This window comes from Musca autumnalis, unplaced genomic scaffold (assembly GCF_047663935.1).
Source record: "Musca autumnalis isolate F117 unplaced genomic scaffold, ASM4766393v1 scaffold_4, whole genome shotgun sequence".
In the NCBI taxonomy this organism is placed as follows: domain Eukaryota; kingdom Metazoa; phylum Arthropoda; class Insecta; order Diptera; family Muscidae; genus Musca; species Musca autumnalis.
Genome location: NW_027411977.1, coordinates 115761504 through 115905682, shown reverse-complemented (window position 1 = coordinate 115905682; position 144179 = coordinate 115761504). Strand labels below are relative to the sequence as shown.

General features: G+C 34.2%; 1 protein-coding gene and 1 long non-coding RNA gene across 2 annotated transcripts; one reads left to right on the top strand and one right to left on the bottom strand.

The window, feature by feature from the left end:
* Nucleotides 1-34570: 34570 nt before the first annotated feature.
* On the top strand, nt 34571-80239 carry LOC141403048 (uncharacterized). Its single transcript, XM_073985213.1, has 5 exons — nt 34571-34744; nt 35413-36129; nt 36733-37959; nt 75895-76150; nt 80091-80239. The coding sequence occupies exons 1-5, from the start codon at nt 34571-34573 to the stop codon at nt 80237-80239; spliced, it is 2523 nt and encodes an 840-aa protein (XP_073841314.1).
* Nucleotides 80240-134302: 54063 nt separating this feature from the next.
* Nucleotides 134303-135386, bottom strand: LOC141402344 (uncharacterized). Its single transcript, XR_012412600.1, has 2 exons — nt 135294-135386; nt 134303-135224 (listed from the first exon to the last, which is right to left on the bottom strand). It is a non-coding gene; the product is annotated as an uncharacterized lncRNA (long non-coding RNA).
* Between the last annotated feature and the right edge of the window lie 8793 nt (nt 135387-144179).

Genomic DNA, 144179 nt, shown 5'->3' with positions numbered 1-144179 from the left:
ATAACTACACGCAGCGGACTCTACTGAACAATCTTTAAACATATCAATCTTTAAAAAAGTTCAAATGAATCTAATCACCCTTCTTAAAATTAATATTCTTTATTCCACAGACAACAAATAGTCTTAAATAGTTTTCGCATGTTGCTTCACTTTCCAAAGGAAAAATAAAACCTTATCTATTTTAATGAGCATTAACGTATATAAATATGATCATCAATAATACGTGTATTACTATCCACAACTGGTATATGCTCAGTTAGGGCCAATATCCAATTTAAATATCGAACAAAAATTGTCAATGCTGCGAAGGTTTTTTTCATAATTTTAGTTCAGCATGAATTGAGTCGTTGATAGCCATGAATTGCATAGCTGAAAATGAACCTTGTCCTATCAACCCATAAAGTACACTTATGCGTATTAGATAAACTGCCAGTTGATCCAACAGTTGAAAAAGGCTGCAACAGTCTCCTGTTTCGCTTAAGGCCTCATTGCGTTCAGCATAAACGATGATTTATACAACTTACACTATGGATGTTTTGTATACAACAAAATTTCTCAATGTTGGACATTGAAAAATGAAAATTAACCGTACAAGAAGAAATTTTGACGTTTAATTTCTTCTTGTACTTCGATGTAGTTAAGATAAGGCCCACTTAAACCTTTAAACAAAATAATTTAATTTTCTGTAGTTTTCAGTTTATAAAGAATAGAAGTACGCACGGTCGTGTACCCGAGCTGTGAGTAGTGGATTTAATTAAAAACAAATAAAAAGTCGTTAAGTTCGGTTGGGCCGAATTTTTTATACCCTCCACCATAAAATACTCTTAATTAAAATGGAATACTTAGTTTCTTTTCACAATTTTAGTTATTAAAATTTTTCGACCATGGGCTATTCAAAGTTTAGATGTTTAAAGTTTCGACCTATCTTTACAAGAACCTCAAATAATAAATTACAGATAGTTCGGTTTAAAATTGTAGCTAAAATCCTCACCCTACCCAAAAAAAAAACATGTATGTAGACGATTTTTGGTGGAGAAGTTTCGTGGCCAATGAGAACCTTAAATTCCAAATTACAGCTAGTTCGGTGAAAAATTGTAGCTAAAATCCTCACAATACCGAAAATCGGGAGGTACCGTTATATGAGCGATATATTCGTGATCAGCATAAAATTCTAAGACGATCTAGCAAAGTTCGTCTGTTCTAATCACTCTAGCGTCCGCAATTAAGCTAGAGCGCTATATTTTTGCACCCGAGTATATTTTTCCATAGGCAGGTCACGCTCGAAGATGGGCTATACCGTCCCCATATAACGGTACCTTCCGCTTTTCGATATTTTGGGGATTTTAAGTACAATTTTTGACCAAACTATTTAACATTTAAAGTTCCCAGTGGTCACAAAACATCTCTACCAAATACCGTCAACATAGCTCCACGTTTTAGTATAGCCCCCTTATAACGGTACCTTCAGATTTTCGGTATTTTGAGGATTTTAGGTAATTTTTTTGACCGAAATACCTGTATCCACCATCTTTTGATATAGCCCCCATATAACAGTATTTGGTATTTACACTACGTTGGAAATAAAAACCTTTCCGACTGAATTTCGTCGGTATAGGTCCACGTTTCAATATAGCCCCATAGAACGATACCTCCGTATAGGTCCACGTCTTCCTATATCCCCCATAGAAGCGTACCTAGTGATTTACGGTATTTTTTAGGTTTTAAAATTATCCTACTGAAATATGGTAAATTTGGTATTTAGTCTTCTTTGAGTCTAAAAACTTTACGCCAGAAATTTGTCGGTATAGATCGACGTTTTAATATAGCCCCATAGAACGGTACCTCCCGAATTTCCGTATTTTGAAGGTTAGCGATATTGTTTTACCGAAATTGCTGAAATTTGGTATTAAGTGTTTTTTCATAAACGAAAGGAAACTAATTGTTCCATTTTACCTTCATACCACTCCTGATGGCCGAACCTAAAGTTTTTTCGATGCAATTTTTAACTGAAGTAGCCTTAATTTGCCTCCCAATTTTTTAAATTTTTCGATTTACCAAACTAATCGTAATTTGCCATTTGAGGTTCCTTGCGGTTACAACACCTCTCCACTGAAATTTGTATAGCCCCCATAAAACGGAATCTTCCCATTTTAGGTATTTTGAGAATTTTAGTTACTTTTTGACCTAACTACATATTTTTATACCCTACACCACCATGTGGAAAGGGTATTATAAGTTTGTTTTGGGAAAAATTCATGTAACACAGCGAAATATTCGTCGGAGACCCCCAATGTGGTATACCAATCTTCATATCTCGACGAGATAAAGCGATTTTGAGATGTGTGTCCGTCCGTACGTCCGTGTGTCCGTCTGTCCATTATAAATTGTAATCAAACTCCAGGCCGCAATTATGGACCGATCGTCACGAAATTTGGTATGGAGGTCGGCTTCACATCAGAATAGATCGCTATTTTAATTGGTGATGATCGTGAAATGTTTAGCGGGTGAAATGGACCAAAAACGTAATTTTTATCCTATTTTGTAGCTGCTCTGTAGGTCGTAATAATAGTAAGATAAGAGTATATGACAAGGAAGAAGCTTGCAATTTTTGATGGCGATCAGATAATATGTAGAGGGTTAAATGGACCACAACTTTTGTGTGCAAATTGTGAAAATTTGTAATAAACAGCTTATATCTTTGTTCTTGAAACCCACCTTCCCCACTAGTGAGTTATATTTGGAAGACGATTTCTTGACCTTTCAATTGATGTCAATTATGTTGATGTACGTGATCAGATAACAGAGTTACAGCCTAATATATCCAGTTTTTTGTTTGTAGTGTAATCATAAACCCGCTAGAGGTCGCAATTATAGCTCAATAGTCATGAAATTTTGCACGAGGTAAGAGTTTAGGTTGAAGAAAATGCCTATAAATTTGCATGATTATCTGATATTATTTAGCGTTTGACATAGACCATTACTTTTGTATGAAAAATATACCAATTTTATTTTTGGTCCATATTTTAATTCCTGGTGGGCATATACCGGCAAAGTAGCCTACATATTGAAAAATAACTACTGATATTTCCCCTGATGCAAATTGCAATAATGTGTGTGCTAAATAACGCACCTACAGCCTGATATATAATGTGTTTTGTGTAGAGAAGCGCAATTTCCTCCCATGCTACAAATTGTCTCTATCGTGACAGAGAAATTTTCAGTTCAGTTGTCAAATTGGATTTTTATACAAGTATTGCAACATGGGGTCGCCTCGCCACCTATTTTATACCTCAGGATTTAGGGTAAAGGGGATATAAACAAAATACTACCAAAGATGTGTCTCATCGAAATATTGGTTTTAGACCCCAAGTATATTTGGACGAAATTCGTTTCAGACAATTTGGAGTCTATTTAGCGCTGTTGGTTCATCTGTCTCTCTTAATGTCTAGCTGGCTGGATTAGAAGCAAATTTTATACAACGTAATATTTTGCCCAAACTTTGTTTAATTTCGAATGTAGGATATGTTGGTCCACACCTCCCCCAAAAAAGTTCAAAATTGTTTTCGAAAAATTGTGTAAACGATAACTGGCGAAGTGAACAATCGATTTGCTCCAAACTTTCCATATATTATTATTCCTTCCAGATATAGATCGGATAAGACTATATCGGTCCTTAGGGTACCACCCACACAAAATTCGGAAAAGGGAAATTTAAGAGTTCTCTCGAATCGTTTTGAAGCTTTTCAGCAGATTGTACTTGCACCGCAAATCCGCAAGCTAACTCTCACGGGGATTTTCTGATTGGTCGAAACTTTACACATCGTATTATTTCATCCAGTCATGTGTCAGGTCGGAATATGGACTATATCGGTCCGTCATTCGAGTACCTCCCACACACAATTTGGGAAAAGTGCAGTTTGAGGACCCGTATTAGATCTATTAGATTATTATTTTCTTTTTTGAAGAAGGTTCTTTTTACGGTCCGTATTCTGGTCCTTTTCCCGGGGTAAGTCAAACTTCCTGAGATAATAGTCCAGAAGTTCCAAAAACCCCTGACGGCTCCTAAAATTACAAATCTGAAAAAATAATTCTCAAATATTTCCAAAACTTAGAATTTAGCTTACTAAAATTGATTTGGTATAGCCCCATATTACTATACCTAGAGATTCCACGTATTTTGAAGCAAACTCGTGTTACAAAATAAATATATTTTTAGAGGCTGAAGGTATACCTCCGTTAGCGCAGCTGGCTGTATAATTGAATATGAATAATTTTGGGATTTATAAATTTGTTTGCATGCAAAATTTTTGAATTTCTATTCATTGTTAGTTATTTCTACCGGTATAAAATATATTTTAGATATTACAATATATGCCCACAATGAACTATTTTCGAAGCATATGTGAGGTACAAGTGCACAATTTTGGACGATAGATCTTCAATAAACTCCCAATTTTCCCAATTATCAAATATATCAAATTGCGTGGTATATATGTATTTATTTTAGGTGTATTCCAAAGAGGAACCTGATATTCAAAGTTAATTTGAAGATGTAGCAACATCAATGTGAATTTTCCAATTTTTGAATATTATTTAGAAATGTATAATTTATATATTTTTTTCACAAACATCCAAGTAAAGATAAGGGAGGATTCTCTTATATCAATGGATTCATATTATGTTATTGATATGTGACCTAGTTTTTATCGCCGAGGCCGGACGGCGTGTCCTAAGTTGCCACTTGTAGAGACGTTTTTCATTGCTGAAATAATCAGGAAATATCGCCAACATTACTAAGGGGTATTTTGCCACCATTGTAAATTTGATGGGAATCGAACCCGGACATTCAGCGTGCAAGGCGGTTGCACATAGATAATTCCTACAGGTTGTGGTATAGGGTATCGCATGGTCGGCATAGGTATTTTGAAGCTAAAATTTTTAGCTGAACTAGCTGTAATTTGATATTTGAGGTTCCCAGTGTTCACAGAACTTTTTCTGTCAAAATCGGTTAATTTTTTATTTTTGCCTTATTAAGGCGAAGGTCATTTATAGTGATATTTCATTAATTCTCTTTCGAGTTGAGCTTATTAGACCTATTATATACATTGAAAAATTAGGAGTCTACCGAAGTCCCACACATTCAACCATTACGCTAAGTTTCAAGGGTGGATAAGCCGATCTTCAGGCGTATTGAATGTTGTTTTTGTGGCAGACGAAGGCAAAGCTTGGGAACTAATATATATATCGCACTTCATTAGATAAATGCATATGCGAAATTATGTCAGTTAATTGAAACTCCAAACTTTTCCTATAGTCCTGCTTGGTAAACCCATTTTTCAATGTTCACAATTACTATGGTAAGTTTTATTCCTACGTCATTAGTATTGCTCTCCTATATCAGAAGATTTTTGATCATCAATTATTGTCTACTAAAGTTTTGACAAGTTGATGGTGGCTCAGAACGCTAAGACGCCGGCAACCTTGACACTCAGTTGTCGGAGATCCAGGTTCGAATCCCAGCCTGGCTCATGCTGAAATTATTTTTTATTTTTGCCTTATTAAGGCGAAGGTCATTTATAGTGATATTTAATTAATTCTCTTTCGAGTTGAGCTTATTAGACCTATTATATACATTGAAAAATTAGGAGTCTACCGAAGTCCCACATATTCAACCATTACGCTACGTTTCACGGGTGGTTAAGCCGATCTTCAGGCGTATTGAATGTTGTTTTTGTGGCAGACGAATGTATATAATAGGTCTAATAAGCTCAACTCGAAAGATAATTAATTAAATACCACTATAAATGACCTTCGCCTTAATAAGGCAAAAATAAAAAATAATTTCAGCATGAACCAGGCTGGGATTCGAACCTGGATCTCCGACAACTGAGTGTCAAGGTTGCCGGCGTCTTAGCGTTCTGAGCCACCATCAGCTTGTCAAAACTTTAGTAGACAATAATTGATGATCAAAAAATCTTCTGATATAGGAGAGCAATACTAATGACGTAGGAATAAAACTTACCATAGTAATTGTGAACATTGAAAAATGGGATTACCAAGCAGGACTATAGGAAAAGTTTGGAGTTTCAATTAACTGACATAATTTCGCATATGCATTTATCTAATGAAGTGCGATATATATATTAGTTCCCAAGCTTTGCCTTCGTCTGCCACAAAAACAACATTCAATACGCCTGAAGATCGGCTTATCCACCCTTGAAACTTAGCGTAATGGTTGAATGTGTGGGACTTCGGTAGACTCCTAATTTTTCAATGTATATAATAGGTCTAATAAGCTCAACTCGAAAGAGAATTGATTAAAAATCGGTTAATTTTTGATACAATTTCTGGTGATATTAAGTGAGTATGCTATCACAAAATATATTCACATAAAATTGTAGACATAGAACAAAACTAAGTAATATTTATGGTGGAGGGTGTAAAAAGTTCGGCCTGGCCGAACTTAACCGTTTTTTACTTGTTACACCATAATATGTAGGGTATAATTAACTTTGGCGACCCTACATATTTAATACAATTTGACAAGTAATTGTTTTCAAACTAGGAAAACCAACACTTTTTATGTATTAATTGGTGAAAATGACAAATAGTTGTGTTAAAAAGGTCGGGTTTTTGTGAACTAAAAAACTCACAAAAGGTCTTAGTATCCGTATATTCCCCGGTTTGGGACATATAGGACATTATTTACATGTAATATGATCTGGTACCCCTTTGGTCCGCTGTAAATTGAGGAAAAAATAAAAAACTGGATAGAAAAAATTTGATGTGTTTGTAGAACATTCATTTCATTCACAATCGAATTTGTCGCCATAAATTTGTCGATTTTTGTCCTCTGGTTAAACCATCATAATTACGGTAATGGTTGAAAAATTAGTCCACTGCTGATAAAATTTGACATACGAGAAACCTTGAAACAATTCTTTAAGATAATATAAATAACAAATAATAATATACATATAAAAAAATATATACATATAAAAAAAATATATACATATATAAAAATATATACATATAATTTTGTCTTTGTACAGGCCCCGTCCGATTGCAGTCTCTTGCTATTTGTATTTGCAATAAAAGTTTTCTATGTCCCTTATTTGCATTTAATACTAAACATTTTCCTATTTAAATAACTACTACTGTACGCCGGACTAATGAAGCATTTAAGCCGCCATAACTATCAAAATGGAGAGTATCTTCCATGCCATAGGGCTCATTCATACCAACAATCCTGTATACAAATGTGTTTGCATAACAATTTTTGGAAAATTTTAGAGTGTATGTGTAAATTATTGATATTACATGCAAATACGTGCACTTTTACTCGTATTTGGATTGCAATTAGCAGGTGGTCAGCGAAAGAGTTTAGAGTTTGGTTAGTGAACATATGCTTAAAACATTATATTTATGAATCAGTTTAGTGCAGTCCATCTAACACAACATAAACATAATTTGTTTTTATACTCGTAGTTGTCAAAGTGGGAAATTTGAAATGATACGATAAAATTAACATACCATACTATAGTTAATACAAGAAAATATGATTTAAATAAATCACGAGTGTGACAAAAATAGTCAGAGAGATATTCAAAAACATGGAGAGTAATACATAAAACGGATGGCTTTGGTGCAGTTCTCGCCTTCATGAAAATCGGTGAAAGGCGAGGCGACTGTATTTGAAGTGTTGTGGACGACGTATGAGCAACAGGCCTAAACATAAAATATGTTTGGGTCCTGCAAACAAATATTTGTTTGGGTGCAAACAAATATTTGTTTGGGAGCAAACAAATATATATTTGGGTGCAAACAAATATTTGCTTAAATGAAATATAAATACAAACCAATAATCTACAAAAACAAACACATACACACATTTATAAATGGTGGTGGTTTTCTTTTATTGAAATGTATAGAAATACTAAACAAAAAAGCAACAACAGACGCGGAAATACATACAAAATTCCAAATACAAGAAATAGTGTCAAACTTTTAAAAAGAAAAGCAAATAAAAACTTTTAATTATAAGATATAGAAATATCGTTCTCGGTATTTGTAAAGTAAGCACATTCTCCTCAAAATTTAAATTATCAACGGGAAATCGGCATCTGAAATCAATGATTATATAATGTAATAAATAGATACATACATATTTCAAATATAGGCATGTATAAAAATTTTTTTTAATGTTATTACCAATATTAAATGCGATTTCTTCCTTGCCCAATAAAATATTTCCATTCGCCTTTCAGATTCAATTATAAATTGTATTGGGCATTAAATTTACTTAACCTCCCACATTTCTCAAGCCGTATAATTGCCACACGGTCAGTTTTCCCGTAGAACAGGCGACCATTTTCTTGGATGTGCTTCTTACATGAACAACTTTCGTTGGATTTCGAAGACCCAAGCTGTCGATTCCTGGTTTGTTTCGGGCAACGGCCAATTTTGGGCTTCCCTCACGACCTTCGTTTTTGGCTAGTGTCGATCACGATTGAATTCATCAAACCAGTTTTTCATAGTGCTATAGGATTGCCTTTTATCGACGTACAAAGATTTAATTTGATCGATTCTCTCTTGCTGTGATTATCCCGTCGAAATTTATGAAAACTGATCGGACTAAAATGTTCACAAGTAAATTCCATTTTTCTTTGCATAGTGATTTTTCAAGTTGATGTAAACAACACAACATATACTCGCATGACAAACTGTCCTGAGTACGTTTAGGCTGAAAACTGTCGAAGTTTCCAAAAAATGCAAATGCCACCTGGCAACAAACAGTGTTGCCTAGGCCAGAAATTCGGAATCGTTAGTCATTATGTAACCCATTACAATGCAGTGTAAACAAAAATACCTACTTTTCTTTATTATGTATTTTGTTGGGCTTTTCGTGGTCAGATTGCTTTTATGACAATAAAAACGAGTTTTATTTCATTTTCTATAGGTGTCGTTACGTTATTGCAATGGAATACTCATTCCATAGCATTATTTTTTACTGTGATTTATTTATTTATTTTTATTATAGTAATTATGTGTTGTGGAGTCCAGTTTTTAATATTAATAATAATAGATGATTATGAAAAATAAATAATATTTTCAATAAAAAGCTCTTGAAAAGGCTGGAAAAAGCCAGCGAAACGTCGAGCAGAAAATGAAATAAAACTCGTTTTTATTGTCATAAAAGCAATCTGTTCGAGATACTAATTTTGGTTGTTGCGCGCAAAAGTTATGGCGGTTTCAATTCTGATAAAAAGAAAAAAATCTTTAAAAGACTCTAATCATTATATTGAGAAACTCTCTTAATTAGGGGCTCCCTACATACTATATGTTTACTGAGGTCCCATAACTTTAGTGAAAAAGTTGTAAATTTTCGCGGAAATTAGGAAAGCATTCAAAACAATTAGTAGTTCACAACTTGTTCTAATAAAATTCAAGCTGTTTATGCATCTGAAAAATATATAAAAAATATGTACGTAATCTAAACGTCGCGAAGATTCAAATGAAACCAAAACTATACAAATCCGTTTAGCGGTTTGCATATTATAGCAAAAAAACAAAAAATATATTGAGGAAATTTATAAAATTTTTGTAAGAGAAAATATTTATTAAAATTTATTTTGTGAGATAGTTGAACAAAATGTAAGAAAAATAGGTCGGAGTTTTTCTTCTATTTTAGTTAAATTTCACGCAATAAATCACATTTTTTATTCTAATCACTTCTCGAAAACACGCTAACATCTAGCAGAAAATATGGATATCTTTCAAATAAATGTTGGGTTCCTTTAAATGGGGTATAATCTTGAAATAAAATTGTATCGGTTAATGTTCATTTTGAAATGCGTGTAAATCGCGAAATCCTCAAAATCAGGTGATGCGCATGCGGTTTCCCGATACAACGAATTGTTTTCTTTTCCTTTGAATACATTTAACAAGATTTAGTTAGGCGGCTACGATGTAGCATCGTCTACAGTTTAGTGTGCAAAAAACTGTACAATTCTTATAATTTGCACAAAGTGCATACACTTTTTATGCGCATCCGATTTCACTATCAACCGTGAAAAAATACATCGATCTAAACATATTTCAATAAAATCCATCAAGAACTGTGGATGTAGCATCACACAGTATTTTTTGGATAAATCGGATACAGCTCCCATGCCACTAAATTTTTCAAACCGCTGCACACTGGTCGAAACCACTGATCTAGCGGCGCGAAAGTCAAAAAATCGAACTATAAAATTGCGAAATATTTTCCATTGTATCGATTACAGACACTTTGCAGACAAAGATTTTGTTTTTTCATTTTTGTTGTTGTAAACATTCACTCAGTTATTCACTATCAAATACAAGAGTTTTTGTTGCATCAGATTTTAAAAAATTATTGCAAAAAAATTAACTTCATATTTGTTTAAATGTTAAATAAATACGTAATGAAAATGGACAACATATATTTTTAATGAATAGCAGAGGGTGTGATTTAAATTATAAAAATTAGTTTGGGGTCTGAAGGTGCTTAGTTATATAGCAATAAATTTTCAAAAAAAATCAATTTTTAGTGTTTTTATGGGTTGTACGCGCTTTTTCCATAGAGTGAATCTTGTAAACTTGGCCGAACTTAGGTCCGATTATTTTTTGGGGAATGAAATTGGACTCTCTAGATACGGAATAACCACATTCGGGCTGCAAATATTTGCAAATCTTTTGGTGACTGCACTTTTAAAATAAGGGATTTTGCATGAAATTCATACAAATTTAGCTGTGCATTTGTATGGGAGCTAAATCAAAATATGGTCCCATCTTGAGAAATGTTTGGAAGGAGGAGTTCTACACACGGAGACACTATAATACCATATTATAGCTAAATATGTTATTAAATATGGGATAACAAGTAAAAATTCAACGAATCGGGGGTACCATAAAAGGGGCTACATCTAAACATAAATCCGTATTGAAAATGTTTTGCAAGAAGATTTTATACGCAGTGAGAACACGGAATGCAAAATTACAGCCAAGTTGAATTAAAAATGTGGTCATGATATTCAAAATACCTTAAATTGGGAGGTACGGTAACATGGGGGCTATATCAAAACGTGGACCTATGTTCATAATTTTTGGTGGAAATATTTTGTGACCACTAGGAACCCTAAGTACCAAATTACAGCTAATTTGTTACGAAAATGTGTACTTAAATCCTCCAAACACGGAAAATCGGAAGGTACCGTTATATGGGGGCTATACCAAAACATTAGCCGATATTGTTCATATTTGGCCCATTATTACCCACAGGTACAAACTGAGTTTGCGCAAAATTTCAGTGACGTATCTCAATTCGTTTGCAAGTTATGAATTTCGCGCCGCTAAATCAGTGTTTTCGACCACCGTGCGCTGTTTTCGCAGAAACGCGAGTGATGATTCACTTTCTTCATTGAAATGGAAACGATCCACATAAAACGCGAATTAGTCAGCGATATTTTGAAAAACATTTTTCGCACATTTTTCAATTTTTGCAGTAGCCATTTCCGCCGTTATAGTAGATGGATTTTTACGATCGGTGATTCATATGATCCGGATCGTCGAAAAACTAAAATATCGCGGAGTACCAGCATACTCAAAACGATATTGTAAATACTGTACCCAAAAATAGGTTTTTTAGAAAAAATATCGCACTAAATTTTGGCCTTTGGCAGTAGATTACTCTGCTGCTGTGTGGGCTACATACTCAATATACATATCAGATTATGCGAAATCGCGAGTTCTTTAATTCTATATCCGAATGCGCGTCCCAGTTACATAAAAAATACAAAAAACACCTTAAATCCGGCTTCAACATGTCAGCATCCATAAAAGGTGGATGCAGTGGAAATTTTGGAAAGTGATACATTAGAAGTGTAATCTTCATTTTGTATTCTCATACTTTTACTTTGGACAGATGTCCGTCATTTGAATGGTTTAATCAGAAATCGAATAGCAATGTAAAAAACCTGTTTAGCTTCAACGTGTTTTTACCTATGTTTTTTCCTTTACGCGGTCGTAACTACCACGTAAATTAAATTTTTTTGCTAAATTTTTGAGCTTTGTACAAAAACATATAAATTAATCCAGCAATAGTCATAGTTACTGGTAAACTACAATAGTTCGCGTATTATAATAGTGCAAACCTTGGCTTCATGGAAACTAAAAAATTTTGACTTTTCCTCATATATAAAATTGAAATTTGTTTGTCTGTCTGTTTGTTTGTTTGTTTGTGCCTTATAGACTCGAAAACCGCTGAACAGATCTTACTGAAATGTTTAGGGTACATTGCTACATGGCCTGGAATGAAAATAGGTTATATCATTTTTTGAAATTTCGCGTTGATCTGGAGATATAGCATCAAAACCGGAGGTACCTCAAAAAAATTTAGATTTTGTATGCAAATATCTTTAGAACTGTTACAGATACAATCTCAAAATTTTGTATGCGTGATGGAGTTTGATGTAGAAATAAATTTACCAAATTATATTCAAATCGGTTCAGATTTGGATATAACTCCCATATATATTTTCGGTCGATTTTCTGCATTGGATGGACCAAACCCGCTGTATATGTCAAATTTCGCTGAAATTTGGAATGTGTAACGGAATTTGGTCTAGAAAAAAATGTGCCAATTATATCGAAATCGGTTCATATTTGGATATTGCCCCTATATATATTTTCGGCCTATTTAATGTAATTTATGCACCAAACACGCTATGTGTGTCCAATTTCGCTGAAATTTGGAATGTGTGACGGAATTTGGTCTAGAAACAAATGTTCCAAATTATATCCAAATCGGTTCAGGTTTGAATATAGCTCCCATATATATTTTCGGTCCATTTCTTCCATTTTGTGCACCAAACACGTTATGTATGTTCAATTTCATTGCAATTTGGAATGCGAGACGGGATTTGGTGTAAAAATAAATGTGCAAAATGATATCGAGATCTGTTCAGATCAGAATATACCTCCCATATCCTCAAACCTAAGGTTCTCAAACCTGGTTCTATTCTTAATTTTATTCACTCCAAATCCAATCTGTACAAATAAAGAGACCCCCCATACCATTGCTATCGCAAACGATTCGTTTTCGAATGTTTTTCGATAGTTTTGCGGGTATTTTGTTCGAAAACGACACACGAGAACGAATTGAAAACGATTCATTCGTCGCTCAGTTTGTGGCAGGAAAACCTTCGAATTCGAATATCGTTAATAATATTATTAGCGAATGAAAGATGATAGTTTTTACGATAGTGGCGAAAAACATTTTTTGTGGAGTTTCTTGATGTTTCTGTTATGTACCTTTTCCGTTTTTATTTCTTTATGTTTGCGACTCGATATGTAACTGTTGATAAACATTGTTGTCTTGTGTTTGGCAACCTACCCATATGTTGTCTTTATCAACACTTATTGTCTATATTATACGTAGTATTTATATCGAAATTATTTGAAAAAAGCAAATGGGAATTTTTTACAAACAATATATTTTTTTTTTTGAAACAAAAAAATTGTCAAAGCCCCCCATACCAAGTGCGGATATTATTCGAATGTCCGGCACAACATTCGAAAACGATATCACTGTCGAAGGATTGGCAAATGTTTTTCGGGTGTACACAAGCACGTTGTTCTTTTGTTCGTCAAAAGTTTAAAAACGATATCATTTTCGAACATTTTGCGAATGTTTTTTCTTCATAAGAAAAATTGTTTCGAGAAAAATTTTTTGCTTCGGAAATGTTTTACGTTTAAAAAATAAGTTTATGTAGTTCATAAAAAATTCCCATTTGCTTTTTTCAAATATTTTCGATATAAATGCTACGTATAATATTAACAAGAAGTGATGATAAACACAACATATGGCTAGGATACAAATACAAGACAACAATGTTTATAAACAGTTACACGCATTGAATCGCAAACACTGCAAAGAAGAAAAGCTACATAACAGAAATCAGATAAAGTTAACAGACGTCAGATAAAGTAAACATGTCATAAAATCGTAATTCCGCCAAAAAATGCTTTTTCGGCACTATCGTAAAAACTATCATCTTTCCTTCGCTAATAATATTATTGACGATATTCGAATTCGAAGGTTTTCCTGCCACAAACTGAGCGACGGATGAATCGTTTTCAATTCGTTCTCGTGTGTCGTTTTCGAACAAAATATCCGCAAAACTATCGAAAAACATTCGAAAACGGATCGTTTGCGATAGCAATGGTATGGGGGGAGTAAAAAATTTTTCTCGAAACAATTTTTCTTGTGAAGAAAAAACATTCGCCAAATGTTCGAAAACGATATCGTTTTCAAACTTTTGACGAACAAAAGAACAATGTGCTTGTGTACACCCGAAAAACATTTGCCAATTCTTCGAATGTGATATCGTTTTCGAAAGTTGTGCCGAACATTCGAATAATATCCGCAATTGGTATGAGGGGTACTTATAGTCGAAAAGGCTTTAGGAGGAGTGTTACCTCCTGAAACATACAAAAATACCATTGTAGCTCCAAAACAGCCCTGAATGGGTAGAGAACGCCTTCATATCTCCTATATTTATACGTTAAAATATTAAAAAAGCATTGCATTATATTTTATCTAAGTCGGGGTAGCAAAGCGCACCGGGTTCAGCTAGTATTTTATAACTCTTGGAAGACGAAATAACCAATTTCAGCCGTTTCGGTTGGATATCGACATCACAATCTTCAGTATTACGAAAATCGGGAGGTACCTTTCCATGGGGTCTAAAAGGGAAGTGTGAGTACCCCCAAATAAATACCAAATTTCACCCATTTCGGTGGAATATTAAGGCCACAACGTTCACAATACCGAAAATCGGGAGGTACCGTTCTATGGGGGCTATATGAAGGCATGGACCGATACCGACAAAGTTCTGGGGGAAAGTTTTATACCACCAACGTAGACTAAGTACCAAATTTCAGCTATTTCGGTGTGATAATGAAGCTAAAACTTTCAAAATACCGAAAATCGGGAGTTACCGTTCTATGGGGGCTATTTGTAGGTGTGGACCGATACCGACAAAATTCTGGGGGAAAGTTTTATACCCCTAATGAAGAGTACGTACCAAATTTCAGCCATTTTGGTAGGATAATGAAGCCACATCCTTCAAAATACCGAAAATCGGGAGGTACCGTTCTGTGGGGCCAATATGAAGGTGTGGACCGATACCGACAAAATTCTGGGGAAAAGTTTTATACCCCTAAAGAAGACTACGTACCAACTTTCAGGCATTTTGGTAGGATAATGAAGCTAAAACCTTAAAAATACCGAATATCGGGAGGTACCGTTCTCTGGGGGCTATATCAAAACGTGGACCGATATATCCCATTTTCAATACCAACCATCCTGCAGGTAATAAAAACGTCTGTACCAAATTTTGACTCTCTATCTTTAAAATTGCGAGCTGTGTCTTGATTTCAACAGACAGACAGACGGACGGACGACAGACGGACATGGTCAAATCGACATAGAATTTTATGCTGATCAATAATATATATACTTTATAGGGTCTTCGACGAATATTTCGATGTGTTACAAGCGGAATGACAAATTTAATTATACCCTCCATATGGTGGAGGGTATAAATATGATGTGTGTTGAAATTGTAAACAAATTCCACCTTAAATATTCTAAAAATAGAACATATGTTTTTTAGCTTATTTTTCATGTGGCCATAGAATAACTAGTTATTCTAGTGGTCGTAGATTAACCAGTTATTCAGTGCGACATGCCCTTGTTCAAATAATGAGTTAGTAGGGGGTTTTGTAAGTAAGTTACGACTACCAAAAAATACTTAAAAACCCATTTGTTGGGTCGTACCTGGACATACGACGCCAGTTTTTCGTAAAGAAGTTTTCTGATCACTCGCAACTTTAAATGCAGAATTACAGGTATTATTATATTATATGGGGCAGTATCAAAAATTGCAACCATTTTCAATACCATTTTTTACAAACTATTACACATAACATCATTTATTTCTATTTACTTCTATCATTACGAGATAGACGGACGGACATAGCTTACTCGACGTATGATTGTATGTAGTTGACTGTGTCCTTAATTTTTGGGCGGTTGCGTATCTTTGGACCAGAGTCCGAGAAAAAAGTGTAAAAATTTAATATGTTCAAAAGTTTTTTTGCTATTTTCACCTTTAAGAACCGTTCATAGACATTTCGCATGTTCCAGAAAGTTGTTTATTGATGTCTTCGCTACATTTTCCAGTTGGTTGATTTCTTGAATATTGAACGGTTTAGCATCTGTGGACCAGAACCAGAGAAAACAGGATAAAAATCCCATTTGCTTTGTTATTTTGACTTTTAAGAACCGTCTATACAGAGATCGTATGTTCTAGAAAGATGTTTATCGGGATCTGATGTACATTTTTGTAGTTGATTGTTTGCTTTAAATTTGATCGGTTTGATAGCTGCAGACCAAAACCCGAGAAAATTTTTTAAATGAAATTTGACCTTGGCGATGAAGTTTGCAGATGAAGTTTGATGGATTATATGTGTTCACAATTTTTGTTCCTTAAGACAAGATCTACAACTTTGCCTCTGAGATAAATTCAAAATTCCTAACGGTTTGGAAGATATAGTCTTGAAAAATGACCCATTTTTTAAATCAAAGCCTCAAACCTTTGGAGGCCTCTAACCGCGAAAGTTGATGAGATAGGGAAAAACAGCGAGACACGTGTCTTCTATTTTTTGGTCTTCTATCACACTGTGGAATCAGAATATGGTTAATAAAACATGACTCAAAAAATTACACACAGTGTAACCAAGGAATGGAATGATTTGATATACAGAGAGGTGCTTTTGGTAAATTGCAGGATTTTCTTTTTATAGTAAAAAAGATGGCCAGCGATTTAGACACATTCAATTTAATTTTCCATTTGTTCATATATGAATTAATACTTTCAACAGCTCTTTCGAGGGAGGCTGCGATAGTTTGAGGAGATTGACTTGATGTGAAAATTCCAACATCATCAGCATATAAAGCAGTGTAGCAGTTGGTTAACTTAGGGAAATCAGAGCAGAATATTATATATAATAGAGGTCCTAAGACAGACCCTTGTGGTACGCCCGCCGTTACTGCAATCTCATTTGAAACAGAATTATTAACACACACACATAAAATTTGCGGTTTCATAAAAAAACTGTTTATAAGTTTTACTAGATTTAGAGGGAAACCAAATTGAACAAGTTTATAAATAAGAGCATCATGCCAAACTGAGTCAAAGGCTTTTTCTACATCTAGTAGAACTAATCCCGTTGACATCTTATTATGAAAACCCAATTTTACAAAGTTACATATTCGTTTTGCCTGGTGAATAGTGCTATGAAAACTTCTGAATCCAAACTGTTGGTCGGGAATAATATTATGCCTTTCGATAAATAAAACTATTTGCTCCTTAATAACTTTTTCAAAGATTTTCCCAATAACATTTAACAAACTGAAAGGCCTGTAACTACAAACAGAATTTGGTGGCTTTCCACTTTTTAAAATTGGAATAACCCTAGCCAACTTCCAAGTTGTAGGGAAATAATTTATTCTCATGCAACAGTTAAAAATAAATGTTATGAACTTTATAACTATATTTGGCGAGTGCATAAGCAGTATTAATTTAATTCCATCTGGACCCATGGACATTTTCTTTTTCATTGTACGAATTAAAGATTGAATATGCTCGCAATCAATAATATCAGTGACACAAGTATTTGAATCAGTGTTATGAAAGCGATCCATGAATTTGAGATCATCTGGCTATGAGACAGATCACCTAGGTGATTTGCGATTGTGTGATTAAAAGAAAAACTGTTTGCCAAAGCAATGGCCTTTTCCTTGCTGGAATATACTTTTTGATCAGCAATTTCAAGGTGTGGGATTCCAGCATTCTTTCTTTTCAAAGCTTTGCTTATGTTCCAAAAAGGTTTGTCCCCCTTTTTAAGATTCATTAAACGAGAATTCCAGTTTCTGTTGCGAAGTTGAGAAATAGATTGGGTTATAATTGAAGAGAGTTGAGTCATCATATTATAATCATAAGGCTGCCTGTACGCTGACCACTGCCGCTTAAAATAGTTTTTACGTTTATGAGATGTAATATTTTCCTGGGTAACTTCATGAAATTAGAAGTAGTAGCTAATTTTGGTACCCACGTATTTTCGGCTTGAATTAGTTTCTCCTCAAGAAATTTTAAATTACGATCAACAATATCGGTAGTTATGGATTCATTTAAGAGCATTGGAATATCAGTCAAGTCGGCCGCCAGCTGAGACTTAAACCTTTTCCAATTTGCTCTTTTGTAGTCAAAGCCAAGAAAATTGGAGGATGTCTCGGTTTTCAGAGAAAAGGTTATTGGCAAATGATCTGAACTGAGCTAATTTCTCACCTTTATTTGCGAAACATAATTGGGCGAATTTGTTACTATCAAATCTAAAGTAGATGGTAAGGACCTGTTTGAAGGTGGAATATACGTATTATCATCAGGATGTAATATGGAAATTGGGAAAATGTTGTTAACTCGTTGAGGATATTTCCCCAACAGTTTGCCTTTGAACAACCCCAATTTCTGTGTTTACTGTTAAAGTCACCACATAATAAAAAAGATCCATTTATATTGCAAAGTTTGCGTAAATCCGATTTAAATAGGTTTTGATGTTCTGGTGACATTGAGCCTCCTGGGAAGTATGTGCTAAAAATTTTTATATTACTTGAATTGTTAGAAATTTCTATACCAACATTTTCAATTATTTTTGTCGGAATCACAGATAATTCCCTAAATTTTAAAGATTTTTTAATCAGTATGGCAACACCTCCACCAACTGAATGTTCTCTATCTACACGAATACAATTATAATTTGGATGATATAATTTATGTGAGAATTTTAACCCAGTTTCAGAGAGTAAACATACATCAATATTATTAATTTGAAGAGAATTAAAGAGTTCAGCGTATTTGTTTCGGATACTACGACAATTCCAAAACATAATATTTATAGAGTCAGGAGATATCATTTAGATGAATTGTACAAATACTTAATTGCTAATTGAGCAATCGTATTAAATTGTTCTTGTTTATTCTTACAATGTGTTAATCCATTGATAATATCGAAAGTAAGAGATGTTATTTCACTCTCAGAGAAAAGGTTTTGATCACTAGAGAGCGGAGAGAAATTGTATTAGTTGCAGCGTTGCCAGATTGTTGAGTCCAGAAATGTCCGACCGGACGGCTATTTGCAGAATTCATTTGTTTGATGTTGTTTGACATATTAGACTTCTTATACGATTTTCGGCCCAATTTGCAAAAGTCTTCATTGGAAAAATGAAAAGTTGTAGACATTTTAGAATTACGATTCTGATTTGATTTGTTGAGGCGGTTTTTAATTTCCAAATAAGTCTTTCTATTTGGGCAACCTTCGAAAGTAGATTTCTGCTCACCAGCACAATTAGCAAATTTCTTTTTACCTATATTTGGGCAAACAGTAGTTAAATGTCTGCCGGCACAGTTTGAGCAGTTGGGATTTACATTGCAGTTTCTCTCACCATGTCCAAACATCTGGCATCTATAGCATTGTATTAATTTGTTTTTGATCCTCCTTTTGTAGTCCCATTTAACAATTACTCGAAAGAGAGACCTAGCCCTCTGACGTAGATCATTAAGTTTAACGGAACCTCTCTCGAAATAAGCAATATAGAGCGTATCTTCGAAATCACAATGTGTTTTGATGACCGATTTAACGTCACAACATTTGAAACACAAATTAATGAGAGCATTTTTTACGTCATCAGCTGATCGACCATTTAAATTATATAGCACAGCTTTAAATAGATTATCTTCTCTTTTACTATGAGAAAAGAATTGAAAAAATAAAAAATGTTCTCACTGAAAACAAATAAGTGAGAACATTTTTTATTTTTATACCCTACACCACTATGTGGGGAGGGTATTATAAGTTGGTTTTGGCCAAAAAGTTTGTAACGCATCGAAATAATGGTCCTAGACCCATACTTATATATACCAAAATGAATGTCTCGACGAGCTGAGTCGATCTGGCTATGTGTGTCCGTCCGTCAGTCCGTCCGTCCGTCCGTCTGTCCGTCTGTCCATCTAAACCTTGTAATCACGCTACAGGTCGCAATTTTGATCGGATCGTCACCAAATTTTGGGTGTTGATGAGGGTCCCGGAGGGGAAGAAGCCTATTGATTTTGGTGATGGTCGGATAATATTTAGGGGTCGGAAAGGCCAAAAAACTTAGGTGGATAAAAAGACAACGTTTTTTTCCAAAGCGAATATCTCAGCTTCTATATGGGGTTTACCAAAAGCAAAACCTGACAATGAAAGTACAAAATATAACCTTTTTAATGATGTAGAGTTGGTGCTCGTAGGTGATCAAATAACGAAGATATCACAATACTAGCAAATAGAACCCCAATTTTCATTTTTGCGATTTTAATTATTTTGACGAATATCACAGATTTGGTTGAAAACTTTCCAAAAGCAAAGCCTGTCTATGAAAGTAGAAGATCCCGTCTTTACAATGATGCAAACTAGGTCGGCGTAGGTAACCAAATAACGGAGATATCGCAATAGTCGGTAATACATCCCATTTTTCTATTTTTTGGAAATCACGCTACAGGTCGCAATTCGGATCGTCACGAAAATTTGAGGGTTTATGTGGGTCTCACAGATGAAGAAGCCTATTGATTTTGGTGATGGTCGGATAATATTTAGGGGTCGGAATGGGCAAACACTTATTTTGAGAAAAGTCAACATTTTATTTCAAAGCCAATATCTCTGTTTCTTTAAGAGGTATATCAAAAGCAAAACCTGTCAAGGAAAGTAGAAAATATCACCTTTACAACGATGTAAATTAGGTTGTCATAGGTGGTCAAATAGCAGAGATATGGCAATAGTCGATAATGCATCCCATTTTCCGATTTTTTTGTAATCACGCCACAGGTCGCAATTTTGATCGGATCGTCACGAAATTTTAGGTGTTAATGGGGGTCCCACAGAGGAAGAAGCCTACTGATTTTAATGATGGTCGGATAATATTCAGGGGTCGGAATGAGCAAAAACTTATTTGGAGAAAAGGTCTACGTTTTATTTCAAAGCCAATATCTCTGTTTCTTTAAGAGGTGTATCAAAAGCAAAACCTGGCAAGGAAAGTACAAAATATCACCTTTACAACGATGTAAAGGAGGTTGTCGTAGCTGCTCAAACAACAGAGATATCGCAATAGTCGGCAATGCATCCCATTTTCCGATTTGTTTGTAATCACGCTACAAGTCGCAATTTTGACCGGATCGTCACGAATTTTTTGGGAGTTGATGCGGGTCCCACATAGGAAGAAGCCTATTGATTTTGGTGATAGTCGGATAATATTTAGGGGCCGGAATGGGGAAAAACTCATTTGGAGACAAATTCAAAGTTTTATTCTTTGTGAATATATTGGCTTCTAGTAGGGGTATTCCAACGGCAAAGTCTGTCAATGGAAGAAGAAAATATTACCTACCTTTACGTTGGTGTAAAGCAGGTTGGCGAAGGTGGTCAAACAAGGGAGATATCACAATAGTCGGTAATGCATCCAATTCTTCCATTTTTTGCAATCAAGCTACAGGTCGTAATTTTGATTGGATGGTCACGAAATTTTGATTGCTTATGGGGGTCCCAGAGACAAAGAGGCATATTATTTTTGGTGGTAGTCGGTTTATATTCCCTATAAAAAATATTTACCAGTGAAAAGCTTATGCACATGGGGTAGTGGTGTAGGGTATCACATGGTCGGCCCCGTCCCGACTATAGCCTTTGCTCACTTGTTTATTATTACAGTGTTTTATTTAACTTGCTTTGGTGTGTGTTTAGTTCAAATCTGGTAACTCATTTTTAACACAGTTGCAGTTTACCAATCGAACTCAAACTTTGCACACTTTTCAGATGTGAATGACAATACGTGAATATGACATCAAAACCAATATTGGTCCATTTTACACTGTTTTACAGTGTTTTATCTAATTTGCTTTTCAAATCTGGTAACTCATTTTTCACATAGTTACGGTTGACCAATCGAACTTAAAATTTTCACACTTTTTAGATTTGGATGACAATACATGAATATGAAATCAAAACTAATATTGGTCCATTCTTACAGTGTCTAACTTGACCCCCTTTTCAAATCTGGTAACTGATTTTTAACACGGTTGCAGTTGACCAATCGAACTAAAACTTTGCACACTTTTCAGATTTAGATGACAATACATGAATATGAAACCAAAACCAATATGGGTCCATTGTTTCCTATAGCCCCCATATAACGGTACCACCCGATTTCCGGTATTTTGCTTTTCAAATCTGGTAACTCCTTTTTTCACATAATTACGGTTGACCAATCGAACTTAAAATTTGCACACTTTTTAGATTCGGATGACAATACATGAATATGAAATCAAAACTAATATTGGTCCATTCTTACAGTGTTTTTACAGTGTCTAACTTGACCCCCTTTTAAAATCTGGTAACTGATTTTTAGCACGGTTGCAGTTGACCAATCGAACTAAAACTTTGCACATTTTTCAGATTTAGATGACAATACATGAATATGAAACCAAATCCAATATGGGTCCATTTTTTCCTATAGCCCCCATATAACGGTACCACCCGACTTCTGTTTTTTTGAGGATTTTGTCTTCATTTTTAGCCCGAATTTGCTGTAACTTGGCATTTGGGATTCTCAATAGTCCAGGAACTTCTCCTCTAAAAATTGTGGACGTAGGTCAAGGTTTAATATAGCCTCCATATAACGGTGTCACCCAATTTCAAGCATTTTAATCTACATTTTCTGCTCAAATGGACTGTAATTAAAACTAGAAAATAATTTGTCGCTTAGCCTCACTAAATATGTTCTTTCTCATGATGGAATTTCTCAAATAAAACGCTTGCCGTTTAATTTTGCCACCATTTATAATTTAAATGCAAGCGTTTTATTTGAGAGATTCCATCATGAGAAAGAATATATTTATTGAGGCTAAGCGACAAATTATTTTCTAGTTTTAAGTGCATTTCTAAATAAAACACTGAAACTTAATTTTTTTAAATTATTTTTTTTATATGTTTCTGTTGATTCACACATAATTTTAACGCCTTTGGACATTTTTTTTAATCAAATAGTCCAAAATATTGTTATTTCCAAATAGTTCTTGTATTTTTTAACAGTTTGTCCCAAGACTTTAATGGGAGGCAAAATTTGTTTTTGTTCTTGTTGTTGAGGGTTTTTGTCAATTTCAATGGCATTCTCATCATCTTGATCAGTGTCATCAAGAGCTTGTAAAGGCAAGAATTTATTACTTGACTTTTGCAAAGTTTTTCTATGCTTTGATGCAGACATTTCGTCTGCAACAAAATATTTTGATTTTCTTTTTGAAATCTTTGTGTTCTGTTTCGATTGAAGGTCCGCTTTGAGAAATACAAATAGCACAGTAATAATTTATGATAACAATATGTAATATCAAATGAACGATTTAGTATCCGATACAGTGCAGAGGTACGTCTGTTTCAATTGAGAGTATAAAGCGAACTGACCTCTTCTAAGGGGGCTACATTAAAACGTCAATCTATAACCACTATCCTCTGTAGGCATGTTTATATCCATATCGAATACTAAGTACCAAATGTCAGTCATCTCGGTAGGATAATGTGGCTATAACGTTAAAAATGCCAAAAATCGGGATGTAGCTTCTATGGGGGCTATATGAGCCGCACAGTGCACACATCGATTAACTCCACTTTTTGAAAAATCTTAAATTTAAGTGTGAAAACATTTGATAAGTCATAACTTTTTATATTTATAATAACTTCCCTGAATAATAAAAATTTTGTTTTTTATTTGAAAATTTTGCCATTTTTAGATCACTTCTAGTATTAATTTTTTTTAATTAATTTCTCGTTGGAATCGAGCTTAATGACCAATAATGCAAGTGAAAAAGGAAAGCCGACGGTTCGAACGGTTCAGTCCATCCGTATGTTTTAAGATAGAGCTTCTATTACTCCAAGGATGTTTGGTATTGTAAATGAGCTATATAGGTCCACACCTCCATATAGCCCCCATACAACGGTATCTCTAGATTTTTGGTATTTTGAAGGTTGTGGCATCAACATTTTACCGAAATTGCTGAAATTTGGTATTTAGTCTTCATTTGGGGTATAAAACCTTCCATATGAAATTTGTCGGTATAGGTCCACGCCTTCATAAAACCTAACGGTACCTCCGGATTTCTGGTATTTTGAAGTTTGTGGCATTAATATTCCACAGAAATTGTTGAAACTTGGTATTTAGTTTTAATTTTTTACCTCAATATTTCTCCGAAATGTCTAAAATTTGGTATTTAGTCTTCGTTGGAGGTATAATACTTTCCATATGAAAATAATCGACACCGGTTCACACCTTAATACAGCCCCCATAGAACGGTACCTCCCGATTTTTTGTATGTATCTTGAAAGTTATGACCACAATAATCCATCGAAATCGCTGAAATTTGGTATTTAGTCTTCGTTGGGGGTACAAAACTTTCCACCTGATATTTTTAGTTACATATAGACGCCTTTATATTCCCTTATAGAACGGTGTACCCCGATTTTCTGTATTTTGAAAGTTGTGACCACAACCTACAGCCACCGAAATGGCTGAAATTTGCTATTTAGTCTACGTTGGAGGTAAACAACTTTCCGACTGAAATTCGTTGGTATGGGTCCACGTTTCGATATAGCCCCCATAGAACGGTACCTTCCGATTTTCGTAATTCTGAGAGTTGTGATGTCAATATCCCACCGAAATGACTGAAATTTGTTATTTAGTCTTTCATGGGGTTATAAAATATTGCAGAAGAGAATTATCGTAAAAGTCCACGTCTTCCTATATATCCCATAGAAGCGTACCTTTTGATTTTCTGCATTTTGAAGGTTTTAGCCACATTATCTTACCGAAATATCGGAAGCTTGATATTTGTGTCTAAAAAACTATCCGAAGAAACTTGTCGGCATAGATCGAAGTTTTGATACAGCCCACATTTTACTGTACCTCCCGAATTTAGGTATTTTAAAATTGCTGAAATTTGGCATTTAGCCTTCTTCTTAAAATAAAGGAAACTAATTGTTCCATTTTACTTCAATACAACTCGTGGTGGAGGGACGGCCGAACTTTACGCCGTTGTTATCTGTTTTGTGTGCTAATACAGCCCTAAAATTTTAAAATTGCTTAAACCGTCGACGCATTACGCGTTACTTTGTGGACGTATATAAATCATTTCCAAAAAAACTTCCACAGATCTACAATACATTTTACCAAAATATTATCCAGTTAGTTTTATTTTTGCCTTATTAATGCGAAAGTAATTAAAAAAATAATGACTTCTCTTTGGAGTCGAGCTATTGTGGCCTAATGTAGAAAATGCCCACACATCAACCAATATTTTGAATATTTTATCTACATTATTTGTGTTTAATTTAGAACTGGGGTTTCAAAGTAGTAAAACAACTTCTCCGTATAAAATTGTGGGCATTGGAACTTTTGTAAGTGAAAAGAAAGAAAAAAAAATATTTCAATTTAGTACAAAATATTTCATGGTGAAGTAAGTCCCAATTTACATTGGGCGAGTTTACTTGCGGCAATTGTCATTTTGTAGGAGAGAGAGGTGAGGCATATGGTAACCCTTTGCCTCTCAGCACTCTCTCTCACCTACAAACTGACAATTGCCGCAAGTAAACTCGCCTAATGTAAATTGGGACTTAGGGCATGAAAAGTTCGGCCTGGCATTCGAGTATCGAAATATCGTTTATCACAAATATATAAAATATTTAAAACTTATATCAAAAATGAAACTTTATTCGTACTAAATCACTGAAACGCTTTTATGTTATTGTTTTTACCTAATTCACAACCATATTTGCACCTAAACACACTCGAATATTTATATGGGGTTTAGCATTCAAGTGTATGTAAGAGGATTTGTGTCCTTATTGTGCCGAAAGCATTTCCATTCCGTTTAGTGTGTATAAGCTCACGTCTTGTTATGCCTTCTCCGCAAGAAACAATAGGAGTTAGGTTAACCATTAGCTGTATTAGCAGATGGATGTGAGAACAATGGGTGTTGCATAAATTATGTGAGTAGTTAAATGTAGAACGCTAGACAGAACATTTGACAAACTAATCCCCCATTAAAATTTGTGACTATTTTTTTCGAAATTTTAATATCAATGATTAATTTGCACGGTTAAATATACAGATGAGATTAGTGGTTTTAATACAAACAGGTAAGAACAGCGTTAAGTTCGACCGGGCCAAAATTTTTATACCCTCCACCACAAACTGTTTAGATGTAAACTAGCAAAGTGCCCGCTACTTCGCATGCGGAATGTAGATAATAAAGGATGTAATACTGAAACAGTTGTTATACTAATACATTAATTTATATTTCATTCAATTTCATTTTTTAAGGTATTTCAATTATGATTATTAAACGTTCAGCAGAAAAAATTTTTGAAAATATACTTCTTCAAGTGTTTTGCCTCGATGTCAAACAGATTAGAAAGAGCCTTCCCGTTCACAAAAACCAACAAATCAATACAATATTTCAAACCCAGGACCTTACCTCAAAATTTACAGCTTTAACCCTACGTGTTCGGCCAATGTCATTGTCCTTACATGTATAAACATCGCTAGAGTGATCCTCAAAACGAATTTTAGAGCGCTGGACTTTCCAGTTCATTCAATATCATTGCTTCAATGTTTGGTATATCTAATACACTTATTGCATATTCCCCTTTGGAAATTTTCGTACACTAATAGTATGATTCCACCTCTATTTCTACGCCCATTTAGTACTCTTCGTACACGTAAGTTTTATTTTCCAAAATCATTTGCTTATGTTCATTCTAACACCTAAGTTTGAATTTCTAAAACTACCTCCATATTTAAATACTATACTGCACCAATAATCCTATTTCAAATTTCAGGATTCCAGCGCTGTCCGTTAACCTATATCCAAAGGTATGTATTTCCAAAACTACCTCCATACCTAAATACTACACTATGACAGTAATCTTTGTTCCAAATTTATATATGCCTTCACCCAAATCGAAATTGTACCCATAAGAACGAATTTCCAAAACTGCCTCAATCCTACACACCAACAGTAATCTCAATTCCAAAATTCAGAATTCCATTTCTATCCGTTCACCCGTATCGAAATTTTACCAAATTTAGTAACACTTAGTACTTTGAGTTCGCCCAAATCGAAATTGTACCAAACTTACTAGATTTCGTAAACATAAATACGAATTTCGAAAACTACCTCCATATCTCAATCCTGCATTCCAAATTGTGCCAAATTTAGTACACATAAGCACGAATTTCTAAAAAACTACCTCAATCCTATATTAAATTCCAAATTCCAACAATCGAGCTTTATCCGTTCACCCAAATTTAAATTGAAGCAAATTTAGTACCTTGTAGTACTTATCAGTACTTATTTTTTTAACCCACTTCAATCCTACGCTCTAACAGTAATCTTATTTCCAAATTTCAGGATTCCAGCACTCTCTTTTCATCCAAATCCAAATTGTTAGAAATTTAGTACTATTTAGTACTTATCGTACATATACATACTAGGGTTATGACTTTTTTACAACCTCATATCCCTGTATCATAGCGTGATGAGTTTTGCCATAAGATTACATAAAATCTTAATTATAAGGTGATTCGGTGAAAAAACCTCACCCACAAAATGATTTTAAAATTTGAATTTATCAAAATTATGGAAAATTTTTTGAAGTCACTGAAAACAGATATATAATTGGAAATAAACTTTAGAGCCACATGAGATAATTATAATGACATACAATTTATTTCTCACTATTTTTCTTTAATTCTGAGAATCGTAAAAATGTCGTAAACGCTTTTATTCAAAAATATAATTTTTTAACAAAAAACAAAAAATTTAAAATTTTTTCAAAGTGACTTTTTTCGCGACTTTTTTAATATTTGAATGAAATAAACGTTATTATAGTTATTAGTAGGCTTATATTTATTCATACGTGCAACAAAAAATAATTTTTTGAAAAAAATTTTTTTTCATTTCATATATTTTTTCAAAAAATTATTTTTTTTAAAATCGATTTGTGCGTGAACTTTTTTTATATTTCAGTGGAATAAACGATAGCATAGTGATTAATAGACAAAAGTTCATTCTTCCCTGCTACAGGAAATCATTTTTGAGGAAAAATGTCAAAAAGTCATAACCCTAATACATACCCAGCAAAATAAATTGGAAGTAGTGCAGTGTGGACTAGTTCTGTCACGGCATGTTTTGATGCAGTTCAACCGGAGTCGTGAAAAAGGCACTCCAGTCCTCACATTTTAACCACATTTGGATGCAATCTAAAGAATCAAATCCACTTGTCACATTTTAACAACATCTGGATGCAGTTCAGCGGATTCGTCAAAAAGGCACTCCAATTCCTCACAATTTAACAGCATCCGGATGCAATCCAAACGGAGTCGTGAAAAAGGCACTCCGTTCGCTACATATTATTAGCAGTTGTTAGAGATCCCTACATGTACATATATGAAAGCGAAGAGCTATACCCACACATTTCATATAAACGTTTAATACGCCAAATGAAAACCAAATGCCAAACACCAGCCATTTTGGCGGGTTGCTGTGGCCACAACCTTCAAAATACCGAAAATCGGGAGGAACCGTTCTATGGGGGCTATCTGAAGGCGTGGACCTATATCGACTAATTTCTGAGAGAAAGTTTTGTACCCCCAACGAAGACTAAGTACCAAATTTCAGCCTTTTCGGTGTGATAATGAGGCTAAAACCTTCAAAATACCGAAAATCAGGTGGTACCGTTCTTTGGGGGCTATATCAAACCATATACCTATACCGAAAAATTTCACATGGAACGTTTAATACCCCAACTGAAGACCAAATGCCAAATCTCAGTCATTTCGGTGGATTATGTTGTCAACAACCTTCAAAATACCGAAGATCGGGAGGTACCGTCCTATGGTGGCTATATGAAGGCGTGGACCCATACCAACAAATTTCTGGAGGAAAGTTTTGTACCCCCAACGAAGACAACATACCAAATTTCAGCCATTTTGGTGTGATAATGAGGCTTGAACCTTCAAAATATCGAAAATCGGGAGGTACCGTTCAATGGGGGCTATATCAGAACGTGGAACTATGTAGCCCATTTGCAATACCAACCATCCTAGGAAAAAATAGAAACTTCTATACTAAATTACAAAGCTCTATCTTAAAAAGGGCGAGGCGTATCTTGATTTCAACAGACGGAAGGACGGATGGACGGACAGACGGACATGGTTACATCGACTAAGAATTTCACCCTGATCAAGAATATATATGCTTTATGTGTTACAAACGGAATGACAAATTTAATTATACCCTCCATATTATGGTGGAGAGTATAAATAGGAAAAATGCGTTGGAGGAAACAATTTCGTATGATGAGCCTCTACCAAAGGTGAAAGGTGTGGGTTCAAATCTTCAGCTTTCCTTTTTCACTGGCAAAAATCATTGGTCATTAAGCTCGACTCCAACGAGAAATTAATTAAAATTATATTACAAATGATCATCGCCCTAATAGCAAAATGTTCAAATAAATGAAAATCAGCTTGAGCCAGGCTGGGGTTTGAACCCAATGCAATGAATTGACAAATATCCATCATAGTAAAAAAACTAGTAAGCAAAGGTTATAGTCGAACGGGGCCGACCATGTGATACCCTACACCACTGCCCCTGGGAATTGGGTTTCAGAAAATCAAAATTCCTTTATGGAAGAAATACGCTTATTGTAAGAAATAACTTTCTCGATTCTGCCACCTTATCACATTAAGCTTGGAACCTACAGTTTATCGCCGAGTACGAACGGCGCACAGTGTTGCCGCGTGGACAAAAATCAAAAAATGTGATGTTAACTTTTACATATGTTTATATTTTTTTATTACAGTAAACACATCCTATACAACGAATCTGAAAGAATTTTTAATGAAGTTATAGCTCTTTAAATATGAAAAATATTTCCCAGGTAATCTAAAGCGATAATCATAAAAAATTAGACGACATTTCAAATAACATTTTCTGAAAAATTTATTGATAATACTAAAAGATTTGGATTCGGATTTGATGAGTGGGCTATAAATATAACGTTTTAGTACAAAAAGTTGATATTAACGGCAAATGGGCAATGCACCGTTATCAAGAAATCAAAATTTAAATTTGATAAAAAAAATTCAAAATTCATAATATTTAGTAGAGCAGATCTTTTGATTGCCACCTATTGCCACCTTGGCTCTTGTTTTCGGTAATTAGACATCTCATCCAAATCAAAATGTATAAAAACATTCTGCCCATCCCTGCAACCTTCTGAGATATATCGGTTCAGATTTTATATAGCCCCCTTATATATCTTTCCCCGATTTTGCTATAACTCGGTCAATTTTGATCGAATAGCCTTCAAATTTACTATGTGTTATTTTCTTAGTCCCCTAAAAAGCTACACCGATTTTCACAAAAGTCGGTTCAGATTTGGATATAGCCCCCATATATATCATCCCCTGATTTTTCTATAACTCTGTCAATTTTAGTCGAAAAGCTTTCAAATTTGATATGTGATATTTTCTTAGGCCAATGATTAGATTCACAGATTATCGTAAACATCGGTCCAGATTGGGATATTGCCCCCATATATATCAATCCCCGATTTTGCTCAATTTTTGATGAATAGCCTTTAAATTTAACATGGGAGGTTCCTCAGGCCCCTGTTTTACCGTTGACATAGCTTGATAAATGTTTTAGCAGGTACTTATGAGGGCACAAGAAAAATATCAAATTTAGTCCATCCATATATGGTTTCCATATATAATTTCACCCGATGTCACTCAATTACGGATAATTACGTCATATTTTCCTAATTTAATTAATATCTCACATACATTGCGTGTTTAGTGCAGCGAATATATAGAATGGGACAAAAATATATATGAGAACTTTATCCAAATCTAAACCGATTTTTCAAAATCGGTCCAACTGAAAAACGGCTTAAGAAAACATCCCATGTTAAATTTGAAGGCTATTTTCCCAAAATTGAACGATTTATAGCAAAATCGGTGAAAGATATATGGAGCCTATATTCAAATCTGTACCGGTTTTCCGAAATCAAATCAAAATCTGTAAATCTGAACAGTGGTCTGAGGAAACATCCCATGTTAAATTTGAAGGCTATTCATCAAAAATTGAGCGATTTATAGCAACATCGGTTAAAGATATATATGGGAGCTATATCCAAAACTGAACTGATTTTTATGAAAATCGGTGAAACTAATCAGGGGCCTAAAAAAATATCACATATAAAATTTGAAGGCTATTCGATCAAAATTGAACGAGTTATAGCAAAATCGGGGAAAGATATATATGGGGGCTATATCCAAATCTGAACCGATTTTTGCTAAAATCGGTGAAACTACTCAGGAGCCCAAGAAAATAACACATACTAAATTTGAAGGCTCTTCGATCAAAATTGACCGAGTTACAGCAAAATCGGGGAAAGATATATATGGGGGCTATATCCAAATCTGAACCGATTTTTGTGAAAATTAGTAGAGCTACTCAGGGACCTAAGAAAATGTTACATACTAAATTTGAAAGCGGATGTGAAGTTGAAATATAGCTCCACTCTATGGAATAATATTAGAAACGAAGAAACGTATTAAATGTATCCGAAGGCTATTCTTCAAAAATCAAAAAATGTAAAATTTCCATGTTTTGACATATCTAATAGGGTGCCACCGTGGTGATATGGTATGCCCACCCGCCTTTCACGCTGAATACCCTGGTTCGGTGCCTAGGCCAGGCCACATGAAATTTTCAAGGGCGGCAAAATGCTCCTTGCTCTTAGGGCACGTCGTTTGGACTCGGCGATAAACAGTAGGTCCCTAATCATTGATCTAGTATGAATCGGGGTGAACTCATTCATATTAGAGAAGCCTCCCTTGTCCCTGGGATTTTTGTGGAACAATTATGTATATCATTATACATTTCTAATAAAAGTTCCAAAATTGGAAAATTGATATTGGTAGCCTCTTCTGATACATCTATAAATTTTCTTTGAATATCAGGTTCCTTTTTAATATAAATAAATATATAAGGCGCTGCAAATATACCCAATTACAATGCAATTTGCCATATCTGGCCGTGAAATTTTCGACAGACAGCCAATTTTATTGAACACTGCAAATGCTATATACAAATTTTCAAAGGAAACATTGTGAGTTTATTGAAGATCTATCGTCCAAAAAAAGTGCACTTCTACCATACATATTGTTTGGAAATGCAAGCGATTTTGTGCTTTTTAGGGTATTTCGAAAATAGTTCATTGTGGATATACACTCCACGTCAGTAGAATAGAACACCTATATTTTTGTTAATGTTAGCTTATTAATCCCAAAACGAATGAATCTGCGTTTTCAATCTTGTGGGGATGAAACGTCAACGATGTTCCGTATCAACAACATAAAAAAATATGTTTCTAGTTCTTCGCGAAATGATTTTCTGATCATTTTTCCGATAGTTCTATGAAAAATAGGAAATTATTTTTGGTCATCAGGATAGAACAGTCACCTTATTTTCGCGAATTTTTAAGATATAAACGCCGAATATTCTTTCAGTCGATAAAGCAAGGCTTTCACATAATTTTTCACCAAAGAAAACCTATAAATTATTCCGCGGACACCGAAATAACAGCGTTAATGGGTTTAAATTGACATATATTGGAAACATCTCGGAATGTCAATAGGAGTCGCGCAGTTATGTCATATTTCTTCACAATAAGATAGAATATGACACAGCCAACCTCGACGGATACAATCGAGTGCTTCGAATGCTGATAAGATGGAATATTTACAAAATAATTATGAAAAACTCCAAAATTTGTTATCAAAGCCTTGATGTTTTGTTCTATAAAATGGTTTTTCCGCGAACAAGTCTGCCGTTCAAAGGTTTGGAAATATGCTCCAGATTTGGAGGAAGATAATCTGATACGAAAACAACCGTTTTTTTAATAAACTGAGGGAAATTTTAGTACTTTTTAAAACAACATAGGAAACCTAAAGCCTCAATTTACATAACTGTGTTTTCCAGCGAAAACGGGGCTTTTACATTTGCGATTTCAGTTAAAAAAACTACTAATTCGTAAAATCCGGTATGGAGAGCATAACCTGGTCCATTTATATTGGAGCATAACACTGTTGAGAACAGTCGCGGACACAGAAATAAGAACACATATAAAATTCAAAGTCCAAAGGGTGTGTTCAATTTGAAAATTCTGCTAAAATTTCCCTAAAATAGCGGTTATTTTCATATCAGATTATTTTCCTCTAAATCTAGAGCATATTTCCAAACCATTAATTGCAGACATGTTCGCGGAAAACCCATTTTATTGAACAAATCATCATGGTTTTTTAAGAACTTTTGACGTTTTTATAAATATTTTGAAAATATTCTATCATATCAGCATCCCAAGCACTCGATTGTATCCGTCGAGGTTGTCTGTGTCATATTCTATCTTATTGTGAAGAAATATGACACAATTGCGCGACTCCTATTGATATTCCGAGATGTTCCCAACATATGTCAATTTAAACGCTTTAAGGCTGTTATTTCGGTGTCCGCGGAATAATTTATAGGTCTGCTTTGGTGAAGAATGATCAGAAAGCCTTGCTTTATCGACTAAAAGAAAATTCGGCGTTAATATCTCAAAAATTCGCGAAAATAAAGTGACTGTTCTATCCTGATGACCAAAAATAAATGCCTATTTTTCGTAGTACTATCGAAAAAATGATCAGAAAATCATTTCGCGAAGAACTAGAAGCATAATTTTTTATGTGGTTGATACGGAACATCATTACCTTTAAATCCATACAAAATTAAAATCGTAGATTCATTCGCTTCGAGATAAATAAGCCAACATTAACAGAAATTTAGGTGTTCTATTCTACTGACGTGGAGTGTATATTGTGACATCAAAAATATTTTTTAACCGGTAAAAAACAACTAATAATGAGTAGAAATTCAAATAACTTCCATGCTGTTGTAATTAGAATGTTTTACTCATTTGTATGTTTACTTTGCTGTTAAAATACTATATTCGACATAGCATGTCATGCCTTTAATTGTATAAGTTTTTTTTTCCAAAACTTGTATACATTTTTTCAGTCTCAATAAAAACTTTAAACACAATAGGTTATGGGCCTATAGACACGGAATATTTTTTTTCAAATCGTTTCTTTTTTGTGCCGTTGAAAAAAAGTGAAAAAAATATGACAAGCGCTCAAATATCTTGTCCTGTGGAGAGACTGAGGGGCAGAGAAAATTTTGATGTCTGGAAAAGACAGGCGAAATCCTTGCTCGTTATTAAAGGTTGCTGGAAAGCAGTTAGCGAGGCAATGCCCAATACGGATTTGAACGAACGTGCGCTGGCCGAGATTACGCTTATGGTTGACCCGAATAATTATGGACACATAGCAGCAGCGACAACCGCAAAAGAAGCATGGACGGCTTTGGTAAAAGCGTACGAGGATACGGGTCTAACGCGTAAGGTTGAACTTCTAAAGCAGTTGGTTAACATTCTTCTTTCTTCTTTATTTGCACATCCGATGTTCGGATATATGCGATTATACAATATTTTTACAATTTTATGTGATAAAGTGAATATTTTAGAACATTTCATATTAATTGAAGATCTCTATTTCTCGCAGCATTTAGAAGGCTTCTTTCGTCTTGGAGTCCGGTCCAGGTTTGGATATTTTTCAGCCAGGAGAGTTCTTTTCTGCCCCTGGTTCGTCTTCCTTCAATCACTCCTTTGATAATGTTTTGCAGTATTTTGTATTTGTTATTTCTCATGATGTGTCCCAGATATGACATTTGTCGGCTTTTGATAGTTCTTATTAGCTCCCTATTCGCATTCATTTTCCTAAGAACTTCGTTATTATTCATTCGGTCTGTCCACCGTATTTTTAGAACTTTTCGGTATATCCATATCTCAAAGGATTCGAGTCTTTTCATGTCGCTTGTTTTTAGCGTCCAAGTTTCTGCGCCATATAAAAGAACAGACCACACGTAACATTTTATAAATCTGTGTTTTGTTTGGATACCAATGTCGTGACTCGTTAGTACTTTGTAGTATTTATAGAAGGCGTCTCTAGCCATCTCTATACGGCACTTTATTTCATTGGATATATTCCATTTGTCGTTTATATTGATTCCCATTAAAATGCAAAATTACAAGACAATTGAGGACTATGTTAACGAATTGGTAATTATTGCATTAAAAGTCAAGAACGCTGGCTTGAATATAGACGATGAACTGACGGCTTCATTGATGTTGGCCGGTTTATCTGATGATTTCAAACCCCTGGTAATGGCCGTGGAGAACTCAAAAGAAAAGTTGACCGTCGATATGGTAAAGAACCTTTTACTCCAGGATGCAAAATTTGACCAAGCGCCAGGAAAGCAGGCTGCACTTCAAGCAAAGACGTCAAAGAAATTCAAGAAGCAAATAGTTTGTTATAATTGCAAGAAAGTGGGCCATATTTCGAAAAACTGCCCGAACAAATCCTATTCAAATGGTGGTCAAGGAAATAATCACAAGAAATCTGAGGTTTTATTTGCAACGAAAGGCGTTACATTATGCGCAAAAGCAACAACTGAAACGAATGCGAACTCAAATTATTGGTTTATAGATAGCGGAGCAAGTAACCACATGACCAATAGCAACTTGGATATGTACAACATTAGAGACGTGGAATCTAAGAAGGTAATTGTGGCTAATAAAGAAGAACTTGAGGTCAAATGTGTTGGAGATATCGACTTGGAAATCAACTGTACAAACAAAGCCAAAACTATCACCGTAAAGGATGTGGAGTATGTGCCTAAATTGTGCACTAATTTACTTTCTGTTAGGCAAATTACAAGAAACAACAAGAAGGTGACATTTGAAGGTGATGTATGTCGAATTTCTGATTGTAAAGGAAAGACCATAGCGTCTGCAAGAGTTTTTAATGAGTTATATCGTTTGGAGAGCTCATCTACCAAAGTGTCTTCTAGTGCTTTAGTTGTAAAAAACGATTTTAACTTGTGGCATCGGAGAATGGGCTACATCTGCAAGAAAAAGCTCCATGAAGTGAAAGATGCGAATATCGGAATGCAGTTCTCAAATAAAGAGGAAGGTCTGTGTACGATTTGTGTTAAGGGTAAGCAAACACGCAGGCCAAGTAATGAAGGAGGTACTAGAGCGACTGAATTTTTGGAACTCGTCCATTCGGATGTTGTGGGACCACTCAGCACAACGTCATTTTCCGGTAGTCGTTTTCTAGTTACTTTCGTCGACGACTTCTCTCGAAAAGTGGTTGTATATCCGTTGAAAAGAAAATCGGATGTTTTTTCCAAATTCGTGGAATTCAAATCTTTGGTTGAGAAGCAAACCGGAAGGAGAATTAAAATTCTTCGAACAGATAATGGAGGAGAATATGTGAACAAGCAGTTTTCAAATTTCTTTAAGGAACAAGGAATAGTTCATCAGAGGACTTGTGTATATTCTCCTGAACAGAACGGCGTTGCAGAGCGGATGAATCGAACCATTATGGAAAGAGTTCGATGTATGCTTCTAGATAGTGGTCTAGATCATCGTTTTTGGGCTGAAGCCGCAGCCACGTCCGCATTTTTAATTAATCGTGTTCCTTGCCGTGGCTCAGACAAATGCCCAGAAGAAATATGGACTGGACGCAAACAAAATTTGAAATTTTTGAGAGTTTTTGGTTGCCCAGCGTTAGTTCATATTCCAAAAGAAAGGAGATCAAAACTAGATCCGAAATCGACCGACTGTATCATGGTGGGATACAGCAGTGAAAGCAAAGGATATCGTTTGTACAACCCTAATGATGACAGTATAATTATAAGTCGAGATGTTGTTTTCGTAGAACATAGGCAAGTAATGGCAACAGAAAATAGTGTGCAAGATTTCTATTATCCTGATTTGGAACATTATGGTGGTGTCGACTCAGGGGAGAGTGAAATTGATGTCGCATCAGAAGCAATAGATGTCCCATCAAATCGTGACAGTGAATCGACCCCTTCGCCACGTTATAGCGAAACGGATAATGACGATGAACAAGCCGACGGCACCTTAGTTCCTGGCGAGGCATATCCTGAATCGGAGTCGGATAGTGAATATTTGGATACTGATTGGCCGTCGAATTGTGATAATGCAGAAAGACGAACTGATAGCACATGGTCGCCGGATATGCATAATAACCAACCGAGCAGTGAAGGACCGACTATACGCAGATCTGAAAGAATCGCAAACAGAAATCAACCGTCGTCAAGTTTTTGTGCAATGGAGTTTGTTTCGACTGATCCAGGAAGTTTCAAAGAAGCAATGTCTTCAGAGCATGCGGAAAATTGGAAATCTGCTATGAATGAAGAAATCAACTCACTGAAGTCAAATAATACGTGGGTTTTGACAGAATTACCACCGGGTGAAAAGGCCGTGCAGTGCAAATGGGTGTTCAGAACCAAATGTGATAATGACGGTAATCCAAAGAAATGGAAAGCTAGGCTGGTAGCGAAGGGATTTACACAGCGAGAAGAAATAGATTTTAACGAAACATTTTCACCCGTCGTTAGATATGAATCGGTAAGATTTCTTGTTGCCCTTGCTGCGAAAAACGACATGGTGATACATCAAATGGATGCGGTCAGTGCATATTTGAATGGAAACCTTAAAGAAACTATATACATGCACCAGCCAGAAGGATTTGGTGATGGTTCGAAAAAGGTATGCAGACTCGAGAAATCTTTGTATGGTTTAAAACAGTCTGGTAGAGTCTGGAACCAGACTATAAATAATGAATTGTTGAAAATGGGTCTTGTTCGGAGTGACATCGACCAATGTATATACCACGATACCAACAACGGGTATAAGCTTTATGTCGCAATATACGTCGACGATGTTCTCATTTTTTCGGATAATATCAAGGCGGTCCGAAACGTAAAGAAGAAACTTTCTAAAGCGTTCAAAATGAAAGATATGGATGAAGTATCAACTGTGCTTGGAATGAAGATCACACGAGGCGTAGATCACATAAAGTTAGACCAAAGCAAATACATAGCGGATGTGTTGAAGCGTTTTAGAATGGATGATTGTAACCCTATTTCAACGCCAATCGATATTAATCAAAAATTATCGTCTTCTATGAGCCCAAAGAATGACAAAGAGAAAAATGAAATGTCACGTATTCCATATATGCAGGCAATTGGATGTCTGTTGTTTGCATCACAGATATCACGTCCAGATATATCATACGCCGTTAATGTGTTAAGTCGTTTTAGCACAAACCCTGGCAAAGCTCATTGGGAGGCCGTAAAACGTGTAATGCGTTATTTAAAGGGAACGCTTGATAAAGGATTGGTTTACTGAGCAAATAGTAAACAATCAAACATGATCGGTTATTGCGATGCTGATTGGGCAGGCAATGTGGATGATCGACAGTCAACAACAGGCTACATATTTATTTATCAATCAGCTGCTATTTCATGGGCAACGAAAAAACAAAAGACCGTAGCACTTTCTTCAACAGAAGCTGAATTTATGTCCGTGACTGCAGCTATTCAAGAATCAATTTGGTTAAAAAGGCTGGAAAAGGAACTCAACCCAGATTGCGAAACAGCCATCAAATTATTTTGTGACAATAAGGGGGCTATACAAGTAGCCCTGAACAACAACTATTCAAACAGAACAAAGCATGTGGATATAAAAGCAAAGTTCATTAGACAAAAAATCGAAGCAAAAGAAGTTACCCTAGAATACATCTCAACAAACGAAATGGTAGCAGATGCCCTCACGAAACCTATATCAGTACAAAAACTTAATAAGTTAAGGAATTACTTTGGTCTTTCATAAATCCATAATACGTTAATTGATAATTTTAAAACAAATGTTTATACATTCAGGGAGAGTGTTGTAATTAGAATGTTTTACTCATTTGTATGTTTACTTTGCTGTTAAAATACTATATTCGACATAGCATGTCATGCCTTTAATTGTATAAGTTTTTTTTTCCAAAACTTGTATACATTTTTTCAGTCTCAATAAAAACTTTAAACACAATACATGCAAACAAATTTATGGCTAGGGTTCCACGTAATTTGCAACAATGCTGGGAATTTATATATCATGGTAGAGACAAATTGTGCATGGAAGAAAATGTCGTATTCTACACAAAACCTGTTATATATTAGGCAGGATGCACGTTAGTTACCCAGTAGACACATTATTGCAATTTGCATCAGGGGAAAGGTCAGTAGTTAATTTTCCATATGTAGGCTACTTTGCTGTTAATAAAATATGCTGGAAATAAAATTTGGACCAAATTTTTAATTTTTATATTTTCATGCAAAAGTAATGGTCAATTTAAGCCACTAGATAATATGAGATCATCATCCACAATTGTACATATGTTCTTCGACCTAAACTCTTACATCGTGCAAAATCTCGTGACTATTGATCTATAACTGCGACTTCTAGCGTGCTTCAGATTACACTACAAACAAATAACTGGATATATTAGGCTGTAACTCTGTTATCTGAGCACGTAAATCAACATAATTGGCATCAAATTACCTTCCAAATGGATGTGGGCGGAATGTAACTTCCAGGAATACATACATATATAAGCTGTATATTAAAAATTTTAACAATTTTCATACAAAAGTTGTAGTCCATTTAACCCGCTAAATATCATCTGATCACTATCTCAAATTGCTAGCTTCTTCTTTGTCATAAACTCTTAAGTCCAATTTACATATGCACATTAAATGATTTCGTTTTAGAAATCCTAGAAACAAATGAAATGTATTTATATCTGTTTTTTTGCGTCATTTGCTTACGCACACAATCGCATATACACACTTATAAAATAACACATACACACGTACACAATAATTTTAGTTCAGAAAAATAAGAATTTCACAACACAAATGTTTACCAACTAACTTGACTTAATTCAAAATTAAAAAAAAACATAATTTTTTTTTTAACCATTTATTTTCACTTTTGTCATCGTTTAAGTATTTTTGTTTTTCTACAACACACACAAACAAACAAAGACATCATAAAACAGTTGCATTTTTTTGTAGTTTATGACTTACAGCTTATGTTTAGAATAAATGACGCAGCTATCGTCATTTAAGTCCAATTTACATATGCACATTAAATGATTTCGTTTTACGAAATCCTAAAAACAAATGAAGTGTATTTACATCTGTTTTTTTGCGTCAATTGCTTACGCACACAATCGCACATACACACGGATACAATAACACATACACATGCACACAATAATTTTAATTCCGAAAAATAAGAATTTCACAACACTAATGTTTACCAACTAACTTATCTTAATTCAAAATTAAAAAAAATATAACTTTTGCAAGTTTTTTAACCATTTATTTACACTTTTGTCATCGTTTGAGTATTTTTGTTTTTCTACAACACACACAAACAAACAAAGACATCATAAAACAGTTGCATTTTTTGTATGGTAAATGACGCAAAATGTTGCCTGTGAAAAGCACATTACCTTAGCTAAAACTTTGAGGCTATCGGACCATTTTTGAGACCTACAGAGCAACTACAGAATCGGATAAAAATTATGCATTTGGTCCATTTCACCCACTAAATATTTCACTATCATCACCAATAACAATAGGTGTCTATTCTGGTCTGAACCCGACCTCCATGCAAAATTTCGTGACGATCGGTCGATAATTGCGGACTGGAGTTTGATTACAATTTATAATGGACAGACGGACGGAAGGACGGACGGACACACATCCCAAAATCGCTTTATCTCGTCGAGATATGAAGATTGGTATACCACATTGGGGGTATACTACCGATATTTCGCGGTGTTACATGAATTTTTCCTAAACCAAACTTATAATACCATTTCCACATCGTGGTGTAAATTAATAGATCGAAGTTTTGTAAAGTTGATTTCATAGTGCTACTTCACCCGCTGAATACCATCGGATATACAGTATAGTCTCGATAATCCGGACACTCGTTAATCCGGACAACACGGTAATCCGGACACTAGAATTTTTTACATTGTAGACTCTGTAATCCCGACATCACATATTTTTCTTACCTCGATAATCCGGACATCAATATTTTTTCCTATCTTGGGCAATAGATTTTTATTTATTTCATTGACGTTATATTCTTAGCAATAGCAATTGGGGTATATATAAGAAAAATTAGGTTTTTCAAAGTTTTCAGTCAAAATCTCGACTTAATAGATATCCACTGTCAACTCAATATGGAATTAATTCTCTGAATCTGTCAAATAATTTTCCTATTGTTCAACCATTAATGACTGGCTATGACAAGCAACAGTATTAAAATCTAGGTTGGGTAGGTTAAACGAGGTTGTTATGTAGTAATTTCAATAAATATATATATGGTTTTCCAAAAACAAGGCAAAATTTCATTTCAAAATTTCAGTGAAATTACTCTAGTGCGGCCCGGGACTAAGGGGATGGAGGAAATAAATATTTTTCTGGTTACATCGGTACTACCTTGGTTCCAATATCTAGTTCTGGTAGCAGAAAGTATTTTGGGGACACCCATAAATTTTTGTCTATAACAGTCCACGTAGTTTAAAATTATTATGTTTCAAATTATTACTCTACCTTAAAAACGTCAGTTATGTTTTACCATCCAATTCTATTTGGTTTTTATTCTTTTAAATGTAGGTACATATTTCATACATTACACGATGGGGCCGATGATATGTTTTTGAGGCAAAAAATCACAGGGGCAAGCTAGACCTTCAAAATTTCGTGCAGATGTTTATAATCGGCCTAGAAGCTAATCTGCCAAATTTGGTTGATATCGGTTCATATATAGATATAGCTCTCATATATATGTTCGCCCGATTTCGAGTAATTGATGGACCAAGCACGAAAATTCTGTCCAATTATGATGATATTTGTAATATGTTGCGGAAATCGGACTGGAAATAAGTTTGCCAAGTTATTTTGAAATCGGTTCAGATTTGGATATAGCTCCCTTATATATTTTCGCCCGATTTGAAGTATTTCGTGGCAACAAAAGACGCAATTTCTGTCCAATTTTGAAGAAATTTGAAAAGTGTGACAGGATTTGGTCTAGAAATATGGTTGCTAAATTATATTGAAATCGGTTCAGATTTGAATATAGGTCCCATATATATTTTCACCCGATTTTAGGTATTTGGTGCAACAAACACGCAAATTCTGTCCAATTTCGATGAAATTTAAAATGTGTGACGAAATTACGTCTAGAAAAAAACTATGCTAAATTATATCGAAATCGGTTCAGATTTGGATGTAGCTCCCATATATATTTTCACCGGATTTTAGATATTTCGTGCAGCAATCACGCTATATATGTCCAATTGTGATGACATTTAAAGTGTGTGACGGAATTTGGTCTAGAAAAACATTATTGAGACATCATATTGAAATCGGTTCAGATTTGGATATATCGTTCATAAATTTTCTCTGTCGAAGTTAATTGTTTTCTCAATTTAGTTGGTTGATACCGAACTTCCTTGAGAACATAGTTTAAATATTTTTCTTTTGACAAATTGGCCGAAACAGAGGCTGCATGAATCAAGGGTTTGGTACTGTTGCCGTGTTCATAATAGACTTCCGAAGCAAGTTTTCTTCCTTCACTATAATCCACATTAGGGCGCCCTCTCTTCTTTTTATCATTACCTTGTTCTAGAGTAAATACTGTGTCGCTAGCTAACCATAAGCTTTCAGATTGTAATACACGACTTTTTGACCTCCAATTTTTATCCATTTTTGGTTAAGGCGTGCACAAATATTATAAATTTGCTTTTTAACATCCGTCATGAAGTTGTCTTTGACACCTCGATTAAATTTTGCAGAAATCCATTCTATAAGGAGTTTAGGTTTTCGCTGATTTTCCAACCAAAAATTAAAAATATCCAAGTTTTTAAGTTTTACGAAATCTGGAAGTTGATAATTTTTTTATTCGCAAGTATACGCAAAAATTCTTTTCAAAATCTGTTAGCCGACATTGTCACCTTTCACCAGATACATATTTTTACGAGAAAGCACCCTGAAGTCGAAAGTTCTACTCCAAAGAACACATGGACGATACCACAGACTACATAAAAACCCATCACTTACTGACACAACAAATTATTGACCACATCTAATATTACATTTACACTTTTAATAAAAATCTTAATTTACATACCATTACCCGTATTTTCCATTTTAAAAAATAGATAATATCAACAGATCAGGTTTTGGCGCCAAAATACTTAAATTGTTTAATTACGACTGAATGTCAGAAATAAACGGAATCATAATTATGACATCTTTGACAGCTTGGCATGTCGCCGTGGGTCGTTGCCAGATTGTAATTTTTTGGTTTTGGAGGTTTGAAAGTGTTAAGAATATAATTTCGTTATTATTTGATTTCAATCGCTGACTTGAAAAAATGACTTTTTGCCTCAAAAACCTGCCATTGGCCCCATCGTGCATTACATGAATGAATGAGTATAAATAAATAATACAATAGAAATAAACCAACATAAATATTAAAAAACATATATAAATAGTTTATTTGTTGTTATAAATGTCAATCATGTACCTATATAAACAATACGCGTTAGGATTAATAGGTTAGTGTTCATTGGGATTTATAGCTAAACGAGGTTGTTATGTAGGAATTTCAATAAATTTAAAACAAAGTAATATGGCCCCTTTAATTTTTATACCCTCCACCATAATATGGAGGGTATATTAAGTTTGTTTTTCCGTTTGTAACGCATTGAAATACTCATTTGCGACCCTATAAAGTATATATATTCTTGATCAGGGTAAAAATTCTAAGTCGATCTGAGCACGTCCGTCCGTCCGTCCGTCCGTCTGTGGTAATCACTCTAGCATCCACAAAAATGGAGATAGGACGCTGAAATTTTGGGAAATTTTGCGTCTTTTGTTTGCAGGCAGGTCAAGTTCGATGATGGGCTATATCGGTCCACGTTTTGGTATAGCCCCCATATAACGGTACCCCCCGATTTACGGTATTTTGACGTTTTTAGCTACATTTTCAGGCCGATTTGGCTATAACTTGACATTTAGTGTTCTTAAGTATCAATAAACATATATAACAAAACTTGTGGACATAGGTCCACGTTTTGGTATAGCCCCCATATAACGGTACCCCCCGATTTGCGGTATTTTGACGTTTTTAGCTACATTTTTAGACCGATTTAGCTATAATTTAACATTTAGGGTTCTTAAGTATTAATAAACTTATATAACAAAAGTTGTGGACATAGGTCCACGTTTTGGTATAGCCCCCATATAACGGTACCCCCCGATATACGGTATTTTAACGTTTTTAGCTACATTATCAGAACGATATAGCTATAATTTGACATTTAGGGTTCTTAAGTGTTAATAAACTTATATATTAGAAGTTGTGGACATAGGTCCACGTTTTGGTATAGCCCCCATATAACGGTACCCCCCGATTTGCGGTATTTTGACGTTTTTAGCTACATTTTCAGACCGATGTAGCTATAATTTGACATTTAGGGTTATTAAGTGTCAATAAACTTATATAACAAAAGTTGTGGACATAGGTCCACGTTTTGGTATAGCCCCCATATAACGGTACCCCCCGATTTACTGTATTTTGACGGTTTTAGCTACATTTTCAGACCGATTTGGCTATAATTTGACATTTAGGGTTCTTAAGTGTCAATAAAGTTATATATTAGAAGTTGTGGACATAGGTCGACGTTTTGGTATAGCCCCCATATAACGGTACCCCCCGATTTGCGGTATTTTGACGTTTTTAGCAACATTTTTAGACCGATTTAGCTATAATTTGACATTTAGGGTTCTTAAGTATCAATAAACATATATAACAAAAGTTGTGGACATAAGTCCACGTTTTGGTATAGCCCCCATATAACGGTACCCCCGATATACGCTATTTTGACGTTTTTAGCTACATTATCAGACCGATGTAGCTATAATTTGACATTTAGGGTTCTTAAGTGTTAATAAACTTATATAGCAAAAGTTGTGGACATAGGTACACGTTTTGGTATAGCCCCCATATAACGGTACCCCCCGATTTGCGGTATTTTGACGTTTTTAGCTACATTTTCAGACCGATGTAGCTATAATTTGACATTTAGGGTTCTTAAATGTCAGTAAACTTATATAACAAAAGTTGTGGACATAGGTCCACGTTTTGGTATAGCCCCCATATAACGGTACCCCCCGATTTACGGTATTTTGACGGTTTTAGCTACATTTTCAGACCGATTTAGCTATAATTTGACATTTAGGGTTCTTAAGTATCAATAAACTTATATATTAGAAGTTGTGGACATAGGTCCACGTTTTGGTATATCCCCCATATAACGGTACCCCCCGATTTACGGTATTTTGACGTTTTTATCTACATTTTCAGACCGATATAGCTATAATTTGACATTTAGGGTTCTTAAGTGTAACTAAACTTATATAACAAAAGTTGTGGACCTAGGTCCACGTGTTGGTATAGCCCCCATATAAAGGTACCCCCGATTTACGACATTTTGACGTTTTTATCTACATTTTCAGACCGATTTAGCTATCAATTGACATTAGGGTTCTTAAATGTCAATAAACTTAGATAACTAGTGGACATAGGTCCATGTTTTGGAATAGCCCCCATATAACGTTACCGCCCGATTTCAGGTATTTTGAGAATTTTACCAACAAGTTTTAACCGAATTATCTGTAATTTGAACATTTGACATTTGAAATTCTTAGTGGTCACCACACCTCTCCACTAAAAATTGTCAAGAAAGCCCCCATATAACGGTACCTCCCGATTTTCAGTAATTTGATGATTTTAGCTACAATATTAAACCGAAATAGCAGTAATTTGATATTTGAAGTTCTTAGTGGTCACAACACTTCTCCATCAAAAATTGTCAACATAGGTCCATGTTCGGATATAGCTCCCATGTAACGGTACCTCCCAATTTTCAGTAATTTGGCCATTTTAGCTACAATTTTTAACAAAACTAACTGTAATTTGACATTTGAAGGTTGTAGTGGTCACCACGCATCTGCATCAAAAATTTTCAACATAGCCCCAATATAACGATACTTCCCGATTTTCGGTAAAATGTTTAACCGAACGTAGGTCTTTGTTTTTGTATAGCCCCAAAACAAACCTCCCGATTTTCCGTACCTTAGCTTTATTTTTGGACGAACTTTCTATAATTTGAAATTTAAAAGCCAACAAAAAATGTTCATTTAAGTTCATATTTTCGTATAGCCCAGATACCTCCGAACTAGCTGCTAATGACATTTGAAGTTCCCACGTTATGTACCGATTTTCGATATTTTGAGGATTCTAGCTAAATTTTTTAACCGAATTAGGAGTTATTTGACATTAAAGGATCCCATCAAAAACTCTCAACATGGACCCATGTTTTATTATAACCCCTATATAACAGTACCTCCCAATTTCTAGCCCACCAAAAATTGTCAACAGTTAGATATAGGCACCATAAAAAAGGGCCTCCCGAATGAAGCATTTTATGTACATTATCTGACATTTTAACGTACTCACTTAAAGTTGGGGACAGGAATGAATATTTTATGGTGGAGGGTATGAAAAGTTCGGCCCGGCCGAACTTAATGCTTTTTTACTTGTTTTCTTTGACATTCAAAAACATCGGTAACTAAAGCTGGGTACACATTGTTAGTTTTGAATGACAGCTTTGTTGGTGCTTGCTAGCTAGTGTGGCCGTTCATTTTTGTCATTCATCATGCACAAAATATTTTGTTTTGCTCGATAATTGCAAAAAATCGTCATTCAAAACTGACAATGTGTACTGTACTTAAGGATTGTTTTTTGTTTGTTTTACATTCTCGTAATTATGCAACCAATAGATAACGTTTATATAAAACAAATTGTTTCGTTTCTTCTACGAGATGAAGTCATTTCGTGATGTTCATAGAAATGGCTTAACATTCCCCACAATGAGATGAGTGCATTTGAATTCTGAAGTTCTATCACGAGTCATAAGAGGCTCAAGTCCCATGGACAAGGGAAATCAATATATGTATGTACATGGGCTGAGAAGTTTAAATCCTTAAAAAACAATGCATAAATATACACCAGTTGTAGAAAAGTTGTAAAGATGACAAAAGTAATTCGTAAATGTCACCTAAATTATGCTAGAGGATTATAAGACGTAAATTTGGTAGCCAGGGAAGTTGCTTCCGGTCTTAAAATGGTCGCAGCCCATTATATTTGCATAGTATGAATTAATTTACCTTATATGTCAGCAAAAGTCCATTATTAATGATTTAAATATACAAAATTATATGTTTTTTGGAGCAAGTTGAGTTTAAGCATTAAGCTAGGATAAGATTATAATTTTTTTCTATATAGCCGGCCTTTAGCCGGGTATTTAAGACTTTCTGCTATAACAATCTAGCCAATCTAGGGAACGGGAAAACATTTTCTTTTAAATTAAAATTTTTCTCTAAATAGCCGACATTTAACAAGGGAATTTTCGGAACTTCGGAGGCCCATATCTCGGGAAGTATGGACTTCCGCAAAAAAATTTATATATATTTGTGATCAGGGTAACGAGACCTACCTGTGGTCCCGATCCGAGCTTAATGCTTAAACTCATCTTATGCCGTTTTTGTTATAACTCGGTAATCCGGACAATTCGATAATCCGGACACCGCCGAAACATGTGGTGTCCGGATTATCGAGATTATACTGTATCTACAGTGGATTTAACATGGGACTTCTCTTTTTTATGAGTTGAGGCATATTATATTTTGGCTTAATGTTTTGTGATCTCATTTTTATAGCCAAGTCCAAACGGCGTCCTTTCATCTTACACTACATTTAGGGGTTATTGTCAGTTATTGAGAACAAAAATGTCTTTTTTATCAATTTTTACTGTTTTTATACCTTTAGCCTTTGTCCAAACTTAGTTTAAGTTCGAAGATATGCCATATCGGTCCACTCCACAAAAGTTCAACATTTTTCTCAAATATTGTGCGCTCGATAACTCTAGAAGAGAGTAACCGAATTGGGCCAAACTTTGCATATGGTAATATAAACTCAAGGCATAGATCAGGTTCCAATATGCCCTATATCGAGCAACTCCTTCGGATACCTCCCACACAAAATTAGGAAAAAGTATAGTTTACTTTACGACAGTGAAATTATTCGGGGAAGTCCATTCTTCCTGAGATGGCCCAAATGCTTCAGAAAACACTGCCTAAAGCTACTAAGCTGACAAGTGTGTAAAAAAACCCCTCAAAGAGAGGAACGGATTCGGTGCAAACTTTGCAAATCGTCTTAATTCTTACAGACTTGTATAAGGGCTGAATATGGACTACATTGGACCACTCCTTCGGAAACATCCCACACAAATTTAGAAAAAAAGTGCAGTTCAACGACTCGTCTCGGATCGTTTTGAAATTTTTTGCAACATGTTACCCTTGCAGCCCTTGTACATTGACGATACATTTTATTAGGGGGCAAGTACATACTTCCAAAGAAATTGATCGAAAAGCTACAAAACTTTCTAAAGACGTGGAGAGTATTTTGTTCACTTCTATTCTTTAGGTACGTGGCTCTATCGACACAGCTGACTGATACCTTCTTACTTGTTATTAAGCAGTTTGCGCTGCACACTGTAGCTCGAAAACTAATAAACCGATCAGCGTATGCTTTTGCGGTGTCATAAAAGACCTTTAAATCTTAAGAATTAAAAATATCCATTTAAAAAAAAATTGTGAACTGTGAAACTCCAAGTTTCCACATTGCGGTGTAGGGTATAAAAATACAATGATGTTAAAACTGGGAATGATAGAGACAATTTATAGCATGGGAGGAAAATGTGACTACACATCTACACAGAACCCATTATATATTAAGCAGTAGGGCCGATATACTCGTATGTCCTCAAAGAATTAAAATATCGACCAAAAATAAAATTTTTATATTTTTCATACAAAAGTAATGGTCCACTATACGCGCTAAATAATATCAGATTATCATTCAAAATTGTAGGCATCTTCTTTGACCTAAACTCTTACCCGTTGAAAATTTTCGTGACTATTGGGGTAAAATTGCGACCTCTAACGAGTTTATTATTACGAATAACTGAAAATATTGGGATGTAACTCTGTTATCTGATCATGCACACCAACACAACTGGCATCAATAGAAAGGTCTAGCGTTCCATTTCCAAGGGTAGCCTACTTGTCCGGAATGTATCTTCCAGGAATAAAGATATATGTAAGTTGTATATTAAAATTTTTCACAATTTTCACACAAAAGTTGTGGTCCATTTAACCCTCTAAATATTATCTGATCGCCATCTCAAATTGCAAGCTTCTTCTCTGTCATATACTCTTACCTTATATAAAATGTCGTTGATCGGACTATTATTGCAACCTACAGAGCCGCTAGAAAATTGAATAAATATTAGGTTTTTGGTCCATTTCACCAACTAAATATTTCTCGATCATCACCAATAAGAACAGGGATCTATTCTGGCCTGAACCCAACCTCCATACAAATTATAATACGATCGGTCTATAATTGCGGCCTGGAGCATGTTTACAATTTATAATGGACAGACGGACGGACATACATCTCAAAATCAAGTTCGCTTTATTTCATCGAGATATGAAGATTGGTATACCACATTGGGGGCCTCCGATGAATATTTCGCGGTGTTACATGAATTTTTACCAAAACAAACTTATAATACCCTTTCCACATTGTGGTGTAAGGTATAAATATGTTGGTACCAAAGCAGAACTACCAGGTAGTGGTATCACACCAGCTGATCGATATGAAAAGTCAAGTCCCTTTATAAAAAAATTATTTTTGTTGTAATTTCCCCAACAACATAAAGAAAGTTTTGACATGACATATTCAAAATTTTACGATGCCACTACCTGGGTAATTGTATCGGTTGGTACCCAAACAAATAAAATTGAGATATGTTACTAAAGGTTGCTAAACATAGGAGCCAAACATAATATGTTATATCTATATATATAAACAAGTAAAAAAGTATCAGTCGGCTTTGCCGACAGAGATATACCCTCAGCCTGTGTATATTGAAACAATTTTTTTCCAAAAAACGCATGTATTTAGGGAGTTTTAAAAGTTTTGGGCGTTTGAACTGACAAAAATGTTGATTAGGATTTAATATCAAAAGTTTTGCGGAGGAGATACTAAAAAGAATGGATCTCCAGCCACTACATATGGTACCATAGGGGTTTTTTAGAACTTCAGGGATGTTTGCTCAAGAAGTATGAACTTGCCCCTGAAACAACGTTTACCATCGCAATTGAGGCAGCAATGCAAGTTGCTTCAACAAAAATCAAAGTGATTCGAAAGCAGGTCTTAAAGTGAACATGTATCCGAAATTTTGAGTGGGAGGTACCGGATGGAGTGGACAAATATAGTCCATATTTGAACCTGATCTATATCTGGTAGATATATTAGGATGTGTAAAGTATGGACCAATTCGGCCACTCTCTTCAAGAGTTATCGTACGCACAATTTTTCCGAACATTTTTGAACTTTTGTGGGGGAGGTACCTGAAGGAGTGGACCGATATGGCTTATCTTCGAACTTAAACTATGTTTGGACAAAATATTACTAAGGCCAAACTTTGGACCGAATCGGCAGACCTGTTCGAGAGTTATTTTGCCCTCCAACCTCCTCACACGGTGTCATAGGGGTTTTTTGCAACTTTCAGGCTATTTTCTCAGGAAGTATGGACTTGCCCCTGATGAAACTTATACCGTCGTATGGAGGGCAGTGAATACAAGTTGCTAAAGCAAAAATCAAAGCGATTCGAGGGATGTTCCTAAACTGAACTTTTCCAAAATTTTGTGTGGGAGGTACCCCCCGACGGAGTGGACCGATTGAGTCCATATTAAAACCTGATCTAAGTCTGGTACACGCTCCACGATGGGCAAAGTATGGACCAAATCGGTTACACCCTTCAAGAGTTATCGTGCGTACAAATTTTCCGAACATTTTCGAACTTTTGTGGGGGAGGTACCGGAAGGAGTGGACCGATATAGCTCATCTTCGAACTTAAACTAAGTTTGGACAAAATATTACGAAAGCCAAAATTTGAACCGAATCGGTTCATCCCTTCGAAAGTTATCGTGCGCTCCAGCCAGACAGACAGACAGACAGACGGACGGACATTGCTCAATCGACTCCAAATTGTCTGAAACACATTTCGTCCAAACATACTTGGGGTCTAAAACCATTATTTCGATGAGGCACATTTTGCCCGTATGAAAGTGTATATACCCTTCATAGCCTAAAGGCTGAGGGTATAATGAGCTTGGTGATAAGTGATTGACTAACTGACTGACTGACTCATCACCAACGCCCAGCCAAAACGGCTAAAGCTAGGAGCTTGAAATTTTACCAGTGGGTCACTGTCGATGCAAATGTGCGAGATAAGCCCGGGTTTTAGAAAATTCGTACTGGAACCACAAAAAATAACAACAACAAAAATCCTTATTTTTCATTATTATTACGTACTTATTCACTTAGTTGGCCCTCTGCAAGACATGTGTCAAATTAACAATGCTATAACTTCTTGATATAGTAAGAGATCACACATAATTTCAAATTTTGTAGTTTACTTCTAGGCGCACTTATTTTATCGTAAACCACTAAATAATAGAAAGACAAAGACAAACCGATATTGATTTTGTTTTCACATAACAGGTGTCGCACAAAAGATTTTCATTCGTTAAAGTCCAGCTAGAAAAAATGATTACAAACGATGCATTTGTAAAAATTTTGATTTTCAATTTAAAATTAAAACAAAAATTCTTTCAATAAATAATGTTGGGTTTGTTGAACAAATGAGTTGCTGTTGAAGACAACATTAACTATTCAATTTTCAATTTCAAAATCTGTAATTTGAAGAAATGGATAAATAATTAATTAAATCAATAATAGGTCCCAAACCAGAGACAAAAGATTGGTTCTGTAATTGAAAACGATTTTGGAGTATGTGTGTTACGTGAAAAAGGCAGAAAAGTATTACATAACAAGTATTCATCACGAAGGGTTAGGAAAAAGTTCTCTCCCCGCAAAATATAAACGAACGAATCAGATTTGCTATTAAGAAGATTTGAAGCCCGTTAAAGTACTTTGATGACGTTATATTTTCTGATGAGATGAAAATTATGTTGCACTATTACGACGGAACCCAAAAAATATGGCGCAACCCTCTCACAACCCTGGAAAATAAAAATGCAATACATACTGTAAAGTTCGGAGAACTGTAAGTTATGGTAAGGGCATAGACAAATGAAGTGTATAGACAAAGTATTACTCATGTTGACGACATCATGTTATATGCTGTTAACCGACCCAAACAAAAATACTCAACGTTTTTCGAAGGCGATTAAAAAAAATGCAATATTTTCATTTATACATTTATCTGAGGATGTAGATTTCGTCAAAAACTAACCCCATACAGTTTTTGTTTGAACAAAATATGATTACAATTGTATTTTTAATACAGTTGTTCTGTCACCAAACTCAATGTTAATAAAATTGGTGAGAGTCCTTTGTCTATACAATCCGTTTTTCTGTGGCATGGGGTTGTATATAAAGCAAGGGCTTTGGTAAAATACGGATTTCGGAGGAAACATTGAAAAATTATTTAATCGACAACGTCAACATTGGGTTTTTGGACACTGAAAATTATAATATAAACTCTACCAATACAAGACAGTCTATACAGACGTAAATCTTATTTACGTAAGACTTGGTTGTTATACAACTACAACGAAGACATCGACACTAAAGTCCAAAGTCCAAATATTAACCCCATTGAAAATTTATGGGTTCATCTGAAGACAGAAGTCGGGAATAAGACAGCCCACTAATATGAGATACTTAATAAAGATCAATGGCACAAATACCAATAAAATTAGACATTTCGAATTGTATTTTTTTAAATCCTAGGAGTTTAAAAGCTGTAATTGATACCCAAAGTAGGTATACGTTATATTAAGACCATCTTTTCCTGAAAGTCCCGATACGATAAATGTTATACAAATAAAATTTGTAAAACATTTAGATAACTAAAACAGTCAAATGTATACATTTTTCGCAGAATACTTTCTTCGGACATCCTCAATGTTCATGTGAAAAAGAATGTCAAAAGTCGACCAACCCTAAATATGTGCATACAAAATGTATATGAAAGGTTTCAACACATATGTAAAAACATATTGTGTAAAGTATGCATTACATATTTAAAATTACAACGAAACTAAATACATTTTTGCTCTGCAGAAAAATTGCAATACATTTACTTTTCAGTGAAAAAAATTTGCGTTTTTGAATAATGGTTATTGAATGATTATAGTATAGTAGATTTCTATTGACGCTGAATATTTTAAGACAAAATAATTAATTAATGGCCTGTTTCTCTAAGATGATTCGAAATCAAATACGTTCGAATTACTACCAACCAAACTCCTGCTGTTGTAGAAAATATTTGTTTGACTGAAAACAAACATGACTCATAAATTTTTATAAATTTTTAAAAAAAAAAAAAAAAATTTGGTAGTAGTTTGAACGAATTTGTATATGTATCGTATTAATGAAACTGGACATAAATCTTCTTATGATAAATTTTGTCGATTTTAGAATTTTTTGTTATACCCTACACCACACTGTGTTAAGGGGTATTATCAATTTGTGCATTTGTATGTAACATGCAAAAGGAAACGAAATAGATCAATGGTTCCTTTCAATGATCTACATAGCATCACATTCTGAGTCCATTTATACCGTCCATCCGTTAATGCACTTTTGTCGCATTTATTATCCTCTCCGGGTTAAAATTTATGATGGTCGCAATTTTGACCAAAGGACTATAGCTATTGCTTTTGATGAGAATCAGTTGAGATTTGGATATTAGCTCCCATATATTCTCCCGATTTCGAATATTCTATCCACCAAACAACCAAATGTTAAAGGAATACGTAGCTTTAACAACAGTAGTTGAGAATATAGTTTTAAAAATACTACGGCCCACATTTTTTGGAAAACAAAATTTTTCCGTTGATAGCTTCTAGCTACTTCTACGCGGCACCAATAAAGCAAAATTAACACAAATTGATTAATCGATTTATGTAGTTCTATTTGAAAACCACAGGTATGATTTTTAGAAAGAATATGTGGTAAAACCTTAAACTGTCGTACTTTACTGGATAAAGAATTTGTAAATAGGAACGGCTGAAACTATACTCTACATTTTAATTTATTTATTATCCTCCTTTATATTGGTGTGAATTCTCAGCTAACGAAGTAGCGGGCACTTGTTATTATATATATATATATATATATATATATATATATATATATATATATATATATATATATATGTATATATATATATATAATTAAGAAGAAAGATGTATAAATATTGTAACTGTTAACGTTAGAAGTGTGTCATCTTTAGATAAATTTAACAAATTCAGGAATGAAGTATCAATGCTTTAAAAGCTATCTGATGTTATAGCGATTCAGGAAACTTGGTTCAGCAGTCAATATTTGGATCTGTATCATATGGGTGGCTACAATGCCATTAATTGTGTAAGGTCGGATGGGTATGGTGGAACGACGATTTTCGTGAAATCGTCCTTGAGATATAAAGTTGTACATAATAAAAGTGAAGACTATTTAGATGTTGTTGCTGTTGAACTGTCAGATGTCTGGGTAAATAATTCAAAGTTAATTATTACTTCGCTGTATAGATTTCAAAAGTGCAAAGTTGAGCTATTTCGCAGAAAAGTTGATTTGATACTGCAAAATGTTGCAAGTGCGTTCCTTGTGCTAGTGGGAGATACAAATATTGATTTATTAGCTGAAACAAATCATCGTCAAAACATTGTTAACCTTTTCAAAGAATATAATTTGGAATCTTGCCATAATCACATTACTCGTCCGATTTCAAAGAAGTGCATTGATTGGGTCTTTAGCAACTTTAATAATAACTTTAATATTGTGTTGGTTCACAGTGTAGGAAATTCTTTTTCTGATCACAACATCTTGAGCTGTTTCATTTTTACAAATTTGTTGATCACCAACCCTGTGCAAACTAGAAAAGTAAAAAAGTAATAAAGTACGATAAGTTTGGAGAAATTTTGGATCAAGACATGAGCTCTTTGGAAATGGTAAATGATTCGTCCGAGTTATGTAAAAGATTCGTTAACGTGCTACAGTCTGCTGTTGGTCGAAGTACCGAATATGTAACTGAGAATGTGAACAGACGACGGGACATTGCTCCGTGGTTAAACGATCAGCTGATTTCATTAATAAACTACAAGAAGAAATTGCTTGCTCTAAGGCGTAAAAATAGAAGAGATGTCAATGTCAGCAATCGTTTAAAAAGGATTAGTAACGTCATAAGGATAACTGGCAGAATTTTAAGAGACGATTACACTGTGCTACAAAAGTGGACAACATTTTTTTGCAGGGGTTCTGATGCATAAATTCTGTATTGTGGGAGTCCATGGAAGACGAAAATACCTTTGGTTTCTTTGGGTCACTTCGTTTTTTGATTTTATAACGGAAAATGTAGTGAAAAACAGGGATTCTTGGATTTACAACTTAAAACGGACATAACTTTTTCCACAACGGACACATACAGCTTATTTTTTATTTAAAAGGTGAGAATCATGCCTTTCGAACAAGCCATAATTTCTTGGCTTTACAAAATGGGGACAACCAATGAAATCGGTTGAAAAATGCGTGAGTTATGCCATCTTTAGTGTTTTAACTTTTTGGTTTTTCCTTTATACAAGATTGGTACCTTGTACCTAATTGTTAACTAGACAAATTCAAACTACAATCACCAAGGTACCAACCTTTATAAAGGAAAACCCAAAAAGTTAAAACACAAAAAATGCCATAACTCACGCATTTTTCCCCATTTTGTAAAGCCAACTATATTTCCTTTTTGATAAAAGCAAAAAATTACGTAGTTTGATGTCTTCTACGCAGCCTAGAACACCAGGAAAAGCATTTTCCTGTTTTTAATGCGTTTTTGTCACACTTAAATCACTATAACTTAACCATTTGTTATTCGATTTTTAAAAACTATGGCTTGCCACGATTTTCACATTTTAAATAAAAAATAAGCTGTAAATTTCCATTGTGGGAAAAAGAAGTTATGTCCGTTTAAAATTGAAAATCCAAGAAACCCCGTTTTTCACTACATTTACCGTTATAAAATCAGAAAACGAAGTGACCCAAAGAAACCAAAGGTATTTTCGTCTTCCATGGACTCCCACAATAACAAATTTATGCACCAGACCCCTGCAAATTTTCACTGTAGCACAATGTTATTATCGAAACAACATTAAATATTGTAATGGCGATGTGAGGAAGGTGTGGCAATTCTTGAACAAGGAAATGGGACGAAATAAAAAACCTTTGGGAGAAATAATTTATGGTAATGGACAGGGTTTCGGAGTCGAGGTATTTTCGGCTCGACTCCGACTCCAGGCGAGTTTTTTTCACGACTCCGACTCCGACTCAGACTCCGGGTCGACTCCGAGAGTGAATTTCTATACCACTAAAAATGAATAAAATGTGCACAAAATTGTATTTTTTTCCTATATTTTGGCCTATATAGGCTAATGTGTTAGTTTTTCCTTACATATTCATTAGAAAGGGCATTCGTTGGAATAAATTCGAACATATCAGTACTGTTTCTGCGAATCTTACATTGACAAATAGCAAAGTTAGAAAGTTTTTGTCGGTTTTCCTTTTTTTGCACGAGTATATTCTGGACGGAATTCTTCAGCGTGAGAGAATCTTTGAGCCTTCAAAATATGTGAAAATGATGGGGCAATACAAATCGTAAGGACTACATGCAATAAAAACTATAAGCAATTCACGATCAAGTTTCAAACTGGATGTAAGCCAACAATTCATTGTGCTTAGCCTCAAATTCAGAAGCGTAATCATCCTAATTTGGTATATAGTTAATAGATTATGCGAAATTTACCGAAATACATAAACATACTGTTTTTTGAGAAAGTAACGGGTAAAACTGATAAAGGACAATGAAAACGTGACAATGTCAATTTCTTGGATATGGGAAACCTACATATAATTTTCGGTGGAACATTTTTGAAGAAAATTTAATTTTGTTTCACTTTTTGGGTTCAAGAACAAAAAGGACATGGAAGAAACTGAGCTAGGACAGCATATTTGGCAGAAACGTTCCTCATTCCATTTAACTAAAAACATGTCATCTAAAAATGATGAAACAATATCTCCAAACAGAGATATAAAACTATTTTCTCAATGATTGATGGGGGTCAAATCAAAAAACTCATTATGTCATGATTCAGAAATTTCAGCTATGGGATCCTATGGGGTTCTCAATTGGGGCTTTCATTCCCAAAAGGAATTTTACTCCCCCAGATCTTAACTTCCATTTTGTGTCACAGGGTAAGATTTCCCATAGAGATCACAATGTCGTTAATAGAAGACAAGGATGACTTCTCATAAAAACAAGATGAGAATACCAACAGACCTTTGTGAGAAGACCAGTAAGATTTCTGAAGAAAGAGGTTAAAAGGTCCAGTCTTAACTCGATTGTCATAGAACTTTACTTTTGTTTGCAAAAATGTAACGAATCAATTGGATCAACAAAATAGGGATGAATAGATTACACTTCAAAGGATAGTAAATATCCTGTGAATTGGCCTTTAATTTAGTATAATATATAATTTGCATATATATTTTCTTATACCTTTCTTTTAAAATAAATAATGATTTTTAAAAAAAGTTCTTGTTTCAAATTTAATGTTATATTTCTATAAAGTGGAAAAAATTTTGCCCGGAGTCGGAGTCGAGTTATTTTTTTCGACTCAGACTCCGACTCCGACTCCAGCAAAATTGCTCGACTCCGACTCGTAGACTCCGACTCCGACTCCGAAACCCTGGTAATGGAAATGTTCTTCTTTCAGATATTGATAATGCCGAGGAATTTAATAGGCATTTTATAAATTCTGTTGAAGAGCTAAGGAGTTCCATCCAACGGCACCAAACTGATAGCATAAATGTCTTTGGAACACTAACGACTGAAGGTAGTCGGTTTGGTCTAGCGGAGATGTCCAAGGATCGAATGATAAAGGAACTTGATTCATTAGACATTAAAAAAAAGCTGCGGATTAGATAAGATTAAGCCAAAGATGATGTTAGTAAGAAAATCTACGGTAGCTGATGTTTTAACCAACATTTTTAACAAAATGATTAGAAGTGGGAAATATCCAGATTGTTTAAAGATTCACAGAGTAATACCAGTACCTAAAAATCCATTCAAATAATGCCGATGACTTTAGACCAGTGGCGGTGTTATCGGTGATCGCTAAAATATTTGAAAAGCTTATTTACGAGCAAATGTCTTCATACCTTGATGAGAAGAAAATTATATATGTGGAGCAGTTTGGATTTAAAAAAGCATCTGGATCAGATGAAGCGGTTTTTAACGTTATTGAATATACATATATGCAAGGGTTTGGATTCTGGCAGTAAAGGAGTAGCTGGAGTATTTTTTGACTTTATTAAAGCATTTGATCTTGTGGACCATAGCATTCTCGTGAAAAAGCTGGAACATATTGGTTGTAATCTTTTTAAGCCATCGGTACCAATATGTACAAATTGAAGGAGTAGAGAGTTGTTTGCTACCAGTCAATCATGGTGTTCCTCAGGGTAGCGTGCTGGGCCCTCTTTTATTTAAGGTTTATATAAATGATTTGAAAAACATCCCATTTTATGGGAAATTGATAATCGGTAACATACCTTGGTCTTATTATGCAAAACAATTTGTTCTGGAGTTTGCATATTGAGAAATTAAAGACAAAAGTTTCATCTGCTACCGGAATAATGCGCAAATTTAATCATGTTTCGGATACAGAGAGTAAGTTAATGATATATCATGCACTGATACACTCTCACTTGGCGTACCTGCCAGGAGTCTATGCCTGCAAGAATAGCAGATCATTGAAGGAATTGCAGCGGGCCCAAAATAAAGCACTGAAGATTGCAACAAACAAATCAAGACGATACCCCACAATAAGACTTTACAAGGATAAAATTAAAAATGTTCTTCCAATACTAAGCTTATATAAGAAACACATATTAAGATATGTTTATAAATCTGTTTATTTGAATGGTTCTGGATCAATGGTTTTCAATAGAAACTATGGCAGAACTCGGCAGTCTGAGCAGTTACGAGTAGCGAGATGCAGATTTGAGAATTGGTTTTGTTGGACCAAGTGAGTTCAACGATTTATCTGAAATCTTAAAGAAATACAATAGCATGTCTTCTTTTAAATATAAATTAAAGAAGTATTTATTAGATCGTGTTGTCACACTTCTAGCATGAGTTTATCACTCTATTAAATAACATGTAAATTATATATGATAATAATTTTTTTATATATATAAATTTTGTTTGTAATTTATGGTTGTCAGTTTTGCCCCTATAAAGTCTTAAATCGCTGGGGATTTATATTAACAATGAATAAAGAATTATGAAAAAAAAAATGGTAGAAAAAATAGAAATTGCTAACTCAGGAATCGCATTTTTTGAGTTATGCCTTTCTTTGAGTAAATGAGCGATATGTTTGTTAATTTTTTCACCAGCAAATTCTTTGAATCACACGTAGTGTTCAGAATGTATTGTAGATGGCGTGCTAAGTGCTTATTCCATCATTTCATTTATTTTAAATAATAATACATACACTGCCGCTCACTTGAATATAACCCCCCTGCAAAATTTTATTCAACCTCCATTTTTTCCGAATTATACAAGATATGAAGTTTTTAACTTTTATTATATTTTGCTTCATGTGTTTGGAGTAAACTTTGTCATTCATTTGCATTCAAATCCAATCATACAAAAATTATACAAGAAAAACAAAATAAAGTCAAAAATTGGAGTAAAAATTTAGTTCACCCTTAATGCGCACGACAACTTATAAAGGAGTTCTGAAACAGACATATCCAGTAGTGAGTAACATTTTTTATGTGCGGAGTGGAAATTTCATTATGGTTTTATAAACTTTTGTAGTGTCAAAACTTATATTTTTCAGAAGAAATGCGGATATCATGAAGGGGCCACCATATTCTACAGTGGTAGATAGTCTCTAACTGTATGGGAATGACTTATACGTAAAATATGCGACTCTAGGAGACAGTACGCTTGCAAACATAAACTTGTTGGCAGAAAAAATCAAGCTTTGTTAGGCATTACACCTGAATATTAAAAGAAACCTTGCCAAAGCAGGATATACGGGTATATCCTTAATCAGGAGGGATATACTTTTACTGAATAGTACTGAAAGTACTTCGTTTTCAATATAGAGTGAATATGCATCGAAATGGGGGTTCTATTCAAATGAGCCAAATTTTTTACTCCAATTTTTTACTTTATTTGGTTTTTCTTGTATAATTCTTGTAAAAATTGGATTTGAATGAAAATGAATGACTAAGTTTACTCCAAACACATGAAGCAACATATAATAAAAGTTAAAAACTTCATATCTTGTAAAACTCGAAAAAAATTGAGGTTGAATAAATTATTCAAGTGAGCGGCAGTGTATATTGATAAAAATGTGTTTAGATTTCCCAATAACGTACGTAGGCCCTTCAATAACAAAGACAGGCCTTTAAAATTAGTATTAATTGAAAAATATGGTGATAAAATAAATTTTTTTACGGTTTATGACGTTTACTACTTTTTATACGTTTTCTACGGGTATATGGCGTTTTTGGCGTTTACAAATTGCTGACCGTCGAAAAGATAAAGAAATCATCATACAGACCATCTCTGACTGCGATTACATCATAAATATGTACATACTTTAGTAGTTAAGTGAATGATCAGTAGTTCTTGCTGTTTTTGGGCCATAGAACTCTTTTTTCATAGAAATTACGCAGCGAGACTTGTGTTAGGGAGTAAACTACATAAATATAAATAAAAAATAATTAAAAAAAATAAGTTTCAGTGTTTTATTTAGAAATGCACTTAAAACTAGAAAATAATTTGGTGCTTATCCTCAATAAATATATTTTGTTTTTCAAAATAGTCAGGCTTAATCCCATAGTCGTTGTTTTAATATTTTATTAAAACAACTTTAATTTATTAGTGGGAAAAAATTGGCGATGTTTACCAAGGGGTAAGGCAGGGAATACTATAGTTTCAGATCTCGCCACAGATCTTCATCAGTTCCCTTATTTCTTGTTTTTCAACAAGAAACTTTTTATACCCAAGTGTCAATTGCTAGCTCAAATAGATACGTGCGCAAAGAAAAACTCTGATCGAGAATTTCTTTGGCACTACCTAAACTCTAGCAACTTCACTTGCAAACAAATCCAATTTTTTCCCACTGCTATGCGTTCGTCGATTCTCGACGAAAAAGCACATAACTAATTTGTTGGTATTGCATACTACAGCAATAAACATCATTTTGACGGTGCCCGGTCTCACAATTAGGAGGATTGGCGTTTTTTGTTTGGGATGACGACTTCTATTTTGTTTTTCAAAATAGTCAGGCTTAATCCCATAGTCGTTGTTTTAATATTTTATTAAAACAACTTTAATTTATTAGTGGGAAAAAATTGGCGATGTTTACCAAGGGGTAAGGCAGGGATCAGAGTTTTTCTTTGCGCACGTATCTATTTGAGCTAGCAATTGACACTTGGGTATAAAAAGTTTCTTGTTGAAAAACAAGAAATAAGGGAACTGATGAAGATCTGTGGCGAGATCTGAAACTATAGTATTCCCTGCCTTACCCCTTGGTAAACATCGCCAATTTTTTCCCACTAATAAATTAAAGTTGTTTTAATAAAATATTAAAACAACGACTATGGGATTAAGCCTGACTATTTTGAAAAACAAAATAGAAGTCGTCATCCCAAACAAAAAACGCCAACCCTCCTCAATAAATATATTCATTCTCATGATGGAATCTCTCAAATAAAACACTTGCCGTTCAATATTGTCACAATTTTTAATTCAAATGCAAGCGTTTTATTTGAGAGATTCCATTTTTTTCCATTCCATTCCATTTTTTTAAATTATTTTTTATTTTTAACTTTTTAGTAAATACATTTTTTTTGGCCACTGAGAACTAAATTATAGTCAATTTAGGCCGAAAATTTAGATAAAAACTTTAAAATGCCTGAAATCGTGTAGTACCGTTATATAAAGGCTATACCAAAACCTGGACTTATGTCCATTGGGGAATCCAAATGCCACGTTACAGCCAATTCGGCCTAAAAATGAAGATAAAATCCCTAAAACACTTGAAATCGGGTGGTACCACTATATTTGGGCTATACCAAAACCTGGACCTATGTCAACAATTTTTGGTGGAGAAGTTTTTGTACCATTGGGGACACCCAATGACAAGTTACAGTCAATTCGGCTTAAAAATTAAGATAAAATCGTTAAAACACTTGAAATCGGGCAGTACCGCTATATGGGGCTATTCCAAAACCTGGACCTAGGCCCATAATTTTTTAATGGGTACGTTTCTGTACCATTGGAAACCCTAGTTGTCAAAAAACAGCCAATACGGGCTTAAAATGATAAATAAATAAAATACCTTAAATCGAGTGGTACCGCTGGATGGGAGCTACAGGAAAAAATGGACCCATATTGGTGTTGGTTTCATATTCATGTATTGTCACCCATATCTGAAAAGTGTGCAAAGCTTTAGTTCGCTTGGTCAATTACAACTGTGTTAAAAATGTGTTACCAGATTTGAAAAGCATGTAAAATTGAACACTGTACAACACTGTAAAAATGGACCAATATTGGTTTTGATTTCATATTCATGTATTGTCATCCAAATCTGAAAAGTTTGCAAAGTTTTAGTTTGATTGGTCAACTGCAACTGCGTGAAAAATGAGTTACTAGATTTGAAAAGCAAATTAGATAAAACACTGAAAACAGTGTAAAAATGGACCAATATTGGTTTTGATTTCATATTCGTGTATTGTCATCCAAATCTGAAAAGTGTGCAAGGTTTTAGTTTGATTGGTCAACTGCAACCGTGTTAAAAATGAGTTGCCAGATTTGAACTAAACACACACCAAAGCAAGTTAAATAAAACACTGTAAAAACACTGTAAAAAAGTAATATAAAATAACTTGCAAAACATCACATTTAGTTTTACGCCATTTGCACTTGAAAGAGAATCAATAAATATTTTAATTTTTATGAAAATATCTGAGATTTATTGCTGCTTATACTCAGACAATATTTTTGTTTTTCCAAAAAAAAATATATAATATATTTATCTCGTTTCCTTTTGTATATTACATACAAATGCAAAAAACATAATACCCCTTACCACAGTGTGGTGTAGGGTATAAAAAATCTTCAATACGATATTGGCATCGGTTAAACAATATGTAATTAAATTTGTGAATTTCCAATTTTTACTCCAATTCCTCTATTCCGTCAATAATGCCTTTATGCGTTTAACAAACTACTTCACTAGCAAGTACAACTTGCATTGTAAACCGCAACTCAGACATCACAAGCGATGGAAGAAATTTTTAGCCTAAATACAATGTGTCACCGTTTTTCTCACCGCTAACCAAAATTAACAAAAACCAATTGTAACCAATTTTGTGCAAAGTTTGTTATCCAAGGAATCCACTTGTTTGTTATCCACTCGTACTTTTGTCGATTGTTCATCATTGAATCCTTGAAATTTGCTAATATTCTCAGCATATATACAGCATATTCCCCTAATATACAGCATATTCCCCAAAATTATAAAATTGATTCTGCCTTTTAAGTAGACCAAGTAGGCGACAGTTGAAGGAAACGCTGATTCAACGAGCATAGTTTGCAAGCAATGAAAACAAAAAATCTTGCTGTTACCTGCTGTAGTTTGACAGCTAAAGTGCGGACCAAGGCAAAAACTGAAGGTATTGCTTCTGCCTGATAAGTAGCACATTTGAAAATAACAATGATTTGAAGATCATCATCGGCGAGCCATGATGTACGAGTATGCGAATGATGGCTGCTGATTGCCTGCTGGCCAACGAAAAAACATATTTCGATATTTAGAATAAGATGAAGGTGGAGAAAGCGAAGCACAGAACTAATCTATTTCATAAGTAAATTCTAATTAACGAACCATGATGCTTGCGAATGATGCCAGTTGATTGCATGGCTGTGAAAACCATAAACATTGTGGATACCTGCTGTATTACGACCGTCAAAGTTTGGACCATGAAAACAAAAAATCTTGCGGTTACCTGCTGCAGTTCGACAGGTAACCGCAAAGGCAAAAACTGAAGGTATTGCTTCTGCCTGATAAGTAGTACAATAACGCGACATTTGAAAATACCAATGATTTGAAGATCATCATAGGCGAGCCATGATGTACAAGTATGCGAATGATGGCTGTTGATTGCCTGATGCCCAACGACAAAACATTGTGGATAGCCACTACATTTCGATATTTAGCAAAAGCTGAAGGTGGAGAAAGTGAAGCACAGAATTAATCTATTTCATAAGTAAATTCTAGTTAACGAACCATGATGCTTGCGAATGATGCCAGTTGATTACATGGCTGCGAAAAACGAAAACATTGTGGATACCTGCTGTATTACGACCGCAAAAGTGTGGACAAAGGCTTCTGCCTGATAAGTAGTACAATAACGCGACATTTGAAAATACCAATGATTTGAAGATCATCATAGGCGAGCCATGATGAAGAAGTATGCGAATGATGGCTGTTGATTGCCTGATGGCCAACGACAAAACATTGTGGATAGCCACTATATTTCGATATTTAGCAAAAACTGAAGGTGGAGAAAGCGAAGCACAGAATTAATCTATTTCATAAGTAAATTCTAATTAACGAACCATGATGCTTGCGAATGATGCCAGTTGTTTGCATGGCTGCGAAAACCAAAACCATTGTGGATACCTCCTGTATTACGACCGTCAAAGTTTGGACCATGAAAACAAAAAATCTTGCGGTTACCTGCTGCAGTTCGACAACTAAAGTGCGGACAAAGGCAAAAACTGAAGGTATTGCTTCTGCCTGATACGTAGTACAATAACGCGACATTTGAAAATACCAATGATTTGAAGATCATCATAGGCGAGCCATGATGTACAAGTATGCGAATGATGGCTGTTGATTGCCTGATGGCCAACGACAAAACATTGTGGATAGCCACTATATTTCGATATTTAGCAAAAACTGAAGGTGGAGAAAGCGAAGCACAGAATTAATCCATTTCATAAGTAAATTCTAATTAACGAACCATGATGCTTGCGAATGATGCCAGTTGTTTGCATGGCTGCGAAAACCAAAACCATTGTGGATACCTCCTGTATTACGACCGTCAAAGTTTGGACCACGAAAACAAAAAATCTTGCGGTTACCTGCTGCAGTTCGACAACTAAAGTGCGGACCAAGGCAAAAACTGAAGGTATTGCTTCTGCCTGATAAGTAGCACATTTGAAAATAACAATGATTTGAAGATCATCATCGGCGAGCCATGCTGTACGAGTATGCGAATGATGGCTGCTGATTGCCTGCTGGCCAACGAAAAAACATATTTCGATATTTAGAATAAGATGAAGGTGGAGAAAGCGAAGCACAGAACTAATCTATTTCATAAGTAAATTCTAATTAACGAACCATGATGCTTGCGAATAACGCCAGTTGATTGCATGGCTGTGAAAACCAAAAACATTGTGGATACCTGCTGTATTACGACCGTCAAAGTTTGGACCATGAAAACAAAAAAATCTTGCGGTTACCTGCTGCAGTTCGACAGGTAACCGCAAAGGCAAAAACTGAAGGTATTGCTTCTGCCTGATAAGTAGTACAATAACGCGACATTTGAAAATACCAATGATTTGAAGATCATCATAGGCGAGCCATGATGTACAAGTATGCGAATGATGGCTGTTGATTGCCTGATGCCCAACGACAAAACATTGTGGATAGCCACGACATTTCGATATTTAGCAAAAGCTGAAGGTGGAGAAAGTGAAGCACAGAATTAATCTATTTCATAAGTAAATTCTAGTTAACGAACAATGATGCTTGCGAATGATGCCAGTTGATTACATGGCTGCGAAAAACGAAAACATTGTGGATACCTGCTGTATTAAGACCGCAAAAGTGTGGACAAAGGCTTCTGCCTGATAAGTAGTACAATAACGCGACATTTGAAAATACCAATGATTTGAAGATCATCATAGGCGAGCCATGATGAAGAAGTATGCGAATGATGGCTGTTGATTGCCTGATGGCCAACGACAAAACATTGTGGATAGCCACTATATTTCGATATTTAGCAAAAACTGAAGGTGGAGAAAGCGAAGCACAGAATTAATCTATTTCATAAGTAAATTCTAATTAACGAACCATGATGCTTGCGAATGATGCCAGTTGTTTGCATGGCTGCGAAAACCAAAACCATTGTGGATACCTCCTGTATTACGACCGTCAAAGTTTGGACCATGAAAACAAAAAATCTTGCGGTTACCTGCTGCAGTTCGACAACTAAAGTGCGGACAAAGGCAAAAACTGAAGGTATTGCTTCTGCCTGATAAGTAGTACAATAACGCGACATTTGAAAATACCAATGATTTGAAGATCATCATAGGCGAGCCATGATGTACAAGTATGCGAATGATGGCTGTTGATTGCCTGATGGCCAACGACAAAACATTGTGGATAGCCACTATATTTCGATATTTAGCAAAATCTGAATGTGGAGAAAGTGAAGCTCAGAATTAATCTATTCCATAAGTAAATTCTAGTTAACGAACCACGATGCTTGCGAATGATGCCAGTTGATTGCATGGCTGCGAAAACCAAAACCATTGTGGATACCTGCTGTATTACGACCGCCAAAGTTTGGACCCAAGCAAAAGCTGAAGGTGGAGAAAGCGGAGCACAGAACTAATCTATTTCATAAGTAAATTCTAGTTGACGAGCCAAGATGTTTGAGGATGATGTAAATTCTAATTGACGAGCCAAGATGTTTGAGGATGATGTCAGTTGATTACTTGGCTGCGGAAACAAAAACAGTGTGGATACCTACTGTATTACGGCCGCAAAAGTGAGGACCAAGGCTGTTGATTGCCTGAGAGCGATCTAAATTCCATTGTGGATACCCACTATATTTCGATTACGGGACTAACTTATTTCATAAAAAAGTTCTATTGCGGTTTACAGATATGATCTTCCCTAATAAGAAGCCGACGGTTGAAAAGAACGCAAACTCAAAGAGCTTTATTGGCAAGCCATGATGCTTGCGAATGATGTCAGTTAAGTGCTAATAGCTATATTACATTACGTGTATTTCATGTCTATGTTTTGCATTTTTTACATCTACATGTTGTACACATAGTGTGATCCATATAAAAAAGTTCACCTATCAAAATGATGTGTGAACCCATGTGTAACATTTTCGGTTTAGAGCCCTTCCTATTTTTGTATGTACAATAAATAGAAAACAGCTGATTTGTTTGTTTTGATAAAAGCAGAAATTTGCAAAATTTGCTGAAAGAAATAATTTCTCAAAGAAAATTAAATAAATCGATTTGATAAAGTATTTGTTTACATTTATAGGTTATGTCACACAAAAAAACATATACTGGTGTAATCGCAAAAATTATAAATCATATGTAAAATGTCATTTTTCGCACACACAAAGAATTACACGAGGACAAACAAATTCAAAACATACACATGAAATACACGTAATGTAATATAGCTATAACTAATCTATTTCATAAGTAAATTCTAATTAACGAACCATGATGCTTGCGAATGATGCCAGTTGATTGCATGGCTGCGAAAACCGAAAACATTGTGGATACCTGCTGTATTACGACCACAAAATTGGGGACCAAGGCAATAGCTGAAGATAGAGATACACCCAGGTAGGTAGCATAACAAGGTGACATTTGAAAATAGCAATGACTTGAAGAGTATCATCGGCGTACCATGATATGTGCGAATGACGACTGTTGATGGACTGCTGGCGAACTAATAAACATGATGGATACCGACTATATTTTGATATTGAAAGACGCCTACAAAAATGTGGACCCAAGCTAAATCTGAAGGTGGAGAAAGCGAAGCACAGAACAAATCAACTTCATACATAAGTTCTTTTGCTGTTTTACAGACATGTTTTTATACCCTACACCACTATGTGGGAAGGGTATTATAAGTTGCTTTTGGCCAAAAAAATTGTAACGCATCGAAATAATGATCGTAGACCCATACATATATATTCTAAAATGATGCCTAGACGGGCTGAGTCGATCTGGCTATATGTGTCCGTCCGTCTGTCCATATTTAGGGGTAGGAATGGGCAAAAAACTTATTTGGAGAAAAAGTCAAAATTTTTTCCAAGGCGTATATGTCAGCTTTTATAAGGGGTATACCAAAAGCAAAACCTGACAACGAAAGTAGAAAATATCACTTTTCTAACGACGTAAAGTAGGTTGTCGTAGGTGGTCAAACAACGAAGATATCACAATAGTCGCAAATAAAACCCAACTTTTCATTTTTGCGATTTTAATTATAATGATGAATATCAAAGCTTTGGTTGGGGAAGAGTAGAAAATCCCATCTTTACACTGATGCAAAGTAGGTTGGCGTAGGTGGCCAATTAACGGAGATATCGAAATTTTGAAATCACACAATCGCAATTTTGATCGGATCGTCACGAAATTTTTGAGTTGATGCGGGTCCCACAGGGCAAGAAGTCCTAAGTTTTGTGATGGTCGGATAATATTCAGGGGTCGGAATGGGCAAAAAACTTATGTTGAGATAATTCAACGTATTATTCTTATGCGAATATACGAGGGGCACTAAAAACCTTCTGGCCTAGGCAGCACGCAGTGTCGCCAGGCGTCATTTGACTTTTTTTTGTGGAAAGTTTGGCAGTTTATATCATAAGCGTATTCAGGACCATGGTACAATAATTTGAAAGGTAGGTCAGGTTCGAACAAATTGTGAATAACAAGGCCTGGGTGCATTTGCTTATTCTGTCCAAATTACCATAACTGAATATGCAACAGGTTGTACTGTTTATTTGAAAATTTGGATCATTAACTAAAAACGCGAAAAATGAATGGGAGGCTAAGTTTTCTTTACAGAGTCAGCTTCTGTATATGTTCAAAAGTTTGTTTCATCACAATGTTGTAATAAATGCAAATAATAAATGTTGTAATAACAATTTTCATTTCGTCTGAATTTTAATATGTATAAAATATTTGGTAATTTTTTTCAAAATCATACACATACATACACAATTTGTGTATACTGATTTGAAAGAATAAGCAAACCAATAGAAACAAATTGTAATCAGCTGTTTGCTATGCCCTACCTTGTAATGATTTTACCATGTTCAGGACTGTTTGACATACGAACATGTTATGTTGTTTACAGTGACTTGAAAAAATCGCTTTGCAAATTTCGACATGAATAATCGCGGCAAGAGTGCATCGATCAAACTAAATCTGCGCATGTCGATAATAGGCCATTCTATATCACTATGAAAAACAGGCTTAATGAATTCAATCGTGGCCGACATTGGCAAAAAACGAAGGTCGTGGGGGATCGCCCAAAATCGACCGTTGTGCCAGAAAAAAATATGCCGTGCCTGAACGGATAATGCAAGATCGTCATGTTATATACCGTAAGATAGAGGCATCCTTGGGCATTTCTTCCACCAACTAAGGTTAAAGTGGATAGGACGGTTAAAAGTGGAACTCTACAATTTGTTTCCCTGAAGTCTCCTGATTTGATTTCAGCACATCAAGAAAAAGAAGGCGTGGTCAACGATTTTCGTCGCCAGAAGATGCTGTAACAGCGTTCAAAAACCATGTATTGGAGGTGTCTCTATCAAGCCACTGAAAACAAACCAAGACATGGTCGCAAGTCAAACTGTCCTAAGTACGCTTAGTCTAAAAACATTCCAAAAAATTTCAAATGACGCCTGACTAGGTCAGAACGTTTTTTAGCGTCTCTCGTATCAGCTTCTAGTAGGAGTATTCCAACAGCAAAGCCTGTCAATGCACTATAGGTAATTTGCCCTGTTTTTGAGACAAAAATTAATAACAGCGGAATTAAAGGATTTTTTAACTTTTTAAATCATATATGTGTAAAAGTGAGATAAAACAAAGATTTTTACAGATAAATTCGGATATAAGGAACAGCGGTTATAAGCAACTACGTATATAACGAACAAAGCTATTTTTTCCAATGCCATTTTCATTTGTTTTCTTATACACAACATACTGTTGAAAACGATCACGGTAGTTAGTAACAAAAATGTTGTCCCCGCGAGTAGATTTTCCAACGAATTGTTACTACAGTTTTGTATATTTTTTTAAATAACGTTAATAAAGACGAATTTAGTACTCCTTTAAACCGTATTAATGATTAATATGTAATAGAGATATAAAATAAAGCTTACTACTGCCGCTCCGTTTATAGAAAACCACGGATATACCGAACAATTTATCGCCATTACTTATTTTACTTGCAATGAAATTGTAAACAACAATATTTTTAAATTTTTATTTACTTCCTCAAACCAAACTTCCACAATTTTAAGACTTTTTATTGATAAGTAACCTAATAAAATCTCATAAATATCAAACAACGGGCAAAATCGGGTTTTGAAACATAGTAATACCAAAGCAGAAGACTTTCAGTAATGTGTTTTAGGTGGCAAAATCACGGCCAAACACGGCCAATTTAGTATAAGTCTATATGAAGTGAATTTAAGAAAAATAAAATATTTATTTCTGACTTTTTGTGTTTTTTGGTGGTTACCCAAAATGTTTAAGCTATATTATATATTAAATAAATTCCTTTCGCAATTGCCAATCTATTCCATTTTACACAAATTAACATTTAACTTATTTTTCCGCGGTTTTAAATACATTGAAATATGCCTTATAATTTATTTTTGTTTAGTTTTTCTTCGAAATTCTCACTTTTACGGCAATTTAAACCGCGATAATGGCGCTATTTTGAAAAATATCATTCATATTAATAAATTTTGACATGTTATTTTTTCAATGCCAACTAAAAAATTATTATTATTAAAAGTTGCAAAATCGACTTTTTGCCTCAAAAACAGGGCAAATTACCTATAGTGCAATGGATGAAGAAAATATCACCTTTAGTCCCAATTTACATTAGGCGAGTTTACTTGCGGAAATTGTCAGTTTGAAGGAGAGAGAGGTGAGGCATATGGTAACCCTTTGCCTCTCAACACCCTCTCTCACCAACAAACTGACAATTGCCGCAAGTAAACTCGCCTAATGTAAATTGGGACTAACATTAATGTAAAATAGGTAGGCGAAGGTGGTCAAACAGGGGGGGCTATCACAATATTCGGTAATGCATCTAATTTTTCCATTTTTTGTAATCACGCAATTTTGATCGGATCGTCAGGGAATTTTGTTGGTTAATATGGGTCCCAGAGGGGAATGAGCATTTTGATTTTGGTGGCAGTCAGATAATATTCCGTAAAAGAAATGTTTACCAGTGAACAGCTTATGCACAGGGGTAGTGGTGTAGGGTATCACAAAGCCGGTCCCGTCCCGAATATAGCCTTTGCTCACTTGTTTCCATTACATTGCAATTTGTTTCGGTTTGTTTTCGTGTATTTTTTCTAACCCTAGCGTGCAGCGAGACGATGTACTCCAGGCACAATTTCAAACAAACTAGTATCAAATCGTAATATTTCCTTGCCATCAAAAAGTCGGATTCATTACGTAACCCATTACAAGGTAATGGAAGCAAAAGTAACTTCTTATATTACCCCTTACTATGTTATGAGTACAGTGGCACAGAGCGTGTGTGTCCGACTAAAAATCCGAGCATTTTGCGTTCAAGGGAACCGTCGGGCGGGTACATTCTTTAAAAAAAAAAAAACAAACATCATTTAGTGGTGCAGATGTAAGCGTTTTTCCCTATCACTTCAACTTTCGCGGTTATGAGTCCCCAAAGACCTGAGGCTTCGATGTCAAAAGGTATCACTTTGTCCGTCACATATCTTCTAAACTGCTGGGAATAATAAGGAACATTTTTCTTGTTGGTTGTATGATGTATTTTGATCGGTTTGATATCTGCAGACTAAAATCCGAGAAAAAAGTATAATGGAAAATTTAACTTGAAGATGAAGTTTAATGGATATTATGTGCTCACAATTTATTTACAATTATTATCCTTTATCCCTTTTGACATCAAAGCCTCAGGTCTTTGGGGGCCAAAACCGCGTTGATGATGGACGAACCAAAAAATGAGTGCTCGCGTTTTAATTTCTATATCGAAGACCAAAATTGGTTTCTTTTTGTTATGCGTTTTGATGCATGCTAGTGTTTAAAGATCGTTTATAGTGAACTGTTGCGTAAATGTTTGTTTATTTTTATGAAGTGAATTAAAGTAAAGATTTTCTTGGGGAAACTTTAACACTATTCCGTGGAAAGACAACTTTTACTTTTACATAAATATTGAACACTTTCTGTTTATGTTCTACACTGATAAAAAGACATATTGCTTTCTTCTAACAATTACCAAGTCGAATACGCACATTTACATACACAACCCTGTAGGAAGCCTGAGGGCATGTGTTGACATATCCCCACTTTGTCTATTATTATGGTGACTTTGTCAACATGTTGTCGATTGATACTTTTACCTTAATAAGAAGAAGCATTGTTTATACTGACAGCTGATAGCCCAACTATGCATCTTTTTTTTTCTTCATTTTCTTAATTGTTTGGTGTAGAATAATTTTGGCGGTTCGTGAAAAAAGTGTTCTTGTAAAAAATCAATAAAAACTCGTAAAATACCGAGTGTTTAAACTAAAAATATATATTTTCAATACCAACAAGAATGAGCAAATGAAATTATAAAAGACAAGTGAAAAACAGGCAATTTTATATCAAAACAGAAATTGTCAGACGGCTGAAAACATATGTGGTGAAATATCGACAATTAGAGATTTTGTGTAAGATGCCGACAATATTGTAGAGTCTGATGAAAATATTGTTCCATCCTTTGAAAATTTGTTGACACCGAAATTAACTTTGCGGGAAAAATTAAAAAATTGGTAAATAGAAACCGCGCCTTCCAGAAAATGCTTGGAGCGGCTGCTAGCAATATTACATGAGTAAGGTTTAGAGGTTGCGCTTTCAGCAGCAGCTTTAGTGGGAAAAACACAGGTTTCTATTAGAAAAGTGTTTCTTTGTAGTTATTGCAATATTGGTATTGAGAATCAACTGAAAAAAGTATGACGAAATTCAATTGGACATAAATATTGATGGAATTCCATTATTAAAAGTTCCAGAATCCAACTGTGGCCAATTCTGTTGAAAATAGTTAATTCTGCAGAGAAAGTGAAAGCATTTCCTGTAGGAATATATGTGGGTGGTACCAAGCCAACATGTGTAAAAGATTTTTGTAAAGACTTTATTCAGGAAGCTCATTTGCTGAAAACGGATTAATTTTGAACGACAAGAAAATTAACATAGTGTTCCGCTGTTTATCATGCGACACGCCAGCTAAAGCCTTCGTTTGCGGTGTCCCAGGCCATACTTCAGCTCACGGTTGCACTAAGTGTACACAAGTTTCTAAGAAAATTGACCATGTGTTTTCATATAGTACTTCTAGTGGTACTTTAATTTCTGATGAAGACTTTACATATCGAAAATATCCAAAGCACCGCAGCCAAATATTTAAATATGAGAAATCTCCACTGTAAGAAATTGGTTTTAATATGGTAACACAAATCCCGATCTAGGAGTAACACAGAAAAAGATGATTCGAATCATCCAAAATAAAACACAGGAAAAAAACTTCAAAAGAAAATATATCGAAAATATCGTCGGAACTTGTGAAATTAAAATTTTCTTTTCCAAAGGAGTTTCCACGTAAACCTAGATCTTTAGATAAAATTCACAATTGGAAGGCCACTGAATTTCATCAATTCCTCGCCTACACAGGCATAATTGCTCTTTATAACAACGTACATAACGATATTTACTATGAATTTGTAATTTTACATTGCGCTATAGGCTACTTAGTAGTCCGAGACATATTTGCAGTAATGTAGACACAGCTCATAAACTTCTGGAGTTATTGGTTGAAAGTTTCACTTTTGTATTTGGTGCGAATAGCGTTTCTTTCAATGTACACAATTTATTGCACATAGCATCTTGTGTTGAGATGTATGGACCTCTCACGTCTTTTTCGGCCTATGATTTTGAAAATAAGCTTCAAACTTAAAAAAACATATCCGAAAGCCATCTTCCATTCTTCAACACATTGTGCAAAGAAAGCAACACGAAGTATATGTCGAAACTCAAACAGACAAATTTAAGTACAAAGGAGCAGTGTTGCCGTTTTGGACATTTCGGCCCAAATTTGGGCCGAATAAAAAATAATTTATAATTTTGGGCCGATGGGCGGCCCAAATCCATTTTGGGCCGTTTTCATGCTAATAATTTCATGCTAATAAAATTAAACAATATTTTGTAAAATATCAAATATTAGTCTTTGGGATATTATTACATGCTTACTTTTACTATTGGATGGATTTGAAAACGTAAAATAAAACAATTTGGTTGGTGGCATAAAAAATATAATTTTCACATTAAAACTTAATGCTAAGAAGGTGCTCCTAGTAGTTTAATGGTCACTTTTAACTTTTAGTTACCCGGGTTTTGAAATATATTTTTCATGATACTTAAGTATTTGGTAAAGATTCAGGCATTGTGTTTAGAGGTGGGCGCGTGTCGTGCCGTGAGTAGTGCGTGTTCGTGCCTTCCCGAAAATCGCCGTGTTTGTGCGTGTCGTGCCGGAATAAATTTTTGGCCGTGCGTGATCGTGTTTTTTTGTTCGACACGATTTTGCACGACACGACTAAACACTACCTGCACTATGTGTCACGATCGTGCTAAATTTTTGTGCTCCCTTTAGAAGTCGTGCAAGAGACCATAGTAAACAAGAAAATCGAACAAGAATATAAAAAGTATTTATTTAAAACATTCCACTTAAATTTTTACAGTTTGATTTTTTTGAACATGTGGGTTAAACCATTTTGGCGCTGAAGGCCTCATATGTATTTCTTGCTTGTTTTGTAAAGTAGAGGGAAGAGATTATTTTCATAGCTAAACAGGGACAAGTAAAAAGAGAAATCATATGGTTTTGCTTTTACTTCATTGAAGTAAGAACATATTGTGCAAAAACAAAAAACTGTTATATGTATTTACTCCCTTTTTGTACTTGCCTTTTCAAGAATAACACATCAAACATTAGTTCTATTTGGGTTTCTAACCAAAGCTGAAGTTACACATTGCTTATATTTGATTCAGTTGATCTTAAGTGTTTGGTCAAATAAAATACGATAGTGATGTCGAAGCAGTCAATTCAGACTGCAGTGTATAAAAATGACCCCAAACTAATATTGTTTCCAAAAATGGATGCAAAGAGTGTGGTCTGGAAAAACTTCCAGCTTATAAGGTACGATGGGGCCATTGTCGACTATGTATGCTGCATTTCATGCAAATCGGTATTGCACTATCAAAGCAAGACCGGGACGGGATCTCTATCGCGACACAAGTGTAATGTGAACTTACAAGATGTCACTACACAATCAAAAATATCTGATTTTATCAGTAAGAGTGTACCACAAAATGTTGTCAACCAACTATCCCGTAAGCAGCTTGGACTTATTGCAAAGGATTTGCATCCACTCAGTATTACTGAAGGTAAGACATTTTAATTCATATCAACTCGTTTATGTGTTCTTTCATTCATATATTCTAGGAAAAGGGTTTCAAGAATATGCACAAGCACTCATAAATATAGGAGCACAGTTTGGGAAACAACAATTCAAAAATCTAGTCATTTCCAGAAAAGTACTAAGTAACAAAATCATGTCTGAGGAATATGACAAATTGAAGCATCAGATCATGGCTGATATCGAGGGCCAAAAAATTTCATTCACAACAGACATGTGGACCGATGATTATACTCAAAGGAGTTTTATTTTCTTTTGTGCACTACATTAATGATAATTTTGAACTAAAGGTAGCACTTTTAGGAGTAAGAGAATTTTTGGACGAGAAGAAAACGGGAGAAAACATTCTTGCTAACATAACTACCATTCTTAAAGAATTTGATATTGAACACAAGTTGGGGAATTCTGTATTTGTAACCGACAATGGTTCCAACATTATTTCGGCTCTTAAAAGTTTTAAACGTATATCATGCGCTTGTCACAATTTGAACTTAGTTATGGATGATGTTATTGTAAAACACCCTCTTCCCGAATTGAAAATACTGATTGACTGCTCAAAAAAGCTTGTAAAATATTTTAAACACTCGGAGCTAAACAACAAATTGTCGAAAACATTAAAACAAGATATTAGAACGCGTTGGAATTCAACATATATTATGCTTGACAGCATATACCAAGTCCAGAATGAGATTAAGAGTATTTTGCTAGAAAAGAATGAGTTGAATCGTATATCTGACTTAAAGTTTTCATTGTTAGAACCTCTTTTGGCTTTTCTCAAAATTTTCAAAGAGTGTTCCGAAAAATTAAGCTCGGAAAAATACCCTACTATGCATATTTTTACCCTTTGGTCTGAAAAGCTATTGAAAGTTTGCTCAGTTGATACCATTGACTCTCAATTCATGAAAAATTTGAAAGCTAAAACTAAACAATCATTGCTTAAACGCTTTGTGCCAACAATGGCACATCTTATAGGGACGTTTTTATTTCCGCCGTTTAAGGAGATGAATTTTTTATTAGAAGATAAAAAAAAGACGTAATAGCTAATGTAAAAGCAATGTTACTTGATATACAAGGTGAGAACATAGAGTGTTCTAATGATGAGGAGGAAATTACAATGCCACATTTACACGAATTTTCAGAGTTTTTGGATCAAAATTTGGCAAAAAGACGAAATATTGAAAAGTCTCCAATTGATACAGAAATTAATACATATTTAGCGAGTGCCGTATCTAGCCAGACTGATATTTTAAACTTTTGGAAACAGTCGAACCTAAAATATTTAAAACAATTAGCCAGGAAAATTTTGGCCATACCCGTCAGCTCAGCAACGAGCGAGAGATTTTTTTCCACATCTGGAAACATTCTCAACGAAAGGCGAACTAGACTTTTGAGCTCTAACTTGGACAAAATACTGTTTTTAAATAAGAATATGTAAATGTTTTTTTATAAGTAATTTTGCAATATGTATATTTTAGAACATATGAATTTTTTGAACAAATAAATGTACAACTATATCGATATATCTTTTCTTTATTTTCGTGCGTGAGTGTACGTGTTCGTGCCTTCTCGAAAAACGCCGTGTTTGTGCGTGAAAGTGCATAAAAATTTTGGTCCGTGTTCGTGCATGTTCGTGCCTAATTTTTTATGCACGCGCCCATCTCTAAATTGTGTTCATAAATAAAAAAAAAATCATAATAATTTGGTGGCGACGGAATCATGTCAAGCTAGTGTTTTTTTCTATTTTTGGCAATTAATTAATTAAATAATTAACAACCTTAAGAATGAATTTCAAGCACATAGTTCAGGTTTATCCTATTTATATCGGAGTGTCAACTCAAATTGTCTTTTTTATAAAAAAAAAAATAAATAAAAAAGAGCATCAATATATTGACACTGACTACAAAAATAAATCGTACCAGCTCGAAACTTCATAAATATTTGTAGGCACAAAAGCAGACAATTACATTTATGCACTCTTACTTAACAGAAAATGAAAAGTTTGAAATAAAATTTGATGTTTTAGTGTTTTATATTAAATTATGTACTAGATCAAAATAATAAGAGAATAGACTATAAAATGACCCAAATACCCCCCTTTATTACAACTCTTCTTTTGTTATAGTTTGGATTTTGCGTACAGATTTATAGCGTTTCGGCTAACTTAAAGTTAAAAGTAATGAATAAAATTGAAGGAGGACCTTCTTTGTATTAACGTTTAGTGTGAAAATTCCACTTTTAATGCATCCAAATTGGTTTTTTTGCGTTTTCAAATCCATTCAATAGTAAAAGAAAGGATGTAATAATGACCCTAAATCTACTAAATACAATAACTCCATATAAGGTAACCTCAAACGAAGTTGTGCCTATTATGAACCAGGTATTACATTTCCCAGACTTTTAGAATGTGACCCCGATTTAATAATAACAGATTGGAATTTGCTAAGACTCGGTGAAACTATACTTACTTTCATCTCAAAGAGCACATCTTATAATACCTTTGGAATTTTTGTTGTTGAAAAATAGTGCATATTCTTGAGGTAAATGGCTATCTGCGAAACCATCTTTTTGTAAAAGCGTTTTGCGGAGCCAACTATAGCTCGAAAACGGATGGGCCGATCACAGTATATTTTTGTAAGCGTTTTAGGAACCTAATAAAATAGAATAAAAAAAAATATTTTTAAAAAAATTTTGAGCTGTCAAAATTTCAATTTTAACGAAAAAAAATTGACTGTTTTTGACAAAAAATTGGGCAAAATAATTTTTTTTTTAATCTGTCTCGCTTAAAGGCAAGCGTTTTATGTATTTAATAATATAATATAAGGTCATAAGAAGATAGGTCAATTCGTTTTAGAGCTATCTTTGGCACCGACTTCAAAAACTCTGCTTCGAGAAACATAACTTAAAGTTTATAAGATACATTCAAATCACAATAGATTGTTGCCTTCCAATCATTATATCTCAGACAATTTTTTTGCGACACACTACCTTTACGTAAAAATAGACAATATTGTTTTCGATTTTTCTAAAAGTAATAAAAGGTGTCTATGAGAAATATATAGTTTTGTTTTAATCGCTTTTAGGAAAATTTTCAAATCACAATAAATTGTTGCCTTCCAATCATTATATCTCAGACAATTTTTTTGCGACACACTACCTTTACGTAAAAATAGACAATATTTTTGTTCGATTTTTCTAAAAGTAATAAAAGGTGTCTATGAGAAATATATATTTTTGTTTTAATTTTTAATGTTGGACCGTTTTAGGTCGTTTTGGGCCGCTTTTAAGAAAATTTTGGGCCGAAAAAAATTTTTCGAACGGCAACACTGCAAAGGACATATAATTGTAGAAGCCTTTGTTAATGATTTCTTGCAAAGAACCTAATAATTTGTGTTCTGTGAAATCGGACATTTCTATAAAAATTTAAGGAATAATAAAAGAAGACAACGTCTATGTTGAAGGGCGGCGTTTGTTGGGCATGGAGAGTTTTTTCGAAGAACCTTTACAATCCTGTGATCTAGGCATTTTTAAAACTAATTTGCTGTTAGGGGTAATGGAGAAATTTTTATTGTCTGATGTTCAGTACAAATATTTATGCTTGCCTTTCTCTACCAACTTTATAATAATACCAATTCTCAACAGTTGCCTTCCACAAAAATGTCGAACGAACAACCCCAACATTCCAAAGGAAACTAAAATATTCTTCTCCACCAGGTAATTTTTAACATTACTCTCTCAAAGTTTTAGTGCGTACCAATGACAAACATTTATTCTTTCGAGATAATTCAAAGAGACAAGGTAACTCTAAATTTCAGTGATGTGAAGAATTGTCAAAAAAGGTCGTTTTATATAAAGGTTTGTTTACAATGTCCGTAAAAATTCTTGATTTATTTATATATGTATATTTTTAGATGCTACTCAAAAACAATACAACACCTTAGTCGATGTATTGGCAGAACAAAAAGTTTTATTAGATCGCATAGATAACTTAACCGCGGTCACTTCCAATCAACGCCGAAAAAAACTTAAGGAATTCGACTCAAGCAGACCCATATGTTAATATTTATCGTTACTGTAGTACCAAGACAATGAACAAAATTTATCTTCTGTTTTTTATTTTATAGAAACGACAGATGAAAACACTTCTTGCTGGCAATGCTGAACGAAACTTACATCTGATATTTGGACACGATATAATAATGAGTTACAATGTTAAAGGATTATTTGGCAAACATTTTCCAATGTCTATACAGCTATAATAGGTAAGCAAATTTATGGGTTTTTTTTTTAATTGTACATGTTTCTTCTTTTCCATTCCAAGATGTTATATCAACATTCAGTGAATCATCTGATAAGACTTATAGATTAGCTTTCCAACGGCAGGAGAAGAAATTTTTTAAACTGACAAGTCGCAACAAAGAAAACCGAAAACACGATGATTTTTATGACAATGAAAATTACATTATTATTTAAATATTAAAAGGTTTAGCCAGCCTCTAAAATATTGCCTTTATTTTGTGCTTATGCAAATTGGACCTTTTACGACTTTTCAACATTATATGTTTTTTCTTCAATATATCTTCTATATATATAAAAAGGATGATGTTAATTACTACGCTTATAACTCAAGAACGGCTGAACAGATTTTGACAATTCGCACCAACTCGGAATTGTCTCATGGCAGAAAAGGATAAAACCTAAAAATTTTTTTTTCAAGAAAGTCAACACGGTTTGCCTTAACCAAATTTAAATGGAAGGTGCTTACACCTGGGAAGTTTTTGCAGATTCTGAAACTAAAATGGTCATAGATGAGAAATCTCAAGAAACAAAAAAATCGCCGGAGGGAATTTCAAATAAATCGCGATTTAAGTTCACATTTTTAGGGGTTCTTTTGGTTTTCACGATTTTACTTGGAAATCGCGAGTGCTATGTAAATGAGCATAAGGAAAATGTTGTAGCTGTGAAAATTCTCCACAAGACTCACCTTTATGATATTTTCGTAGGTCTTACTGTTTTTGAGATATAGAAGTTCAAATTGAGACAATGCACTGACTGTATCCCCTTTTAAAACAATATCATGCTCAGTGCGCCTTAACTAACTTTTGATGAAAACCGCTTACACATGGGAAGATTTCCCTGATTCTGAAACAGCAAGGTTTATAGATAAGAAAAATTAAAAAATCAGAAAAAATCGTCGGAGGGATTTTTAAATAAATCGCGATCAAAATTCACAATTTTAGGGGTTTTTTGGGTTTTCAAGATTTTGCTTGGAAACCGCAAGTCGTATCGAAATGAGTCTAAAGAAAATGTTGTGGCTGGGAAAATTCTCTACAAGACTGGCCTTTAGGTTTTTTCGTAGGTTTTACCATTTTTGAGATATAGAGGTTCAGTTCGAATTTTTAAGTTTTTATCTTAAGTCTTCAAGATTTTGCTTGAACCCGCAAGTCATATCAAAATGGAACTAAAGCAAGTGCTGAAGCTCAGAAAATTCTCTACAAGATTAGGTGATTTATTTTTTCCTAGATTTTACCATTTTCAAGATATATAAGTTTAATTTGGGAAATTGCAGTAATGACATTGTTTTATAAGGAGGCGATACAGTCAGTGCATTGTCTCAATTTGAACTTCTGTATCTCAAAAACGGTAAAACCTATGAAAATATTATATGGGTCAATCTTGTGGAGAATTTTCACAGCTACAAAATTTTCTTAAGGCCCTTAAATCGCGATTTATTTGAAAATCCCTCCGGCGATTTTTTTTGTTTCTTGATTTTTCCCATCTATGAGCGTTCTAGTTTTAGAATCTGTAAAAACTTCCCAGGTGTAAGCACCTTCCATTTAAAATTAGTTAAGACGCACCGTGTCAATTTTTCCACAAATTTCTATAGAGCTTCGCGTTTGGAGTATACCTTGACACTTATTTGGACAGTTTTTGGGGAAAATGGTATATGAGCCAACTGTGATGGTCCATTGTACGCCTCTGTTTTGTGAATTTTTGAATGTTGTATAGAATTTTTTATTCACAATCAAATCGATTTTCATTTATTTTCAAGCGTCTTTTTAGGAAATTAACAGCGAAAAATTGTTAAAATGAGAGGGCTTAGTTTATAGTTTGTAAAGATTAGTGGTGGTTTCGGTCAGATTCCGATTAAAAAGATTAAGATAATAATGCCGAAGGTGGTTTCCACAGTTGTGAGGAAAAAGGTACAAATCCAAAAAAATTGTGGGTTATTTGACAAATCAACAGCTCCGAGGTAATTTCATTGGAAGTGAGGTTGTGGCATATATATATATATATATATATATATATATACTTTTGAACTGTAAGTAAAAACATCTTCGAAAGATCAACTACCGATTTATGCGGTAAAAAATTTAAACTGTACCAGATATATATTGATACTGTTCAGATCCTGTCATGATACTAAAAAATGATATCCCCACTGAAAAGGAGTATGAATGCAATCAGTTTAGTTCCCGCAGAGCTGGAAGGCAATTACAAATGGCCAAATACATACAGTCTGTCGCAAAAGTTAGTATACACCGTTAAATCCAAAATGTATTAGGGATAAATATCACTATAACTTATTGAAAACAACAAACAATTAGTTTTATTTGATAGACAAGAAGGTTGTCTTCCGTAACAACAATTAAAAGTGCGCAATATTTGCATACATTAGAAAATATACGGTTCGAATCCCAAAGATACCAAAATTTATATCGCAAAAGTTAGTATACAACGGAGAATCCTCGTGGAACTGTCTAAAAAATTCTTGATATTTTTGAACAGAATGAAACTAAATCTGTACATAAAATCATAAAGAGTATATTAATTGGTTTTAATGGCAGTTATAGTACCTATAGTGACAAGTCCAACGTACACTGGATCGTAAAATCCACAAAAATTAGTCATCTAAAAATACAACAACTGTAGCGACAAAATTCCGGGTGTTATATCCTGTTTATGAATATTAAAGCCATGAAGTGCTCAGAAATGCTCTAAAGCTTCAATATGGGGTGATCTTGATCGAGTTTCGACTTGTTCTTTTTGAAGAAACGGGAATTTCTTGAAGGAAACCCATACTTTTGATGCCGTTGTCCTTTAGAAACATGTAATAATCCTTACACATAAGGACTTTCTTTTTCAGTTAATTTTCTCACAAATTATGTCCCTTTTCACATTCCCTCCAAAAATAAATAGCAGGAAAACCTCAAGTTCTGGTGTAAGCCCTACAGTGATACTACACCACCACAGAAGGATATTTCAAATTTTAATACAGAGCTTTCTATGCTGTTATAACGCATGGATTGCGCAAAAATGTTCTGAAAAGCTGTGTTCGCTTCTCTTAGGACCAAAATACAACTAAATGGATCAGTTAGAAATAGTTCATTAGATTTAAGTAGTACATTAGACACTAGGGACACGAAAAGAATGTCCGATACTGCTAAAAGGCCGGTAGGACCGTATAACTGTAGGGCTTACAACTGGCCTTGAGGTTCTCCAACTATTTATTTTTGGTGGGCATGTGAGAAGGGACATAATTTTTAAGAAAATTAACTGAAAAGGAAAGTCCTTATGTGTAAGGATTATTACATGTTTCAAAAGGACAACGGCATCAAAAGTATGGGTTTCCTTCAAGAAATTCCCGTTTCTTCAAAAAGGACAAGTCGAAACTCCATCAAGATCACCCAATATTGAAACTTTAGAGCTTTTCTGAGCATTTCATGGCTTTAAAATTCATAAACAGGACATACCACCCGGAATTTTGTCGCTACAGTTGTTGTATTTGTAGATGAACATTTTTTGTGGATTTTACGATCCAGTGTACGTTGAACTTGTCACTATAGGTACTATAACTGCCATTAAAACCAAATAATATACTCTTTATGATCTTAAGTACAGATTTAGTTTCATTTTGTTCAAAAATATCAAGAATATTTTACACAGTTCCACGAGGATTCTCCGTTGTATACTAAATTTTGCGACATCAATTTTTGTCTTTTTGGGATTCGAACCGTACATTTGCTAATGCATGCAAATATTGCGCACTTTTAATTGTTATTACGGAAGACAACCTTCTTGTCTATCAAATAAAACTAATTGTTTGTTGTTTTCAATTAGTTATAGTGATATTTATCCCTAATACATTTTGGTTTCAACGGTGTATACTAACTTTTGCGACAGACTGTACATATGTATGTACACTAGGCCGGGGCGATTTGAAAACCTTAATGGGCCCTTCGCGTTTCTGATTCCTGGGGTTGAACTGAGCAAAAAAGTCTACTGGACCATATGTCTACGATGAAAATCGAGCCTCCCGATTTTGACTTTAAGTTTTTTATCTACGTTTTTTTGACATCTTGGCATATAACAGCCAAACCATTGAGATTTTCGATCCTACACAAAGACAAACATTGTAGCCAAGACAGTAATTGAAAACTCTCTAATACATCGCAAAAGCATTGGAACGCTCCTTCAGGCAGTTTTGGCCTTAAGAATGTGCAAACTTTTCCGAAAATGTCGATAAATGATATTGTGCTACAAAATCTGACCCGAAAAATATTCAAGTGTTCTGATGCAAAATTATATCGTATTGGGATCCATGGACAACGACAATGCCTTTATTTCGTTTGGGTCCCTTCGTTTTATTTTTTTATAACGGCAAAAGTAGTGAAAATCTGGGTTTCTTACATTTTCAAATTTAAACGGGCATATCTTATTTTTTCCACAACGGATTTCTTTTGATCCTTCTTCCTTTTAAAGGGGTGAATAATGTCTTTTGAATAAGCTATTATTGTTTTAAATCGGTTAACAAATGGCTAAGTTATAGTGGTTTATGTCTGAAAAACCCCACAAAAAACCTATAAAGGAATTTCTCATCATTTTCAAAATAAATATTGAACAAAACAAAAAAATATTATATTTCTGAAAATTATGAGAAATTCCTTTATAGGTTTTTTGTGGGGGTTTTCAGACATAAACCACTATAACTTAGCCATTTGTTAACCGATTTAAAACAATAATAGCTTATTCAAAAGACATTATTCACCCCTTTAAAAGGAAGAAGGATCAAAAGAAATCCGTTGTGGAAAAAATAAGATATGCCCGTTTAAATTTGAAAATGTAAGAAACATAGATTTTCACTACTTTTGCCGTTATAAAAAAATAAAACGAAGTGACCCCAACGAAATAAAGGCATTGTCGTTGTCCATGGATCCCAACACGATATAATTTTGCATCAGAACACCTGAATATTTTTCGGGTCAGATTTTGTACCACAATGTCATTTATCGACATTTTCGGGAAAGTTTGCACATTCTTAAGGCCAAAAGTGCCTGAAGGAGCGTTCCAATGCTTTTGCGATGTATTAGAGAGATTTCAATTACTGTCTTGGCTACAATGTTTGTCTTTGTGTAGGATTGAAAATGTCAATGGTTTGGCTGTTATATGCCAAAATATCCAAAAAACGTCAATAAAAAACTTAAAGTCAAAATCGGGAGGCTCGATTTCCACGGTAGATATATGGTCCAGTGGACTTTTTTGCTCAGTTCAATCCCAGGAATCAGAAACGCGAAGGGCTCATTAAGGTTTTTTTCCTTCCACACAAATCGCCCCACCCTAATGTACACTGTATGTATGTACATCGAAAAAGGATGATATTCAAAATTGGAAGGAAAAAAAAACAAGAAATCGGAGATACTGGAGATTTTAAGTCGAATTATCTGGCAAATTTTCTTATTGGGCGACATAAGTAGGTAAATACTTTTTAAACGTTAATTAGTTTGTGATATTAATTTGACTATGTTATTTACGTCGAAATTAAATATAGGGTTACTTGGTCACATCGACAACAATCACGTGTTAGTGTGACAAGACTTCAGGCATCCGAAACACACAAAGAACAACAACTAATAGAATAGCTCTGCTAACAAGGATCATTGTACCAAGTACAGCCAAAATTCAATTACCGCATTTGTCCGTGCTACCAGAGCCATTGCATCTAATTCCGAACTTGCAATGCAAGTAGAATTCGGGTCACCTGATAACGATCGAATTCCTCTGCTCAAAATAGGTTAATTGATTAAAACGCAAATTTAAATAAGCACTATATTCAGCATTAAATTCATCGCATTCCTTCCTTCGTATTCAATTGCTTGAGTGAAATATCGTGTTCAATGGTCAAAACAAGAATTGCAGAAAACTATCGATTATGAAACGAATAGGGGCGTTATGATATTATTTTGCTTCAACTGTGCTACTAAATATTTTTATTTACATCGCAAAACGTGTTATTTGTTTAAAAAAAATATTTCTTAGTCCCGATTTACAGTTGCCTAATTTTTTCGCGGCTATTGTCAGTTTATAGGAGAGAGTCGAGGAAAATATAAACACTTCGCCTCTCAGTACCTTCTCTCTTCGTCAAACTGACAATTGTCGAAAGAACAATTATATAATGTGCCTCTGCTTCAAAATCGTCCTGAACAATTCAAATCAAAAAATATTTGCCATTGAACAAGATGTTAGCAATAATAGTATTATAGGTTTGAACCAAAGCCATCAAGTTCTGTACCTAACAAACTGCGAGACGAAGTTCGCCGGGTCCCCTAGTAAAATATAAAATTTAAACAAAAGCGTAAGTTCATTGTCTTATAGTACTTATTGCGTACGTATATTATCGTATTGTAAGTAAATTTACTAAATACATTTGATTTCAAATATCAGTTCCACGTATACATTTAATAAATCCAGTGGATTTTATTAAAATTAAATTATTAATGTTCATATACCCTTTTAATCTATTACAGTAATTTCTGGTTACCTGCATCATTCACCACTTTTGGTTTCTCAAGTGGAATTGTATTTTTTTGGAAACATGTCGCTTTAAAACACCCCAAAAACACTTAAAAATAATAAAAAATATTGTTTTATTAACAAAATCACATTTAATTTCATATTTTTTTTATCATTTTATCTAAAAAAATGCATCAAAGAAAGCTGTTATTAACAATGTATTACCACATATGGTCTGTTCCAGTACTGCAAGAATCTACTATTTTTTCCGATAACATAAAGGAAAAAATGTTATCGTAGTAAAAAATAGTAGCTTCTTGCAGGTTCTGGAACAGAGCAATAATTTTTCGTTGTAAATTTGTAGAAACTAAACAATAAGGCATTACGAATGATAAATTTAAACAATGATAAAAGAAAACAAACGAAGTAAGAGCTCAAACAAGGCATTTTTCAACGTTATGTTAATTTTTTGCGCCTCAATTACAAAAACAATAGAAAAATCCAACAAAAAATAACTTCCTTTTCGTACAAAAAAGCTTTCTTTAAAACAATATTTTCACAATTCTTACTTCTACAGTGTTTTCTAATCATATGTTTTTGTTTTGTTTTGTTTCTTTTGATTCCTCTAATGTTGCCATATTTATACTAAATAATACGATTTTCATAATTCACCAAATCGATCGAAATTTGAAGAAGCTAAAAAAAACGATCGAAATGAAACTGCATTTAACTGCCAATAAACTGCATTTGAACCCCGATAAATCAAAATGTATCATCATCGCCAGAAAATCGATAAACCTCCAAATTGACCAGCATATTCTAATTGGAAACCAGCACATTGAGATCGTCGATAAAGCAAAAAATCTGGGTACAACTTTTAATAATCGTCTTACTTGGAGCGATCATATAATTAACACAACTGGGAATGTTTTTGGAATGCTACGCACATTATACCAAACGCAGTACTATACTGCGGTTCATATCCGGACCCTCCTAGCAAAAACATACCTAATGCCTACACTATTACAGTCGAAATCGCTTATAACGTCGGTCAAGGGACCGACCAAATTCGGACGCTATAAGCGATAGTCGTTATAAACGATATTAATAAAAGAGGTCAAATTATATTATGTATAGTGACTTTTGGGTATAAATACGTTGTTTTGTTATGTAAATCAATAAATTCAATTCATTTTTTTACTTTTTTCATTCTATATGCATACGTATAAAAGACTTAAAAACAAAATAGTAAAAAATAAGGACATTAAACTCATTCTTCTGCAGATATATTACGTTAATATAGAATATGGTTTTATTTAAAATAGCCGGTTATTTTAGTTTCGGCTCTTTTGGAATTCATAACTTTAAATTTAATGGAGATCTGAGTTTTGAAAGAGTTTCCAAAACATCTTCTTTGTTGTAACATCTTCTGAGTAAATAAATTCTTAAAGAGTTTCTACTGCTAGGTATGCCTCTGACAGGGGCGGTAATTGAAATTCTGGTTCTGTAGTATCCTCAATTTCTTCGTTAAATTTGCCTTTATCTAAGACTTCCAATATTATGTTGTCGTCATTATAGATGTCATCGATGGCAACTAACTCATCAATATCTTCTACGTGTTGGGAGAAATGAGAATAGAGACAAATGTCTTCAGAGTCGTTCAAAGGACCATCAATCCCGCATAATGAAAACAATTAGCAATGACAGAAGACGCTAAATTTGTCCAGGCTTCATCTAACAATAACTCTGCATCCAACGCATTCAATTTCGTACTTTCATCCTTTTCTATTCTTGCCAGGATAGTGGATATTTGTCGATCCCGGTAATGCGATTTTAATGATTTTATTACTCCTTGGTCTATGGGTTGTAAAACAGATGAGACACTGGGTGGCAAAAAGTCAAACATAATTGACTTGAGACCGCCTACATGGCAGCCGAAATTAATTTGTCTAACCCCATCTTCGAACATGTTGTGCATATATTTGGTGGTTCGTGGTTGTTTGAGTTAAAAAAATACATTCAATAAAATATTGAGAAAAATTGTTCTTCGACGTTCGTTGTGGTTCGACGTTATAACCGATATCAAAATTCAAATATTTCACAAAAATCCGACGTTACAACCGATATGACGCTATAAGCGATGACGTTATAGGCGATATTTATTTGTGTGGAATATAAAGGGCAGAAATTCGGGACTTTTGGATTTCGTCGTTATAAGCGATATGACGTTATAAACGACGACGTTATAAGCGATTTCGACTGTATATGGTTGTGAACTATTTGCTAGCAGCGACCGCGGAAGTCAGTCGAAGTTACATGTGGCTTATAATGCAGTGATAAGATATGTTTACGGAATTAGTAGATAACAAAGATGTTCAGAATACGCGAAATCACTTTACGGGTTTCATTTCCTGACCTGCTAAAAATAAGAACACTAACACTCCTGCATCGTATTATTCATACCAAAGAACCTGGATACTTATATGACAAATTACGGTTTGGACGATCTAATCGAGGTCTTTTACTTATACATATTCGTCACAGATATTTGTTCTCAGAAAGGCATTTCATAATAAATTCCACCAGACTTTGGAACTCGCTACCAAACGCAATTCAAAACATTGGCAACGCAGTATCGTTTAAACGTTTACTTTTCAATTATTTCAGTAATATTTAATCTGATTTATCTGTTCTATGCATGTTTAATAATTAAATTAATAGCTGTGTTCCAGAACTAAAAAGTTTTTACAATTTTTACGACTTTTACACATTTTACTCGAAAAAGCGTTCCCGTACACAAAAAAGTTGTAAAATGTTCACTTCTCTTTAAACAAAAATGGCGCTGAATGACGCTCTCTTTAAAAACTTTTTACACGACAAATTTGGGCGAGTAAAAAAATAGTAACATGGTTGCCGGCGTCTGATTGGCTGATACGCCGACTTTGACATTTGTTCCAGTTTTTTTGACGTATTTTCCATTTTTCCGTTCCCGAACTATTTCAAAAAACTTGTGTGTGAGAACAAATTTTTTGCAGTTCTCTCTTTTACGAGATTTACCATTAAAAAGTACGGGAACGAAGCTAATGTTTTTTTTTTAATTATTTCAATCAATAACACGGTGCTCTTGAATAAAATTTAAATGGAAGGTGCTTACACCTGGGAAGTTTTTGCGGATTCTGAAACTACAATGTTCATAGATGAGAAAAATCAAAAACAAAAAAATCGCCGCAGCTCTTTTTAAATAAATCGCGATTCAAGTTGAAGTTGGGATGTTTAGGTTTTTGCGAATTTTCTTGGAAACCGCAAGTCCTATCAAAATAGGATTAAAAAAATGTTGTAGCTATCAAAAATCTCTACAAGATTGACCTTAATGATATTTTCGTAGGTTTTACAACTTTTGAGATATAGAAGTTGAAATTGGGACAATTCAAATTCAATTCTGTATCGTCTCCTTATAAAACAATGTCATGGCTGCAATTTCCCAACTTAAACTTATATATCTAAAAAAAATGGTATAACCTAGGACAAATTACATAAGCCAGTCTTGTAGAGAGTTTTCACAGCTATAAGATTTTCTCAGGTCCCATGCCGATAAGACTTGCCGTATTCAAGAAAAACCCTAACAAAAAAACTAAAAATGTAAACTGAGCTTCTTTATCTCAAAAATGGTACAGCCTGAGAACAGTAGTGGGATTCTCTAGGGCATTTTTTGGTTACCGATAAAAATCGGTCAAATTAAAACGCAAAATTATGAAAGAAAAGTTCAAATAAAAGTTGACACCACTGTTGCTATCGGTAGAACTTTGTGACTACTTTTTATTGCTCGCTAACTTACCGAATAATATCGATAATTACCGAAATTATAAGCATCTAAATTTTAACGATTTTTGTCGATAATCAAAAAATGCGGTAGAGAATCCCACAACAGATCATAAACGTCAAACATGTAGAGAATTTTCACAACTACAACATTTTCTTAAGCTCTATTTGGATTGGACTTGCGGTTTCCAAGCAAAATCGTGAAAACCTAAAAAACACCTAAAAATGTGAATTTTGACCGCGATTTATTTAAAAATCACTACAGCGATTTCTTCTTGTTTTTGGATTTTTCTCATCTATGAACATTGCTGTTTCAAAATTCACAAAAACTTCCCCTGTGTAAGCGGTTTTCATTAAAAGTTAGTTAAGGCGCACCCTTCATGACATTGTTTTATAAGGGGACGATACACTCAGTGCATTGTCCCAATTTGGACTTCAATATCTCAAAAACGGTAAAACCTACGAAAATACCGTAAAGGCCAATCTTGTAGAGAATTTTCGTATCTATAACATTTTCTTCTGTCGCATTATGATAGGATTTGCCGTTTCTAAGCAAAATCGTGAAAACCTACTTCCATGTCTATCACTACCTCCATGTCTATATTGACTCACTACCTCCAATGTCAACACATGGTGACATACTAGTTCCATTGTCACTACTGACTTTCGAATAACATGTTCATACAAAATGTCTATAGGAAATTACATTAGTTGTCTACAGTTTGTCAGTAGTACTGTTGACAATGTCAGTAGTAAGTCAGTATAGATTCACTATTGACATTTCCTACAGGGAAGTCTCTAAAATGGTATTAAAACTATTAAAATATTTATAGTAGTTGAATAAACTTTTAATTGCAAGGTTTTTAGTTTTCATGAATTAATATTAACATTCTTGAATAATAAAAACAAATTCTCTACGAATATTTATTTACCGACATCAGAACTTCTTGCAATAGTTCATCAGAGTACGGACCGAAATATATAAAACACGGAAGTTAAACGTGTTTTGAAGCACTCCGCCTTATGATAACATATCAGCATATCATACGTCTATGTTTGGACAGGTTACAAACAAATATATGTTTGGCTCCTACGTTTGGCAACCTTTCGTAACATATCTCAATTTTATTTGTTTGGGTACCTACATATTTATACCCTACTCCACAATGTGGGAAGGGTATTATAAGTTTGTTTTGTTCAAAATTCATGTAACACCGCGAAATATTCGTCGTAGACCCCTAATGCTGCATACCATTTTTCATATCTCGACGAGATAAAGCAATCCAACGATGTGTGTCCGTCCGTCCGTGTGTCCGTTTGTCCATTATAAATTGCAATCAAACTCCAGGCCGCAATTATGGACCGATCGTCACAAAATTTGTTATGGATGTCGGTTTCATATCAGAATAAATCGCTATTTTAATTGGTAATGATCGTGAAATATTTAGCGGGTGAAATGGACCAAAAACTAAATTTTTACCCGATTTTGTAGCTGCTCTGCAGGTCCCAATAATAGTAAAATCGACGGGAAATTTTAAATTAGGTTTGAGTTCATGAAGAAGTTTGCAATCTTAGAGGACGATCAGATAGTATTTAGCAGGTTAAATAGTCCAAAACTTTTGTGTGAAAATCGTAAATTTTTTAATGTACAGCCTGCATCTTTCAGTAAGTGATATTTGGAAGAGAAACTCTTGGCCTTTCCATTGATGTCAGTTATGTTGACATAGGTGGTCAGATGGCAGAGTTACAGCCTAATGTATAAAGGGATCTCACAGTGCGTAATGTTCAATGCTAAAAAATATTTCTCCTTGATAAAAATGGGATGGCCAGGTCACTTTTGCAAAACCTTCGTTGTTTGACCGCATATGCCAACCTATATTGCATCATTGTAAAGTTGAGATATTTTACTTTTATTGGCGATTTAAAACTGTATAGTTAGATGTATTGCAACGTATAGTGAGATGTATTGCAACGTCAATGTTTGTTGGGGGTGTATCGAAAATTATTGCTCCTGTGATACAAAAGAGAAGATCAGGTGACTTTTGCAGCACATCCGTTGTTTGACCGCCAACGCCTACTTACTTTGCATCATTGCGAAAGTGAGACTTTCTATTTTCAAAGCTGATTTGAAAATATATGAGAACCACAAAATCCTTTTGTTTACTACTATGACAGTTTAGTTTAAAGGTGGCATTATTCGTTGGTGAATATATTGCTCCTTGATAAAAATTACCGCCTACGCCAACCCACATTGCATCATTGTAAAGTTGAGATTTTTACTTTCACTGGCGACTTAAAGCTAGCTTTGACAGTTTTATGTATTTTCCTTTGATAAGGAATATAATTGAAGAGCTATTGAAACACGCGCTTGTTAATGTTTATTACATGACGTTTATTACTTCAATAACTAATACTAGAATTAGAACATAAGATGAGTGATGACAATTAGAACAGCTGATAGCAATTAGTGTTACCATATCGATATTATAAATGTAGGGACATAACAGTCTCCCACGCTTATATGAGATCTTTATTATGATAATATTGAATTGATTAAAATTATGTGAATACAATACTAAGCAATATAGTCTCGTAAATGAGAAGGTTTGTTCCGGACTCTTTCAGATCTTCGAAGAACAGTAGGAGTTTGAACTTGATGACGTCGATGAGGTGTTACCACTGGGGAAGTATTTGTAAGACTTGAAGAAGTGGTAGTTGTATTTTCAGGTGGATAATTCTGTTGATTTTGTTGAGCTAGTTCATGATGATAATAACTTAAATCATGCATTCGTTGATTATTATTTAGCTTCATATCTGGATCCGATGATTTTGACAATTCAGGTGCAAAATGGACATTTCGTATTGGGACTCTGGTGGATCTAAGTTGATCAATATGCCTTTTTTAAATATAGCCATCATCGAATTTAATTAAGTAATGTAGTTCTCCAAATTTCTTTATGACAGTTCCAGTTTTCCAAATGTTTTTATTGTTCTGCATATGTATGGCGTGGCGTTCTCCCACGCTTAAACGACGGACTCCAACTTTTGGCATTGAGGTTTTGAATTCCTTTATTGGTTTTAATGCATCGAGATTTATCCGAATATTTCTGTTTAAATATAGTTCGGCTGGTGTTTTGCCACAATTGAGAGGAGTTGCACGATACCTTTGAACAATTTCATTGACTTTGTTTTGCATTGAGCCTGGTTCCGATGACATTGCCTTGAGTTTGCGCTTTAAAATTTGAACTGTGTGCTCGGCTAATCTATTTGTGCTCGGGTGTCCAGGAGCGATTAAGTTTTGGAAAATACCATTTCTGTTACAATATGATTTAAATTGTTCCCTCGTGAAAATAGCTGCGTTATCTGATACCATAATCAAAGGATAACCATGGGTAGCAAAAATATCCGATAGTAAATCAATTGTTCCTTTGGTTGTTGGTGAGTCGCGTATAACCACCCACTTTGATTTCGCATCGATAACAATTAAAAATTGATAGCATTGAAATGGCCCTGCATAGTCAATATGTACTCTCTCCCAATTCTCCTGTGGTTCCTCCCAATGATGGAGTGGAGCTTTCGGTGGCTTATTTTGAACTTTGACGCACGATTCGCAAGATTTCACAATGTTTTCTATGTCTCGGTCGATTCCTTTCCAATAACAATACCGGCGGGCAAGCTGTTTCATCTTGACTATTCCTGGATGAGTACGGTGTAATTCTTGAAGTATGCTAGACTGAAGACTGCGTGGAATAACTACACGTTGACCCTTGAAAATTGTTCCAGAATTAAGCGTATACATTTCGTCATGACTTGAAGCATTCATTAAATTTGACAAGATTTTTGAAAGTTCTGGATCTTTCGAGGTTTCGTTTCCTATTTTAGCGGCATTTATATATTCACTTGATATTTCAAAAATTGATTCAATATATATTTGGTTAACTTCGTCGTTGATAAGTGTATCCGTGGATGGTTTTTGTTGAGGCTGAGTAGCTCTGGATAGGCAATCAACATTTGTATGCTCAGACCCCTTTTTATATACGATTTCATATTCGAAACTTTGTAAAAACTCGGCATACCTTAAGAGTCTGGCGGCTGTAATTGATAGTAGTTTGTTATTCTGATGAAAAATACGCGTTAATGGGCTGTTATCAGTAACCAATTGAAATTTCCGACCATATAGGTACATAGAAAAATGATTAATCGTAAATACGATTGCCAAAGCTTCGCGATCTATCTGGCTATAATTCTTTTCGGCTGATGTTAGTGCTCGTGAAGCATACGCGACAGGACGCTCTTCTTCATTGACCCTGTGTGAGAGTACCCCTGCTACACCAGTAGGGCTTGCATCACACGCTACAATAACTGGCAGATTTGGATCAAATGGCATTAATACTTCATCACTTGATATAATTAATTTAAGTTTCAGGAAGGCAGCTTCACAATTTGAGTTCCAATGAAATTTTCTATTTTTCTGTGTAAGTTGACGCAGAGGAGAGGTAATAGAAGACATGTTTGGTATAAACCTGGAGTAGTATGTGATCATACCTAAATATCTTCGAACGTCTTCTACATTAGCTGGTCGTGGTATATTTGAAATGGCAAGGATTTTTGAAGGTGATTTTGAAATTTTGTTATGTTCTACGGTGTGACCTAGATATTCTATCTTTGTTTGTAGAAATGAGCATTTACTTCGATTCAAATGTAGATCGTGTTCCCGTAGTCGATTTAAACATTCTACCAAATTCTGTTTGCATTCTGCTTCAGTAGAACCATGAATTACGATGTCGTCAAAATTTGACATGGTTTTATTCAGTCCAGATAAAATTTGCTCAATTATTCGATTAAATTCTGATGGGGCAGTTTTAATGCCGAATGAGAGACAGTTGACCGCGTATGTGCCTTTATGTGTGGATATTGTTTGTATAACTCTTGACTCTGGATTAACGCCTTATATAAGTCCAGGCGACAGAAATATGTTGAACCCTTAAGGCTATGTAAGACATCATCGATTCGACGTACTGGATAATTTGAAGAAACTAATTGTGGATTTACACCTGGCTTATAGTCGACACATAATCTTATACCCCCGTCCGGTTTTGGGATAATAACTAGAGGAGATTCCCAATCGCTCCTTTCGCATTTTGAATTTATTCCGACATTCTCCAAATCATCTAGTTCCCTTTCAACTCGCTCTCGAAGTGCGTATGGAACTTCACGTTCCTTAATAAAAATAGATTTGGCTCCCTCTCTTAACTGCAATGTTACTTCAAAGTTTTTAACATATACTATTTTCTCAGTAAATACGTCTTCAAATTCCTTGACAATATCTGGTATGGAATCTAAATTTGCCTTCCGAACAGTGTAAACATTGTCGAAGCACTGGCCATCTACTTGACGAAGGTCGATTTTCAATTGACGAATCCATACCCTACCAAGTAATGCATCATACAGTGACAATATATTTTGCAGCATCAGCTACGGTCTGATTGGAAAATATGTCAACAATTTGGTGTATGCCATAAATCTTGTGGACTGTGTTATCTTCATCGTTGTGATAACCCGAATTATTGTTTGAAGATTTTAATAAAGTTTTGATACATACTTGTTGTAGGTGTCCTTTTTTCCCGCACGACTTACATTTGAGGTTATTTGGATTTGTTCGACAGTCTTTACTTTTATGATTGTCCCGGCCACATCTAATGCACAAGTGATCGATTCCCAAATGGCTGTAATTTACTCTTGACTTGGAACGGTGGTTTGATTTTGATGATCGATTGTATTTCTGGCGACTGCTTTGACGAGAAGTTCTTGTCTGGATTCTCTTGACGTCACTGGTAGTTGCATGTGTGTTTGTTGAGTTAATTTCCCGGCTATCTATTTTTGATGCTTCTAGTGATAATGCCTTTTGGATAATTTTGTCGAATTCGGCTTCATCAGATTGTAGTAGATGCTCTCTAATTGAATTATCGTTTATCCCACGAATGAATTGTGCCCTTAGAAAAATATTTGATATATCTGCTTTACAATCGCATGTTGACACAAAATTGCATTCATTTGTATCCCGGCGTAGCAATGCGACGTAATCTGCAATAGTTTGATCTTCTCTTTGGTACGTGGACAGAAACCTATGCTGAGTTACCAAAATATTTTTCTTTGGGCATAAGTGTTCTTCCAATTTCTTGATTAGATCGTCGTATTCTATTTCGGTTACAAGCTTAGGGGCAACAATTGACACCAAAAGTTTGTAATGCGTTGATCCAATTGAGTTTATAAGCATTTGATGACAAGTTGTTTTATTGTTGAAAACTCCTTTCATGGTTAGGTAATTCTCGAAACGTTGTCTGTATAACCTAAAATTTTCCTTTTTGTCATCGAAGCTCTCAAATGGCGGCAGCAATACTTGAATTGGTTCAGCGCTCAGTTGTTGTTGTTGAGGTTGGCTGCTTTGTGTTTGAGTAATTTTCTGCAGCAACTCGGACTGAGCCTTACTAAATGTTTCCAGCAATCTCGCAAACTGTGTCATCCATTGTTTATGTTTTGTAATAATTAATTTATCCAGTTAAATCCTCCTTTTGTTTTTCTCGTCGCCACTTTTATGTATTTTCCTTTGATAAGGAATATAATTGAAGAGCTATTGAAACACGCGCTTGTTAATGTTTATTACATGACGTTTATTACTTCAATAACTAATACTAGAATTATAACATAAGATGAGTGGTGACAATTAGAACAGCTGATAGCAATTAGTGTTACCATATCGATATTATAAATGTAGGGACATAACAGACAGTATATGAAGTATGACCATATCTTTTTCCCTTATGACAGTTGACTTTTAATGTTAGCATTATTCACAGCGTCAATGTTTGTTAGGCGTGTATCGGAAACCCATGTGCTACAAATGGGGTGGTCAAGTGACTATTGCATCACCTCTGTACAATTTTGAAGAAAATGGAATCAGGTAGATTTCAATTCAATGCATGTGTGTTAAGAAAACAATAAAAATAGGTAAAAAAACTTTTTAAGTTAAACGGTTTTATGTTAAACATACATTGCAATGTTTAAGATAAATGTATTAAAAACCAAAAAATGATAAAATAGATACAGTCGTGGGAATTACAAACATATGCATAGACTAGACTAAAATAAAACCGTGGGGCACGTCAATTGTCTACAATCGTTGATCAAAATGTTCGTTTTGTAATGTTACACTATAATAAGGCAGTTGTTCAACCGACAGCGATGGACGTGTGATAAGTAGGGATAGAATGTGCAAAAAAAGTTTTTTTACCTATTTTTATTTCGCATTCTGTTTAATTCATTTAGTGCTTCATTATTGCAAGGATTCTTGCCCGTTAGTTTATTGCAGTCCAACTACTCTATACGTAGTCCCTGCAAAGGTCTTACTCTACTAAGAGCCACGTAGGCTTGACCTTCTTCAAACAGTTTCGCGCCTAAGTATACGACTGCGTGATCCACAGTGCTGCCCTGCATTTTATGTATTGTAGAAGCCCACGATAGTATTAAAGGCAACATTCTTCTTTCAGCCGTCCTGTAATTGTACTTTGCTGGAAACTGTATGGCTTTCGGGTGTATAAGATGTACTGTATAGTGCACTGTATTCTTCTTGTCAAGCCCTTTTATTTGATACCCATATTGGTGGGATTGATAAAAACAATTGTTATCAGCCTTTTGGTAGCGGCGGTCATCTTAGATTTCAATTGTGCATAGTAAATTGTATTCTACTTGTTGAGACCTTTCATTTGATACCCATGTTGACGGGATTGATAAAACCTAAGTTATCCGCCATTTTGTAGAGGCCGCCATCTTGGATTTTAATTTTATATAGTACATTGTATTCTGCTGCTTGAGCACCTTCCTTTGATACCCATATTGATGGGATTGATAAAACCTACGTTATCCGCCATTTTGTAGCGACCGCTATCTTGGATTTCAATTTTTTTAGTATATTGTATTCTGCTTGTTAAACCCTTTCATTTGATACCCATATTGATAGGATTGATAAAACCTACGTTATCCGCCATTTTGTAGCGGCCGCCATCTTGGATTTCAATTTGTTATGGTATATTGTATTCTGCTTGTTGAGCCCTTTCATTTGATACCCATATTTATGGGATTAATAAAACATAAATTATCCGCCATTTTGTAGCGGCGGCCACATTGAATTTATAATGATAATGAATAAACATAATTGTATTGTCACCAAAATCCAAAGTGTATACAAAATTTCAGATTAATCGGTTGACAGGAAGAGGGTGAAATTTGAATTACAAAATTTGACCCAAGAATAAATAAAACAAACGGGGTGAGCTAAATAAAACCATTTAATAAAAAAAATAGGTAAAAAAACTTTTTAAGTTAAACGGTTTTATGTTAAACATACTTTGCAATGTTTAAGATAAATGTACTAAAAACCAAAAAATAATAAAATAGATACAGTCGTGGGAATTTGTTATGGTATATTGTATTCTGCTTGTTGAGCCCTTTCATTTGATACCCATATTTATGGGATTAATAAAACATAAATTATCCGCCATTTTGTAGCGGCGGCCACATTGAATTTATAATGATAATGAATAAACATAATTGTATTGCCACCAAAATCCAAAGTGTATACAAAATTTCAGATTAATCGGTTGACAGGAAGAGGGTGAAATTTGAATTACAAAATTTGACCCAAGAATAAATAAAACAAACGGGGTGAGCTAAATAAAACCATTTAATAAAAAAATAGGTAAAAAAACTTTTTAAGTTAAACGGTTTTATGTTAAACATACTTTGCAATGTTTAAGATAAATGTACTAAAAACCAAAAAATAATAAAATAGATACAGTCGTGGGAATTATAAACATATGCATAGACTAGACTAAAATAAAACCGTGGGGCACGTCAATTGTCTACAAATAATCGACTTAATGTGCGATAGAAGAATCGTTTAATTCGTCGTTGGACATTCACACTGCTGGCTGGCGAGGAATCGTTTCACTGCTCGTAGTTTGTCTTTAATCGACAAAGTACTACTCGCTCACCACTATGAAACCCTAAAACTCGCTTATAATCGAGCTTGCTAGCTTGTTTCCACATTCTAGCCCTACTTATCACACGTCCATCGTTGTCGGTTGAACAACTGCCTAATTATAGTGCAACATTACAAAACAAACATTTTAATCAACGATTGCAGACAATTGACGTGCCCCACGGTTTTATTTTAGTCTAGTCTATGCATATGTTTATAATTCCCACGACTGTATCTATTTTATTATTTTTTGGTTTTTAGTACATTTATCTTAAACATTGCAATGTATGTTTAACATAAAACCGTTTAACTTAAAAAGTTTTTTTACCTATTTTTATTTTCTAGTTTTTATTTCGCATTCTGTTTAATTCATTTAGTGCTTCATTATTGCAAGGTTTCTTGCCCGTTAGTTTATTGCAGTCCTACTCTTCTATACGTAGTCCCTGCAAAGATCTTACTCTACTAAGAGCCACGTAGGCTTGACCTTCTTCAAACAGTTTCGCATCTAAGTATACGACTGCGTGATCCACAGTGCTGACCTGCATTTTATGTATTGTAGAAGCCCATGATAGTATTAAAGGCAACACACATCTGTGTGTATCTATCCCGTTGTTTTGATAACCTGGCTTCATATTCTTCAGGCGTTTCTGACGCTATCATCTGTGTGTATCGCTCACGTTGCTTTGTTAACCTGGCTTCATATTCTTCAGGCGTTTCTGACGCCGTCATTTGTGTATATCGCTGACGTTGCTTTTTAACCTGGCCTCATATTGCTCAGGTGTTTTTGACGCTAATTGTTCCCGTCGTTTCTGTAATCGACTATTTCTATCACCTTCACTTTCTTTAGCTCGTTTTGCTTTATACTTTTCTTTCGCTTTTTGAAGCCTTCGTTTACGTTGTGTTGCAGTTTCTGTTTTATTTGTGTTTGTATTTTTTTATATATTTTTTACCATTTTGTTCCCACTAGTAATGGACATTTAAACGGTCGACCCCCCAGAGGTCCAATAAAGGGGCAAGGCTATGTACAACAAGATGCGCCTGAGTCTTGAGGGGAAAACGCTAACGACATATCATTTTTATCCACCCTAATGCCATACAGTTCTCGGCGCGTTTTAACCTTTCACCTTAACTTGGGTGGTGTACCGCTAACGACGTATCATTTTTGTGGCGTTAGACACAGTCCTCAACACGATAAAAAATCTTGACTTGGGTGGTGGATTCAGGCTGGATTAATCAGATACCTAAATTACAGATTCAATTTCTAAATTTAAATCTTAATTATACGCCATTTAGTGGCTGCGTCCATCGTAAATATTGAGGTTGTATAGTGCACTGTATTCTTCTTGTCAAGCCCTTTTATTTGATACCCATATTGGTGGGATTGATAAAAAATTGTTATCAGCCATTTGGTAGCGGCGGCCATCTTAGATTTCAATTTTGCATAGTAAATTGTATTCTACTTGTACAGACCTTTCATTTGATACCCATGTTGATGGGATTGATAAAACCTAAGTTATCCGCCATTTTGTAGAGGCCGCCATCTTGGATTTTAATTTTATATAGTACATTGTATTCTACTGGTTGAGCACTTTCATGTGATACCCATATTGATGGGATTGATAAAACCTACGTAATCCGCCATTTTGTAGCCGCCGCCATCTTGGATTTGAATTTTTTATAGTATATTGTATTCTGCTTGTTGAGCCCTTTCATTTGATACCCATATTGATGGGATTAATAAAACCTACGTTATCCGCCATTTTGTAGCGGCCGCCATCTTGGATTTCAATTTTTATAGTATATTGTATTCTGCTTGTTGAGCCCTTTCATTTGATACCCATATTGATGGGATTGATAAAACCTACGTTATCCGCCATTTTGTAGCGGCCGCCATCTTGGATTTCAATTTTTTATAGTATATTGTATTCTGCTTGTTGAGCCCTTTCATTTGATACCCATATTGATGGGATTAATAAAACCTACGTTATCCGCCATTTTGTAGCGGCCGCCATCTTGGATTTCAATTTTTTATAGTATATTGTATTCTGCTTGTTGAGCCCTTTCATTTGGTACCCATATTGATGGGATTGATAAAACCTACGTTATCCGCCATTTTGTAGCGGCCGCCATCTTGGATTTAAATTTTTTATAGTATATTGTATTCGGCTTGTTGAGCCCTTTCATTTGATACCCATATTGATGGGATTGATAAAACCTACGTTATCCGCCATTTTGTAGCGGCGGCCATCTTGAATTTATAATGATAATGAATAAACATAATTGTATTGTCACCAAAATCCAAAGTGTATACAAAATTTCAGATTAATCGGTTGACAGGAAGAGGGTGAAATTTGAATTACTAAATTTGACCCAAGAATAAATAATGAAACAAACGAATGTGAGCTAAATAAAACCATTTAAAAACAAAAATCAGCAGTAATTAAAGTAAGAAAATGCACGGTGCTCTTGAACCAACTTTAAATGAAAGGAGCTCACATATGAGTTTTTAGTTTTTTTTTTAGCTTGCAATCTTAGAGGACGATCAGATAATATTTAGCAGGTTAAATGGACCAAAAACTTTTGTGTGGAAATTGTAAATTTTTTTTAATGTGCAGTCTGTATCTTTTTTCTTGGAAGATCCATTTCGGTCCAGTAAGTGATATTTGGAAGAGAAACTCTTGATCTTTCCATTGATGTCAATTATGTTGACGTAGGATCTCACAGTGCGTAGTGTCAGTATATGATGGTAAAGAAATTGACGGAATCGTGACAGAGAAAATCCTGGATTTCCATTTATCTACAGCGTCCTAAAGTTTTTATACCACTTTTGGTTTTATTCAATAGTAAATATTTGTCCCACCTGGCTTTATATATTTGTCGGCCTGTATGTTCATTACAAATTGTTATGAATCTTCAGAACGCAATCATATACCAATCGTAAACAAATTTCGCATGGAATTCGGGGCCTTATGACAACGACGAACCCTACTTTTAGATATTGCTCTGAGCTATTTAGTGAGTCAAATGAACTATACATCTTCTGTGAAACATTTCAAACTGTATATTTTAGTCCTGTGGAACTAAATTATATGAAAGGGGAGCTTTTGTCGGTCTTGTATACAAATGATGTCAATAATATGGTCGATATAGTATAGAGTCAACATTTTCCTATATTGATCACAATTGCCACTAATATATTGACCACATACCAACTGAAATTTAATTTAAAGTACACGCAATTATTTATATGTTGCCTGTATCTAAACCTGTATGAGGATCTACTGTTTTTTTCAATATAATTTCACGTCTCTTGAACAAGTATCCTTGTCTGAAAAATGTATTCTTATCCGCCAAAAGATCATGCCAAAGTAGTGGAGTAGGGTATCAGATAGTCGGCCCGTCCGATTATAGTCTTTTCTTACTTGTTTTTGTGTTAGAATATACAGTATAGTCTCGATAATCGGGGCACTCGTTAATCCGGACAACGCGGTAATCCGGACACTAGAATTTTTTACATTGTAGACTCGGTAATCCGGACATTTCATATTTTTCGTACCTCGATAATCCGGACATCAATATTTTTTCTATCTCGAGCATCAGATTTTTATTTATTTCCTTGACGTTTTCGTTCATAGCAATAGCAATTGGTGTATAAATAAGAAAAATAGAGTTTTTTCAAATTTTTTGGTCCACAGCTCGTCTTTCTGGCTAACCACATTTGACTCAGTTATGCAGCCGATATGAAATTAACTATTTGAATCAGCCGAATGATTTTGTACCCTTCAACCATCGATGGATGACTATGATAAGCAACAGTATTTCAAACTTAGCGTTAAGTAGCCTGGTTCCATTAAAATAGATGTTGGGTGTTCCTTTCCTCTAAAGGAATTAGTTTATTAGGCATCCGATTAGTGAGAAAGTCCCTTGGAACTGTGTAATGAATTCCAATGATATTTTACCTAGAAGTGTTTAAAATATTTAAAGCGTTGGGATTAATAGCTTAGTTTAAAGATTTAGATTTTTACAGTGTTTTATTTAACTTGCCTTGGTGTGTGTTTAGTTCAAATCTGGTAACTCATTTTTAACACGGTTGCAGTTGACCAATCGAACTAAAACTTTGCACACTTCTCAGATTTGGAAGACAATACCCGAATATGAAATCAAAACCAATATTGGTCCATTTTTACACTGTTTTACAGTGTTTTATCTTATTTGCTTTTCAAATCTGGTAACTAATTTTTCACACAGTTGCAGTTGACCAATCGAACTTAAAATTTGCACACATTTCAGAATTGGATGACAATACATGAATATGAAATCAAAACCAATATTGGACCATTCTTACAGTGTTTTTACGGTGTCTAACTTAACCCCCTATTCAAATCTGGTAGCTGATTTTTAAAGCGGTTGCAGTTGACCAATCGAAGTAAAACTTTGTAAACTTTTCAGATTTAGATGACAATACGTGAATATGAAACCAAAATCAATATGGGTCCATTTTTTCCTATAGCTCCCATATAACGGTACCACCCGATTTCCGGTATTTTGCTTTTCAAATCTGGTAACTCATTTCCCACACAGTTGTAGTTGACCAATCGAACTTAAACTTTGCAAACTTTTTAGATTTGGATGACAATACATGAATATGAAATCAAAACCAATATTGGTCCATTTTTACAGTGTTGTGCAGTGTTCAATTTAACATGCTTTTCAAATCGGGTAACTCATTTTTAAGACAGTTGTAATTGACCAAGCGAACTAAAACTTTGCACACTTTTCAGATATAAATGACAATACATGAATATGAAATCAAAACCAATATTGGTCCATTTTTACACTGTTTTACAGTTTTTTATCTAATTTGCTTTTCAAATCTGGTAACTCATTTTTCACACAGTTGTAGTTGACCAATCGAACTAAAACTTTGTACACTTTTCAGATTTGGATGACAATACATGAATATGAAACCAAAATCAATATGGGTCCATTTGTTCCTGTAGCTCCCATCCAGCGGTACCACTCTATTTAAAGTATTTTATCGTCATTTTAAGACCGTATTGGCTGCTTTTTGACAACTAGGTACAGAAACGTACCCATTAAAAATTATGGACATAGGTCCAGGTTTTGGTATAGCCCCATATATAGCGGTACCGCCCGATTTCAAGTGTTTTATGGATTTTATCTTCATTTTTATACCGAATTGCGTGTAACTTGCCATTTGGAGATCCCAGTGGTACAGAAATTTCTCCACCAAAAATTATGTTGGTATAGCCCCCATATTACGGCTCCACCCGATTTCAAGTGTTTTTGTCTTAATTTTTGGGCCGAAATGGCTGTAACTTTGATTTCGAGTTCCCAACTTCTCCACCAAAAATTGTGGACATAGGTCCAGGTTTTGATATAGCCCCTATAAATGATACCACCCAATTTCAGGCATTTTAAAGTTTGTATCTACATTTTCGGCCTAAATTGGTTATGGGGTTCCGTTGAAAATTGAAAGAGCATGTTGAGAGGGGAAAGTTCGGAGGAGGTAGTTCGGCGGGGGTTTTTCGGTGGTTCGGTGTAAGTTGTTAGGAGTTAAAGTGAATGTTGTTCGGAAGTTCCGAGGAGTTTGTTTGAAAGTTCGGTTGAGGTGGTCCGGAGGAGATTTTTCGGAAGTTTGGATGAGGTTGTTCGGAAGATCGGTGGATCGGGGTGGTGTTATGAAGGTGGATGTTAGGAACTTCCACCCCCCTCCGAACTTCCAAACAACCTGACCCACGTACACAATTTTGGTGGGGACGTTTCTGTACAACTGGGAACTCGAAGACAAAATCTTCAAAACAACTTACGGGTGGTACAGCTATACGGCCACCATCATTAAATATCATTTATAATCTCAAGTATCTATATATATAAAATAGAAAAATGTTTGTATGTTTGTTTGTTTGAAATTTATAGACTCAAAAACCGCTGAACCGATCTTGCTGAAATTTTCAGGGTATATTACTACATCGCCTGAAAGTAACATAGGCTATAACAAGTTTCGAAATTCCGCTCTGATCCGGAGATATAGCATCAGAATCGGAGGTACCTCCAAAAAATTTAAACTTTGTATGCAAATATCAATAGAACGGTTACAGATACAGACTCCAAATTTGAAATGTGTGATGGATTTTAGCTTGAAAATAAATGTGCCAAAATATATCGAAATCGGTCCAGATTTGGATATAGCTCCCATATATATTTTCGCCTGATTTCAAGTATTTGATGTACCAAACACGCTATATATGTCCGATTTCCATGAAATTTAGAATGTGTGACTAAATTTGTTGTAGAAATGCGTATGCGAAAATATATTGAAATCGGTTCAGATTTGGATATAGCTCCTATATATATTTTCGGCCGATTTCATGTATTTGATGCACCCAACCCACTATGTATGTCCAATTTCAATGAAATTTGGAATGTGTGACTAAATTTGTTGTAGAAATGAGTATGCAAAAATATATTGAAATCGGTTCAGCTTTGGATATTGCTCCTATATATATTTTCGGCCGATTTCATGTATTTGATGCACCCAACCCACTATGTATGTCCAATTTCAATGAAATTTGGAATGTGTGACTAAATTTGTTGTAGAAATGAGTATGCCAAATTATATTGAAATCGGTTCAGATTTGGATATAGCTCCTATATATATTTTCGGCCAATTTCATGTATTTGATGCACCCGACCCACTATGTATGTCCAATTTCAATGAAATTTAGAATGTGTGACTAAATTTGTCGTAGAAATGAGTATGCCAAATTATGTTGAAATCGGTTCAGATTTGGATATAGCGCCTATATATATTTTCGGCCGATTTCATGTATTTGATGCACCCAACCCACTATGTATGTCCAATTTCAATGAAATTTGGAATGTGTGACTAAATTTGTTGTAGAAATAAGTATGCCAAATTATATTGAAATCGGTTCAGATTTGGATATAGCTCCTATATATATTTTCGGCCGATTTCATGTATTTGATGCACCCAACCCACTATGTATGTCCAATTTCAATGAAATTTGGAATACGTGACAAAATTTGTCGTAGAAATGAGTATGCCAAATTATGTTGAAATCGGTTCAGATTTGGATATAGCTCCTATATATATTTTCGGCCGATTTCATGTATTTGATGCACCCAACCCACTATGTATGTCCAATTTCAATGAAATTTGGAATGTGTGACTAAATTTGTTGTAGGAATGAGTATGCAAAATTATATTGAAAAAGGTTCAGATTTGGATATAGCTCCTATATATATTTTCGGCCGATTTCATGTATTTGATGCACCCAACCCACTATGTATGTCCAATTTCAATGAAATTTGGAATGTGTGACTAAATTTGTTGTAGAAATAAGTGTGCCAAATTATATTGAAATCGGTTCAGATTTGGATATAGTAGAAATAAGTGTGCCAAATTATATTGAAATCGGTTCAGATTTGGGCGATTTCATGTATTTGATGCACCCAACCCACTATGTATGTCCAATTTCAATGAAATTTGGAATGTGTGACTAAATTTGTTGTAGAAATGAGTATACCAAATTATGTTGAAATGGCTTCAGATTTGGATATAGCTACTATATATATATATATTTTCGGCCGATTTCATGTATTTGATGCACACGAACAATTATCGATACAGTCTTCAAATTTGGAATGCGATGTGTGTCTAAAAAAAAAATTGTCAAAGTAATTTGAAATCGGCTCAGATTTAGATATATATTTTCGTCCGATTTAATGCATTTGATGCATAAAACACGTTTTGTATGCCGAATTCTAATGAAATTTGGAATGTGTGACGGAATTATTGCAGAAATAAATGTTCCAAACTATTTTGAATTCAGATTGGGATATAGCTCCCATATACATATATTTTCGGCCGATTTCATGTATTTTCTACACCGAACACGCCATGTATGTTCAATTTTGACGAAATTTGGAATCTTTGACGAAGTGATCCTAGAAATTAATTTGCCAAATTATAATGAAATCGGATCAGATTTGGCTATAGTACCTGCAATATATATTTTTGGCCGATTTCATGTATTTTATGCAATAAACACCTTATGTATGTCCAATTTCAATGAAATTTTAAATATGTGGCGGAAATTGATCTACAAAAAAATTGTCAAATTATATTGAAATCTGTTCAGATTTACATATAGCTCCCATATATATTTTCGGCCGATTTCATGTATTTGATGCACCAAACACGCTATGTAAGCCCACTTTCAATGAAATTTGGAATATGTGGCGGAAATTGGTCTACAAAACAAATTGGTAAATTATATTGAAAGAATTTCAGTCAATAGTATTTCAGGAAATGCACGAGCGTACAAATCCATTGATACTGTGGCAACTGAAGACCACGCGGTTACCTATCCAGTTGAATTCCTAAATTCGTTGGATCTTCCAGGCTTTCCACCACATAATTTAGTGCTAAAAGTTGGTGTTCCTATTATTTTATTAAGAAACATAGACCCACCTCGCCTTTGCAATGGTACAAGGTTAACAGTAAAAAAACTACATAACTATTTAATTGAGGCAACGATTATTACTGGGAAATATATAGGTTCAGATGTACTGCTGTTGCTAATAGCAACAGAAACGCCCTTCAATTTTAAAAGATTGCAGTTTCCTGTGCTTTTGGCATTTGCAATGACTATAAATAAATCCCAAGGACAGACTCTTCGTGGACGCGGCCTAAATTTAGCATGTTCTTGCTTTTCTCATGGTCAGCTCTACGTTGCATGTTCACTTGTTGATAGAACGGCCGATTTGTTTGTTTACGCTCCTGAAGGAAAAACAAAAAACATTGTATATCCTAAAGCATTACAATAAATACTTTACTTTAAATTTTTGAATTTGATTTCTTTCTGATTTCAAAAAATCCGTAAAATTTCAAATGCATATCAATCTAAAGGGGTAGCGAAGCGCACCGGGTTCAGCTAGTATACAAATAAAATTGAAAATCTTAAAAAAATGTATTTACAAAAAAAATTAAAAATAATTATAAAATTAATAAGTTTCAGTGTTCTATTTTTAAATGCACTAAAAACTAGAAAATAAGTATGTAATTAAAAAAAATTAAGTAACAGTGTTTTATTTATAAATGCACTTAAAAGTAGAAAATAATTTTGATGATGGAATCTCTCAAATAAAACGCTTGCCGTTCAATATTATCACAAGTTTTAATTTAAATGCAAGCGTTTTATTTAAGAGATTCCATCATCAAAATTATTTTCTACTTTTAAGTGCATTTATAAATAAAACACTGTTACTTAATTTTTTTTAATTACATACTTATTTAGATTCTTAAATTAATTTTTTGAGTTACCGAAAAAAATCGGTAAAAATAAAAGGCAAAATGGTGAATAAAGGTTTATATAAAATTTGACAGCACTCTTGCTATAGGCAGAACTTAACTACCACTTATTTGGTCTCCAACTTACTGAAAAATATCATTAACTACAGAAATTATAAGCAATTTAGTGTTAACGATGTTTTTCGGTAGGGCAAAAAAAAAAAAATAGAGAATCGCATTTATTATTATTAAAACTACGTATGGACTACTTTTAGTTTCAATCTTTGATATACAAAATCACCGGCAACTACGGATTTTTGTATTGTATTTTTGTAATTACATATACCACCAATACATTTAAATTCCATGGTCTAATACCCCGGATTAGCCCGGTGGGTTTGGGTTTCAAATGTCAATTCTGGCCTATCGAATTGACATTTGAAAAACTCTAATGTAACCGTAATATAATTCGAAGACTGTAACATACATATATATTAAACAATACCCTTTGGTTTCGACGACGAGATAAAGTCAGTTGCTGATGTTTATAGAAATGGCTAAAATATATTCACCATATTGAGATGGGTGCAATTGAATTTTGAAGTTATATCTCAAGTCGTAAGAGGCTATTGTACCTTGGACACTGAAAATCAATATGTGTACATGGGCTACAAAGTTAAAAACAAAAACTATGAAAAAATAAAATTAAGAAGTAAATTTGTGTTAAGTATGTACAAAATCTTCCAAATAAATGTGCCCATTGGCAAAAATTGAAAAAAAGAAGTAAATTTGGTAGCCAAAAAAAATGCTTAAAATGGTCACACCTCGTGAAATTTGCTTAATATGATTTTTTAACTTAAAATGTCAGGTTATTATCTAGTAAACGTTCGATATTAATGATTGTAACTTACAAAACTATGTGTTTTTGTGACTACTCGGTAATCCGGAAAATTCGATAACCCGGACATCGCCGAAACATGTGGTGTCCGGATTATCGAGACTATACTGTATTTTTTATGGGTGGAGAGAGGATTTTGGTCAAAAAGCGTAACAACCATTTCTATTTCCGCCCATTTCTAGTTTTTTTCAAAAAATTCGAGCCAAGATATCTTGGAATCCTTGCATTTAAGGTATCTAGTGTCTTTGGCAGCTTTACTTAGGAAAATGTGGGGAATATTTTTGTTAAAAAATGAACCCTCATGTCATGTCAAAATATTCTACAAAATTTCTCGTCATACAATTTTACTATGGTTCAGAATACATCAAATCTGTAAATTTTATGTAAACGCCAATTATATGCAAAAAATAAAAACACGAAGCATAACTTTAGAGGGACGACGTCAAAGAAAAACATATTCTTCGTCAAATTTCACTATAGGTCACCAAAGAAATAAAGTCTCTATTTACGTTATATATCACGAAAATATCAGTTTCAGTTTTGCCGAAAAAAAGAACATACATATTTCCAATTTTTTGGGTGACTTTTTTTTCTTCTTGTTTCGAGTTTATGCATGAAAGTAACATGAACTTTGTTTCGAGGTGAAAAGTGTCAAAAGAAGAAAATTCCTACACACAGAATAAACCATCTATCTAGGTATATTATTTAAGTATTGACATAAACAATTCTACAAAGTCCAATCTGGGTATTCTATATTTTTATACCCTCCACCATAACATAGAGGGTATAATTAAATTGGTCCTTCCGTTTGTAACACATCGAAATATTCATCAGAGACCCTATAAAGTATATATATTCTTGATCAGGGTAAAATTCTAAGTCGATATAACCATGTCCGTCTGTCCGTCCGTCTGTTGAAATCAAGATACAGTGCGCAGTTTTTAAAATAGAGCTTTTTAATTTGGTATAGAAGTTCCTATTACTCCTGGGGGTGTTTGGTATTGCAAATGACCTATATCGGTCCACGTTTTGATATAGCCCCCATAGAACGGTAGCACCCGATTTTCGGTATTTTGAAGATTTTAGTCTTCGTTGTAGGTATAAAACTTTCCCCCAGAAATTTGTCGCTATAGGTCCACGCCTTCATATTGGTTATAGTGGTTTATGTCTGAAAAACCCCACAAAAAAACTATAAAGGAATTTCTCATAATTTTCAAAATAAATATTGAAAAAAAAACAAAAAAACATTATATTTTTGAAAATTATGAGAAATTCCTTTATAGTTTTTTGTGGGGTTTTTCAGACATAAACCACTATAACTTAGCCATTTGTTAACCGATTTAAAACAATAATAGCTTATTCAAAAGACATTATTCACCCCTTTAAAAGGAAGAAGGATCAAAAGAAATCCGTTGTGGAAAAAATAAGATATGCCCGTTTAAATTTGAAAATGTAAGAAACCCAGATTTTCACTACTTTTACCGGTATAAAAAAATAAAACGAAGTGACCCAAACGAAATAAGGGCATTGTCGTTGTCCATGGATCCCAACACGATATAATTTTGCATCAGAACACTTGAATATTTTTCGGGTCAAATTTTGTAGCACAATGTCATTTATCGACATTTTCCGAAAAGTTTGCACAATCTTAAGGCCAAAACTGCCTGAAGGAGCGTTCCAATGCTTTTGCGATGTATTAGAGAGTTTTCAATTACTGTCTTGGCTACAATGTTTGTCTTTGTGTTGGATCGAAAATCTCAATGGTTTGGCTGTTATATGCCAAAATATCCAAAAAACGTCAATAAAAAACTTAAAGTCAAAATCGGGAGGCTCGATTTTCACGGTAGATATATGGTCCAGTGGACTTTTTTGCTCAGTTCAATCCCAGGAATCAGAAACGCGAAGGGCTCATTAAGGTTTTTGTGCTTCCACACAAATCGCCCCCACCCTACTGTACATTCTTTGAAATTGTCAGGAAAATCGGTTCAGGGGTTTTGGATATATAACAAATTTAAAAAGTGGGCGTGCTAAAATAGCTTTTTTAAAAAATCGGGCATATGGGAGGTGCCCCACCCCCTCCGAAAGTCAACCTAATAGTTCACCTATTTTCACTACTGGTCATCCATCCGTATACATTCTCTGCAATTTTCAAGAAAATCGGTTAAGCAGTTTTGGATATATAACATATTTAAAAAAAGTGGGCGGGGTCAATAGATCAGGATCCAAATAAGTACCTAGGGTCGGAAACACAACCAGCATTGCCTCTCAAATTAATTTTCTTTCCGATACGTTCTTCATTTTTGCTAAAATAGCGTTTTTAAAAATTGGACATAAGGGAGGAATCCGCCCCCTCCGAAATTCAACAAAATACACAACCTTTTGCAACACGGGTGTTCCCTGTACATTTTCTAAAATTTTCAAGAAAATCGGTTCAGCCGTTTCGGAGTCTATACGGAACATACATACATATATAAGATATCAGTTTTAAGGAAATAGATTATAGGGGAAGTACACCGCCCCTTCCGAAATTCAACAAAATACACACCGAGAAGAGATATTGTTGGAACAATCATATTCTAAGAGCAAAATAGTGTATTTTAAAAATCTGAAAATATATATTGTTGTTTCAACCATATATTTTTTATTAGGAAACATGATGACACAAAATATATTGTTGCGCCAACAATACATATTTTAAGAATTTTAAAATACACTATTTTGCTCCTAGAATATGATTGTTCCAACATTTTTTCTCTGCGTGTATGTAGCCTATTTTAACCGGGGGACAACCTTGTACTTTTCCTGACAATTTCAGGAAACTCAGTTTAGTAGTTTTTGTAGAAAAATTAAAATAGAAAATTGAAAAAATGGGCGTAAAACTGGGCGTGGTAAAATTTTCTTTGCTTAAAAATCTTAGTTGGGTTACGGCGAACATTTCAAAAAAAGAATTATCTAAATCGGTCCAGCCATTCTCTACTGATGCCGTTACCAACGAATGACATTTGATTTTTATTTATAAGGATACTAGCAGACCTTGTTCACCGATGCTGGTCCGTCGTTTTGGATTTCTGTAATCTATCTACAATTTATTTATATCTCTGTTTACTCCAAAATTTATAACAATTTGTCCTAATTGTTGCTGGAAGCCGTATGTTAACACAAAAAGTCAGCAAAAGGGAGCGATTCGGGAGGGACATTTTGACAGTTCTTTTGCTGACAGTTTGCAAATGCTGGCTGGACAAATTTCTTCTTGCAATCACTGGCAACTCTTCTTCTTCCTGAAAACTATCAATCATCTGTTTCTAATTATTCGGCAAAGACATAAAGTAATAAAGACCTGACAAAATGCATGCAACAAAAAAATGTTTACGATACTTTGTATAGAAACATTACCCTTAACAGGTTGCAGTTAATTCAAAATCGCAACCAAGGAGGAACATTTCATGTAATGGTATCAGAAACGAAATTTATATATTCAAGGATCTATTCAAGAATAATTCCATGTCAATTGGATCGGTAAATTCGGTTAAATACGTAAAAATGTATAAAAGAAAAAAATGTTATATCACCATATCGTAACATAACATTATGTTAAATTCAAAAGCCATTCACTGAAGAATGATAGCAAAAGAAATGTCTTATCTTGTTGTATTTATGTCTTTGTATTCGGTGATTTCAAGAAACATAGACCCACCTCGCCTTTGCAATGGTACAAGGTTAACAGTAAAAAAACTACATAACTATTTAATTGAGGCAACGATTATTACTGGGAAATATATAGGTTCAGATGTACTGCTGTTGCTAATAGCAACAGAAACGCCCTTCAATTTTAAAAGATTGCAGTTTCCTGTGCTTTTGGCATTTGCAATGACTATAAATAAATCCCAAGGACAGACTCTTCGTGGACGCGGCCTAAATTTAGCATGTTCTTGCTTTTCTCATGGTCAGCTCTACGTTGCATGTTCACTTGTTGATAGAACGGCCGATTTGTTTGTTTACGCTCCTGAAGGAAAAACAAAAAACATTGTATATCCTAAAGCATTACAATAAATACTTTACTTTAAATTTTTGAATTTGATTTCTTTCTGATTTCAAAAAATCCGTAAAATTTCAAATGCATATCAATCTAAAGGGGTAGCGAAGCGCACCGGGTTCAGCTAGTATACAAATAAAATTGAAAATCTTAAAAAAATGTATTTACAAAAAAAATTAAAAATAATTATAAAATTAATAAGTTTCAGTGTTCTATTTTTAAATGCACTAAAAACTAGAAAATAAGTATGTAATTAAAAAAAATTAAGTAACAGTGTTTTATTTATAAATGCACTTAAAAGTAGAAAATAATTTTGATGATGGAATCTCTCAAATAAAACGCTTGCCGTTCAATATTATCACAAGTTTTAATTTAAATGCAAGCGTTTTATTTAAGAGATTCCATCATCAAAATTATTTTCTACTTTTAAGTGCATTTATAAATAAAACACTGTTACTTAATTTTTTTTAATTACATACTTATTTAGATTCTTAAATTAATTTTTTGAGTTACCGAAAAAAATCGGTAAAAATAAAAGGCAAAATGGTGAATAAAGGTTTATATAAAATTTGACAGCACTCTTGCTATAGGCAGAACTTAACTACCACTTATTTGGTCTCCAACTTACTGAAAAATATCATTAACTACAGAAATTATAAGCAATTTAGTGTTAACGATGTTTTTCGGTAGGGCAAAAAAAAAAAAAATAGAGAATCGCATTTATTATTATTAAAACTACGTATGGACTACTTTTAGTTTCAATCTTTGATATACAAAATCACCGGCAACTACGGATTTTTGTATTGTATTTTTGTAATTACATATACCACCAATACATTTAAATTCCATGGTCTAATACCCCGGATTAGCCCGGTGGGTTTGGGTTTCAAATGTCAATTCTGGCCTATCGAATTGACATTTGAAAAACTCTAATGTAACCGTAATATAATTCGAAGACTGTAACATACATATATATTAAACAATACCCTTTGGTTTCGACGACGAGATAAAGTCAGTTGCTGATGTTTATAGAAATGGCTAAAATATATTCACCATATTGAGATGGGTGCAATTGAATTTTGAAGTTATATCTCAAGTCGTAAGAGGCTATTGTACCTTGGACACTGAAAATCAATATGTGTACATGGGCTACAAAGTTAAAAACAAAAACTATGAAAAAATAAAATTAAGAAGTAAATTTGTGTTAAGTATGTACAAAATCTTCCAAATAAATGTGCCCATTGGCAAAAATTGAAAAAAAGAAGTAAATTTGGTAGCCAAAAAAAATGCTTAAAATGGTCACACCTCGTGAAATTTGCTTAATATGATTTTTTAACTTAAAATGTCAGGTTATTATCTAGTAAACGTTCGATATTAATGATTGTAACTTACAAAACTATGTGTTTTTGTGACTACTCGGTAATCCGGAAAATTCGATAACCCGGACATCGCCGAAACATGTGGTGTCCGGATTATCGAGACTATACTGTATTTTTTATGGGTGGAGAGAGGATTTTGGTCAAAAAGCGTAACAACCATTTCTATTTCCGCCCATTTCTAGTTTTTTTCAAAAAATTCGAGCCAAGATATCTTGGAATCCTTGCATTTAAGGTATCTAGTGTCTTTGGCAGCTTTACTTAGGAAAATGTGGGGAATATTTTTGTTAAAAAATGAACCCTCATGTCATGTCAAAATATTCTACAAAATTTCTCGTCATACAATTTTACTATGGTTCAGAATACATCAAATCTGTAAATTTTATGTAAACGCCAATTATATGCAAAAAATAAAAACACGAAGCATAACTTTAGAGGGACGACGTCAAAGAAAAACATATTCTTCGTCAAATTTCACTATAGGTCACCAAAGAAATAAAGTCTCTATTTACGTTATATATCACGAAAATATCAGTTTCAGTTTTGCCGAAAAAAAGAACATACATATTTCCAATTTTTTGGGTGACTTTTTTTTCTTCTTGTTTCGAGTTTATGCATGAAAGTAACATGAACTTTGTTTCGAGGTGAAAAGTGTCAAAAGAAGAAAATTCCTACACACAGAATAAACCATCTATCTAGGTATATTATTTAAGTATTGACATAAACAATTCTACAAAGTCCAATCTGGGTATTCTATATTTTTATACCCTCCACCATAACATAGAGGGTATAATTAAATTGGTCCTTCCGTTTGTAACACATCGAAATATTCATCAGAGACCCTATAAAGTATATATATTCTTGATCAGGGTAAAATTCTAAGTCGATATAACCATGTCCGTCTGTCCGTCCGTCTGTTGAAATCAAGATACAGTGCGCAGTTTTTAAAATAGAGCTTTTTAATTTGGTATAGAAGTTCCTATTACTCCTGGGGGTGTTTGGTATTGCAAATGACCTATATCGGTCCACGTTTTGATATAGCCCCCATAGAACGGTAGCACCCGATTTTCGGTATTTTGAAGATTTTAGTCTTCGTTGTAGGTATAAAACTTTCCCCCAGAAATTTGTCGCTATAGGTCCACGCCTTCATATTGGTTATAGTGGTTTATGTCTGAAAAACCCCACAAAAAAACTATAAAGGAATTTCTCATAATTTTCAAAATAAATATTGAAAAAAAAACAAAAAACATTATATTTTTGAAAATTATGAGAAATTCCTTTATAGTTTTTTGTGGGGTTTTTCAGACATAAACCACTATAACTTAGCCATTTGTTAACCGATTTAAAACAATAATAGCTTATTCAAAAGACATTATTCACCCCTTTAAAAGGAAGAAGGATCAAAAGAAATCCGTTGTGGAAAAAATAAGATATGCCCGTTTAAATTTGAAAATGTAAGAAACCCAGATTTTCACTACTTTTACCGGTATAAAAAAATAAAACGAAGTGACCCAAACGAAATAAGGGCATTGTCGTTGTCCATGGATCCCAACACGATATAATTTTGCATCAGAACACTTGAATATTTTTCGGGTCAAATTTTGTAGCACAATGTCATTTATCGACATTTTCCGAAAAGTTTGCACAATCTTAAGGCCAAAACTGCCTGAAGGAGCGTTCCAATGCTTTTGCGATGTATTAGAGAGTTTTCAATTACTGTCTTGGCTACAATGTTTGTCTTTGTGTTGGATCGAAAATCTCAATGGTTTGGCTGTTATATGCCAAAATATCCAAAAAACGTCAATAAAAAACTTAAAGTCAAAATCGGGAGGCTCGATTTTCACGGTAGATATATGGTCCAGTGGACTTTTTTGCTCAGTTCAATCCCAGGAATCAGAAACGCGAAGGGCTCATTAAGGTTTTTGTGCTTCCACACAAATCGCCCCCACCCTACTGTACATTCTTTGAAATTGTCAGGAAAATCGGTTCAGGGGTTTTGGATATATAACAAATTTAAAAAGTGGGCGTGCTAAAATAGCTTTTTTAAAAAATCGGGCATATGGGAGGTGCCCCACCCCCTCCGAAAGTCAACCTAATAGTTCACCTATTTTCACTACTGGTCATCCATCCGTATACATTCTCTGCAATTTTCAAGAAAATCGGTTAAGCAGTTTTGGATATATAACATATTTAAAAAAAGTGGGCGGGGTCAATAGATCAGGATCCAAATAAGTACCTAGGGTCGGAAACACAACCAGCATTGCCTCTCAAATTAATTTTCTTTCCGATACGTTCTTCATTTTTGCTAAAATAGCGTTTTTAAAAATTGGACATAAGGGAGGAATCCGCCCCCTCCGAAATTCAACAAAATACACAACCTTTTGCAACACGGGTGTTCCCTGTACATTTTCTAAAATTTTCAAGAAAATCGGTTCAGCCGTTTCGGAGTCTATACGGAACATACATACATATATAAGATATCAGTTTTAAGGAAATAGATTATAGGGGAAGTACACCGCCCCTTCCGAAATTCAACAAAATACACACCGAGAAGAGATATTGTTGGAACAATCATATTCTAAGAGCAAAATAGTGTATTTTAAAAATCTGAAAATATATATTGTTGTTTCAACCATATATTTTTTATTAGGAAACATGATGACACAAAATATATTGTTGCGCCAACAATACATATTTTAAGAATTTTAAAATACACTATTTTGCTCCTAGAATATGATTGTTCCAACATTTTTTCTCTGCGTGTATGTAGCCTATTTTAACCGGGGGACAACCTTGTACTTTTCCTGACAATTTCAGGAAACTCAGTTTAGTAGTTTTTGTAGAAAAATTAAAATAGAAAATTGAAAAAATGGGCGTAAAACTGGACGTGGTAAAATTTTCTTTGCTTAAAAATCTTAGTTGGGTTACGGCGAACATTTCAAAAAAAGAATTATCTAAATCGGTCCAGCCATTCTCTACTGATGCCGTTACCAACGAATGACATTTGATTTTTATTTATAAGGATACTAGCAGACCTTGTTCACCGATGCTGGTCCGTCGTTTTGGATTTCTGTAATCTATCTACAATTTATTTATATCTCTGTTTACTCCAAAATTTATAACAATTTGTCCTAATTGTTGCTGGAAGCCGTATGTTAACACAAAAAGTCAGCAAAAGGGAGCGATTCGGGAGGGACATTTTGACAGTTCTTTTGCTGACAGTTTGCAAATGCTGGCTGGACAAATTTCTTCTTGCAATCACTGGCAACTCTTCTTCTTCCTGAAAACTATCAATCATCTGTTTCTAATTATTCGGCAAAGACATAAAGTAATAAAGACCTGACAAAATGCATGCAACAAAAAAATGTTTACGATACTTTGTATAGAAACATTACCCTTAACAGGTTGCAGTTAATTCAAAATCGCAACCAAGGAGGAACATTTCATGTAATGGTATCAGAAACGAAATTTATATATTCAAGGATCTATTCAAGAATAATTCCATGTCAATTGGATCGGTAAATTCGGTTAAATACGTAAAAATGTATAAAAGAAAAAAATGTTATATCACCATATCGTAACATAACATTATGTTAAATTCAAAAGCCATTCACTGAAGAATGATAGCAAAAGAAATGTCTTATCTTGTTGTATTTATGTCTTTGTATTCGGTGATTTCAAGGCACATTTATATAAGGTAGAAGTGACAATCAGCTGTATTTTTACTTTTTTGTAAATTTGCTTTTCAAAATGTAATTGTGTCTACTCATGATATTTGGAACTTTGAAATTTGCTTCCATAAAATACTTCTTTCATCCTAAACATGCAATAAAAATTGATTTACAATTTTGAATGATTTATACATATTTACATTTAGATTAGGGCTGCTCATACAACTATATATTTTGTTATTGTGTTGGTTTTCAAACACAACCCAACATACCAAAAAAGCTTGAGAATTATATTATAATAAGCTTACCAACATAAGCCTAAAGCTTATAGAAGACTTGAGAAATTTGTTGTTAAAAGTTTATGTCATAATTGTAAAAAAATCGAAACGGAACCCTTGTTTATAAGCGTGTAATTGTAGAACAAGCTTATGCAATTAATATTATCTTAAGCTTACCCTTGTAATAGTAAAACAAGCTTACATATATTTTTTATATTTTTATTACAATTTTATAAATTCAGTTCATATTTTAAGATTTAGATATAAATTAACAAAATGTGTAGTGTATTTTATCATTGTTATTTTTTAATTTAAATTAAGTTGATTAGTGATTTTAGTTTTCACTCTATGATATAATTAAAATAATTATATTTACAGTTACGTTTTTTGGTTTTATAATTGTTTCGCATCTTTATACGATTTTTCGCTAACCGTCTTGAATGAATGTGTCGTTCGAGTTGCGGCATCTATGAAAAGTAGAAATTTAGTGATAATTTTTTCAGTTAGTTTTGTAAATTGAACTTACTTTATATACCGTTTCTTGTGCAATAGTTGTGCGCTTTGCATCATACTTTCCAAGGGTGGCAAAATATCACTCAGCGTAAAAACTTTTATACAAATGGGGTGTCGTAAAAAACGCCGTTCGCAATCGGCGATAACAAGTATGTCATTAAGCCAATAAGAAACGGCATGCACTCATTAATATGAAAGAAATCTTCCGTCTCTCTTAGAAAATGGGTTTGGAATTATATGTATGAATGTCAAATATATAATTATTCGTAGTTTCGTCAATTTCACTTTGTTCGCATTCACTTCTAGTTTCATCACAACCGCTATTTACATCACCAATCCTGAAAACTTCTTCAGATTCATATTTTTTTATTATTCAAAATTCAATGAATTTTTTGTCTTTTAACAGTGTTTTATATTTTGTAGGCATCGGCAATTATATTTTAGCACAACACGGATATAATTATTTAGTTCAAACAAAGCGGATATACATTTAATCATAAAATACAAAAAGAATTTTCTACGAAAACTAATTTATTAACAAATGTCAATCAACAAAAATGTGTATACAAATAATTTTCAGGCAGACTTTAGAAAAGTTTGTGCCAGAAATAGTTTTACAATCATTGTTACAAATTGATTGTGAATTTTCTATTTTTATAATATTATTCTCAAGTCCAATTACGTTTCATTTTTATTTGGTATGTTGGGAAACATTTTGTTCGAGTAATAATGGTTTGTTGGGTTGTCTTGTGTAATGGAAAAAATGTGTGTATTGAAAATTTTCATTTCAAAAACAAAAGCTCTCTTTTTCAATTGTGAGAGAGAGCAAAGTGACACACACCGACAGAAAAAGTGCGCCCTTTGAGCAGCCGTAATTTAGATTCAAATTTGTATTTTCAAAATGTATTTATGTTTTCCCTGAGAAAATTTTTAGAACGACCCTATTATTCAGTATTTTCATTGACATTTAATATTCAATAACAACAATTTTGTTTTTGTAAATTTATTAGTTGTTGTAATTCATGCAGCTACCTTATATAAATATGCCTTGGGTGATTTATGTTTGCGATATGTCTGAAGAGTCTTTACCGAAGACGAAACATGCATGTCACATAGTGGTGGGTGTGTGGGTTCGAATCGTCGGCTTTCCTTTTTCACTTGCATAATAGATCATAAAGCTCGATTAAAAAAATTAAAAAAAAAACAATTTTATTGTAGAAAAGCAAGCCTAATTGTATTGTTTTTTGGAGAACAAAGTTGCAAAGTGGAAAAACATTTTTTGGCTCATTTTCATTTCTATTTTTAATGAAATACAACATTATTGCTTCCTTTGGTTCCATGGTAGAACAATATAAAGTAACAGCAATACCCAGCTGACTGAACTGGGCCTCCTAACACCCTCTCTTACCAACAAACTGACAATTGCCGCAAGGAAAATTGATTAATGTAAATATGGACTAATGTTACTGTCAAATTCCATACGACATTTTATATATTTACTAGCTGAACCCGGCGCGCTTTGCTGCCCCGACTACGATAAAATATAATGGAATGCCATAATTATATTAACGTTTTTAATATTTTAACGAATAAATATAGGAGATATGAAGGAGTTATATACCAATTCAGGGTTGTTATGGAGCTACTATGGTATTTTTTTAAGTTTCAGGTGGTAACACTCCTTCGAAAGCCTTTCCGCCTATAAGTATTCCTAATGATTTAGATATATCATAATAAAACATAAATCTTAAGAAGTCTCTCAAAGATATGATACTTAACAGCCTTGGTCAATTCCTTCCCAACTATAAGTACTTCTGTAAATAATGATGACATTTCTGACTGCTAAGTCTTCAAAATTTCATTGAATTGAACATATGTACGTAACAAAAACATTAAATCGACCGAAAATATATATGGGTAGCTATATTCCTATATGAACCGCTCTCGATATAATTTGTCATATTTATTTTTAACCAAATCCCGTCTTACGTTCACATTTTGTGCACAAAATACGGAAAATCAGCCGAAAATATATATGGGAGCTATATTCTAATCTGAACCGATTTCGGTATAATTTGTCCCATTTATTTCTAGAACGAATTGCGTCACGCTTTCCAAATTTCAGTGAACTTGCACATATGTAGTGTGTCCAAATCTGAACCGGTCTCGATAGAATTTGGCACATTTATATTTAGAACAAATTCCGTCAGATATCCCAAATTTCAGCGACATTGGACACATATAGCGTGTTTAGAGCATCAAATACAGAAAATCGGCCTAAAATATAGATAGGAGCAATATCCAAATCTGAACCGTTTTCGATATGATTTGGCACATTTATGTCTAGACCAAATCCCGTTACGCATTCCAAATTTCACAGAAATTGGACATAAATAGCGAGTTTGGTTCATAAAATACAGGAAATCGGCCGAAAATCTGAACCGATTTCGATATAATTTGGCACATTTATTTCTAGACCAAGTTCTGTAACACATTCCAAATTTCAGCGAAATTGGACATATATAGCGTGCTTGGTGCACAAACTACAGAAAATCGGCCGAAAATATATATGGGAGCTATATTCAAATCTGAACCGATCTCTATAAGTTAGCACATTTATTTCTGGAACAAATTCCGTCAGACCCTCCAAGTTTCAGCGAATTTGAACATATACAGCGTGTTTGGTGCATAAAATGTTGAAAATCGGCCGAAAATATATATTGGAGCTATATCCAAATCTGAACCGTTTTCGATATAATTCGGCACATTTATGCCTAGACCAAATTCCGTTACACATTCCAAATTTCAGCGAAATTGGACGTATATAGCGTGTTTTGTGCATCAAATGCGGAAAATCGGCCGAAAATATATATGGGAGCTATATTCAAATCTGAACCGATTTCGATAAAATTCGGCACATTTATGTCTAGACCAAATTCCGTTACACATTTCAAATTTCAGCGAAATTGGACATATATAGCGTGCTTGGTGCATAAAATACAGGAAATCGGCGAAAATATATATGGGAGCTATATTCAAATCTGAACTGATATAATTTAGCACGTTTATATCTAGAACAAATTCCGTCAGACCTTCCAAATTTCAGCGAAATTGGACATATATAGCGCGTTTGGTGCATAAAATAAGGAAATCGGCCGAAAATATATGTGTATGGAAGCTATATCCAAATCTGAATCAGTCTCAATATAATCTGGCACATTTATTTCTAGAAGAAATTCCGTGAGAAATTCAAAATTTCAGCGTAATTGGACATATATAGCGTGTTTAGTGCATAAAATAAGGAAGTCGGCCGAAAATATATATGTATGGGAGCTATATCCAAATCTGAACCGATTTTGATATAAATTGGCACGTTTATTTCCAGACCAAGTTCCGTCATACATTCCAAATTTCATCGAAATTGGACATAAATAGCATGTTTGGTACATAAAATAGGAAATCGGCCGAAAATATATGTATGTTGGAGCTATCTCCAAATCTGAACCGATTTGAATATTATTTGGTAAATTTATTTCTACATCAAACTCCGTCACGCATACAAAATTTGGAGATTGTATCTGTAACAGTTTTAAAGATATTTGCATACAAAATCTAAATTTTTTGGAGGTACCTCCGGTTTTGATGCTATATCTCCAGATCAACGCAAAATTTCAAAAAATTATATAGCCTATTTTCATTCCAGGCCATGTAGCAATGTACCCTAAACATTTCAGTAAGATCTGTTCAGCGGTATTCGAGTCTATAAGGCACAAACAAACAAACAGACAAACAAATTTCAATTTTATATATATAGATTTCTATGTTCGATGTATATTAGGGATATATATTTTTTAACGAAAAAATACATCATTCAGAAAAAATAAGGGAAATAGTTTATTTTGTTTTTCAAAATAGTCAGGCTTAATCCCATAGTCGTTGTTGTAATATTTTATTAAATTAATTGTGAGATCGGATAATATTCAGGGGTCGGAATGGACAAAAAATTATTTGGAGAAAAAGTCAACGTTTTATTTCAAAGTGGATATCTCTCTTCTGTAAGAGGTGTAACGAAAGCAAAGCCTGGCAAGGAAAGTAGAAAATATCACCTTTACAACAATGTGAAGTAGGTTATCATAGGTGGTCAAATTGTTAATTGTAAGACCGGGCACCGTCGAAATGTTGTTTATTGCTGTAGTATGCAATACCAACAAATTAGTTATGTTTTTTATACCCTACACCACCTTGTGGTAAGGGGTATTATGTCTTTGTGCATTAGTTTCTAACATGTAAAAGGAAACAAGATAGACCCATAGTTCCTTTTAGGGATATACATAGAATCACTTTCTCAGTCGATTTACGCATGTCCGTATGTCTGTCCGTCTGACCGTCTGTCTATGTATTTTTGTGAACAATGTACAGGTCGCATTTATTGTCCGATTCGCATGAAAATTAGGGAACATAGTTTTTTTGGCTATTTATTTTGGTAAAAATCGGTGCAGATTTGGATATAGCCTCCATATATATCTTCGCCCGATTTAAGGCATTTGGTGCACGAAACACGCTATATGTGTCCGATTTCAATGAAATTTGGAATGTGCAACGGAATTTAGTCTAGAAATAAGAGTGCCAAATTATATAGAAATCGGTTCAGATTTGGATATAGCCCCCATATATATTTTCGCCCGATTTAAGAAATTTGGTGCATGAAACACGATATCTGTGTCCGGCTTCAATTAAATTTGGAATGTGCAACGGGATTTAGTCTAGAAATAAGTGTGTCAAATTATATCGAAATCGGTTCAGATTTGGATATAGCTCCCATATATATTTTCGACCGATTTGAGGTATTTGATGCCCGAATCACGCTATATTTGTCCGATTTCAATGAAATTTTTAATGTGTGACGGTGGTTAGTCTAGAAATATCTGTGGCAAATCATATCGAAATCGGTTCAGCTTTGGATATAGCTCCCATATATTTTCGACCGATTTGAGGTATTTGATGTACGAAACACGCTATATATGTCCAATTTTGATGAAATTTGGACTACGTGACGGAATTTGGTCTACAAATAAATGTAAAAACTATATCAAAGTCTTTCTGATTTGGATTTAGCTCCCATATATATTTTACATATTCACAGTGGTGTAGGGTATTATATAGTCGGCCCCGCCAGACTTTGATCCTTTCCTTACTAGTTTTTCGTTGAGACTCAACGAGCGCATAGCAGTGGGAAATATTTGGTCTTGTTTGCAAGTGAAGTTGCTCGAGTTTAGGTAGTGCCAAAGAAATTCTGGATCAGAGTTTTTCTTTGGACATGTATCTATTTCAGCGAGCAATTGACACTTGGGTATAAAACGTTTCTTGTTCTTGCCGTGAAATCACGTCATCGCATAGAACCCCTTCCTTCAAATTTTGCTGGGTGTGTAAATAATGATGACTTCTACTGACTCCTAAGTCTTCAAATTTCATTAAAATTGAACATGAACTTCGATGCGTTACAAACTTTTTGGCCAAAAGCAACTTATAATACCCTCCCCACATAGTGGTGTAGGGTATAAAAACATGGCTGTAAAACAGCAAAAGAACTTATGTATGAAAGTGATTAGTTCTGTGCTTCGCTTTCTCCACCTTCAGATTTAGCTTGGGTCCACATTTTTGTAGGCGTCTTCCAATATCAAAATATAGTCGGTATATGTTTATTAGTTCGCCAGCAGGCCATCAACAGGCGTCATTCGCACACATCATGGTACGCCGATGATGTTTTTCATGTCATTGTTCTTTTCAAATGTCATCTTGTTATGCTAGGCAGAGCAATACCTTGTAAGGCGCATGCCTTTTTTCTACCTTCAGCTTTTGCCTTGGTCCCCACTTTTGTGGTCAAAATATCGTGGGTATCTACAATGAAGTTAGTTTTCGCAACCAGGTACTTAACTGACATCCTTCGCAAGCATCATGGTTCGTTAATTAGAATCTATTATGAAATACATTAGTTCTGTGCTTCGCTTTCTCCACCTTAATCTTTTGCTAAATATCGAAATATAGTGGCTATCCACAATGTTTTTTCGTTTGCCATCAGGCAATCAACAGCCATCATTCGCATACTCGTACATGATGATGATCTTCAAATCATTGTTATTTTCAAATGTCGCGTTATTGTGCTACTTATCAGGCAGAAGCAATACCTTCAGTTTTTGCCTTGGTCCGCACTTTAGCTGTCGAACTGCACAGGTAACCGCAAGATTTGTTGTTTTCATGGCTCGCCAACTATGCTCGTTGAATCAGCGTTTCCTTCAACTGTCGCCTACTTGGTCTACTTACCAGGCAGAATCAATTTTACAATTTTAGGATTTATGCTGGGAATATTAGCAAATTTCAAGGAATCAATGATGAACAATCGGAAAAAGTACGGGTGGGTTTGTTTCATTCCTTGGATAATAAACTTTGCACAAAATTGGTTACAATTTTTTTTGTTAATTTTGGTTAGCGGCGAGAAAAACGGTGACACATTGTATTTAGGCTAAAAATTTCTTCCATCGCTTGTGATATCTGAGTTGCGGTTTACAATGCAAGTTGTACTTGCTAGTGAAGTAGTTTGTTTAACGCATAAAGGCATTATTGACGGAATAGAGGAATTGGAGTAAAAATTGAAAATGCACAAATTTAATTACATATTATTTAACAGATACCAATATCGTATGGAAGATTTTTTATACCCTACACCACACTGTGGTAAGGGGTATTATGTCTTTTTGCATTTGTATGTAATATACAAAAGGAAACGAGATAAATATATGATAAGTTTTTTTGGAAAACAAACATATTATCTGGATATAAGCAGCAATAAAACTCACACATTTCCATACAAATTAAAACAATAAAAATTCTCTTTCAAGTGCAAATGGCGTAAAACTAAATGTGATGTTTTGCATGCTATTTTATATTACCCTTTTACTTTTATGTAGTTTACTCCCTAACACAAGTATCTTATTGGGAAATTTAAACACATTTTTATTAACACACTAGCAGACCCCGGTCCGCGTTGCTGACCCATCGTAATGAGTTTTAATGACAACTTTTTATCGACTTTATGCTTGACAATTCAAAAATAGGTATTTTCGTCCTCACTTCTTCGGCCCATTGTCAAACCGAGAAGGATTTTAAATTTATCAACAGATTTTGTCTGTAACATTTCTTTTCTCTTACGGACTTTGTCGGATTTTTTCGCCAATTTGTGCCTTTAGGATTTATTATCGTCCATGTCCCTGTCTTTATCCCAAAGCGATCTAATTATAAAAGTTAAAAAATAGTTAAATCGAATTCTCCCGCTTATTGAGACTTGTATGTTTTAGCTTTTCATGGCTGATGGACCGTTGAACCTCACAATTTAAGTACATTTGTAAATATATAGTTTTTCTTGATCGGGGGCGCCACTACCGTTGTCTCGAAAACTAATTTGCAACCTGATTCACTCATAAGTTTAGCAAATATAGCGATTATAAAATAATAGGCCCTGAAATTTGTCTACAAATATATATCATTTTGGACCACCGGACATTCCTGAACATTTTCTGAAAATTAGGTTCAGTAGTTTTGGCAAAATAATGTTTTGAAAAGAGTGGGCGTGGGCGTTTTTTTTTAATATAGGGGCGGTACCCCGCACCCTCTGGAATTCAATAAAATACGTAATCTGTTTTAGGGGGCGTGGTAAACTTTTCTTTCCAAAATACCTAAGTTGGGTTATGACAGCATTTGATTTTTATTCATAAAGATAAGACGTTTTTTTAAATATGCCCCCTTCCAAATTCTAAAAAATATGCCCGTACATTCCCTGACATTTTCAGGAAAATCGGTTCTGTAGTTTTGTAGATGTAACATATTTTAAAAAGTGGGTGTGGTCAAGTCTTTGGATCCTAAAAATGTAGGTAAGGTCGGAGACACAACCATAAATGTCTCGCAAATTAACTTCCAAACCGATACATTCATAATCATTGTAAATATAAAATTTTTAAAAAAGTAGGGTATAGGGGAAGTACCCCTCCTTTTCCGAAATTCAACTGAATTTGTAGCCTATTTTAAGCGGGGGCCATCTCTGTACATTTCCTGGCAATTTCAGGAAAATCGGTTCAGTAGTTTTTGTAAAAATAATAAAAATTGAAAATTGAAAAAGTGGGCGTAAAAGTGGGCATGGTCAAATTTTCTTTGCATAAAAACCCAAGTCGGGTTATGGCGCACATTTTACAGAAAAAATGATCGAAATCGGTCCAACCGTTCTCAACTGATGCCATTACCAACGAACGATATTTGATTTTTATTTATAAAGATTTAAAAGTTTAGAAAAATCGCGATTTTCTTGAAAATCCCTTTAGTAGTTTTGTAGATATAACCTAATAAAGTGAGCGTGGTCGGATCATAAGTCCCAAAATAAGTACGAAGTTTGGAGAAACAATCCCCATTGACTCGCAAATAAATTCCCAAACCGATACATTCGCATTTGTTGCAAATATTGCATTTTTACAAAAATAGGGCATAGGGGAGGTACCCGCCCGATCCGAAAGTCAAAAAATATGTAGCCTGTTTTTATCGGGGACCAACCCTGTACATTCGCTGAAAGTTTCAGGATAATCGATTCAGTAGTTTCGTAGATATAACATATTTAAAAAAGTGGGCGGAAAAGTGGGCGTGGCCAATTTTTCTTTGCATAAAAACCTAAACTGGACTATGACTAACATTTCCACAAAAAATTATTCAAATCGCTCCAGCCGTTTTCAACTGATTCAATTACCAACATACGACAATTGAGTTTTATATATAAAGATTACTAGCGGACCCGGCGAACTTCGTCTCGCTATTAAGGAATAAAATTTCATACAAAAACTTAATTTTCGATTTTTCCAATTTTCCGACTTTTCCAGAGGGATTTTCCAAAATTTTCTTCCGCAAAGACCTTTTCCTCGAAAATGCGAATAACTGACAAAAAATTTTACAGAAATCGGCCTAGCCGTTCTCATTTTATGAATTACTATACATTTTTTACACCATATTTATATATATAGATTTTTTAAAATAACTGAAATAATTGAACAAGCACTTAGCAAGCCTTCTACAATACATTCTGAACACAACGTGTGATTCAAAGAATTTGCTATATGGTAATATTCAAAAATGTTTTACAATCGTTGAAGTTGAGTTTCACCATTTAATAAGTCGCGAACGCACACTAAAACACCGCTCATAGAGGCGGTACAACATTTGTTAATATGTGTGGTATTTTGTTAAATTTGAAAAAATAAAGCCCTAATAAACATGTGCTTTTTAATTTCAAAAAAAAGTTTGAAACAGATTCTCCTTTTTCAATGAATTGTTAGCGAACCGGAACATTTTTGCAACAATTCTACTTTTTGCGAAAAATTATACATTTAGTGGAAGGATATGGAAACTTTCAAATTGCAAATGTAACGATTTTTTTCAATTTTAAATGTGAAAAAATATTAGTTTTTTTTTTAAATTCCAATAATTTGTTGACATTTTCTTATCGGTGACACTAACATTACAAACAAAAGCAAATTCCTATGTGGTTGTTGTTGAGTTGTATTTGTTGTAGCATTTACTTTACTTTGTTCTACCATGCTTTGGTTCCTTTATTGGCGGACAAATCGGTTCAGCTTTGGATATAGCTCCCATATATATTTTCGACCGATTTGAGGTATTTGATGTACGAAACACGCTATATATGTCCAATTTTGATGACGGAATTTGGTCTACAAAAAAATGTAAAAATTATATCAAAGTCTGTTCAGATTTGGACTTAGCTCCCATATATATTTTACATATTCACAGTGGTGTAGGGTATTATATAGTCGGCCCCGCCAGACTTTGATCCTTTCCTTACTGGTTTTTCGTTGAGACTCAACGAGCGCATAGCAGTGGGAAAGATTTGGTCTTGTTTGCAAGTGAAGTTGCTCGAGTTTAGGTAGTGCCAAAGAAATTCTGGATCAGAGTTTTTCTTTGGACATGTATCTATTTCAGCGAGCAATTGACACTTGGGTATAAAACGTTTCTTGTTGAAAAACAAGAAACATGGAAACTGATGAGGATCTGTGACGAGATCCGAAACTATAGTTTTCCCTGCCTTATCCCTTGGTAAACATGGCAAAATTTTTCCACTAATAAATTAAAGTTGTTTTAATAAAATATTACAAACACGACTATGGGATTAAGAATGACTATTTTGAAAAACAAAATAAACTATTTCCATAAATACTTTGTTATATCTATGATATGTAACCTCCTCCAAGTCCGAACGACGTGCCTCACACTAAAACACCGCTCATAGAGGCGGTACAACATTTGTTAATATGTGTGGTATTTTGTTAAATTTGAAAAAATAAAGCCTTAATAAACATGTGCTTTTTGATTTCAAAAAAAAGTGTGAAACAGATTCTCCTTTTTCAATGAATTGTTAGCGATCCGGAACAATTTTGCAACAATTCTACTTTTTGCGAAAAATTATACATTTAGTGGAAGGACATGGAAACTTTCAAATTGCAAATGTAACGATTTTTTTCAATTTTAAATGTGCAAAAATATTAGTTTTTTTTTAAATTCCAATAATTTGTTGACATTTTTTTATCGGTGACACTTACTAGGCGTTTACACCAGACAGTTTGTCTTCAAATACAACTCTGATTTACTAACACATATGTACATACATTAGTCGTTTGCCTCCCAGCTGTCCATCATTTTTTCACAGACAGTATGGAAGACAAATTTTTGACATTTTTGTAAAAATAAGGGAGATAATAATTGAAATGTGTTGAAAACACAAGAAATCGACGATTTTCATTCAAAATTTTACAACAGTTTTTGCAGTTGTCTGGACGCCTACGTCACACAGGCAAGTTGTGGGATTTTGAAATCAATACATGAAGTCAACTGTCCTGTCATTTGAAAACGCTGAGTTACACTACAAACAAAAGCAAATTCCTATGTGGTTGTTGTTGAGTTGTATTTGCTGTAGTATTTACTTTACTTTGTTCTACCATGCTTGGGTTCCTTTATTGGCGGACAAATTGTTCTGTTTGCTTGATTGCTTCCTGGTTTTTGGAGGGAAGGTGTCTGTTAAACTTTTTACATTTTTCTTGCAAAAGACATTAAAAACTCCTTACTCTCTGAGAAGGTTCTTGCTAGACAATTCTTGTTGGGAAAGTAACCAGACAGACCTATAGATACCTCTAGATTTTCGAACCGAATAAACGATAAATCCATGTTTTGGTATAACCCTCATGCAATGGTATCTCCAAATGTAAAATACAAAATTATTATAGCCTCCACCATAAGATGAAGGCTATAATTAACCTTATGATTCTGTTTGTAACACATCGGAATATTCGTCGAAGTACCTACAAGGTATATATTCGTGATCAACATAAAAATAATTCGATATAACGATGTCCGTCTATCTGTTGAAATCAAGATACAGCTCGCTATATTTAACATATACGTATGCAGCTTTTTAGTACAGAAGTTTCTATTTATTACTAGTAGCATGTTTTGTATTGAAAATTGGTTATATCAGTCCACATTTAGATATATCCCCCATAGAACTGACCGCCCGATTTTCGGTATTTGTAAGGATATAACCGCATTATCCTACCGAAATGACAATAATTTGGTATTTAGTCTCCCTTGGAGGCATAAAACATTTCTGCAAGGAATTATTCGCGTAGGTCCAGGTTTTGATAGAGCTTAACTAGAATGGCTTCAATTTGGTATTTAGTCTTGAGTGTATTTAGTCTTCAGTCTAAAAATACATATAAAACATAGAATATTCGGTACGGGTCCAGGTTTTGTAAATAGTCTTCATAGAACGGTACCTCTCGATCTTCGGTATTTTCAAGTTTATAGCCATATTATTCATATCGTAGGACGGTACCTCCCGAGTTTCGATATTTTGAACCTATTAGTCTCATTAATGAGACTAAATGGGATAATATTATCCCACCGAAATGGCTACAATGGCATTATTCAACAGAAATGGTTATATTTGGTATTTAGTAGACATCTGCATGAATACATTCATCGAATGAATGCACAACAGCAACAGTGAGTATGAACTTGTTTCATTCATACCTCTTTTAGTGAATTAGACGATTACCGAGTTGTGGCGAGTATGAATGGTGGTGAGTACGAATATTACATGCTAGTACTGCTTTGTTCATAGCTGCTTTTATGTGTGAGTTTCTCATGAGTGGCTTTTTTCGCACTCATGCAGATGATTAGTATTTAGCATACTTAAAATTGTAAACCAGAGTGAGGCAGAGAAAATTTTTGGGTCTCTCTTGTGCTCTCAATGAGCGTAAATTTGTTGTTGTTCACAACGTGTTAGCATCTACACAGGCTGTGAGCGATAACAAATTTACGCTCACTTAGAGCACATGGGCTCTCTTGTGAGTCACAATGCCTCCTCCTGTTGTAAACAAACCACACGTATTCTCTCTTTATTTTTGATTTGCCATAGTTTAGCAATGGAAAGAGTATCTTACCACTACTAATGCACCAACTTTTCTGAACATCAATGGTATTTAGTCTCTCTTGGAGTTATCAAATATTTTAGCAGTGAATTGTCTGTATAAATCAGTGTTCACCAACAACTACAAATGCAACCTCTCCGTTTGTGTTGGGCACACACATGAGATTATATATACCTCTCTAGATCATTGGTGATCACTTCCTTACGGTAGCGTAACAACAAACCACACGTATTCTCTCTTTATTTCTCATTTGCCATTGCTTAGTAATGGGGAGAGTGTCTTATCACTACTAATACACGAACTATTCTGAGCACCCCTGCTACTACTTTTTACTACGATAACTTTTTTTCCTTTATGTTATCGGAAAAAATAGTAAAAATTAGTAGATTCTTGCAGTACTGGAACAGACCATTACTGTCTTTTGTGTGCTCTTTCGTTGCGTTCGGGTCGTGTGTGTGAGAATTACCGAAAAACTTCGTAACTTCAACAATACCAAAGAACGGCATTGCTCTAGATCAGTGTTAATCACCACTGGGCTCGCGAGCCGTGTCTGTGTGAACACACACAATCTCAATTGTGGTGAGTTTGAATGTTACTCTCACCACCGATCATCTTCTTTGTTTTAGCAATGAATTAACGCACACGATGTTTACCTAGAGAGGGATAGCTAATCTCGTGTGTGTGCCCAACTCAAACGCAGCGGTTGAATTTGTTGTTGCTGGTGAACACTGCTCTAGATCAGCGTCAGGCGATTAGGCGCCCACCCGTGTGCTCTCATTTAACGTTGCTCTCTCCACACACACAATTCAACCCATTGAAAAAGCATGCACTGCGTTAATTCATTGCTAAAACAAAGAAGATGATCGGTGGTGAGAGTAACGTTCAAACTTACCACATTTGAGATTGTGTGTGTTCACACAGACACGGCTCGCGAGCCCAGTGGTGATTAACATTGGTATAAATCAGTGATGGCCAAAATCACACATTTGCAGATTATAACTTGCGCTAGTGTGAGTGGAAACGTAAACAATGCGTTAACCGAACGAATGTATTTACAGTGTACGTGTGTGTCGTATGCCCGAGGGCATAAAAAAGTTGTTGTTGATGGCCATCACTGGTATAAAATTTATACTATAAATCCACCTTTTCATATAGTCCCATGGCAGAACTACCAGGTAGTGGTATCACACCAGCTGATCGAATATGAAAAGTCAAATCCCTTTATAAAAAATTATTTTTGTTGTAATTTCCCCAACAACATAAAGTTTTGACATAACATATTCAAAATTTTACGATGCCCCTACCTGGGTAATTGTGCCATGTATAGTCCCATAAAACGATTCCTACCGGCTTTTGGGGATTTTGAATGTTTTAGCCACATTATTCAACCGAAATGGCTGAAACCTGATTTTAATATAATTTATGGTGGTGGGCATAAAAGTTTGTGCCGGTCGAACTTAACGCCGTTTTTCCTGGTTGTTAACAAAGGGCTCTTTTATTGAACACGTTATTATTTTACACTTCTAAACATGAAAACATCAGTGATTCATAAAAAATGACTTCTCAATGCTAGTTGGATTTATCTAGACTTTGCTGTATACAAAACGTGGTCTTGGTCGAGTTATTCCAAGCATTGAAGTGAATGTTTATGGAGTTTTTGCTGTCCCACATACTAAATATGTAAATCTAATCAGCCTCTAACCAAAACTATCGTAATTACATGTTTGGTCTAAAATGTTATAATGTCAAAGTGACAATACATATTTATATTTAGAACACATAATATAGTCCAGTGTGAACAGCATTGCAGTCTCGAAGAATTGTATATACATACATATATAAATGCATTTCAAATTTTAATTGTTTATATTAATTATGGAAAGTCATAACCCGACTTTAATTTGAACAATGAATGAAAATTCTGAATTTTATGTAGGTCTTCCAATTTATATATTCCGCTAAGAATGCTTTGAAGTGCTAGGAAAACTATTTCACTAGCAAGTACAGCTTGCATTGTAAACCACAACATTAACATCACAAGCGATGGAAGAAATTTGTGCTCTCGATGGAGTGCACCACAGCTATTATTCTCTTCGTCAACCAACACCAACAGAGATTCTCCAACATTTTTCAACCAATTTTGTTCAAAAATTATTATCCAAGGAATAAAACAAATCCACTCGTACTTTTGTCGTATGGCCATCATTGATTTCTTGAAATTTGCTAATGTTCCAGCATAAATCCTAAAATCGTGTACGCCTTTCGAACTATTACTTCTGACTGGTAAGCAGCCCAACAAGGCGACAGTTGCAATGAACGCCGACTCATAGAACATCGTTGGCGAGCCATGATGCATGCGAATGATGCATGTTGATTGCCTAGCTGAGGAAAACCACATTTTGGACACCCACTGTATGTCGATATTAAAAGACGGCCGCAAAAATGTGGACCATAGCAAGAGTTGAAGGTAGAGAAAACGGAGCACAGCACTAACCAATTTCATAAATAAATTCTCTTGCGGTTTTGCTGACATGTTCTTCCGTTACAATGCAATTTCAGTTTTTGTTGATGTTGTTGTTGTTTCGTGTATTTTTTCTTTGTTACTTCTCCACTACGTTTTTAGTTTCGGCAGAAATTTTGTTGACGTTCCCACTTCTTGAATGGGACGGATGTTGTTTCTTGTGGTTGGATGCTGGTTGGCGTGAAGCGAAGCGATGTACACCAGCCACAATTTCAGTGGTTATTTATTGTTATGGGTGCTGGAATCGAGCGAATATTTTAATGAAGAATAATGGTTTGAAATTACGTTGTGTTTGATAGAAACTTACATATACTTACATACATTTACATGTATTATGAAACTTCAATATTTTTGAACAGAAATATGTTCATTTTTTGGCATTTTGACAAACAAAACAAAGTCAAGGCTGAAAACAAAAAGCCAAGGCATATTTATACAAGGTAGAAGTGACAATCAGCTGTATTCTTACTTTTTTGTAAATTTAGTTTTCAAAATGTAATAGGGTCTACTCATGAAATTTGAAACTTCGAAATTTGCTACCATAAAATTCTTCTTTTCACAGTAAACGTGTAATAACAATGACCTACGACAGTTCTGAATGCTCTATATTTACATTTCGATTAAAATTTGTTTTTTAGACGATTTTCAAAATGTATTTATGTTTTTCCTGAACAAATTTTTGGAACGACCCTATTATTTAATATTTATCTTTGACAAATAATTTTCAATAACAACAATGTTGTTTTTGTAAATTTGTTAGTTGTTGTAATTCATGCATTTACCTTATATGAATATGCCTTGCAAAAAGCTATTTGCTTAGCATAAAGGCACAATATCGATACCTTACTTTCTCAAGTACAAATTTATAATTTTTTGATACAATGTTTTAATGAAATTTTAGGCAATAAGCTGTACTCAATTTTCTAATAATTGCGTTTAAACTTATAATTTCAAAGCAAAATCAGTAATAAAGTGCTAAGTTCGTCCGGGCCGAATTTTTTATACACTCCATGAAATAATCTTTACTAATAACCCGTTCATACGACATGGTACACAATTCATAGCAACATGATTCATATTTTCATACTTTTTATTTACTGACGAGTAAAATTAATTGATATGAACTGAAAAATTATTTGTCCTTCTTTCAGATATCTATTTAATATTAAATTATATTATTTTCATTAATGTTTTGGTGTTTTCAGCACATTTTTTTTAATTTTTCTATTTTAAAAATTAACGAGAGAGAGACCTGTCACAATAACTTTTGGTATACCGACATTCCGGCAGGCATTTGATTTTTGTTTCAAAATTTGTACGCGTATTTGAAACGATGGACAAGAAATGCAACAGCAATGGAAGAGAAGACAAAAGTTGCTATGATTTGAATGTAAACTAATCGTTAAACCGTTTACTTTTCATTCATATTTTGTAGTTTTTCTACAAATGCTTGGGTTTTTAATAAATTTTTAAATTTTGTATTTTTCCTGTCATAATTAATTTATTTCGATAAATTCTCTAATTTGTTAGAAATGGGACATATTTTATCGTCGTTCTGAGAGTAATTTAAATTGAACAATGTACAAAAATCGTTGTTCGTTCTCAAAATTGTGTATGGGAAATGAAGTAATTATATCGTAATTTAGTTTCGAACAACGAATAGAGAGCGAATTAGCCTAAGTATGAACAAGACATAATATGGAATAATCAGTTTTTTCTATTACGAAATTACCAAAGTCCACAATTTTAGGTAAAAAAGTTATTTGGCCACAACTTAGGTCTATGTCCAAAATGTTTGAAGTTTTAACCATTGGGAACCATAAATTCCATATGACATAACATTTTGCTCGAAAATGTAGATAAAAACTTGAAATCGGTGGTACAGTTGTAGGGGCCTTATCAACACCTGGACCAACATATGCCCGCAATTTGTATACCTTCCACCATAATATGAGAAAGTATATATTCTCGATCGGGGTAAAATTTTAAGTAGATATAACCACGTCCGTCCGTCTGTCGAAATTAAGATACAGCTCTCAATTTTTAAGATAGATATAGGATGTTTGGTACTGCAAATGGACTTTATCGGTCCACGTTTTGATATAGCCTCCATAGAACGGTACTACACGAGTTCCGGTAGTTTGCAGGATTTAGTTTCATTATCACACCGAAATGGCTGAAATTAGGTACGTGGTCTTCGTTGATGGTATAAAACTTTCCCCCGAAATTTGTCCGTACAGGTTCACGCCTTCATATAGCCCCCATAGAACGGTACCTCCTGAATTTCGGTATTTTAAAAGTAAGCCACATTGTTTTACCGAAATTGCAGGAATTTGGCATTTAGTCTTCTTCATAAACGAAAGGAAATTAAATGTTCAGTTTTACTTCAATACAACTCGTGGTGGAAGGTATAACAAGTTCAGCCGAGCAGAAGGAGGACTCGTTTCTTGATCACTACGAACCCTTAATGCTAAATTATCCCCAATTTGACCGAAAGTGTAGATACAAATTGAACAAGTAAAAAACATTAAGTTCGGCCGGGCCGAACTCTGTCTACCTTCCACCATAAACTAGTCTTACAGCGTGTTTATGTATGTCGATACGAAAATGTGTGTGAGTGATACACACCCAAACTTTAGTTTTCAAAATATTATTTCCTTTTCTTGTGCTTCAAAACGAAAAACAAATTTAAAGGCTGGTTCTTAAAATGGAATAGTTAGTTTCCTTTCACAATTTTAGGTGGAAACATTTTTGGATCATGGATACCTCAAATGCCTAAGTTATCTAATCTAATCTGAAATAGGTGTTCAGCCAGGTGATAGGTACCGCCTATGGTGCTATATAAAGTGTCTACAATGACCTATATTGATTATTTTTTGTGTAGAAGTTTCGTGGCCACTGAGAACCACAAATACCAAACTACAAGTAGTATGGTTAAAAACTGTAGCTAAATTCCTCAAAATATCGAAAATCGCGACGTACCGTTATATGGGCGCTATACCAAAACATGGACCTATGTTAACGATTTTTGGTGGAAAAGTTTCGTGACCACTGAGAACCTCAAATGTCAAATTACAACTATTTCGTTTAAAAAGTGTAGCTAAAATCCTCAAAATATCGAAAATCGGGAGGTACCGTTATATGGGGGCTATACCAAAATGTGTACTGATATAGCCCATCATCGAACTTGACCTGCTTGCAAACAAAAGACGCATGTTCCCAAAATGTCAGCGTCCTATCTCCATTTTTGTGGACGCTAGAGGAAATACCACAGACGGACGGACCTGTACAGATCGACCTGATCAAGAATATGGGCCTGTTTATGTACGTCGATAAGAAAATGAATACGCAAGAAAAACTACCAAATTTGAGTGTGCTTTTCAAATTTGTTTTTTTGTTTTGAAGTAAAAGCAAAGGAAATAATATTTCAAAAACTAAGGTTTGGGTGTGTTTCATGCGCACACATTTTCGTTTCGAAATTCATAAACTGGGGGTATATCTGGAAAAATGTATAAAAACGTCTTTTCCATTTCAAAAAAATCAAAAAAAAAATTTGATACTACATCAATGATTTTTCGTACATAAGTTAAGAAAAAAATCGTCATTCCAAATCTGTTTTCGTTACCAACTTTGATCGCAAAAGATATGACTGTTATAAATATAATAATTAGAAAAAATTCTAAAAAATTAACGTAGTAAGCTGTTATATCCTATTATCGTTAACTAAATTTGTACCCTTTGCGATTATGCAAAAAAAAAAAAAAAACCAAAAGTCTCAATGGATTCGCGAAAAATCAAATTTGTTAAATAATTACGTATTTACAAACACATTTTTGAAACAATAGAATATGACGAAAAAATAAAAGTCATATTATTCTAATTTTATTTTTTATGGTCTTATAAAAAGAGTTGAAAAGGAAATGTTTGTGTTCTTCGTCATTTTCGTCAAAATTTCACGCAATAATGAAGATATTTCGTTGCAACAAATTTTTCGCTTATAGTTTTCCTATTAGCGAATATTTTTAGAAAATTAAATTAAGCACAAGGAATTCCAATTGTAGCATAACATTAAAATAATGTTATATTAAATATTACAACATTTGAAACGCATATAAACAGCGTACTTGTGAAAATGACATGATGCGCATCCGCTTTTCCAACACAGCGAGCGAATCAATCCCTTTTATCTGATGTACAGTTTGTGAAATTCTATTTAGCGGTCACGATGTAGCATCTGTTGCATAGTAGGGTGCAAAATACAGTAAAATGGTCGTAATTTCCACGAAGTTCATTTACATTTTATGGCCATCCGATTTCGATTGTAACCTTTAAAAAATACACCATTTTATGTCGTTTCATTGCGATCCATCAATAATTGTGGATATAGCATAGCACTTAAATTTAAGAAAAAATCAATTGTATCTCCTCATCCGCTATAGGTTTTAAATATCTGTTTTCGCACATTTCAAGCAGGCGTATCGCTCTGTTTAGTTGAATAGAAATGACACATCAAAAACGCTTATAAATACGCGGTATTTTCAAAAACATTTATTGCAGATTTTCGAAATTTGAGGGGTATCATATCCGCCGATATAGGATTTAGACGCGCCGTGGCTTATTAGATTCAGAACGTAAAAAACTAAATTTACGCGGGTTACCACAGAAATCGAATGACGTTTGTAAAATTTAAACCAAAACACAGTTTACGCACAAAAATTTCGGGTTTGGGCGCAGATTAATGTGATCCTATGAAGGCTACACGCTCATGTTATACATTAAAAAATGCGAAATCGCGAGTACTACAATCAAACAATATGCTTTTAGATAAATCCAGCTGCGCGTCCTGACTAGAGCAAAAATTAAAAAAGCCCATTCTTCAGTCTTCAAAATATCAGCATCCGTTTGAGGTAGATACAGTGAATATATTAAAAAATCATACATTAGAAACTTCAACTCTGAAGTGTATTCTTTAACTTCTCCTTTGAGCATTAAGCTCTCATTGTTTTGTAAAACCACTAATTGGAAATTAACATAAAAATTCGTTTCCTTCAACGATTTTTCCATTAATACGACCACAGCTTCCGCTTAAACTGTTATTTTTAAAAATCCATCGGTGAATCGAGCTGGAATACTTCAGTTTACCAAAGTACGTTCAAAGTTCATGGCAGGGACGTACGCAGGATTTCATTTCGGGGGGGGCACAACTTGACCAAAAATCATGAAAAATTCAAATGTTGTGTAGCGTTACGTAAAGCTATTTTAAGGGGTTATGGCCACTTTTAAGCATGAGAAAAGTCATTTTCATGCATTTTTTATAAAAAATCTATTAAACCTTAAGTTACCTTCTATTTTTTTTTTTTTTTTTGAAAAATCTTACATTCAGATGCCCGCTTATAAAGCACTGTTTTTACTAAAGCAGTTTGCGGTACCCACTGTAGTTTGAAAAAGAATAAACCGATCAGCATATATTTTTGTGGGATCATTGCCAACCTAATAATCTTGTCCATTATAGAAAGGGAATTAAAAAAATCAATTTTTAAAAATTGTGAACAGTTAAAATCAAAATTTTGATTTTAACAAAAACAAAACACCGTACAAAATTGATATTTTTTCTGACTCCGTCAGCAGTTTTTTTAAAGGCCTGTTTCTCTAAGACGATTCGAATTCAAATTCGTTCGAATTACTAACAAACACTTATTGTTGTAAGAAAAATTTGTTTCATTGAAAAGAAAAATAAATCAAATATTTTTCAAAAAAAGCTGAAGTTTGGTAGTATTTCGAACGAATTTGAATTCGAATCGTCTTTGTGAAACAGGCCATAAGACTCTCTCGGTTAAGCACATGATTTATCTGTACAATAGTCCCACAAAAACATATAAAGTTCTACTTCGAGGAAAAGACGTTTTTACCCAGCAAAAAGTTTGCCTCCAAAGAGGCAGTTAAATGATATGTACAAGTGATCTGGAAGTGCATCAAATTATGCATTTTCACTCATGATTTTTACAAGAGCGTGACTACGGAAAGAGGCACTCCATTGCACTGCATTTTAACTGACCCTTTGGCACTGCATTTTAACTGACCCTCTGGCACTGCATTTTAACTGACCCTTTGGCATTGCATTTTAACTAACCCTTTGGGGTAGAATAGGAGGCAGTCCAAAGCACGTGTTTGGTACAGGCATTCTGCGGAAATTGTGCAAGCCATTACAAAATATGCCAGAACAAATAAAATGCATTTATTATTTGTGCAAAACAAAAATATTAACAACTTTATTACATTAACACAAATTATGAAAATTCTCCATTGAATTCAATCGCAAACATGCGTGTTTCCTCCGCTTGCATTTGTTCCACGCTGAAATGTTTTTGCTTCATTTGCTAAATGGGTTGTCTTCCCATCACCAGTTAAGATTTCGACACGTACTCCAACAGCACTCCATTCGGAAATTTTCTTCTGGTGAGTTGCCGGAAAAATGTTCACAAATTAAATATTATTTAAATATTAAATATTATTTAGTTTGTATTAACAAATGTTTGGACATGTTAACACGCTTATCTCTTTTTGGAAAATGAAAGCCGCTGCCTGTAGAGATGTACAATCTGATTTATGTACATATAGGGATCTCTAACAACTGCTAATAAAATGTAGCGAACGGAGTGCCTTTTTCACGACTCCGTTTGGACTGCATCCGGATGCTGTTAAATTGTGAGGAATTGGAGTGCCTTTTTCACGACTCCGTTGAACTGCATCCGGATGTTGTTAAAATGTGACAAGTGGATGTGATTCTTTGGATTGCATCCAAATGCGGTTAAAATGTGAGGATTGGAGTGCCTTTTTCATGACTCCAGTTGAACTGCATCAAAACATGCCGTGACAGAACTAGTCCACATTGCACTACTTCCAATTTATTTTGCTGGGTAGTTTCTATGCTACATACAAAACACAATAAATGTTTCCCTTCGAAAGCTCATATCTCGGTAAATTTTTGTCCGATGGACTGGAAATTTTGGCACATATTCTATTCTATATTTTATATGAAATAATGGTACAAAGTATATAAATTCAATAGAAAGAATTCATAATATTTAGTCCCAATTTACATTAGGCGAGTTTTCTTGCGGCAAGTCTCAGTTTGTAGGAGAGACACGTAAGGGGTATGGAAGTGGAAAAAATTGCTCGTACCGGCAATTTTCAGGCAATTCCTTTTATATTTTTCGTTTTTGACATTATTTTCATTGTTTTGAAAACAAAACTTGCAGAAACAGAATTGCCTGTATAAACGCAAGAGGCAAGTTTAAAAGAAAACGAGAAAAATTGCCGCAAGAAAAATCGTTTAATGTAAATTGGGACTAAGGATACAATTTTAAATATTTACAGAGTAGGATATTTAGAATTTAAAATAGACAATATCAGGCCACGTTCGGTAATGTCGCCATGTAAAATTCATTGAATTATATTGAAGTTTTTAATCATACAGGCCCACGTTATGGTTTATCGCAGAACTTTACAACAACAAAGAATTGCAGTTGTCTTTGCTATAGCAGGATTTTCACTATGTCGATGATGTTAGCCTAATTGTCGTTGTCGTTGATATGTTTCCAAATGAAAACATTAAGAAAAATTATGGAATTTTTAGATATATTATAAAATTTATTTTTTTTCATTTCTCCAAATATTTTATTTTGGCCCTTATCTACAAATTTGCTGCAAAGGTCAGAAGAAGATTTGCATTGGTTTCAGAGATATAGCCCCGAATTGTTTAAAAAGTCGACATTTAATAATGTTTAGATGGGGCCATCAACAAAACGGAACTAGGCCTTTTGTACTTTGGGTCTGTACTTTCAAAAAATCCTCACTTCAAATTATTTGCACAAGATTACCTTAAAAATGTTGCACAGTGTTATTTACCGAAAGAGATAGATTCGGATACCAGGATTATTTTTACTTTTAATATTATGTTACAAAAGAAGCGTTATAATTTGTTTTCTTAATTGTACGGTTAGAAGTTTTTGGACTCGATGACAAACACTTTGATGGACTTAGTTCTATATAGTTTTGACAAATAACAATCGATCCTTATTGAACCCCACATAATTATTCACTAATAATTATTTGAGAGACAGTCCTCTCGACAGTTACCGCGCCCATAAGCTTTTTAGTTGGCCACCGCACAGTGGTTCAGAATCGTTTTTTCCTGGTCAAAATTCTGTAACTTTTGAACGGATAGAGATATATTCATAATTCTTTTTTTTTGTTAGACAGATAACACAATCAGCTTTCAGACGAATTATAAGCGGTAAAGTTCGGTCCGGTAGTTGCAGAGAAATTCAAAGTCAAAGTTAAACTTTTGAGTTTTTTAACTATTTTTCATCAAAATATGAGTGTTTTTGTGGTTTTTATATCATCCTATGTATTAAAGATGGTCAAACACCAACAAATAAACAAAATAATTAACAAAAAAACTAAAAAAAAAAATCGACAAAATTTCGAGAAAAAAAAATTTTCAAGAAATTAAAAAAAAAAAATTTACAAAAAAAAATTTATATTTTTTCAAAAATTAAAAAAATTCTCCTTGGGTTTTAATAAAACTTATATAACTCGTATAAAAACTCATATACTCAAAAAAGTTGTAATTTGTGTCAAAAAACTGTAATTCATATGGAAACAGTATAGAAAAACACACATTTTTACCCATGTAATTTCAATAAATTGAAAAAAGTGTTAAATGGACGGAACGGGACGGGTACAAAAGTATACATATATGGGCTGGAAGAAGAGACTTTCGGGCATCTTTCTGTGAAAACAGAACTTTGTTCCATGTTGTTCCACAAAAGTTCTAGTCCACTAAATTTGGAATTTCATAAAATTTAGTACCCGAGGAAAAAAAAATAGATCATGTTGTGTAAACGCTATGGTAATTTATTAAATTTTTAAAGGCCACAATCCTACCTACCTTACAAAAAAACAATGAACACAATAACTGTTATAGTTTTAGAGAAATAGCTTCGCCTTTCTCCAGAAACTTGCAAAAATTACGTATTTCCCAAAAATGGGGAAAATGCTCGTCTTTAGTGGCACGCCACGCCCACACCTTCCAATATTTGGGCCTAATTTTTTGGTTTCCTTAGTTTCAATATGTTTACTATCGAATCCCATATAGAAATTAAATATCTTTGACAAAACAAAATTTTGA

Excerpts from the sequence above, each read along its gene's own strand:
- LOC141403048 (XM_073985213.1), top strand. The coding sequence starts at position 34,571 with ATGCCCAATACGGATTTGAACGAACGTGCGCTGGCCGAGATTACGCTT. Across the intron at positions 36,130-36,732 it reads AGGTGACATTTGAAGGTGAT|AACGGCGTTGCAGAGCGGAT; the intron begins GTATGTCGAATT and ends TCTCCTGAACAG. Across the intron at positions 76,151-80,090 it reads TCCACTCAGTATTACTGAAG|ATGCTACTCAAAAACAATAC; the intron begins GTAAGACATTTT and ends GTATATTTTTAG.